Source organism: Aulonocara sp. 'chitande type north' Nkhata Bay, linkage group LG20, assembly GCF_057382095.1.
Source record: "Aulonocara sp. 'chitande type north' Nkhata Bay isolate Kocher_YH1m ecotype deep benthic linkage group LG20, A_spYH_male_GT1.1, whole genome shotgun sequence".
NCBI lineage: Eukaryota > Metazoa > Chordata > Actinopteri > Cichliformes > Cichlidae > Aulonocara > Aulonocara sp. 'chitande type north' Nkhata Bay.
This window is the reverse complement of record NC_141363.1, coordinates 27412523-27529360: the sequence shown is the minus strand read 5'-3', so window position 1 is coordinate 27529360 and position 116838 is coordinate 27412523. Positions and strand designations below refer to the sequence as shown.

At 42.3% G+C, this 116838-nt stretch overlaps 2 protein-coding genes and 1 pseudogene across 9 annotated transcripts; 2 read left to right on the top strand and 1 right to left on the bottom strand.

The window, feature by feature from the left end:
- Positions 1 to 11010: 11010 nt before the first annotated feature.
- Positions 11011 to 11654, bottom strand: LOC147305810 (uncharacterized; annotated as a pseudogene).
- Positions 11655 to 18074: 6420 nt separating this feature from the next.
- Positions 18075 to 57716, top strand: arhgef10lb (Rho guanine nucleotide exchange factor (GEF) 10-like b). Its single transcript, XM_086278369.1, has 22 exons — positions 18075 to 18490; positions 19240 to 19353; positions 19583 to 19691; positions 21168 to 21271; positions 23357 to 23434; positions 23803 to 23982; positions 25568 to 25684; positions 30082 to 30174; positions 31975 to 32145; positions 32865 to 33010; positions 33828 to 33994; positions 35388 to 35503; positions 40902 to 41029; positions 41149 to 41249; positions 42028 to 42149; positions 50872 to 50958; positions 51292 to 51515; positions 52224 to 52381; positions 52518 to 52660; positions 53839 to 54010; positions 54866 to 54982; positions 55709 to 57716. Exons 3-22 carry the CDS (start codon positions 19595 to 19597, stop codon positions 56293 to 56295), a joined length of 3108 nt encoding a protein of 1035 aa, XP_086134495.1. The 5' UTR covers positions 18075 to 18490; positions 19240 to 19353; positions 19583 to 19594; the 3' UTR covers positions 56296 to 57716.
- Positions 57717 to 65530: 7814 nt separating this feature from the next.
- igsf21b (immunoglobin superfamily, member 21b) lies at positions 65531 to 114151 on the top strand. Of its 8 annotated transcripts, none has more exons than XM_086278517.1 (11): positions 65531 to 65671; positions 81067 to 82066; positions 103669 to 103793; positions 106989 to 107110; positions 107210 to 107328; positions 107689 to 107804; positions 109213 to 109726; positions 109834 to 109934; positions 110078 to 110270; positions 110349 to 110387; positions 111031 to 114150. In XM_086278517.1, exons 4-11 carry the CDS (start codon positions 107037 to 107039, stop codon positions 111108 to 111110), a joined length of 1236 nt encoding a protein of 411 aa, XP_086134643.1. In that variant the 5' UTR covers positions 65531 to 65671; positions 81067 to 82066; positions 103669 to 103793; positions 106989 to 107036; the 3' UTR covers positions 111111 to 114150. The 8 variants fall into 8 exon arrangements, with proteins under 8 accessions (XP_086134643.1, XP_086134642.1, XP_086134639.1 ...); XM_086278516.1 differs by having other exon boundaries at positions 81067 to 82821; XM_086278512.1 differs by lacking the exon at positions 81067 to 82066 and adding an exon at positions 75188 to 75277 and having other exon boundaries at positions 65535 to 65671; positions 111031 to 114151.
- Positions 114152 to 116838: the final 2687 nt, after the last annotated feature.

Here is a 116838-nt window from a genome sequence, read left to right as displayed (position 1 = left end):
TGCATATATCAATCACCTGGATCACCTGCTGAGAAAGAAAAAAGAAAACAAGCAGAAGAGAACAAGAGTAATAGAATAAACAGCATCACAATGATATATGGGAATATGACAGTAAATACTAAATATTAAACATTATTGTGCAGCACATAAGATCAACAGAGCACAGTGTGCTTTGAGGTAGGAGCCAAAAAGGGTGTAGTTTGTGGGTGTGATCACCCGTGTGTACACGTGTGAGCATGGACGCGCTTGTTTTTTGTTTTTTTTTAAAAGGTTCCTCCATGTAATGATCTGCTAGAGGGTGTGGGGGGGCCACAGCCCCGTCCTCCAGGGCATGAAACGGGTATGGAGGAGATCAAAACTCCAGACATCCAGAGGCCCCCAGAACACAAGAGACCAAGGAAGACCAACAGAGGGGCAGCCGCGCCACTGTCCCAGAAAGAGCTGAGGAGAGTCCCAGATGAGGGCTCACTCAGCAGCCGCGGAGCAGAAGCCAGGGGGAGTTGCAGTGACGCGCCCGTGAGCTCCGCCGGCAGCCAGCCGTGCCCGAGTGACCGAGCCCGAGGCCGGGGGGCACCCCACCTCCGAAGTGGCCCGAGCGAGCCCCAGGCTCCAGGCCCCAATAAGCGGCCGCCAAGGAGTGAGCCGGTGTGTACCTGGACGCCCATCCCCGGACACAAAGAACCACCAATGCACCGATGTCTGAGGGAGTCCGCCACTGGATTCTTCACTCGCAGACTGTTTCAGTTTCAGGTTCAAGTCAGTGTCTCAGTTTGTTACAAATACATTTTCTGTACTGAGTTCAGGTAAAAAGAAACATTATTCTCAACTAGAAAAATTTGCATTTCCTGCGAAAATGCTGTGTGAATGCTGTAAAGCTGAAGCTGTCTGCTGAAAACAGCTGAAAATAGCTGAAGAAGCTGAAGTCAGTATTTGAAAAGTAGTTGAACTTGTAATCATTTTGCTTAAGCATAACAACTTAGCAAAAATGTAATCACTTGGCAGAAATAGTACAACATAGCAGAAGTATTGTAATCAAGCAGAAATGTTAATATTTAGCACACATATAACAACTTGGAAGAAGTGGTGTAACAGTATAACTTAATATACAGTAGTATAATAGTATAACGTAGTAGAAATGTCAGTCAATAGGGATGGGTATCGTTAAGGTTTTATCCGATACCAGTACCAAACTGGTACTTTTGAAACGGTGCCGGTGCTTAAACGGTGCTCAAACCGGTGCTTAGAGAATGGAGAACACAAAATTGGTCCAAAAACCTCTCACGTTCAGCTGGGTTTTTTTTGTAAAATAATAACAATGTTAGCCTTTTCTGCAGCTATAGGGCATATATGGTATCACTCTTAAGGTGTTCATATTATACAAGTATTGATAAAATGCATGATAAACTTTCTTGGCTTTCTGTACAAGCTAAATTATACTATGGCTTACTTGTATTTTTAAAGAAAGCAATACTGGTAAACACACCACACTTTTTTTATGCTCAGTTGCAGTATCCAGATGAAATACATAATCATGCCACACGATTTTCAACTAACCACAATTTAGTAACTCCTCGAGTTAAAAGTAACTTTTTGAAAAACACTGTTATATTTAGAGCACCTTTTCACCTTTGCATAAGGCAACTGGAATAAGTTGCCTTATGCAATTAGAGAATTGGCTTCTATTCATAATTTTAAAAATCACCTAAAAGCCTATTTAGGCAGTTTTTAATTTATTTGTAAAAATTGTAGAGGGTAATGTCACTTGTAATGGAAATTGTGTATTTTGTTCGAGTGTTTTGTTTTGGGGTTTTTTTTTTGGTTTGTTTTAATATAATTTTTAATATTCACATGTTTACATTTTCAGAATTGTAAAACCTTATTGTGGATGTAAGAGCCAAATTATGTGGACAATTTGCATCCAACTCATTGTGTATCATTTTATTTGGTGGTATTTGATGGTTTGGGCCCCAGGAAGACTAGCAACCACTGTTGTGGAAGCTAATGGGGTTCCTTATAAATAAACAAATAAACAAATAAACTCTTGGCTGGAAGCAGTGCTTAAACAGTGGAAAAAACACAAACTTTGTCCAAAAACCTCTCATGTTTAGCTGTTTTCCACTTTTTCTTTGGTCATTTTAGCCTTTTTGGCCAGGGTGAAGGGAGTATCTGCCATCAAACAAGAAGACAGCCGCATGTAACTACGACGGTGTTTGCTAGTTCACCTTACAGGCGTTAATTTAATAACGTGTTTAGCCTTATCAATGTAAATTACATACAAACAACATTAAGCTACTCACGCAGAGAAGAACAGCAGCTGCTGCATCATCATCTGTCATCATTTCTGCTACACTGGCAGGGCTAGGGGCCAGGACTCTACTCTTCGTGTTTTTGGGGGATGTTGCTAACTCTGGTCCGATAACAGGCAACACACCCGCAGTAGATGCGCTCGGTGTGAGGTCTCGCAGCAAGCTATCAAATACGGCTCATTTTTCGGCTTTTAAAAAAAACGCTTTTATCGGATTTGAGGTGTTACTTCCTTTGACTGTATCACAGTATCAGCTTAAAGCACTTGTTGCAGGCTGCTGAGTTTGCATATTTTGCTGTGAAGTACAGCCAGACTTTGACCGCTTTGCCTTGGACATTTTTAATCTGTAGCTCTGCTCTAAAAGAACGTACGTACCTGGACCCGCCTACTATCCTCGGAAACGTAAAATGATTGGCTAGAATCTAAAGTGTATCACAGCTCAGGAAAAAACGCACCGAAATAAAGCACCGAAATGTGCGCTACTTTTTGGTCTGGTTACTACCGTTTATGTTTATGTCAGAACCGGTACCCATCCCTACCAGTCAATGAGTCTGAACTCTGAATCCACCAAACAGAGAGGCTGTGTACTTTTTCCTGCCCAAACAGCTGCACCTGCTGCAGCCCTTACACACTCAGACAAAGAGAGACACAAGCTTTCTGCAGTGTATTTCTGCAGAGGATTCCCCTCGAACAAATGGCAGATACACAAGGGTAAGGCAAAAATGACATGCCTAACAATGTTTACAAATATGGACACACCCACACAGAAATGCAGTGACACATAACCTACATCCAGAATGCAATGTTTACAAACATGGATGCAAACATAAACACAGACGTACAAACATACACAGACAGGGGCACAAAGAGACACACACAGAGCATGGAGTGTCCTGCGTGTGTCTATGCCAGTCAACCAGTCTGAAAATGCTCAATTTGAATCCACCAATGAAATGCTGCCCCCGAAGAATAAAAATTGGATCTCTCTCTCACTCACACACACACACACACACACACACACACACACACACACACACACACACAGCAGATATTCTGAAAATATTCTGTTTTTTTCATTTGAGATTGTTGAGTTTAGACATTTAAAATACATAATTCCACTCTTCCAGTGATTTAAAGAATATGAGCTATTAATATTCATTCAGATGTATTCTAGTTCTAGATTTTCTTTTGCCATTAGACAGTTTTTCTTATGTACATTTTCAAGCTGTTCAGCTAGTTTCCAAGTTCTTCTGTGTGAATTTCAGTTCTGTGCTTTGGCTGTCAGGTGAATGTTTCGCTGTATTTCAGCCCATTGAACATGTTTTTTACCAAAGATATCAGCAATTATCAAAATTCAACTCAAACTATTCAGCTATTAGCATTCACACTGCATTTTCTACAGGAAATGCATTTTATATACCAGTTTCAGTTACTGTTGTTCATATGTTAACAGAATAAGTTCAAATTGTATTAAAAATAATACCATCAATATGTTATGTTTACCCGACTACACCTACTGGACTATAAATATTTTGAGAACCATAAGAGACTCTTACAAAAGTTTGAAAGAAAAAAATCTTTAATATAGATGAAGACTCATGTAGAAATATGAATGAGTTTATAAAGTTTGATTTCTGTCATGGTGTGTTGTGACAGGTATAGTCGGACCCAAACATAGGACTCTTATGTGGAATGAAACTTAAATTGGCAGCTTTTATTGCGGAAAAATATTTTCATTAGGGATAAATGTCACACACACACACACCCATTCTCTGCGGCCCATTCTCTCACCCCCGTTCTCTGCGGCCTGCTGGAGCGGGAGGGCTAGGAGGAGGAGTTGGCCGTCCGACTGCGTTCTGGAGTGTGGGGCCTCCCTGCTGCTGCGGAGTCGGGGCGGTCTGCCTCTCCCCACCGCAGGGAAAGAGTAACACCACCTGGGTCTGGGTGCAGTTCCCCCCTCCAGGGGCAAGGGTACCTAGACCCGGTTCGTAGAGTACGCTTGGGGAGTGTGATCGTGTGTACAGCGTCTCTTTATGTCTGTCTCCACGTTGGTTGAGTGTGGAGTAAGTGCATATGAGAGCATGAGGGTGGGAATGGATGTTTGTGTCTGTGTGTGCCTGTATGTCTGTGTCTATATGTCAGGTTGGGTATCAGACGCCACCTCTCTGGGGACATCTCAGGCCCTCCAAGGTTTGGAGGCCTATCTCCACCCACCACCACTTCCCCTGCCAGTGGCGGACTCCCTCAGGTGTCGGTGCGTTGGTGGTTCTTTGTGTCTGGGGGTGGGCGTCCGGGTACACACCGGCTCACTCCTTGGCGGCCGCTTATCGGGGCCTGGAGCCTGGGGCTCGCTCGGGCCACTTCGGGGGTGGGGTGCCCCCGGCCTCTCGGCCTGGGGCTCGGTCACTCAGGCGCAGCTGGCTGCCGGCGGAGCTCACGGGCGCGTCACTGCAACTCCCCCTGGCTTCTGCTCCGCGGCTGCTGAGTGAGCCCTCATCTGGGACTCTCCTCAGCTCTTACTGGGACAGTGGCGCGGCTGCCCCTCTGTTGGTCTTCCATGGTCTCTTGTGTTCTGGGGGCCTCTGGATGTCTGGAGTTTTGATCTCCTCCATACCTGCTTCATACCCTGGAGGACGGGGCTGTGGCCCCCCCACACTCCCTAGCAGATCGTTACATGGAGAAACCTTTGGAATGCAAGCATGCTGATCCACACAGGTATGCACACAGGTGTACACACGGGTATTCACAGACGCGGACTACAGCTTTCTTGGCTGCTGCCTCAAAGCACATTCTGCACTGTCTATCTTGCGTGCTGCACAATATCGTTTATTATTTAGTATCTACTGATATCTACTGCTAGCTAGTTTATTGTGATGGTGCCGTTTTTTTTTTTTATTATGTTGCTCTTTGTTGTTTGCTTTCTCTTCTGTTTTTTTTCTCCATACAGGTGACCCAGGTGTTTGTTTGTTTTTTTCTTTCTTCCCCCCCTTCTCACCGTCTCTTCTCCCCTTTGGTTTTCTTTCTCTCCCTCTCTTTCTTTCATTCTTTCTCCCTGTCCTATCCCCCAGTCATGTCTGTCCCGTTTGTAGCAACTGTAAATAAAATAAATTCATAATTATAATAAAGGTCAATCAAATGGACCAATATGGCAAGGCCATGATGATCCACTTGGTAAAATAAATCCGCTTGGCATCTTTCTTGGCCTTAAGACAACAATTCTGATGGCTAAAGATCCAAACGGGACATAAAAAAAAAAAAAAAAAAAGGGATAAATGTCACAAAAAACAAACCAAAAACTCAAAACTCATATAGAAACTCAACTGGAATCAAGAACTAAGAAACAAGAACTAGGAAAACAAATCAGGAACTATGAACAAAAATTAAGTAAAGAACACGAAGGGGAAAAAAACACCCAGCCCACTGAAAACTAAAGAAACCCCCAAAACATGAACAACAATCATCAAGGAACATACTATTTACATATTTACAGTTACTGGAACACCAATACTGGGCCGCAGACTCAGTACGGTGACAATTTCAGTTTCAATGTCAGTCAGTGTCTTTTGGTCTGCAACAACAGCAGAACAGACTTTTAAGTCTTTTGAAGAAGCCCTTCTTCTTCTTCTTCTTCTTCTTCTTGATCTGAAGGTCTTTGGACTTCATACTGGATTCAGGTTCAGGAAAAGGTTCTTCACAGGGAACATCAGGAACTGGCCCAATTTCCGAACGAGATCCTTTGATCTTATGATCTTCGCCTTCAACACTGGATTTGGACTCAGCATAGGGTTCCTCACAGGGAATGTCAGCCACTGGCACACTTTCTGAAAGAGCTCCTTCGGCTGGTGGAACATTTGCCATTGAAAGACCGTCAGAGGAGCGTTCTTCATTTGTGCTCTGTAGAAAAACATTATAAGAGTTATCTTTTAAACATATTCAAAGCATCATTTAAATATTGAAACACTGTAGCTGGACTGTTAACCCTATAACCGCCTTTGTATCATACATGAGTTTCTGGGAGCTCTATCTCATCAACATGATCAATACTTTCCATAATTTCTAAATGTTATGGACAAAACTCTTCTTTTTTTTGTCTAAAATTAACATTGTTGTTAACAAAAAGTTGCCAAAACACCCAATGTATCAAATGCGATACAAAAAAATATAATAAATACATAATAAAAGTATATCATACACAACATGACGTTTGTTGTCGTGTTGTTTTGTTGTCAAAAAACAAATTTGTGGATTTTGTTTAAAGGGTTAATAAACATCTCAGTTCCAAAAAAATCTGAATTTTCTGGCTATTTTTTGATGGGTTGGGTCTTACAGGGTTAATAACTGTATATTACACGTGACTCACTGAAATTTAGGAGGTATGGCCTCTGGGAACTGAAGAAGCATTCTGGCTTGAAATTCAACATCCCTCATTTTATTGATATCGTTCACTGCCCATACCTGAAACGGAAAGCACATTTATAGTGCACTTATGTTTAAAGGTTATGTGAACATAATGAAAAAAAAAAGTCCAAATTACTACAAGTCTTGTGAGTTTTCTAGTCTTACCAGCCTTAGAAGAGGTTTGGCTTCCTCTTCTTCAAAATCCTCTAATTCAAACTCCCATAGCCTTCAAAAGAAAGCAAAACAGAGGTTTTCTCTCAGCATTTACATGTCATCACAAACAGACTTTCAGGTGTGACAGCAACGCACTGCTCTCTGAGTGTCTCCCTGTTTTTCTCCACCAAAAGATCTCTCAGATCTTCAGCAGTGAGGTTAGGTGGAATTCGATCTTCCTGCTGAAGTCTGAGAAACTCCGTCATAATCGCAATCTAAAAATAAAAGGAGACATCTAATCACCACCACTCTCAGGTCCTCAGAAATTACCTGATATTTTCTGTCAGCTTTGGTTTGCATGAGTCCTGTAGCCTGGAAGATGCCAGCAGATCTTTGAAGCTGTTTCATAAATCGGTGTGTTGAACAACACCTGTCAAAGAAATAGCAATTTAGTCATTGTTACTTAAAATGATTCTCAGTTTGTCAACTTTTAAAACTAAAACAAATTCTTCAAATTATTGAATGCAGTAAAAACAAAAATGGTCACATACCCTGATTGGTTTATAGATTCCTTGACTTGATTCCATTTAGACGTTTTTAAATCACAGTCAGGAAGAAAAACTTTTAAATGCTCTCCAACGATGGCGTACGGGGAGATCTCGACCTGAAAATGCTCTCAGCTCGGTGGTCTCGCACAGATGAGCTCTTTTGACAGTCTGATATTTATTTATGAATGCAGAATTTCTTGAACAGTCACCATGGAAACTTGATGCAGCTTCATGTTATTAAATTAAAAGTGTATTTTGCACTACATTGCACTAAACTTAATTTATCATATAAGTAAATAAAGTGTGGGTTAGGTCACTCCTGTGAAAAGAGCCACACAAACTGATGAATCAGAAAAGACAAAGTCAACCTACAACCTTTTCATATTATGTGCCTGCTTATCTCCATTACTGTAGATGGGAACTTATGCAGTAAAACAATGGCTTACAAAACAGTGGACATGTTTTCTTAGTTACTCATATTTGCAAAGGCCACATTCGTCATGTTTCACAGGAGTTCGGGAGTGACCGATGAAAGTGATGCTACATTAAAGTCTGTCCCTGGGCTGGTTGTTTGCTGCTCTATGAGTTCAGCAGGAGGAGGTGAACCCACAGCTGGGAGCAGTTCCCTAGTGGGTGGGATGATCATACTTCAGGTTCAATATTGTACTTATGTTCATCCTGGTCTGAAACTGGTCAGAAGAACTGACTTCAGTTTTGAAAATTCAATACTAGTCCCACATTATAAAAGGTAACCCCAAACAGTCTACAATGGTTGTTTTCTGTCCACCAAAGCAAATTTGATTGAAGAGGTTTTTGTAACTTCACTCCTCCAAAAAGCAAACAAAAAGATTAAGATTTATTGAACGATCATCAGAATTACCAGAGCTAAAGTAGATCGGTTTATGCACTTGAATTAGGAGGGATAAGAAAAGTGACTGAATTGACTGCAATCTGCAATCTACTGACATCTAATGGTGAGATTTATACACGTGATAACTGATAGGTTATCACGTGTACAAATGAACCTATTCGTTGGAATGTTCAAGACAATTTAACCACACAGCAAAGCAAGACACGAGTAGGCAAAGTTCTTTATGTTTCTCATGCACGGGAGAGAACTGGACAAACGCTGTTCCTTCGCTTGACCCCAGTTGCTCTCGTCCGCTCCCCCCGCAACACTACTCTTTATTGAGGTTACATGAGTATGCATAGGTTCATTAACATATGACGTATACATACAAACAAAGAGTACCTTGTCTGTGCGTTGTATAAGTGTGTGTGTGTGTGTGTGTGTGTGTGTGTGTGTGTGTGTGTGTGTGTGTGTGTGTGTGTGTGTGTGTGTGTGGGGTCAGAATGTGAACCCATAAACGACTTCCCTAAACCTGCTGGTCTGGAAGTCCAGCAGTTCATCTAAACAAAAGGCACTTATACTAAAACAGATATAGATGTGTTTGCTATACCATATATCAGTAAGAGAAGATATAACCTCTCTCATGACATTAAGCTGTGTGTGTGCATGCCAGAACACTCTGGAATGCACACAAATTCTTTGCAGACTACTAAGGATCAAACCCCTATCAATATGCCATTGATTATAAACTCTAAGCATATATGAGTAAATATTTCTAAGCATAAATGACAATCAACAATATAATTCTGACAATAATCCATCCATCCATTCGCTTCTGCTTATCCTTTTCAGGGTCGCGGGGGGCGCTGGAGCCTATCCCACCTGACAATAATTTTAATGATAACTGAAAATAGGCCAGGAACTGCACTGCTTCAGCACAAACAGTCTGTGTAATATGTGAATAATACTAAATATGACTTTTCCTTCCTTTTCCATAAAAAGGGATGTCTCCTGTGCTCACTGCAGTTAAAGTAGTGTTACTAGAAATATTAAGACAAAAATGGCAGTAATACTTTTTAAAAGCCCTATTGACTAAAATCAGGTAACTTAGGTACATTTGCTCAACTGCTCATTAAGACAAATAGCTAATCAGCCAGTCACATGACTGGAAATCGATGCATTTACAGTAGGCATGCAGACCTAATCATAATGACCCTCCAAAGGTCAAACTTACTACCTTTAGGTGACTGAATGACATAAGACAGCAACATTCAGGTATTTGTAATGTTTCTGTGACCTCTATCTCTGTGTTTGATCATCAGTCTGCAAAGGCAATGTGTTTTTTGGTACTCTGAAAAATTTACACATGTACTCTGCATACTGCAACAGAGCACTGATCTTTCCTGCCATTTCACATTTGTTGTGCTCAGAATGCAATATAAGATTTTCCATTTATAACATTCCTGATAACATTTACATTTACAATAATTGTTTACACAGCAGTGGAGAGTAGACTTTATCAAAGTAGATGTCTTTCTGAAAGTGCTGTAACTAAGTTTAAGAATATAATCCACCCACTGTTATCATCTTCAATGCCCTGTACCAACATACAGCAGAGCAGCTATCTGAATACTACTCCAACAGAGTCAAAGGAGCTTGCAAAGAAAAGCGTCTGGACTTCTTTAAGTTGCTTGAAGACGTTTCACCTCTCATCCGAGAAGCTTCTTCAGTTCTAAGGTCAAATGGTGGAGAGTCCCAGATATAAACCTAGTGGGAGTGACCTCCCACTAGGTTTTTCTGGATGACTGAGAACCTTCACAGACATACTCCAACAGAGGTCGATTATCTTGTTAATAATTTTACCTCCTCACTACGTACGACTCTGGATACTGTAGCTCCGATGAAAACTAAGGTCTCAAATCAGAAGTACCTGACTCTGTGGTATAATTCTCAAACACGTAGCCTAAAGCAGAGGACTCTTAAGCTGGAGAGGAAATGGCGTGTCACAAATTTGGAAGACCATAATATCCTATTAGAGCGATTAGAACATGCTCAATCAATCAATCAATCAATCAATCAATCAATCAATCAATCAATCAATGAATCAAAGCTTTATTCGCCACATGCAGGTTGCCCTGCAGTGAAATGGGAACCCCCCCCCGACCTTACAGACACAACACAGACATTACATGGGGATACAAGTCGGAGATCGGTAGCGTTACAGAAAAACACTGAAATATACACAACAATGGGAAAGTACAAGAGGAAAAAAAGAGACCTCTACTCATGCTGTGCTTCTATGGTAGGACAGCATGAGAACAGGAAACAAAAAAACTCCCCTGCACAAAAAGCACATAAATGTCCACAGCACAACTTTGTGAAAGACATGACAAGCCACAGGATTGGGTAGGGGGGTGAGGAGTAATACAAAGCGAACACAGCAGCCGCCCTGCACAGCGCGGCACACAGACCCACCATGTTCCCCCGCAGGAAACAAGCATCGAAGGCATTTGTGTGTGCGTGTCCAGAGTTCAGCTGAGACAGTGTCCTCCCCCCTATCAGGCTAAGTAAACAGTCTGCCAGCCAACCCAGGTGGCCTTGCATGGGGTGGGAAGAATAGTCAACACACAGTCGTTATCTGGGAGTTTTTGTTCGGCTCCAGCCTTGGGCCCGCAGCTGGCGCCTAGGTATCCGCGTGTTGATGTTGTTGATTTTTCTTTTATGCGAGCAGCTCAGGAGAATTTCAAAGCTGTTCTTTAACACTCCGACACTGGTCTCTATATCTCCCGTTGGAGAACCGCGAGCCTCCCCATGATGGTATCAAACTTCCGTTCCGTGGTGTTGTCATTCTTTTAATTCTGAGACCCCACAACTGCAGTGAGCCGTTCTGCGATGTGATCCAACTTTCGCTCAAGGGTGTCATTTTGAGCAGGCCTCTCTTTGATGTATCCCAATATACGCTCAATGGTGTTATTTTGAGTCTTCATGGCAGCTGTAAGCGTCTCCAAGGTGTTAGCCATGCTGCTTTCGTTGTGAGAAGTCGCGCCTCGTCCCATCGTTTCAATCCCAGCGGGCAGCCTTGGGGGGGTTTGAACAGCCGGTTCCGCTCTCTTAATTCTCCGATAAGCCAGGGCCAAGACAGCTCCGATCAGCAAGAACCCTGTTATCATGGTTCCGAATAGGTAGATATCTTCAGCGTCCTTGATCGACAGTCCCACCAGGCACATGATCCTCCATTTCTGCCACCCGTCCATCGTGTATCCGGCAGGGAAAGTCCCTCCAGGGCACTCGGGCTCTCCCGAGCCCAGACTTCTCGTTGAGAAAAGGGTGTCAATAGCATTCAGAGACCAGTTGATCAAATCCATAATTCTCTTTTAGGTTTTAGAGAACGACAGTGAGAGACTGTTCGAGGGAAAGTAATACACACGAGACAGGACAAGGACACAAGAGGCTAAGCAGGGAAGATAAGCGGAAGGAGGAGAGGAGAAAAAGTGCGACCGCCTTCGACGAGAGCCAAACATGCTGTAGGTATTACAGGTACCGTGCTGCAGTGGTTTGTATCATATCTATCTAATAGACTCCAATTTCAAGGTTCAAGGTTCTTTATTTGTCACATGCATAGTTATACAAGCATAACACACAGTGAACTGAGGTTAATTATGGAGTTCCACAGGGTTCAGTGCTAGGACCAATTCTGTTTACACTATACATGCCTCCCCTATGCAGCATCATTAGAAGACACAGCATGAATTTTCACTGCTATGCAGATGACACCCAGCTCTATCTATTAAGCCAGATAACACACACCAATTAGTTAAACTGCAGGAATGTCTTAAAGACATAAAGACCTGGATGGCTGCTAACTTTCTGCTTCTTAATTCAGATAAAACTGAGGTTATTGTACTCGGCCATGAAATATGGTATCTAATATGGTATCTGGTATCCTGCGCGGACCAACTGTGTGGGGTGATGGAGCACCTCTTCAACCTGAGCCTGAGGTTGGGAAGAGTCCCACAGCTCTGGAAAACCTCCTGTGTTGTACCAGTGCCAAAGACTTCACGCCCCAAGGACCTCAACAGCTACAGGCCGGTGGCTCTGACATCCCACCTGATGAAGACCCTGGAGCGGTTGGTCCTGGCTCAGCTTCGGCGCCTAACAAGCTCATCACTGGACCCACTTCAGTTTGCCTACCAGCCTGGCATTGGAGCGGATGATGCCGTCATTCACCTCCTACATCGTTCCCTCGCTCACCTGGAGACCGCTGGAAGCACTGTGAGAATCATGTTCTTTGATTTCTCCAGTGCCTTCAACACTATTCTTCCCTCGGTTCTGAAGGACAAGCTGGAGAACTCTGGAGTGGACCATCACCTCACTACCTGGATTTTGGACTATACCTCACCGACCGACCACAGTATGTGAGGACTCAGGGCTGTGTGTCGGACAGGGTCGTCTGCAGTACGGGGGCCCCACAGGGAACGGTTCTGGCTCCGTTCCTCTTCACCATCTACACTGCAGACTTCTCCCACAATTCCACCCAGTGCTTCCTGCAGAAGTTCTCTGATGACTCTGCAATAGTCGGCCTCATCACTGATGGGGACGACAAGGAGTACAGAGGACTGACTCAAGACTTTGTGGACTGGTGCCAGCTGAACTACCTCCAGATCAACGCCAGTAAAACCAAGGAGCTGGTGGTAGACTTCCGCAGGCACAAGCATTCTCCACTGCAACCACTGAACATCCAGGGTATGGACATTGAGGCTGTGGACAGCTACAGGTACCTTGGTGTTCATCTGAACAACAGACTGGACTGGACTCATAACTCAGACGCCCTCTACAGGAAAGGGCAGAGCAGGTTGTACCTGCTGCGGAGACTCAGGTCGTTTGGGGTGGAGGGCCCACTCCTGAAGACCTTCTATGACTCTGTGGTGGCTTCTGCTATCTTTTATGGTGTGGTCTGCTGGGGCGGCAGCATCTCTGCTGGGGACAGGAAGAGACTGAACAGGGTGATCCGAAGGGCCAGCTCTGTTCTAGGATGCCCTCTGGACCCAGTGGAGGTGGTGAGTGACAGGAGAATGGCGGCTAAGCTGTCATCCCTGTTGGACAACATATCCCACCCCATGCAGCAGACTGTGACAGCACTGAGCAGCTCCTTCAGTGGGAGACTGCGGCACCCACGGTGTGGGACGGAGAGATTTCGCAGGTCTTTCCTCCCCACTGCTGTCAGACTCCACAACAAAGACTTTAACTGAACAAACACACACATCCACACATGTGCAATAACACTAAGTGCAATAATCTTTTCTGGCATCGTTGTATTTTTACTCAGTTGTATATAGCATTCGTATTCTATTTTTATCTTATTGTATATTTTTATTCTATTTTATTCTACTGTATATAGTATATTATTTTATTCTATTCTGTACAGCTGTGTACTGTATTTATTCTTATTGTATTCTAATTTTTGCGTCATAACTTTTGCACTGTCCACTTCCTGCTGTGACAAAACAAATTTCCCACGTGTGGGACTAATAAAGGTTATCTTATCTTATCTTATCTTAACCAGATTCTTACTCTGGATGGCATTACCTTGGCCTCCAGTAATGCTGTGAGGAACCTTGGAGTCATTTTTGACCAGGACATGTCCTTCAACGCACATATTAAACAAATATGTAAGACTGCGTTCTTCCATATGCGCAACATCTCTAAAGTTAGAAATATCCTGTCTCAGAGTGACGCTGAAAAACTAGTTCATGCATTTATTACTTCCAGGTTGGACTACTGCAATTCATTATTATCAGGATGTCCTGAAAACTCCCCGAAAAGCCTTCAGTTAATCCAAAATGCTGCAGCAAGAGTACTGACAGGGACTAGAAAGAGAGAGCATATTTTTCTTGTCTTCATTGGCTCCCTGTTAATTTGAATCAAGAAAATCCTACTTATTACATGTGAGTGCTCAAATGATCAGGCCCCATTTTATAATAAAGACCTATTAGTACTGCATAGAGATGGACCGATCCGATATTACGTATCGGTATCGGTCCGATACTGACCTAAATTACTGGATCAGATATCGGAGAAAAATAAAAAATGTAATCCGATCCATTAAATATCACGAAAGCACCTCACAAAACTTGCAACACGCCGTAACTCACCTCAGAACGTTAGCATGTCGGAGCAGTATGCATCACGTGACAGAGCGGCTGTGGCATGTCGGTGGTCTGGATAGCATGTGGAGCTTCGCTAGCAACCCGGCATTTCATCTCCGACAAAGTTATCCCCGAGAGAAGTAAAGCAAGTGTGTAAGTCCATCTCTGAATGTTTGTAAAGCATTCCTGCGTTAAGCTTACCAAATGATATATGGAGCGACTGCCTCTTCTGGCTGCTACTTCAATCATGAAACTGCTTAATGATCAGCTGATCGGCTTTTCTGTCGCGAGTCCGTGTCTCTGGTTTGTTTTTGGCCCACTTTGCACCAGAAAGAGGAAACCAGCGGCTGAACAACAGCAGCACGTTTAAGCTTGATCAGCTGTTGTTAGAATTTATTTATTATTACTTTCTACTCCAGGATCTTTTTCTAACGTAGCTGACGGCTGGTAACTGTGCAGGGGCGGATCTAGCAAAGTTGAGCCAGGGGGGCCGATAGGGCATTAACAGGGAAAAGGGGGCACAAAGACATACTTTTCTTTCTTATTCTCATTTAAAATGTCTAGCTTTTAATAAATAATTATCTGACACCCAAAGTTTTAATTTGATGCAAAATGAATAGAAGTCAATTACTGTATATAGTAACTATTAAGTCTAATATATATACCCTAGTAAGCTATAGTACTTTTTCCTTTGGGAAGGTACCATCTGTGCAGTCTGCAATTTTGTTGAAGAAAGATGTTGAATCTATTTAATATTTCTTGAAAAATAATTGATTTCTGTGCATTTTTTTTCCACACTTCATCAAATTAAGGTTGATTACGTTGATTAAGCATTATGAGGTGGAGTGTGAGGGGTGGTTCCCTATTTTTTATTTATTTATTTTTGTTGTTGCTGGGAGTTGGAACCCTATTAGTTAGGTTGCTTAATATTTACGCTAAGTACTCTTTAAAATACCAGAATAGGGAGGATGGTGTAGGTTTAAGTTTATTAGATTGATCAGTATTGCTGAACTATGAAATTTTTTTTTTTTGCATATAGGTATAACAGAATAGCTTTAGTGTAGTTGTTGTTTTATACTTGAGTATGAACTTATACAAAATGCAGCAAGATATTAAAAAAAAACAGTTTTGTTGATTAAAAAACACTATATCGGATTCATATCGGTATCGGCAGATATCCAAATTTATGATATCGGTATCGGACATAAAAAAGTGGTATCGTGCCATCTCTAGTACTGCATCAGCCCAACAGAGAACTTTGCTCTCACACTGCTGGATTACTTGTGGTGATAGGGTATTTAGAAGTAGAATGGGAGGCAGAGCCTTCAGCTTTCAGACACCCCTCTACTTTTACAATTGGTCTTAAAATAGTTAGGGCTGGATCAGCTTTCTGGGAATCCTCCTTTACTTATGTTGCATTAGGCTGCTTGGGGCTTCCATGATGCACTGAGTGTTTTTTTTTTTTCACTAACCCATTTTACTCGCTATGTGTTTAGATACCATGCTGCATTTAATCATTAGTTATTATTAGTCTCTGTCTCTCTTCCACTGTGTCTTTTGTCCTGTCTTCCTCCCATCACTTCCAACCAGTACCTCCCTGAGACTAGTTCTGCCAGAGATTTCTTCCTGATAAAACAGAGTTTTTCCTTTTTCTCCTTCATCTGATTGTTGGTGTTTTCTCTGTATTATAGTGGAGTCTTTACCTTATAACATAAAGGGTCTTGAGGTGGCAGTTGTTGTGATTTGGAGCTATATGGATAATATAGAATTGAACCAAAATGAAGGAGAACTCCAACCATGGTGTGTTGTTCAGCAGTTTGTCCACCAGATGGCTCTCTGCAACCTCCCAGCAGACATCCATACTTTCCAACTCTACAACAGGTTTTTGGGACGCCACAGACATAACAAGCAGCTGATGAGAGCACAACTACATCCAACAAATGTTAGTGGGTGGCTGTAGCTCAGGTGGTGGAGCAGGTCACCTACTAACCAGAAGGTTGGTGGTTTGATCCCAGTCTGCATGTCAAATATCCTTGGGTAACAGAATGAATGTGTGTGAGTGTTAGACAGAAAGCACTTAGTAACAACCTAGAGAAAAGTGCTTTAAATGTGTGAATTAGGCAAGTTGTGTAGAGTGCTCAGAGTACAAATGCACTAAATAAGAACCAGTCCATTTAAGGAAAGTTATTTAATATTTGTTTTTGTATGTAGAAGAAAAGAAAATCAGTTAATATTTCACAGATTGTAGTAAAACATTAACATGTGTTAATAGACCTCTCTGCATTGAATCGTACTTGTTATTAACCTCTGTCTCTCTTCCACAGCATGTCTTTATCCTGTTTTCCTTCTCTCACCCCAACCGGTCACAGCAGATGGCCCCGCCCCTCCCTGAACCTGGTTCTGCCGGAGGTTTCTTCCTGTTAAAAGGGAGTTTTTCCTTCCCACTGTCGCCAAAGTGCTTGCTGATAGGGGGTCATATGGTTGTTGGGTTTTTTCTCAGAATGTATTATAGTAGGATCTTCCTTACAATATAAAGCGCCTTGAGGCGACTGTTGTTGTAATTTGGCACTGTATAAGTAAAATTGAATTGAATTGAATTGATTTTTAGTATATGCACATAATCAGTCAAAAGCCAAGCTGAGGCAGTAAGTTTTAAGTTTGTTTAAACATTTCAGCACTTCTGGCTGCTCTCAGGGCCTCCAGCAGACAGTTCTAGAAGCTCAGGATAAAAGCTTAAAGCTGCCTCTAAGGCTTTTTCTTCTTTATGTTGGAATGTGGAGCAGATTTGTGCTAGAGCCAAACAGGTTCAGATGTGAGCAAAATGTATTTTGGTGATAGACCCCACATAACAGGTTTAACGGTTGATCGGTCAAGTCCAAAACAAAGTTAACGATATGAATTTAAGAAGAAGAATAGAGAGCGACAAACACGTCAGTTGTTTGCTCTCTTTTTTAACCTTGACAGTATGTTGTGTCCAGGTGTGGATGACTTTTGAGGACATCATGGCGATCGGGGCGGGGCGATCGTGGCTCAAGAGTTGGGAGTTCGCCTTGTAATTGGAAGGTTGCCGGTTCGAGCCCCGGCTTGGACAGTCTCGGTCGTTGTGTCCTTGGGCAAGACACTTCACCCATTGCCTACTGGTGGTGGTCAGAGGGCCCGGTGGCGCCAGTGTCCAGCAGCCTCGCCTCTGTCAGTGCGCCCCAGGGTGGCTGTGGCTACAATGTAGCTTGCCAGCACCAGTGTGTGAATGGGTAGATGACTGGATGTGTAAAGTGCTTTGGGGTCCTTAGGGACTAGTAAAGCGCTATACAAATACAGGCCATTTACCATTCAGAGACCCGATCATCTCGGCTCCAAAAGCTGGAGCTGCAGTGAGTTTGAGCGTTATGATGACCCGTGTGACTGTGAGGCTGCTCCTCCAACCCACAGCAGCAGCAAGATAAGTCATTACAAAAAAACTATCAATATGCTTACTCTGAAAACCGCATGTGAAGTCATTTAAAAAGTCTTCACTAAAGAAATAAAGTAGATTTAATATATTTTGGATCACAGAAGGCGCTGTAAAAACAGCATTCATGTTTTATTGTGGTTGGAGTTAAGAATATTTTACAAGTGCAAAATGATGAACTGAAAGAGAGAAACTGCAGAGTTGGTCATAATTCTCTTTATTTTTTTCATTATAGGCAGATTCAACCTTTGTGGAAAAAGTCCAGCAGTGTCAGGATTAGCTTTAAACGATTCATAGTTTTTCAGCCCAAAAATCACTTTGCTAAGGAATAACTACATCTGTTTTAAACTTCTGTGTGAATCAACCCGAGAATGATGAAAAGAGGAAGTGATTTATTTCTGGCAGTCCCTCACCATGTCAGCACTTCTGTCTTCTGCTTTTGTCACCATGTGCTGTAACTTGCTGTTGGACTTTCGCCGCTCAGTGTTTTGAAAAGGGTAAAATGTAACTTGAGTAATTTGACTTGGTTAGTGGGGAGAATTTGTAAAGTTCGGAATATTGAATAAGGAGTTCATCAGCTGGGTCAACACAACACGGAATCTCTTTACTTTGGATAAATAAAGTGGTTTGTGTGAACAGAAGGTAGGTGTCTTAAAACTATATACAAAGGAAATATGAACAATTGCTAGAGACAGATATTATGATTAACTTTGTCTTAGAGAATATATGCAACAATAAATCTTAATGTTATGCTTTTTTATTAGATTTGTCAGTCCATGTTTTAAGATGTTAAAGTTCATGTGTGTCTGTAGTTTCTTGCCAAGCCAAGTTTAGATCTCAGTTTCACATACATTTCCTTCATTGTAAATGTGTTTCTTTAGAGTGATGGCCCTCTACCCTCACATTAAAGTCACTTTCATATAGTTAGATATAACAGTTTCCCACATGAACCACAGTCATTTATCTGCCAAATGGAAGGTTTGTGATTTGATCCCTAAAACAAAGTGTTGAAAACATACAAAATAATGCATCATCACTGTGTGTGTGATCCATCGACTGTCTGAATGTGGCTTCTAATATTAAAGAAAATCCCAAATAAATTCAAACTTGTACATTCGCTCAGGATGAATGTATGTAAACTTCTGACAACTACTGTATGTGCAGAAGTATTGATCAGATGTGTATAAAACTTTGCAAAAACATCAATATTGTTAAGTTTATTTAACAAAGACCTAGGCAGCGGTTCATTTTCTGGGTATGTGGGAAACCTACTAACATGTGTCTTTAACTGAACTTCTTGTCGTATTGTGTTGTGTTTATTGATATGAGTTGTCAGGCGTGTCAAAGTTAAACTAATGCTGTGTCTCTGCCTCCTGATGTTCAACTGTCAGCTGCCTGCAGATGTGCCGGGGCTCAAAGACCTTTGTGCTGTCACCAGGAGAGAGCTGGCTTTGTGTATCAGTATGCCTCTTTTTGCCCACATCAGACAGACCTGTGACACTAAGGTAGTGCTAGTCACTTCAGCTGTTTGTCTCTTCCATCTTTGAACAAACTACTTTTTACTCTGACTGTTAATCAGATAATCTTAAATGACTTCAGATAGATATGGTTTTATTTTGCTTTTGCCAGAAATGAAATAAACCCCAATAGTATTTTGATACAATACAAGTGGTTTAATTTTTTCAGATTTGAATTTGAAGTAACCATGGTTACACATCTGTTCTTGTATTCCAGGTTCAGTAATTGATGAAAGCAGCAAGAAACGGTACCAAGGAGGGTTTAGGAAGGAGAAAGTTAGCAATGATTCGCAAAGTGTCATTCCTACAGAGAAAAGACTCTACAGGTATAGAATTGGAGCTGGGATTAATCCTTAAATAATTCATTAATAATTAAAAATGAAAATTATAACGTTCTTTAAAAAGTTTTTGGCCTGAGTTGCAAGTTTTCCAAGATTCAAGTCTATGATGTTCATTTTGTAAATAATGGGCCTATTTGAGTCATGATTTAGAGTGTTGCTACCTTGTAACTGATAACTTGCTACCTTATGTACAAACGTCCTCTGTCACAGCCAGCCCATTACCAGTCACTTTTGGATCCAACACCAAGGGTGCCAAACCGAGGGTGCAAACAATAGTTAAAAAAACAGCTGATGTCACCATTACTATTTTTACTTTTGTACAGGGTACGGCAGAAACCTGTCAACATTCTTTTTAACATTTAGCATATAAAATAATAAAAATTATAATTACATGCCTTTGGAAATTCATGTCCGGGGTTCAATTCCCAACCAGGGCTTCTGCATCCGGTAAGGATTCCTAGGCTAGACCCCTCATGCTAATGTACCCTATCTCAGATATGAGTGGGAAAGAGATAGCTGAAGCCAGACAAGAAGCTGACTGCACTCCATGAGCCTCTGACAGCACCAACGAACCAGGTGCTGAAAGGTGAGAGACACCCGGATTGGCTTACTGAAGGTTGGACAGTTCTGATCCCCAGAAGGAACAGCTCCCATCAAATTACCGGCAGAAAACCTGCCTCAATACCACATGGAACCATTGTGGAAGAACAGGCCACTGCACGGTATGTACCCGTGGCAGGAGGTGGCTGACATCCAGAAATCCTACCAGTGGCTGAACAAAGCTGGACTGAAAGACAGCACAGAGGCACTAATCATGGCAGCGCAGGAACAAGCTCTGAGCACAAGATCCATAGAGGTTGGGGTCTATCACACCAGGCAAGACCCCAGGTGCAGGCTGTGTAAAGATGCGCCTGACACAATCCAGCACATAACAGCAGGGTGCAAGATACAAGCAGGCAGGGCTAGTGGCTGGCATACCAAGTGCTAGCAACATCAGAACGGAGGAACATGAAAAGCTGGGGAAGTACCAAGGACTCAGAGAAGAACTTAAGATTTGAAGGATGAAGGCAACAGTGATCCCAGTGGTAATTGGAGCACTTTGTGCAGTGACCAAGTGCAAGTGGCTCCAGCAGATCCCAGGAACAGCATCTGAGATCTCTGTCCAGAGCGCAGTCCTAGGAACAGCTAAGATACTGAGCAGGACCCTCCAGCTTCCAGGCCTCTCGTTAAAGATCCGAGTTTGAAGGATAAAGACCGCCTGCAGGGGCGAGGGGGGAATTTAGAAAAGTGACTACACATGTGTGTATGTAAGTGTGTGAGATTTATAATAATAAAATGCTCTTTATATGAATAACATATTCAGTTACAGTGATGGAAAAGAAGACAGTAGTTAATAAATGAGCCAGGAAAGGCAGTAAATGACTTGTGATGCAAACACTCTCTGGTTGTTTGATTTTGCAGGTGATGGAAAAGATGATGCCGGTTACATAGATGTGTTTTTGTGTGAGGTAAAACACCCTCCACCACAACTCTGCCCCATGCCAGAGGGACTCAGCAGTCAGCAGGTGTGCATGTCAGCATATGTTCACTAATCTGTATTTCTGCTGACTTATTAAAGGCTGCACTGATGAAATTGGATTTTCCTGTGATGCTCTGATGTCAGTTCTCCATATATTGATCACTTTATTAGTTGAATGAACACAACCTAAAATCACCCACATAGGAACATTGTTACTGTTTTCTGTCTTTCACATGAAGTCTGTATTTGATCTTATGGTGGCTGACTATTGTCTACAGCTGAGGACAGAATTAAAACACAACAAGGATTTTTTGGGGAAAATTCCTATGTATTGTGTAGGGGCATTTCTTCACCAGGAGTGATGTATGTTTTAGGCTGCTGTCCATGACACCAACCTAAAACAACTTGGAAGACAAAGCGATGAAACAGTTTTGCTGCTGACTGGTTGATGTTTTCTCTCAAAATCTTCACGTACCCTTCTTTCTTCACGATTCCTTTCACCTTGATGAGATTCATGTCCAGATGCACCAAAACATCTCCACAAATACCCATCACTGTGCTTCATCTTTCCCCAAACATAAGCAGCATCTTTGTGGCCAAAGAGCTCTAGTTCTGTCTTATCTGACTAAAGGATGCACTTCCAGTATGCATAATCTTTCTCCAGGTTGTCCTTGGCATACTTGAGTCTGGCTTGACAGTGTCTCTTCTGCAGAAGTAGAGTTTTTCTTGGCCTGAAATCATGCAGCCCATGTTTATGCAGAATTTAGTGTTTACCTTCTTTTCTTCTGTAAGAATACGCCTCACGTTCAGGGGTCTTTGGACACATCTCTCACTAGTTTTCTTCCCAGAGTCTTTCAAGTCTTTCGCTTCCTACCTCTACCAGGCTGGTTCTGTACTGTAGGGCTATCTTTGACATTTTTGATACTTCACACTTGGAGACGCTGAGATGATTTTGCATATCCATCTCCTGCTTTGTGAGCATCAACAATTGTTTTTCTCAAGTCTAAGCAGAGTTCTTTTGTTTTTGCCATGAGGCTTTCTCAGGTGACAGCTCAAACCCTGCTGATTTTTTTTTCTAAAATAATTGTTATTGAGTGCAAAAAAACATTTTTTGCTTTAAAAAAAACCTAGTAGATTTAGAAATGCTATGTTGAAAATCCCTTGCTCTCTTTAAACACATAGGGGTCTAGTAATTTAGTCCTCATCCTTTAGTCGTCACCCTGCCAGGTGGGATCAAGACGACGTAGGAGCTCCAAATTAATACCATAGGTGTATCTATTAAAAATCTCAGGCGAGTTTGAATGTCAATGACCTCGATCTTAAGGTCACAATAAGTTTTCTGCTAATCGTATGAATGAAATAATAAGGCATGGTAGATATCATAGATGTGTCATACATGTGTTTAGTTGGAGGCTGAGTTTCAGTGCCAGGTGCTTCTGTGTTATTCCATGACATATTCAACACATAAAAGGAATTCATGCCAAGTAGTGAACTTGTGGTAGCTACTTACAGTAAAACGTTATTATTCTATCAACAACAGATGATTATCCTCAAAAAGACTTTGAAAAAGACCTGATTTCACAACTGTGACCCTAACCTAATGGAGATTTGTGTATGGACTGGTAAATGTATGGCACTTTTCTGCTCTAACTGAGCACTTAAAGTGTTTTTTTTTACTACAGGTCACATTCATAGTTTTCTAGTTTTCACACACACACACACACAGTTGCACAGTTACTGATTGATGCATCAGTAACTGTCACTTGCCCAAGGACATTGCAATAGTGTATTGAGGCAGCTTGGCATATAGTTACCAACTACTCTATGCTACTGAGCCACAGCCACCTACACTTACTGCAAGGTCAAAGTTATTTAAGCATTCTTAACATGATCATGTTTTCTAGGATGTTTAAAACAAATAATTTAACATGAACTACTTCAAATAAATATCAAACAACTGTGGCTGAAGTTTAAGAAATTTTGTCCTCCCTGTTGTTCCATATTTCTGCATTCGTCTTGACTCATCATCTACAACTTTTCTAAAACTGAAACTGTTTGCGCATGTTTTTATTGTTAATATTTACGGTCATTGGTTTGCTGGATCCATTTCACTTATTGGTGCTTCGTTCAGGTTGTCAGACGTCTCATCCTCAGATCCATTGTGCAAAGTGAGAGCAGCTACTTGGACTCTCTCAAACGAATCCTTCAGGTGAGACACGTTTCTCTTCAGGTGTTGTCAGTGTGGAACTCAGTCACGAATTTTATATTTTTTATATTATATCCAAATTTTGCATTTTAATATAAAGGTTAATTATAAATGTTCAGTGTTCATCTGAGCACTTTGGGGAACTCACTCTAAAACTTTAATTACTTTATACTTAAGCAGAAAAAACTTCAGCCATCAGAAATATGACATCCCAATTTCTAATATTTAACATTGTGGGTCATTATTTAGCAGATGAATTCATCATGGATATCAAAATGCAAAGTATACAGTTTAAGCACTGTTTGGGTAACCTAACAGAACCATAACCACAGATATGCAGTATACCAGACTGGTCTGTCTTTGTCCTTCAGGAGTACCAGAAGCCTTTGCTGGAGACACAGTCTGTGATTTTAAACCCAAAGAAGGTGCGTCAGATCTTTCACCGCCTGCACGAGATCTATCAGTGTCACTGCATGTTCCAGATTGCCCTTGCATCCCGCGTGGCCGAGTGGGATCAAAGTGAAAAGATAGGAGACTTGTTTGTGGCTTCGGTCAGTTGACATTTTCTTCCTAATTTCTCTTTTTAATTTCTGTCATCCTTCACCTTTAAGTGAAGTGTCCATCATCACACTACTAAAGTCTCTTTCAAGTCATTTAAACTCCACACAACCTGCTCATAACATCGTTTTTGTAAAGCTGAAGTCTCTGATTCTAAGCCGAGGTAATCTCAGTGATGTATTAGGCATAGGGGTTGTCAGACCATCATGGCTGTGCTATTTCCTGATTTTAGTGACATAATATTATTATCTGATAGATGCCTCTCTGCCTGACAGGCATACTGAAATATAGAAGGTGAAAGCATTTATGGAGCAAGATTGTGGTCAAAAGTTTAATTAATTTGAAAAAGTTATTTGAAAGTGAAATTCTACGTTTTCATGTTTTAAAAGAAAGTGAAAAAAACATAAACTGTTTTATTTTAAATAAACTATTCGTTTTAATGCAAGTATTTTTTTCCAATTTATTTTTAGCTTTAAATTCACTTTTCTTTGTTTCAAATCTCATTTGATCTCATCCAGTTTCAGACCCTTTTTTCAGTTTCCCTAATTTTGTGCTGTGAGCGTGTATCAAAAGGGAGAAGCAGAATGTAGACTAATGACTGACATCTCCTGTTGTCATGGTTAGCACTGTGTGACAGGCAGAGGTCGGACCCAAATGCAGGACGTGTAACACAAAGTGATGAATGAAAGGAGGCAGCTTTACTGCTGTAAAGTTAGAAAAATTGAACATAATGAACACAAGATGATAGACTGTCAAAATAAAACAGGAAACACTCTGAGACACAGACTAAGACACACAGGCTTGACACTGGCGACCAGGGGAGAAACAGACATGAGAAAATAGTCGACTAGGGAGACAGAAAAGGAAGACCTAACACGGACATAGCAGATAAACGAACATGAAGACAAGGGTGACTAAATGAGAAACATGGAACACAGGGGAAGCACAGTAACATACAACTACACACAAAAAAATAAATATAACACAAGGCGAAAACTAAGAGAACCAGAAATACCAGTGATTAAACTAGTAACCTAAACAATGCCAGATAAAGCCTAAGGAACATAGAAACACTGGGTCACAGACCAGGACCATGACAGCTGTGACACTAAAACTAAAAGTCAGTTTAAGGGGATCACTTTTATGCTGTCCCTGGATGCAGCAGTGAGTTTTATGTTAAGAAACTGAGGCTATGCTGTCCACTTTTACTGTCTGACTCTTTAGCAGTAAGTGGCTGTTTGCCTAACTGCACTCAAATGGGGAAAATCCACCCGTTAGCCGTAATGTTCTGTTTTGTAAAGCACTTTATAAATAAGAACAGTCATTTTCAAATAACTTTTTCAAATGAATAAAACTTTTGACCCTGACTTAGCTCCATAGTGAGTCAGTCTGTTAGAGTGGGAGCTCCGTGTTTCAGAGGGCAGTCAGAATAACCTATGATGGCTAATGGTTTGACAAAAATATTGACTCGTCAACCATTTATTTACTTTGTAGTTCCACATGTTGAATTACTGTGAATCTTATCATACAAATATTGTGGCGAAGCAGAGTCCTTATGTCACAATGTTTCCTTCACAGTTTTCAAAGTCCATGGTTCTGAACGTGTATAGTGACTACATCAATAACTTCACCAGCGCCATGGCTCTTATCAAGAAGGCCTGCTTGTCAAAACCTGCTTTCTTGGACTTTCTTAAGGTGCTCACACTGCACATTTACACCACATTGTCAAATGTGACAAATGACAAACGGAACCGATTACATGTTCCCTCCCTTCAGGGGAGAACTAAGAAGAGTAGGATTGTTAACTGGATTTAAAATCAAATTATACCAAATGATAAACAAGTGTGACCTTTTTAAAAGTGCAGTTTAAATGAAAATAATGTGAAAAGCTGTAAAGTGAAAAGGGTGGCATGGTGGTGGATGGTTGGTGCATTTGTCACCTTGCAGCTAAATGTTTCCTGGTTTGAATTCGAGATGAGGCCTTTCTGTGAGGAGTTTGAAGGTTATCCATGTGCTTGTGTGGGTTTTTGCCAGGTATTCCCATTTCCTTCCGCAGTGCAAAGACATAGACTTAAGGTTAACTGGTGATCATGAATTGGCCATGAGAGTGAGACAGATGAATAAAGTCTTACAGGAATAGCTAAAATGTGACTTGGAGTGGAATCAGCTATGAGTGAGTATAATATCAGAACAGGCTGTGCTGATATGAGGAATTATGGAAATTCTAATGTTTTGTTAAGTTCCCATATCCTGAGAATACATGGTTTATAAGGTTATGAGATTTTTTATGAACTTAGAAGTGTAAAGTTTGAGCTGTGAGCACCTGAAGCCTCTTACTCTCAGCACTGTTCCAGCCTTTTGGCAAGAAGATGGGCTCCCTTACAAGCCAGCAGCAATTTCCCCTTCTTTCTATGTTGAAAGCAAGTAGCTGAAGACCATGACCGCCCACATCCAGAAGTGTAACCCAATATTCATTTTATCCATTGACATTTTAAAAAGTACTTGCATAGTTTTAATATTTGAACCGTCGCCGGGGCTCCAGCACCCTGCCACGGTCCTGGAGGAACATACCACATTCTGGTAAGGTGTCATGCAGACCCTGGTTCTCCCCGTGGCATTGTTGGAGGCAGAGTGGGTGGAGGTTAGATGTGTTCATGGGGATATTCACAATTACCCCACTTGTGCTGCTGCTATTGGAATACAAGGGCAACATGCATAGAGTAAAGGCAGCAGTTTGCTCGCACCTGTCGCATCCCCTAATTCTGGGAACCGATTGGCTGCGATTCACCCCACGGAAGATTTTCCACTGGACTAATCTTGTGATGACACCCTACACTCAACCTTTGACCAAGTGATAGAAATTGATGGTCACTCGGCGCGCCCTGATGATGCGCGGACCGCACTTTGTATTGTTAAATGATAGGCTTTATCGAGTGAGTCGTGACACTTGTACAGAGGAGGAACACACCTAGTTGTTAGTGACTAAGAGCCACCGGGAAATGATTTTCAAGACAGCTCATTATAACCCCATGGCAGGGCATATGAGATATGACAAAACTCTGGAAAGAAGAATGGCCAAATGGCAAAAATAATAAAGGAAGTGAAAAAAGGAAAATGTGCAGATAAATAATAAATGGGAAAGGAACTACTCATTCCAAGATGGCTGCGCACACGGACATGAAAAACATGAAAAACAAACTGGACCAGAAGCTGCAGCTTACCTTTGACTGCTCCTGAGTGGGGAGCATGCTCCCTTACTGCTTGGGTGTTTGATATGCAAAGGCCACTACTGAGAACAGGAGGGGTAACAAAAGAATCAGTGGCTGCCCTCTGCCGAGGCCATCACCAGCTCCTTCTGTCTCAGGAAATCTAGGGCACTCACAGGTGACCCCAATCCAGGGCACTCACAGGTGACCCCAATCCTGCCCACTGACCCACCAATCTGAGCCATGGTTGGAGTAACCCTCATCACTCAGGCCACACTCACACACAGACTTTACTCAGACCAAGTCCTCTTGCACTACTTCCAAACACTTTGGAACCTGTCCTCTAATGTTTGCCTTTTCTATTGAATGCCTTTCTCTTGTTTTGCATATATTTGCATATGGAGCTTGCAAAGAAAAGCGTCTGGACTTCTTTAAGTTGCTTGAAGACGTTTCACCTCTCATCCGAGAAGCTTCTTCAGTTCTAAGGTCAAATGGTGGAGAGTCCCAGATTTAAACCTAGTGGGAGTATCCCCCCACAGAGGGACAAAAGGACCCCCTGATGATCCTCTAATCGCCTGAGCCAAGGTGTGAAACTGGGTGTGGGTCCCAATCAGCCAGGGTTTCGGGTGAGCTCATTGTGAAACCTGGCCCCACCTTATCATGCGAGGTCAGATGGCCCAGGATGTGAGTGGGCATTAAGGCATCTGGGGAGGGAACTCAAAACTGGATTATAGATGGCAGAGAGTTGGTGTCGTAAACCACCGCCTCTGTTCAAAGATGGTCGCTCACAGTGGACATAGATGGCTTCTTTCACTCCTCTTTCAAACCATCTGTCCTCTCTGTCCAAAATGTGAACATTGGCATCCTCAAAAGAGTGTCCTTTATCCTTAAGATGCAGATGGACAGCTGAGTCTTGTCCTGTGGAAGTGGCTCTTCTGTGTTGTGCCATGCGCTTGTGAAGTGGCTGTTTGGTCTCTCCAATGTAGAGGTCTGGGCATTCCTCGCTGCACTGCACAGCATACCCCACATTGTTAAGTCTGTGTTTTGGAGTTTTGTCTTTCGGGTGAACCAGTCTTTGTCTGAGCATGTTGCTGGGTCTGAAATGCACCGGGATGTCATGCTTGGAGAAAACTCTCCTGAGTTTTTCTGATACACCGGCTGGGCCATCTGACCTCAGGAATTCGCATGATAAGGTGGGGCCAGGTTTCACAATGAGCTCACCCGAAACCCTGGCTGATTGGGACCCACACCCAGTTTCACACCTTGGCTCAGGCGATTAGAGGATCATCAGGGGGTCCTTTTGTCCCTCTGTGGGGGGATACTCCCACTAGGTTTATATCTGGGACTCCTGACCATTTGAGAGGTGAAACGTCTTCAAGCAACTTAAAGAAGTCCAGACGGTTTTCTTTGCAAGCTCCTTTGACTACAATGACCTGGATGACTGAGAACCTTCACAGATATATTTGCATATATATACCTGTGTGTGTATAATATATATACTCAGGACTAGGGATGGGTATCGTTTAGGTTTTATCCGATACCAGTACCAAACTGGTACTTTTGAAACGGTGCCGGTGCTTAAACGGTGCTCAAACCGGTGCTTAAAGAATGGAGAACACAAAATTGGTCCAAAAACCTCACGTTCAGCTGTTTTTTTTGTAAAAAGATAACAATGTTAGCCTTTTCTGCAGCTATAGGGCATATATGGTATCACTCTTGGCTGGAAGCAGTGCTTAAACAATGGAAAAAACACAAACTTTGTCCAAAAACCTCTCATGTTTGACTGTTTTACACTTTTTTTTTGTCATTTAAGCCTTTTTGGCCAGGGTGAAGGGAGTATCTGCCATCAAACAAGAAGACAGCCGCATGTAACTACGACGGTGTTTGCTAGTTCACCTTACAGGCGTTAATTTAATAACGTGTTTAGCCTTATTGGGCCGGGTTTAAAAGAGAGACATCATCCACCTGTTCGCCGCTCAGAACTGGTGCCGTTTATGTCAGAACTGGTGCCGTTTATGTCAGAACCGGTGCCGTTTATGTCAGAACCGATACCGGTACCCATCCCAACTCAGGACCTTACTGCGAAGTAACAGTGCTAGACACTTCACCACTATGCCACACTGAAAGAAAGAAAAATACATAGAAGTAAAATTCCCGAACATATAATCTGTAGTTATTTAATAGTGTTGTCAGTGTTACAGACTATAGAACACTTATGAACTTCAACTGAAACATTCAACTACAGCATCTGCATGAATACCATGACATCTTTATTGAAACACATATGCACATTATTCTCCGTCTTTTCAGACAAACAATACAAACAGTATAATGTGCCACAGCCACTGTTTGGCCACCTGTGCTATTTAACTTTAATATTTAATATGAAATCATTTTAAAATGCAGCAGCACAAAATGCAGTCAATTTGAGAGAAGAGAATCCTCTATATGCCTAAGAAACAGTCTGCTTTGATGATCAACTTTTTCTGCTTTCCTGAGGAACATCATCTGTGGTTCTTTTACCCACACTTGGAAATCTCAGAATAAGGAAGGGGGAAACTGTGAATCAGCCACTGAGATCAGCAGCAGACTTTCAATATCAAGAGTTAATACATATTTGAAAATGACTCAGCTCTGTAGTGTTGTACAGCAACCGTGGAAGACGAGGAAATCCTCCCCATTCTTCCCAGCATGCTACATACAGGCATAGGGCAATATTCCATGTGGACCATAATCAAGTGGTTGTAGGATCTCTAACTGTTAGTTACAACCATTTACCTCAAGTGATCAAGTGATCTTGGAAAATACAATACTTTGTTTTGAAACATGAAGCACTTCCTATTTTAAGCTCAGTGGAAAAAAAAACTCTTTTCTTTCGACCTTTAGAGGAAGCAGGCATCAAGCCCAGACAGAATCACCCTATATGGCTTGATGGTTAAACCTATTCAGCGCTTCCCACAATTCATTCTGCTGCTACAGGTGAGTGACTGATGACACACCAGTGACTGCATCACTCTGATCCCTTGTTAGCATGTCTCAACCTCTGCACTCGTGGGTCATGACCATGGAACGCAAGCTGAAGGTTCAGGTTACAGTTATTACTTATTTATCCAAATCTTACAAGGCAAGCGAAGCAACCAGTTGATGAAATGCAGTTTAAACAGATGACTTGCATGCTAAATAGGAAATGCTGACTTTTAGAAAAGGTGTGTGGTCAAGTGTACATGTCAATTCATACTGAAACTTACCGACTCTTCTGGAATACTGTAAGGCTGAAAAAGTTACACTGAAACTTTCTGATGAAAGGAAGTGAAAGGCAGTTCTCGCCACTGTCTACTCCAGTGCACTGTGCATTCAGCAAGTAGTACTGTACCAGAAAGCTGGTTTTTCAAAACCCCATTCAAAAAAGTGAAACGAATTGCATGAATATTTAATATTACACTCAGTTAGAGTACACGTCAGTACATAGTTAATCTGCATGACATAAAAAAGTTAGCCTATTGTTTGTGAATATAAGTGACAGTAACAGCTAAATAGGTAACAATGCAACAATTGTTGTTCTAAATAGTCTCCAGCTCCCCTATAAACTGGTCGAAATCCACTATTTTACCACTCTGTATGGATGAGGAGGATGTGGCAGATCTTGTTTCGCCCCATCACCTTCAAACAGACAATATTAGATATTTAGGTATTAAAGTTTCCTCCAAGCTGACAGAATGAATGATGAATTTCACTCCCTTGTTTAAATTTATCCCAGAGGATTTAAACCCCTGGATCAACCTACCTATATCACTTAGTGGAAGGATAGCAACAGTTAAAATCTCAGTCCTTCCAAAATTCTATTATGTATTGTCAGTGATCCCTGTATCTCCTAAAACCTCCTTGTTCAAGTCTATTAAGTCATCTCTGTCAAAATTTTGTTGGAAAAATAAAACTCCCCATATCAAATTGTGCAAAAACAAAAATCTCCAGGAGGTCTAGAAGCAGCAAATATAGAATTATATTATTTAGCTAATCAGCTAAAATATCTTATTAAATGGTTTAATCCTCAATCCAAATTGTTCTGGTTACAAACTGATCGAGCATTATGCCGAGACATACTTTTATTGAATCTCCCATTCATCAGACAAACTTTTCACAGCATATCCATAGAGTCATCTCTGTCAGCCTGGTGGGAAATATTACCAACTCTACAGCCTCACCATCTCCTTACTCTCCTATTTGGAATAACCCAGATAATCAACCAAAAAAAAAAAAAAACATTAAACTTCACCTCTTCGAAAATCAGAGGAATTACACATCTTTGTCACTTTACCCAAAATAAGACTTTTATTAATTTTTACAATTTAATTCAGGTCTTTGGCAATGGCAATTCAGTTTCTTGAGTACTTTTAATTAAAATCAGGGTAACTTTAAAAAACAATGGCTTCAAGGAGGAAGTGTTACAAACCCTTGGTTCAGAGAGAGGATGAACTGAGGGGCTGCACTAAACGTGATATAAGACGAACAAAGACTATTTGTCTGTCAGTCATTCTGCTCTAGTCCAAAAATAAAATAAGGACTCAAGAGAATGGGCAGACTTTAAATGATTAAATAATATTTAATCTTTCCTTTTTTAACCCACTCACTTAAATGTAAGGTTGTATTTGGTAAAATACTATTGTCAAGTGAAAGGTTTTCTATATTTTCTGTCTTTATAATGAGTTCTCTCTATGGACTATTAAATTCTCTGTCACCATAAGACATGTTATATGAACAGTCTCTGCTGTGTTGCATCAGGACATGTTGAAGAACACTCCAAGGTCCCACAGTGACCGGCTGCCCCTGCAGCTGGCTCTGACTGAGCTTGAGACCCTGGCCGAGAAACTCAATGAGCAGAAACGTCTGGCTGATCAGGAGGCTGAGATCCAGCACTTAGCTCACAGCACTGGGGAACGCAATCTCAACAAGGTGACAACTATGCATTTATTTATGCAAACATAAGCTGTTCATGAAACTTGCGGGTAAATTTGAGATAATGGCATGACCACATATATTCAGAAGTCACCAGAAAGTCCATTCACTTTCCTTTGTCCAATCAATCTTTAAAAGCAAAGCTCCAGTTGTATGGATGCAAAGAACAAGCTTCTCTTACATTTTTGAAAATGGTGTAAGGAGATTCCACAATCTGTGGGAGAATCTCATCTGATAGACTTTATTTGCATTACCCAGCATGAATTTGCATAGATGTTTGATTTTTGAGTCCTCTTTCATTTTTCTAGCTGGACGTTGAAAGTACATGGCTGGGTGGGTTCATCCTCCAGCATGTGTTCAGCTAAATTAATTTGTATTGCTCATGGTACCTCTGGGCAGCTGACGGAAGATCACCAAAGTTCTCTATTCAAGCTGAATTTAACACTAGTCTAGTAACCAATGGGTTACCTTAATATGGGATAAAATAAATGAGAAAATTTGTTTCTCAAGGAATTTGATATCTTCAGCTAATCAGCACCATGCCAAACTGTCTGCAGATATGAAGGTGTACTTTGTCAGCTCTTAGCTTGTGACATGAATCTTACCTGGGATAAAACTACTCTGAAACTTGATTTCAGTGAAGACATTTCTTGATTTCTGTAGTTTCAAACATTATGTAAGAATACTTTGTAATCAGTGACCTGCATTGTTTTTAGCTGCTGAACTCAGAACAGAGGCAGCTGATTCATTGTGAACTTCTTACTGAGATAGTTTTTGGGGATAAAGGTCAAGTTATCAAGTCAAAGGAGCGGAAGGTCTTTCTCATCAACGACACCCTCATTTGTGCCAATGTGAACCTGAAGTAAGTACCAAACCTCTTTAATCCCAAACTTTACTCCTAGGTGTTTCTGAATATCCTGACTGGTGCGATACGTATAGTGACCAAAGTCATCTTGTGGTGATTGTTGTTGTGAATTGGCACTATATGAATAAAATAGAATTCAATTAAAATTAACTGAATGGTTGGAGTGAATTTGCAATTACCCAGCTGTTATTATTTGGGATATTATACAAGTTCGTCTCGTAGGGTTCTCAGAGCTTGAAAGCCATGTCAACTACAAATATTGGTGTTATTATTGGTTTTATCTCCCCATTATTATTATTATTATTAATATTATTATTATTATTATTAATTAATTAATTTATTATTTACCAGGGGAAACTGGACTTGTATTCTGCTTTGGCTCTGCTGCCACAGGGACAAATACTTTTTGGCCAAAGTGTATTTAAGATACTAAATATGGAATTTGCCCTGATACATCAATTGGTGTAGGACTGTGTGTGCAATAGTCCTTAGGCATCGATAAACGCTCTTTATGAGAATGCTTGTGACTGGGTGAATGAGATTTGCAGTAGAAAGTGGTTTTAGTGCAGGGTTGAGTGGAAATAATGTATGTATTGGTATCAGTCTGTTTACCTGCATACGTAGATATACTTCCAACACAACCCCTCGGTTGACTTATTGAGTTAATAACCATCTTTACATATGTTACTAAGTGTCAGTGAATCTAGATAAGAAAAACATTTCCTAGACAAGCTGCAGTTACGCCATAGCTGTTGTGTCCTGCTGAGACCCCCAGTCCCTTGTTGTAAATGTTTGCAATGTATTTGTCCACCAGGGGTCCCCCTGACATCAACACCCTGGTTCCTGTTGGTCCTAAGTACACAGTGAAGTGGAGTGCTTCTCTGCTGCAGACTCAGGTGGTGGAGGTGGGGCAAGATAGTCTGCAGGGCAAAGACGGTGTCATCACAGCCAGATGTCACAGCTCTACTGCCAGCATCACTGGTATCATATCCACATCTCATTATCTGAGCTACCACACAGATTGCTGTGCAGTATACTAAAAGCAAGCAAATATTAAGAATTTGATTGGGAATTATTCCAAGCTATCTGTTTTAAAGTACTGTGTAAAGGTCTTGAGCCAGGAGTCATAATTATGACAGAATCACAACAGTGTGCCTTTCTATAGAATACTGATATGAATATATTAGTGCTGTCCGTGTTATGGTGCTATGGTGTTAATGTCATTTTAACAAGATTAACGCTGACAGCACTAATTGAATATATGTTTGCAGAAAATATAAACACAGGCTGTGCACACTGAACAACCACACAGAAAGTGATGCTTGTGTTCTATGATTATTGCTGACTTTTATTTCTGAATATGAACGCATAAAACAATTATTTCACTGCACTGCTAATGTTCTTATATAAAATGGAAAATCGAAATTTATATGCGCTCTGAGTGCAAAGCAATATATACACTACCAGAGTGAGAGGCACCCTGAACCCAAACAACTACCACAGCATTCTGCAGCACCATGCTGTACCCTCTGGTATGAGCTTAGTTGGTCAGGGGTTCATCCTACAGCAAGATAATGACCCAAAACATAGATCCAAGCTGTGCCAGAACTACCTCAGGAACAAAGAACAAGGTGGTGAGCTTGAAAACACGGAGTGTCCAGACTTAAACCCCATCAAGCTGGTTTGGGATGAACTGGACAGAAGAGTGAAGCAAAGCAACCTACAAGGTCCACATTTATGGGAACTTCTGCTACAGATATGGGAGAATATTTGATTTCTATTGTAGAAAGAAGCCACGGCTGTGTTCAGCTGTTATATCAGGTGCTACTTTGATGAGTCAAAAGTTTAGAATACATTTTGGTCTATAAATTGATTCCATGATTTCTTTTACTCCAATTGCGTATTTGTACTATGCTTTCATTTCAGAGTGCAATGAGACATTAAACTGCATAACTTTCATGAGCCACACCCATTTTCACACCTTGGCTCATGTGATTAGGTAGAGGATCATCAGGGGGTCCTTTGTCCCTCCTTGGGGGATACCCCCATGGGGTTTAAATCTGGGACTCTCCACCATTTGACCCTAGAACTGAAGAAGCTTCTCGGATGAGAGGTGAAACGTCTTCAAGCAGCCTAAAGAAGTCCAGATGCTTTTCTTTCCAAGCTCCTTAGACTACGATGCATGTGCTTGTTGGTTCTGGGGCGTGTGGCTAGATGTTCTGGCCTCCCTCGGGGTGGTGCTCTGCAGTGGCTTGGGAATCTTTGGCATTGGAGGGGGACTTCCCCAAGCACCCACCAGAGGTCCCCTCTGATACTGAAGATGCCTGGTACAAAGCTGTCATAGATGCTAAATGTGACCACGTATGTGTTTCAGGTAAAGTATTGCTTGGCCCTCCAAGATTGTATCAGGAATTGGAAGAGCTGCAGCATGACCTGGCTGTAGTGGAGGAGGTCTCACTGTTGGTTGGCACGCTCCACGGAATCTACCAGGTAACAATATTTATTATTATTTTCACTTTGCTTTATGAATTCAATTCAATTCAGTTCAATTCAGTTTTATTTATATAGCGCCAAATCACAACAACAGTCACCTCAAGGCGCTTTATATTATAAGGTAGACCCTACAATAATACATACAGAAAAAACCCAACAATCAAATGACCCCCTATGAGCAAGCACTTTGGCAACAGTGGGAAAGAAAAACTCCCTTTTAACAGTAAGAAACCTCCGGCAGAACCAGGCTGAGGGTGGGGCGGGGCCATCTGCTGCGACCGGTTGGGGTGAGAGAAGGAAGACAGGATAAAGACATGGTGTGGAAGAGAGACAGAGATTAACCCTTTAGAGCCGATTGGAGCGGGAACGCTCTGTTATGCGTAACTATTTTTAAATCCCAGTAGCACTGCAACCACGTAAGCTAGCGCAAAAATTTTTTTTGCATATGAAACCGGAGGAGTTGTACTTACATCTTATGCCATCAGCTTGTCCTAGGTCACGGTTTCCTTCCACATAAAGCTTTGCAAAAACTGCATAAAAAGCGCTTGCAGGAACAAAAACATAATATTCCAGAAACACGCTTTACCGATCCGATCAGCTGTCCATAACACTTCCTACGTTGGAATAGACGTCAGCGCGAACTTTTGCATTTCCGCCATTACCTGCCCGAAACCGGAAGTGACGTCATTTTCGCGGAAATGTAGTCTTTTTTGCGATCAGGGCCTCAAGGCCTATACTGCTCTTTTTAAAAGTTATCTTTGACTTTATGACTTTCTGTGTCTTTTCTGGGATGCTTAGGACTCATATTGCACTGCTGGAAATAGTTTATTTTGATGCATATGCTGCTTTTTTGCAAATTTGCAGTATAATATTTATTTTCGTTTTTCCTGCAGTGTATAAAAATTGGTGTATTTCAAAAATAAAACTATGAAGACACTCAAAATACATTTCCTGTGGTGGGAAACTATTTTGTGCAACTTTTTTGTATTTACAGTTTTGAGGGATAAGCCTCTTAAATTTCTCTAACTACAAATATATGTTAAAAAATCAAAAACGATTTTAAATTTTTTTGTAGTTTATTGCACTTTTTTGCAATTTATGTAATTACTATGCACTTAATGAATACATATTATTAAAATCTGGGCTATAATGTTTGTATTGATGTATAGCAACTTGAAATGCTCCCAAAAATGGCTCCACAGCATGTAAAAATATAATATAAGCTCTGGCGGACTTGGTTCTATGGTAGGTCTTAAAGGGTTAATAACAAGTGTGATTCAATGCAGAGAGGTCTATTAACACATAGAGAGTGAGAAAGGTGACTGAAAAGGAAAAACTCAATGAATCAGGGTAGTCCCCCAGCAGCCTACGTCTATTGCAGCATAACTAAGGGAGGATTCAGGGTCACCTGGTCCAGCCCTAACTATATGCTTTAGGAAAAAGGAAAGTTTTAAGCCTAATCTTGAAAGTAGAGATAGTGTCTGTCTCCCGAATCCAAACTGGAAGCTGGTTCCACAGAAGAGGGGCCTGAAACCTGCTGCTTTATGCAGCAGGTATGTCTTCCTAAAAGTGTTCTGAAAGCATGTGAGATATAGAGATTGGTTGATCACAGCTTTTCTGCTGTTCCATCGATAAATCGACAGATATATTGATGTGTTCCTTCTGAAATTTCACTCTTAAATTTTATGGAAACACTGTCACACTATGTAAAATCACACCTTTTAGTTTTGGTGTCATATTTGGCAAGTGTTAGCACTTTGTAAAAGAGATTTGTTCTGATTTCATTTTACAGTTTTCCTCGATTGCTTACAGATTTTCTCGATTGCTTAAACACATTTCTTGAAACTATGCCTTGTATCCCCAAAACAGTAAGCACAAATCCATAATGTCTCACCCAATTTCCCAAACATCGTATTGTCAGGTCAAAATGAAGCTCTACACTCAAAATCATTCACTCTTGCTGAAAAACCAAACTTTGCCCACAGACATCACACACAAGACCTCAAAAACACACACACGACAACATAGTTGTACACACTGGTGCAATAAATGTAAAACAAGTTACGTTGCTTTTGGTTCTTACCCTCAAAAACCTTTTCACATGATGAACACAAAAGACGCAACCAATGTATATACACGGGCATACGGTTCTCTGTCATACACTTTCCACTGCCATGCCGAAAATAACTCCTCGGGATTAGAAAGGGAGAGTATGCAGGCAGAAAGATGTTAGAAAACCTTGGGTTATTGGTAAACCAGTCTCGAACCAGAGCAGCGTGATGGAAGCTGACAACAAGAACGTAGTGAGGCTGCTCTGGCTGCTGGTTCCCCTCAGTCCCACTGGAACATATGTTGTCTCAGACCACCAAGAAAAGCAAGGAGAAGCATAGTGTTATAGTAGGGTGACCAACCATCCTCTTTTTTTGCACTTGACTTGTAAAAGCCTATGTGATATTTTTTATTTCACCATTCATTAACCGCACATAGAAGGCATCATTTAAATATGTTAACGTTTTCTTTAAGCAACCAGAATACAGTTTTTCTGAATTGCTAAAACACATTTCCTAAAATCTCATCTCTTTGTCTCAAAACACTAAACACAAACTGTAAAATTCAAACTACACACACAAAACCTTTGATTTGTCTTGCAAAACCAAACATTTGACCCCAAACTATTTAAACTTTTCTCAAAATCAAGCACTACTGTCAAAAACCACACAAAACCAGCCAACGTGCAAACACAACTTAGCAACTATTACACACTACAGAAATAAATACAAAACACTGTGAGAAAGCGGGAAAAGAATGTGTATTTATTCATTCATTTATACTTGTACTCACATTTTAACAAAAAAAAAGAAAAAAGAACTGCAATAAAAAAAGTTACATATACATAAAAAAAAATATTTTACAGCATATTCAGATAATTTAATCTGCTTGAAGTAGATTTTCCTGTGTTTAAGAATTTCGGTCGTATACTTTCCATCTCCATGCTAAGAAAAACTCCTTGACAGGGTTCAAAAGGGAGAGTATGGTGGAAGAAACACATTGATAAAATGCTGCTCATTGTGAAACCAGTTGCATATTTTTGGACCTCGGTGAAAGCTCACATTGTCCCAAATGATATGGGATGCTCTGCCTGCTCGTGATGTCTCTGCTCAAGCAAAGCATCCTGTAGACCATCCAGGAATGTTGCTAGAAGTTCGGTGTTGTATGGCCCAACAGTAACATGACAGCGGAGAACCCCATAGCTGCTGATGGCAGCACAGTTACATTTCCACCACGCTGGCCAGGCAGTTCAATAATGGTACGTTGACCTATGACATTGCGACCTTTTCTTCTCCTTTTTGCTAGATTCAACATGTATGTTGTTATCTATAATCCACTGCTGTGTTCCATGCAGTCGAATTCCATTATTCTGATTGACCATATCCACAATAAGTGTCTCCTGGTGTTGTGAGCGCATTCATGTCCTTCCACCCTCATGTGGCCATCCTTCAATTCTAAGCAAAAAACAATTTAGTTATAAGTATACTTGTATACACAGCACATGTATACATCATACTATTCATTTACAGAACTAAAATTAGTTTGTTGTGTACTTGACTCAATGGTTAGGCCTCATGAATACATCTTCGTGGATGAAGCTGTATTCAATCTAGCAAAAAACAAAAGAAGAGGTTGCAACATGTGTTTTCCATTTTGAGTGGTAGAGAGTTAATGATGAAAACAGTGTATTAGTTGTGTTTAACTTCTGTTGCCTGTGTGCACCATTCTGGATACAAGTGCACCACACTGCTAAATGTGTTTTGTATTTGAGAATGTGTTTAGAGAGTTTTGGTAAACGGGAGATTCAGATTTGCCAACGGTCTCCTAACCACATAAATAGTGTTTAAGATTTTGGCAACTGTGAGATTGATTTGATGAAAGAGTTTTCATAGTTGACAATTTAGTTTTTACAATGGGGTTTAGTGTTTTAGCAATTCAGAAAAACTGTAAATAAAGTTTTTCATGACTGGGCCAAGTGTCCTCCTTTTGGAAATCAAAATATGGTCCCCTTATTTATAGGGTCCTAGAATGGCATGAGAGTGGTGTACCCCTCGTTGGCTGATGCCGGCACAGGGAGCAACATTCCCTCCACGCTGACCAGGGGGCATTTACAATAGCCCAATGGCCAATTATGTTCCTCCACCTCCTCCTCCCTGGTGTCCTAGACCTCCTTCTCCTCCTCCTCCTTGAAATGTCTTTGGATCCATTGTTTCAAACCTGAATGAGCTGACTTTGCCGCTTTTGTCTATCTATCAAAGTTTCTGATTGGTGTGTGATACATTTTGACTTTTAGTGTTTCCACTTCGTTAATTGTGTGCTAATTGAGCTAAAACTGTGCTGATGTGAGTTAGCATTATTGACTGCTAGTGCTTTCTAAGTGACCACATGGTGTCAGCACTGACAAATGTAGGGATTTGTGTGTAGAGTTTTGCAGTAACAGTTCACCACATCTGACTCATGTGGTAAAGCAGGGGCATAGTGTTTATAGCTCAGGGTAATGGGTGTGCTTTTTGGAAAGTGGCATTATGGTTTTGAAATTTGGGTTCACAAGATTGGTTATAGTGATTAAGCAATCAAGAAAAACTGTAATACTTCATTGTCCTCTTGATTAATAATAATTGTTTTGTTTAACCAGTTAAATATAAATATATCATAATAGCAAGCTGTTTTGGACAGACAGCTATAACTGCATTAATGCCTACTATCTCAAACCAGGCATACATATGAAGAAGAATAGTACAGGACAGATTTTTAAGAACATGGGTGATGTGCAGAGTAGTAGGTAGATGATTAAAGCTCTCACTTTCAATTCAATTCACGTTTTACAAAATTCACATCAAGGTGCTATATACTGTAGGACCCTACAGTAGTATTGAGAAAATGGTATGGCTCAACAGCTTTTAATGACCATAAAATTATATGAAAGAATTGTAGGTTAAGAAAAGGTGATCATCAGTGAGCAGCAGTATGTCTAAGCACATTATTGATTAAAACTCTGAATGTGTATGTAAAAGACTGCAACCCAACACACTGTTGTTGCGGTTGTGTTAGGGGTTCTTATTGATTTTGCACTTATATAACTCTTCCCAGTTCGGTACACTCTTCCTCTCCTCTTGTCTCTGATCTTATTATAAAAAGGGAAAAACCTTGTTAGATAAATTATCTCCACCCGTCTCTCCAACCTCCCTGGGACCGACCCTTGAGTTCACTGCAGCACCTGCAGTTGAGCAAGCGACCACACCTCTGCCGTATTTGTTTATAAATAAAAACAAAACAAAACACAACCCCACCCCAAGCAAGTGAGGTCCATCCTTTATTTCCCCCTTTTTTTTAATCTCCCTGCCAGAATCTGAATACCACAGTGTCTCAGGACTGGTGTCTGGCTCTGCAGAGGCTCATCCGTCTAAAGGAGGAGGAGATCCAGAACGCCAACAAGTGTCGCCTACGCCTATCTGTTCCAGGCAAACCTGACAAGTAAGTGTCAAGAGGTCCATATCCAAAGCAGACTTAGAGAAGGGGCAGTGAGGTTTTACCAGGCAGAGGTGTGTGAAAGTGTTTGAATATTATGTGGTCATATCTTCTATGCCTGACAGGTCTGGTCGTCCAGTGAGCATCGTGGTGGTCTTCAACACTCCCAACCCCTTCAGTAAGATCTCCTGGGTGAACCGTCTTCACCTCGCCAAGATAGCCCAGAGTAAGTTTAATTGTGTGTGTGGAGTGTGGAAATGGACTGCTGCGTGCATAGCATTTTGATACTCTGAGCACTCAGATTCACAATCTTTTTAGATTTGTGCTTCACCTAAAAACTACCAACCAGTTAGCAGTGCTGATAAATGCTGTAAAACAATAAAAGCCAATTTTAGGTTAAATTGAAATTTGCAGCCTATTCATGCTGAGACATGAGTTTGACATTAATTCACCAATAAATCATCAAATTAATTTTACATTTAATTTTAATCATAAGTTGTATTTGTCTTCAACTTTAAAGTTACTACATACATGCAACCGTGGTTCAGGGGGTTGGGAAGCTCATCTTGTAACCATAAGGTTGCCGATTCGATCCCCAGCGTTGTCTGTCTCGGTCATTGGGTCCTTGGGCAAGACACTTCATCTACCGCCTACTGGTGTTGGCCAGAGGGGCTGATGGTGCGATATGGCAGCCTCACTTCTGTCAGTCTGCCCCAGGGCAGCTGTGGCTACAACTGTAGCTGCCTCCACCAGTGTGTGAATGTGAGAGTGAATGAATAGTGGAATTGTAAAGTGCTTTGAGGATCTATGAGCGCTATATAAATGCAATCCATCATTATTATTATTATTATTATTATTATTATTATTATTATTATTATTATTATTATTATCATTATCATCATCATCATTATCATACAGCAAAGTCTGCATTTTGACAGTTTAAGAAAGTTGTTAGTTTTTGTCTTTAATGTTTGTGTGTGCGTGCGTGTCTGTTGTTTGGTCAGGAAAGGAAAACACATCAGGTTGGGAATGTGCTGAAGAAGATGGGAAGACGAAAGCTCTGTTAAGCTGCCCACTGCTTACCTGTAAACTTTCGGTTTTCTCCTCCAGAACACACACTCTGAAGGTGAGAGAGCTGTTGCTGATGACAAATACAGTTGTCCAAAAATGTTTCACTTAGAGTCTGTGTTTGATTAGTCTTTAATTAAATGAAGGAAATTTGTGGTGACTCAATCTCAGCTGGACTATCCTGACCTCCTGCTTTCAGCTTCACCAGCTCTTCCCCTGCGTTGCTGCATGTCCACACATTCCTCATAGCCTGAACAGTTTCCTCCCATGTAGTATTTTCACTGGCCTTCTTACAAGTGGGTAACCGCAGTCCAAAAGACACATAGCAACAAACTACTCATCAATGGTTTGTTGCTATGTGTGGACCAGGGCCGTGCAGAGATGTTTGAAGGGGTGGGTGCTCAAAGTTAAAAAGGGGCACATGCAGGGAGTGCAGAATTATTAGGCAAGTTGTATTTTTGAGGAATAATTTTATTATTGAACAACAACCATGTTCTCAATGAACCCAAAAAACTCATTAATATCAAAGCTGAATGTTTTTGGAAGTAGTTTTTAGTTTGTTTTTAGTTTTAGCTATTTTAGGGGGATATCTGTGTGTGCAGGTGACTATTACTGTGCATAATTATTAGGCAACTTAACAAAAAACAAATATATACCCATTTCAATTATTTATTTTTACCAGTGACACCAATATAACATCTCCACATTCACAAATATACATTTCTGAGATTCAAAAACAAAACAAAAACAAATCAGCGACCAATATAGCCACCTTTCTTTGCAAGGACACTCAAAAGCCTGCCATCCATGGATTCTGTCAGTGTTTTGATCTGTTCACCATCAACATTGCGTGCAGCAGCAACCACAGCCTCCCAGACACTGTTCAGAGAGGTGTACTGTTTTCCTTCCTTGTAAATCTCACATTTGATGATGGACCACAGGTTCTCAATGGGGTTCAGATCAGGTGAACAAGGAGGCCATGTCATTAGTTTTTCTTCTTTTATACCCTTTCTTGCCAGCCACTCTGTGGAGTACTTGGACGTGTGTGATGGAGCATTGTCCTGCATGAAAATCATGTTTTTCTTGAAGGATGCAGACTTCTTCCTGTACCACTGCTTGAAGAAGGTGTCTTCCAGAAACTGGCAGTAGGACTGGGAGTTGAGCTTGACTCCATCCTCAACCCGAAAAGGCCCCACAAGCTCATCTTTGATGATACCAGCCCAAACCAGTACTCCACCTCCACCTTGCTGGCGTCTGAGTCGGACTGGAGCTCTCTGCCCTTTACCAATCCAGCCACGGGCCCATCCATCTGGCCCATCAAGACTCACTCTCATTTCATCAGTCCATAAAACCTTAGAAAAACCAGTCTTGAGATATTTCTTGGCCCAGTCTTGACGTTTCAGCTTGTGTGTCTTGTTCAGTGGTGGTCGTCTTTCAGCCTTTCTTACCTTGGCCATGTCTCTGAGTATTGCACACCTTGTGCTTTTGGGCACTCCAGTGATGTTGCAGCTCTGAAATATGGCCAAACTGGTGGCAAGTGGCATCTTGGCAGCTGCACGCTTGACTTTTCTCAGTTCATGGGCAGTTATTTTGCGCCTTGGTTTTTCCACACGCTTCTTGCGACCCTGTTGACTATTTTGAATGAAACGCTTGATTGTTCGATGATCACGCTTCAGAAGCTTTGCAATTTTGAGACTGCTGCATCCCTCTGCAAGATATCTCACTATTTTTGACTTTTCTGAGCCTGTCAAGTCCTTCTTTTGACCCATTTTGCCAAAGGAAAGGAAGTTGCCTAATAATTATGCACACCTGATATAGGGTGTTGATGTCATTAGACCACACCCCTTCTCATTACAGAGATGCACATCACCTAATATGCTTAATTGGTAGTAGGCTTTCGAGCCTATACAGCTTGGAGTAAGACAACATGCATGAAGAGGATGATGTGGACAAAATACTCATTTGCCTAATAATTCTGCACTCCCTGTAGAACCAGGCTGAATAAAAACAACACACATTCATCAAGAATCTAATGTGGAAGCGCATCATACACTATCACTGTCATTAGGTGGGGACAATGCAAAGCAAACATAGTTTATGTTTTACCTGATAGGTGCAATGTTGCTGTTGAGGGGTTGCTGCTGCTCCTGCTGCTGATAGTGCTGGAGGGCACGGCTGTGTTGATCTGAGACTGTAGACATTAAAGAGTCCATAGGAGAGATTGTAGCTGATTAAACAAGTGTTATGAGATAATAAAATGCACAGATTGGTGATAGCACTTGGAACCGTAGGGCAACAGATAAAAAAAAACTGTAGGAAATAAAGCAGGCTCTGCCTACGACTCTGTCAAGTGAAGGCTGTGTGCAGGCAGGCTAGGAGAAATGATGGACTCGAAACAAACAATTATTACTAAATGAGAAAGATGGATGGATGGATGGATCACACAGCACGGGATGATGAAGATCACGACACAGACAAGGGAAGACACAGGACTTAAATATACAGAGGACGCAATCAGAGAAAGGGAAACAGCAGAGAAACACAGCTGGGACAAATCAGGGCTAACGAGACAAAGGAAGCAAAACTAGACACATTAACATAAGACATGGACCTTCAAAGTAAAACGGGGAACACAGACTGAACTCACAGACACAGACTCACAAGCAGACACTTCAACAGAGTGAGCAGAGACGTGAGATGAGGGCAGACCGACTGGACACAGAACAGAGGGAGTATGGGATTAAACTTAGGAACTACAAAATCACACACAGAAGAACTGGGGAAAAGAGAAATGCAAAATGCAAAACAGAAACCAAAACCTTCACAGTAATAAAACAAAATAAGAACTGAAAACACTGGGTCAATGACCCAGGTACCCTAATAGACTCACTGTGGTAGAACTTGACTTAAGCGGTCAAAGAAGTGCAGGAGACTGATGCTGTCCAGTGTAGCAAGTGATTTATTCACCATTTTGAAAAGGTAGTTTACAAGCAATTAATGTCCTTCCTAGAAGAACAGGGTATTTTAGAAGTTTTCCAATCTGGTTTTAAAGCTTTACATAGTACCGAATCTGCCCTTTTAAGAGTTTTTAATGATGTGTTTTTGGCAAATGACTCAGGTGACTGTGTTATCATTGTGCTGTTAGATTTAACTGCTGCTTTTGATACAGTGGATGATAATATTTTAATTTCCCGTTTAGAGCAGTTGGTGGGTATGCGGAGTACCGCACTGCAGTAGCTCAGATCCTATTTGGCAGAGCGAACTTTCTCTGTGAAACTAGGGGAGTTTGTATCCTCTGCTGCTTCTCTTCAATGTGGGGTCCCACAGGGTTCAGTTTTAGGCCCGCTTCTTTTCTCTCTATATCTCCTACCCCTTGGGTCTATTTTCAGGAAACATGGGATTTCTTTCCACTGCTACGCCGATGACTCCCAGATTTATTTCCCACTTAAAAAGATAAATGGCTTCTCAGTAGACCTGCTGCTCAGATGCCTTGATGAAATAAGGGCCTGGATGGCTTTGAACTTTTTACATTTTAATGAACAGAAAACAGAAGTGATGGTTTTTGGTGGCGCTTCTGAGGCCACTATTATAGATCTTGGTTCACTGGCACAGTATGTTAAACCAGTCATCACTAATCTGGGAGTTAAAATAGAGGCAAATCTTAAACTTGAAAGCCAGGTCAGAGCTGTTGTAAGATGTAGCTTTTTTCATTTGAGGGAATTAGCCAAAATAAAGCCTATCTTATCGAAACAGCATTTTCAGACAGTAATCCATGCCTTTGTTACTTCTAGGCTGGATTATTGTAACGCACTTTATTTTGGGGTTAGTGATGCGTCCATTAGGCGCCTGCAGGTTGTGCAAAATGCTGCAGCACGTCTTTTAACTGGAACAAAAAAGTTTGAGCACATTACCCCAATTTTAATTTCACTCCACTGGCTACATGTACATTCTAGGATTGTTTTTAAAATTCTCTTATTTGCTTTTAAATCTCTTAATGGCCTGGCCCCCCCCACCCTACCTCTCGGAGCTACTACAACCATATACACCTGCCCGTTCCCTTAGGTCCGCCAATCAGCAGCTCCTTAAGGTACCGAAAACTAAGTATAAATTTAAAGGTGATCGTGCTTTTGCTGTAGTTGCTCCAAAGTTGTGGAATGATCTACCCTTGCATGTTAGGCAGGCCTCTTCTCTCTCTGAATTTAAAAGTCTTCTTAAAACATATTTATTCGCTGAAGCCTTTGGCATTGATTAGAGGGGTTGACTCAATTTGTTTTAACATGTTTCAATTTATTTTAGTTTTTTAGTTATTTATTTTATCTTATCTCATTTTAATTTTCTTTACTTATGCTATTAGCATGTACAGCACTTTGTGAACTCTGGTTTTTATGTTAAAGTGCTTCATAAATAAAGGTGGTATGGTATGGTATGGTATGGTATGGTATTTTGTGACCCAAAAAATATTTACAAAGAAACAAATAAACTCAACTCCAAATTAACTCAGTTCAAATAAACATAACTGAACTTAAATCAACGGAAATTAAGGTCAAACTGCACACAGCTACACTGACCTGAACCTTTCTTCCCGAAACACCTGAGTTCTTCTGCTTAAATAGTCCACTTAACCAAACAATTTCTCCTCTGGACTATTCCATTCAGTAAGTAGGTAAGATGAACATTATTATATTCAAACCTCTACTACTCCTCCTTACTGGCAACAAACTCTGTGGTGTAATCAATACATATCACAACAATAAATCTATTTCTTTATAAACCCTCTAAAATCAACTTTATTAAATTATAAGAGTTCTTCCCCTTCTGCACTTGGTCTCTTCCTGTGACCTCAGATGAACTCAGAAGGTATAAAGCAGGAAGTAAAACTACATTTCCTCCTTTTGTTTCTAGAAGACAGGTACGTAAGGAAAGTTCTAAACAATACAAATTAACAGTTGAAATATAGAACATGTTAACTTAACAAACTTGTAGGAATTGATTTAAACCAAGATGTTATATTATATAATCTGTAAAAGTGCAAAACATAAACAAACCCGGGATAGTAGATGTTTGCCTATTGCAGATTACATGTGAAATATGGTTAAATCAAAACAAGAATGTTAACTAAGAATATAGACAAATGGTCTTCTCACCCACTTTGTCACACTCACTCTTTGCCTCTCTTCCTCCTTCCATCTCCTCATCTCATCTATCACTCTCTACTTGCTGTCTATCTAAGTACAAGGCACAATATGATGTTGTATTAAACTATTATTTAATTATTCACACTAAACAACTCTTACACCTAATCTCTAATAAAGTAATGATAGAATAAAGGTTACAGAACCAAAACATTGCAGCTGTGTTTATTATTGTTTTTATACTTGAGTAATAATTTTAAAAAATCTACACACACACACACACACACACACACACACACACACACACACACACACACACACACACACACACAGTAACATTTGACACCTTCTCCAGAATACTGTATATACTATGGCCACTCGCCTAGCTTGGGAGTCACCGCACCTAGTGCTCCGATTAACACGGGGACCACCGTCACCTTCACCCTCCACATCCTCTCGAGCTCTTCTTTGAGCCCTTGGTATTTCTCCAGCTTCTCGTGTTCTTTCTTCCTGATATTGCTGTCATTCGGAACCGCTACATCGATCACTACGGCCGTCTTCTTATGTTTGTCTACCACCACCACGGTTGGTTAGCCACCACCATTTTGTCCGTCTGTATCTGGAAGTCCCACAGGATCTTAGCTCGGTCATTCTCCACCACCCTTGGGGGCGTCTCCCATTTTGACCTTGGGACTTCCAGGTTATACTCAGCATAGATGTTTCTGTACACTATGCCAACCACTTGGTTATGGCGTTCCATGTATGCCTTGCCTGCTAGCATCTTGCACCCTGCTGTTATGTGCTGGATTGTCTCTGGGGCATCTTTACACAGCCTGCACCTGGGGTCTTGCCTGGTGTGATAGACCCCAGCCTCTATGGATCTTGTACTCAGAGCTTGTTCTTGTGCTGCCATGATTAGCGCCTCTGTGCTGTCTTTCAGTCCAGCTTTGTCCAGCCACTGGTAGGATTTCTGGATATCAGCCACCTCCTCTATCTGCCGGTGGTACATACCGTGCAGGGGCCTGTCCTTCCATGATGGTTCCTCGTCTCCCTCCTCTTTCTTGGGTTTCTGCTGCCTGAGGTATTCACTGAGCACTCGGTCAGTTGGGGCCATCTTCCTAATGTATTCTTGGATGTTCGTTGTCTCATCCTGGACTGTGGTGCTGACACTCACCAGTCCCCGGCCCCCTTCCTTCCACTTAGCGTACAGCCTCAGGGTGCTGGACTTGGGGTGAAACCCTCCATGCATGGTAAGGAGCTTTCTTGTCTTTATGTCAGTGGCTTCTATCTCCTCCGTTGGCCAGCCTATTACCCCAGCAGGGTACCTGATCACGGGCAGGGCGTAGGTGTTGATGGCCCGGATCTTGTTCTTACCATTCAGCTGACTCCTCAGGACTTGCCTGACCCTCTGCAGGTACTTGGTGGTTGCAGCCTTTCTAGCGGCCTCTTCATGGTTCCCATTTGCCTGCGGGATCCCCAGGTACTTGTAACTGTCCTCTATGTCTGCAATGTTGCCTTCTGGTAGTTCAGTCCCCTCAGTTCTGACTACCTTCCCTCTCTTTGTTACCATTCGACTACACTTCTCCAGTCTGAACGACATTCCAATGTCATTGCTGTATAGCCTGGTAGTGTGGATCAGTGAATCGATGTCTCGTTCACTCTTGGCATACAGCTTGATGTCATCCATGTACAGGAGGTGGCTGACAACTGCTCCATTCTGTAGTCGGTATCCGTAGCCAGTCTTGTTAATGATCTCACTGAGGGGGTTCAGGCCTATGCAGAACAGCAGTGGGGACAGAGCATCTCCTTGGTAGATCCCACACTTGATGGTGACTTGTGCTATGGGCTTGGAGTTGGCCTCTAGTGTTGTACGCCACATCCCCCTTGCAGTCTCGGCTGATTGTTCTGTCTACCAGTAGCTGGTATTTTGCGCCTCTGGTATTCTTGCCAATCCCTTTCTGTGCCCCACTCATGTATTGACCCATGTGCCTGTTCATCTTAGCCGATATGATGCCTGACAGGAGCTTCCATGTAGTACTGAGGCAGGTTATTGGTCGATAGTTGGATGGGACCGGTCCCTTCTTGGGGATCAGGACCGTTCGACCTTCGGTTAGCCATTCCAGGTGTCTCTCGTTAACTAGCAGCTGGTTCATTTGTGCTGCCAGACGCTCGTGGAGTGCAGTCAGCTTCTTCAGCCAGTAGGCGTGAACCATGTCGGGCCCTGGTGCTGTCCAGTTCTTCATACTGGAGACCCTTTCTTGGATATCTGCCACTGTGATGGTTACTGGACCCTGTTCAGGGAGGTTGCTATGGTCTGCCCTCACATCCACTAGCCACTGAGCATTGCCGTTATGGGTTGCTTCCTTCTCCCATATGCTCTTCCAGTATTGCTCTGTCTCCAGCCTTGGTGGTGCTGTTCTCTTATTGTTCCCTTGCCACTGAGAGTACACCTTTGCTGGTTCCGTGGAGAACAGCTGGTTTATTCTCCTGCCTTCTATCTCTCTGGTGTACCTCCTCAAGTGGCTGGCCAAGGCTGTGAGTCTTTGCTTGGCAGTTTCCAAGGCCTCAGGTAAGGACAGTTTGATGTATTTCTTATGCACCTTCTTTGCCGCACCTTTCTGCAACTCCGTTAGTTGGCTAACCTCCCTCCGTGCTACTTTGATCTTGCTCTCTAGCCTCCTTCTCCATGGAGGGTACTGCCCCTTGTGGCTGTTCAACTTGTAGCCAAGCATCTCACTGATCACTGCTGCCGTATTGTAGATCAGCTTGTTAGTGTCAGTAATCGTGGTTGTAGGTATCGTCCGTAGTGCTGCATTAACATCATCTAGCAGACCTTCTGAGGGTACTTCACGTAATCTTGGTAACCGGCTACGGGGGATCCAGGTTTCAAGCTTGGCCATGATCCTATTTTTCAGGTCAGTTCCTCTCGCACTCAACGATCCTTCTCCTATCGCACTTGGGGCTATGTACCCAATCTCGGGTGGGGGTGATGATATCTCCCCCCTGACCTGGAGTCCTGACTCCTCCTTGCCGTAGCATTTATGTTGTACCTCGTCAATCTCTAGTTGTGATAGCAGTCCCTTCTTTCGAATGTTGGAACACATCCCTCATCCTATTCATGTAGCCCCTTCCGCCAGGGTTACTTGCGTAGTAGCATTCCAACAACGCCCTGTTTTCGTCTCTTGCCCACCAATGCCTTCTTGTTCCAGTAGCCCACTTGTCGTCATGGTGCCCTGGTTCCTCAACACCTGACGCGGACCTTGTTGATCCGGGCAACATCCGAGCCGGCATGCCTTCGTATTTATCTGTCTCACTCATGTCTGCGGTAGGCTCACTTAGCATAGGGGGTCTAGCCTTAGGACCCTTACTGGATACAGACGCCCCAGGCAGGAATCGAATAAGGATTGCTAAGGTATATATATATATATATATATATATATATGAGTGATACTGAGTAGTTTTAGTTGTATGAGATGAGAAAGCATTTCACTAATTAAATATGTTAATTTATTAACACATTATTGTTTTAATAACTGAACTGACCTTTGAATAATTTGTTTATCTGTTCTGTTTCATTAATTAATTATTTGTTTAGAGATGATTTATAACGTTATTAATGTTTCAAACATGTCTGCTATGTTTGGCCAGCTGGAGGCAGCTCTTCACAGCCCATCTCAGTCCAGACTGCTTGGTTTCTGCACTGCCAGCACATCCTTGCCACAGGGTTACCTTTGGGTGAGTTTAAGCTTCCACTGTTCAGAAAACATCTTTTTTATTCAGTATTCACCTGCTCCTATGTGGATCTGTATGTTTGAATGCATTATTCAGTGCGGTTTCTGTTTTATGTCTGTATAACCACTACCACGGTGTTAGCTCTGCTGCTGGGGTAAGCTTGTCCCCCTGCTGTAAGAACTTATGTATAAAACCTTGGCTGTTCAAATCTGTGCTTTCGAGACACACTGTTATTGGTACATTACGGATCCATGGCATAATTGCTTTGACTGTTGGGTTTTTTTTTGTTTTGTTTTGTGATAAGCAAAGCTACTTTTCTCCTGTCATGGTCTTCAGGTTGCTGGTGGAGGTGGCAACTCCAACCATGGGCAAGTAGAGATTTTCTCTCTGAACCGAGCCAGTGCCCGCTTGGTCAAAACCCTCCCACTGAGAGCCCCAGTCCTTTGCCTGGAGTATGTGAAGGAGCCGTGCCCCAGTACAGTGCTCCAGGAGGGGACTGAGAAAGGCCCAAGGGCAGCCAAGACAGGAAACATAATCTGTGTTGGCCTGCAGGACGGCAGGTCAGTCTTTTCCAACACAGGACATTATTTAGTTTTATAGCTGTCGGAACATTAAGTATTGTTTGGACCACAGTTTTGTTATATTTGACTAACAATTGTAAGTTTAGAAAAAAAAAAGAAGAAGACAATTCCTCAAAATATTGAACCATTTTTTTTAATATCATCAATTTTCTTTCACTTCATCGACCAGTTTTAAGGCCAGGATGAACCCTCTTTTGTCACTGCTGCTAAAAACAATTATTTTTGCTGCTGACATATGTTTTTGTGGGAGTTTACAGTTGCTCATTCATGCCGAGGTTTGCACCAGGCAGTTTTTACGCTGATTATGCCATTATTTTTTTTTTCCCCAGAAAAAGGATGTCTAAACCCATTTTGTAATTTTATGTTGCTATAAACTGAAAGAATGTGGTACTCTGCTGTTATTTGATTTGGATTGCACAAAAAAGGCTTAAGAAAACAAGTTGATTGCAAAATACATTATTCTAAAAAATATATATATAAATAAATAATCAAAGACAACCTTAAAACTTACATGAAAAGCATGAAATCAGGTAATGACATTCAATTTTCTTATGTATCTCTTTGAGCAGATTGTACTATGAGATTTTGAAAGACTAATGTAGAGCTATGTTATTTTGTTACAGCAGCAACAGCAACAATCTGGCCCCATGTGTAATATGTGACTTTTCTGTCTGCTTGTCTTTCCAGTATCCATGTTCAGAGCAGTGTGGACACAGCTGTTCAGTGCCTGCTGACCTTGGTAAACCCTGACAACTGTCCAGTGCTCTGCCTCAAACATTTACTGTCGTTCCTTTTTGCTGGACTGGCTAATGGCAAAGTAGCTATATACCACAGAAAAACTGGAGGTGAGCTGTCACAGATACCACTCTCACATGATGCGAGTTTGCATGTCAGACTAATGAGGTCATGCACTAGCGTAGTAGGAGCTAAATCACAGAGCTCAAATTAGGTTCTAAACCACCAACTAATTCTTCCTGTCAGAGCGACTGTGGGATGTGGATTCATGCAAGCTAGTGTCTCTTGGCTCCAAGCCGGTCTACTGTCTGCTGACACTTGAAGACACTATGTGGGCCAGCTGTGAAAACCAAGTCACTGTCATACAAGGAGACAGCCTCTGCATGCAGGTATATTGACTGTTCAGTATGCACACTGAGAACACTTTTACACTTACACTTTACTTTACACTTTACACTTTCCCTTGTGCTCTGCAATGGATGTGTATACTGTTACAGTGGTGGATCCATGTCAAAATGACCCAATAATGAGGCTGGCATTTTTACAAGTGATTCCTGTGAACCAACGGCTCAAGCTTCAGAGTCCTCTAACTATTGCATTTCAGACATTTTTTATATTCTTGGATGTATAATCCACCACAAATGCAAAACTAAATTATCAGACCAGCTCAACAGTCCCACCTACCTGCTGTTCAAAGCTGCTTTTTAAGGCAAATAAGACAAAAGGGCTTGTTTCAGAGAGACAGTGAACTGACAGGCTATGTCAAGGCCCAAAGTAAGCTCAATAAGTATTACCAGTTCTACAAGAGAAGAATAAAACTGTAAGTGTTTGATGGGTCAGCATCAACAGTAAACCACATTTAGGAAAATACTGCCTGGATTGGATTCCAACTCTGATTCCCAAAAAGCTGTGATACTCTGTGAAATGTATATAAAACAGAATGAAATGATTTGTTCTCATAAATCCATATTTTATTCACAGTAGAGCATCAAATATCAAATGGTTGTCAAAGGTCTGCCCAATTTTGACCAGGGATATTATTTTTGTTTCTCTGTTTTGAATTGAAATGCAGTTTAAATGCTTCATTTTTTTCCCAAAAAATGAAAAGAGCTCGAGTTTACAATACTCACATCCATGTGTATTATTTGATTCTGTCGCCCGCTAAAACCCTTTTAAATGAAAAAAAAAAATTGCACTTTGGGGCGAGGTTTCTTGTGTGATTAAATGCAATTAATCGTAATTAATTAATTACAAAGCCTCTAATTAATTAGATTATTTTTTAATCGAGTCCCACCCCTAGTAAATATGTATTCTCAGCATACACACTTACCCGAATACTACAGATGACTACAGATGACAGTCACAACTAGGCAAGAGCTTTATTTACTGAACAACCAGCAGATTATTGTTTACATGAATTAAAATATTCTTCAGAACATTCATGTACCGTGTCTTCCTAAAAAAATATTTTCCACAAAATGAGTCATATGACACATTTTGTGAAACCAACTGACATATTTTTTTTGACAGATAAGCCACAGATTAACCCTTTCTCTCTGTGTTTCAGAGCTTCGAAGCCCACTCAGATCCAGACTTCCATGTTAGCCATATGGTCCATTCAGGTGGAGGTGTTTGGATGGCCTTCACCAAAGGATCCTCCATTCATCTGTTCCACACAGAGACCTTGCAACAACTGCAGGAAATCAACATCTCCACCCGTACCAACTATCTGTCACCAGGCAAGGCCAAAAACGATACTGTCACCGAGACAGACGGGCATACCAAGAATACAGCATAGCTGCTTTTAGACCTGTGTTTAGCATTTCTAGAATATTGTTGTCACTGCCTGAATGCTCAGATGTCATGTTGAATGGGTCTCCTTTCTGTCCCTTGCACCAACCTTATTAATACCTTTGGGGACAGAGCCTTCAGTGTGGCAGCCCCCACCCTCTGGAACTCTCTCCCATATGACACTCACGATGGCACAACACTGGAGTCCTTCAGGAAACTTCTCAAAACTCGCCTCTTCAACAAATCCCACAACCTATAGCTATTTTAAGCTCTAGTTACTGTTGTGTAAAGCAAAGTTGGGTTTCTTGAAAGACACTATACAAATCTAAGTTATTATTATTATTGAACCCAACTGCATGGCAGGGCAACCTTGTTCCTTCAGGGAACAGAAGTTAGCAGAAGTTGTTATTAAATGATGCATTTCTGTTCTATACAACTTGCTCCCATTCTTACGAACAATATGTAATGCTGTCTATCTAACATTCAGACATTCAGTTACATAGTGTCATCACAGGTTATCTGCCTTAAAGGCATGAATAGAGATGTCTTCAGCCAAGACACACAGGGGTGTGATATCCCATACTACAATACGTTTACAGTTTACTGGAAACTTTCCCTTCCTGTTCACTTTTTCCTTAAGATCTCCACGCTGTAAATTGAACTGAGCTGCTCAGTGACAGAGCTCAGCCCGAGTTCAAATTTTGGCAGACTACACACACACACAGTGTTGTCAGGGCTGGGCAGGAATAAAACATGTACAGTTAGACTATGACCAATGTAATGGTTAAATGTTTGTTTTCCAGGTCACGTTTGTGTATCCAGCTTACTGATCTCTCAGGGTATGTTGTGGGTGGGGACTAGCCAGGGCGTCATCATCACTTTCTCTGTACCGACTCTTGAGGGTATCCCGAAGATCACAGGTCAGAACATGCATCAGCGCTCCTGCTCTCTGATGTTTTTGTGACTGAAGTTGAATGTACACACAGCATGTGCTCATTACTGGTTGAACATCTCAAGATCTCTTGTGATATACAATATATCCATGTAGCATGATGGCCTGATAATGCACACGTACTCATGAAGGCTCTGGCACGCACCAAAACAAAGTTAACTCAATAAACTGGAAACTGAACCTTGAAAGCAACAAAGAAACAGGAGATATGCTCTATTTAACAAAAAATGACATTAATTCCCTCAAAAGAAGTGTAGCCATTATTTTTTTTTATATATAAATCTATGAAAAAACGACTATTTCAATTCTATTTGCTTCCTAATTTATACTATTTGTTCCCCTATTAATTTACTTTATTATTTAGTTTTCTATTTTAGTTTATTGATGTGCGATATATATCAAATAGTCCTGTGCATATGCTTTGCTTTGGAAACACTCTACCTCTGTGGGTCTCAGTGCAAGTTTTTTAAAACTTCTTCCCCTTTTAACTCAAACTCCACTAAAACTGTGGTCCTGAAATGTTGATGATTCTCTGCAGGGTTGCATTTAAAAACACTCTTTTTAGTTCTATTGTATACTTAATGTTTGTTCAGTTTTAGTTTTTTTTTGTCTTTTGGAACACATTTACTTCTTTCACGTGTTACTCTGGTAAAATGAGACAAAGTGAGCAGATGCACAACTTTTATATCCTCAGGTAAAGCGATGACATCTCTGAATGCTCACTGTGGTGCTGTAGATTTCCTGGTGTCAGCCTCCAGCACCCTGGCCTCTGATTTGCTTCGACGGGATTCCATCTTCAACATTAGCAAAGAGAGTGCTAATGGAGAGGGAGGAGGAGGTGGAGGTAATGTTGAAGGAGAAAGAGGAGAGCAGAAGCTGGAAAATAGCCACCATAGGGAGAACTTAGAAACTTCTCCATGGAAGCAGGACAAACCTAAGCATCTCCTATTGCAGTACCACCTCCATTCCACCTCCCAGCTTCCTGGGAAGCTGCTGACAGCTCAGCCAGAACAAGCGAACCCAAGGGCCTCCCCAGATCTCCAGATGGAGGACGGTTCCATCTATGAAGTAAATGAGGACCCCGATGTTTGGTTGAGAGGGCGGCCACTGGAGTTGGGGAAGGAGGGAGAGGCCAAACGTAACAAAGTCACTTCAACAGCCATCTTCTCTGGTGGAAGAGGATACCGCAGGATAGGCCTGTCAGCATCAGAAGAAACCTGCTCAGACTCCAGTGAAAACACGCTGCTCGTGTGGCAGCTCCCTCTCACGCTTAGCCAGTGACAGCTTTCTTTGTCCTCAGTTACTCTAATTCTAGTCATGTGTGATTACTCTTAGACCAGGCACGTTTAAACATTTAAGGTTGATTCTAAAGTCAAGGACATATCACCTTTGACAGTTGACAGTTAAAATAAAAGTAACATTACTTAAGCCTACAGATGACGACCGTCATCACAGTGGATACTAGGTGACAGCTTTATTTACTACAGTGAGCAGTAGTAATGTTGCATATCACAAAGATAGCAGCACCTGGCATCAGCAGGAAGCAATCCCCCAAAGAACCTGGCTTATATAGTATACTAATTTTAAAATCAGCAATGTGTTTCAAATGAAGCTGTACAATGTGATACTTGGTGGAACATTTCTGTATGGAAACAGGTTGTATGTGTATGTCAGATGAGTGTCAAGCCTCAGTGTCTGCATTTGGACCTTAAACGTTTTGATTTGGACACATATCTCAGTGTTAGGCTAAACAAAATAGTGGCATATTATGAAAAGAACTTAATGAAAACCTAAATCTTTACATAATAAAGGAAAAAAATGTAAGAAAATTGCATCACAATGAAAGTTTCAATGGTGTTTGTGTGTGTGTGTGTGTGTGTGTGTGTGTGTGTGTGTGTGTGTGTGTGTGTGTGTGTGTGTGTGTGTGAGAGAGAGAGCGCGTGTGTGCAGCTACACCATAAATACAACATAAATACACAGACCCAGACAGTTAATGGAATCAAGTGATGTCTTTACTGTGAGCTGTTAAGATTCACTGCTGGAAATGTTCCACCTCCTAATACTTCTATTACCACTAGGATGACGACTTCCTACATCTGCCACAGCTGTTCCTTCAGTCTCGCCACTTCTCAGATGTCTAATGCTCCATCTGTCTGATGTTACTGTCAGCTGGCATAGCCACGTCTTTCACAGCTGTGGTCTTCTGCTCCTTGTCAACTATATCTGTTTGGTTGGCCAGAGGCTGCTTTTCTATCCGGAACTTGAAAGTCCCACAGGACCTTAATCCACTGTTGTTTCAACCACCTTTAGACGCAATGGGAACTTGGTGATGTCTAATCCATATGCAGCAAAGATGTTCTACAAGAGTCAGAGGCTTTCATGTAGTGAATCCAGGTGGTGCTGAGTTTGGTCTGCCTGTTCCTCGAATCTTCATGAACTGCTCAACCAGGAGCTGGTGCTTTGTAAACTGTTATTTCTAATGTCCTTCTGTGCTGTGCTCAATGGTTGACTCACGTGTCTACTTGTAACTAGCTTGGTTGCTGTGATGCGTTATTTATGGTCGTGCAGAGAGACCGCATCATCTGTCCAGGGATTGTGTGTCTGATTGCACTGAACTCTGTTGTCAGCCAGCTGCAAAGAAGAACAAAGTTGTAACATACAAAGAGTTGAAGTAAAACCAGGTGTTAAAAACAATATCTGTGCTTTACATGCTGTATTTTTTGAGCTCCCCAGGGAACTCATTATTACTCACTGCTCTATTCCAGCCCACTTGGACAGTGCGTCTTGTGTGATTGAAAATCCCTTTCCCCTCCTGGTCTGTACATGCAGACATTTGCGGGACTATAAATCCAACTTTAGTGGAGCTTCCATGTTGTGGGGATATTTCATGATTGTGGATTTTCTGCCCTGTATTGGCAAGTCCAGACAGGTACCTGCTGTTAGCAGCCCACTTATTTATGCTACCAGGCCTTCAATTAGCTTCTTCAGCCAAATGAAGAGTAGAGCGCCTCTTCAACCTGAGCCTGAGGCTGGGAAGAGTCCCACAGCTCTGGAAAACCTCCTGTGTTGTACCAGTGCCAAAGACTTCACGCCCCAAGGACCTCAACAGCTACAGGCCGGTGGCTCTGACATCCCACCTGATGAAGACCCTGGAGCGGTTGGTCCTGGCTCAGCTTCGGCGCCTAACAAGCTCATCACTGGACCCACTTCAGTTTGCCTACCAGCCTGGCATTGGAGCGGATGATGCCGTCATTCACCTCCTACATTGTTCCCTCGCTCACCTGGAGACCGCTGGAAGCACTGTGAGAATCATGTTCTTTGATTTCTCCAGTGCCTTCAACACTATTCTTCCCTTGGTTCTGAAGGACAAGCTGGAGAACTCTGGAGTGGACCATCACCTCACTACCTGGATTTTGGACTACCTCACCGACCGACCACAGTATGTGAGAACTCAGGGCTGTGTGTCGGACAGGGTCGTCTACAGTACGGGGGCCCCACAGGGAACGGTTCTGGCTCCGTTCCTCTTCACCATCTACACTGCAGACTTCTCCCACAACTCCACCCAGTGCTTCCTGCAGAAGTTCTCTGATGACTCTGCAATAGTCGGCCTCATCACTGATGGGGATGACAAGGAGTACAGAAGACTGACTCAAGACTTTGTGGACTGGTGCCAGCTGAACTACCTCCAGATCAACGCCAGTAAAACCAAGGAGCTGGTGGTAGACTTCCGCAGGCACAAGCATCCTCCACTGCAACCACTGAACATCCAAGGTATGGACATTGAGGCTGTGGACAGCTACAGGTACCTTGGTGTTCATCTGAACAACAGACTGGACTGGACTCATAACTCAGACGCCCTCTACAGGAAAGGGCAGAGCAGGCTGTACCTGCTGCGGAGACTCAGGTCGTTTGGAGTGGAGGGCCCACTCCTGAAGACCTTCTATGACTCTGTGGTGGCTTCTGCTATCTTCTATGGTGTGGTCTGCTGGGGCGGCAGCATCTCTGCTGGGGACAGGAAGAGACCGAACAGGCTGATCCGAAGGGCCAGCTCTGTTCTAGGATGCCCTCTGGACCCAGTGGAGGTGGTGAGTGACAGGAGAACGGCGGCTAAGCTGTCATCCCTGTTGGACAACATATCCCACCCCATGCAGCAGACTGTGACAGCACTGAGCAGCTCCTTCAGTGGGAGACTGCGGCACCCACGGTGTGGGACGGAGAGATTTCGCAGGTCTTTCCTCCCCACTGCTGTCACACTCCACAATAAAGACTTTAACTGAACAAACACACACATCCACACATGTGCAATAACACTAAGTGCAATAATCTTTTCCGGCATCGTTGTATTTTTACTCAGTTGTATATAGCATTTGTATTCTATTTTTATCTTATTGTATATTTTATTCTATTTTATTCTACTGTATATAGTATTTTATTTTATTCTATTCTGTACAGTTGTGTACTATATTTATTCTTATTGTATTCTAATTTTTGATTCATAACTTTTGCACTGTCCACTTCCTGCTGTGACAAAACAAATTTCCCACGTGTGGGACTAATAAAGGTTATCTTATCTTATCTTAGATCTATGTTCACATCTGCAAGCATCTCCTCTGATTGGACTTTGCCAGTTAGCTGGAGGAGTTGTACCCTTGGTTGTGTGGATGCTGTGACAAAGTGGGTGAGAACACCATTTGTCCAGAGTTGAAGTTTGCTATTCTTAGTTAACGTTTGTGTTTTGATTTAGCCATACCTTATTTTAATTCTGTAGTTTGCAAACATTTACTATCCCGGTTTTGTTTATGTTTTGTACTTTTACAGATTATATAATATAGCATCTTGGCTTAAATCAACATTGACAAGTTTGTTAAGTTAACATTTTATTTAATTCAACTGTTAATTTGTCTAGTTTACTTGGTTTGAACTCACCTGACTTACCTGTGTTCCAGGAGCAAAAGGAGGAAGTGATGCCTCACTTCCTGTATTTATAGCTTCTTTTTTGGTTTGGATGTCACAGGAAGAGACCAGGTGAAGAGGGGGAGAATTGGTGTAATTGAATAAAGCCGATTTTAGGATTGTGTTTGTTAGAGAGATATGTATTGATGTAACATGTATTGACTACACCTTTGAGTGTTTTATTGCTAATAAAGAGTAGCATCATACGTTTATTAGAATGGTAATGTTTATCTTACCTATTGAATGGAATAGTCCAGAGGAGGATATCGTTTGGAGTATTTAAGCAGAAGAACTCAGATGTTCAAGGGGAGAGGGCCAGGTCAGTAGTGATGGGCAGATGAAGCTTCATGAAGCACTGAAGCTTTTCATCCAATTGGTTCACCCCAGCGCAAAGCGTCTTGAAGCTTCATTTGCTCTAGTAGGACACCTACTGGACGTAAAAATATTAGTTGGCATGAATTTGAAGAGTGTGGCATTTTGCACACAGCCTGTAAATGTCAACAACAAAAGGAGTGTGTAAAACATGTATATTGTAGTGGTGGCAGTATACTGTGTATATTTATACTGGCAGTATGGAAAATGATTATTTGGAAATGCTTAAAATGGAAATGATCATTTACTGTGAGGTGAGGTGTGGACAGTGGTTGTGCTTTTGTAACGTTGAGGTATGGACAGCTACACCAGTCCAGCCTGTTCACATTTTATTCAGTAAAAACTAAATTTTCACTGCTTTTATTGCCTTTTTAGTGGGGAGAACATAGCTAGGATTTAATGATTTAACAAATCTTTTAAATCCTTTGTCCTCCACAATGCTAAATGGCTGGGAGTCCTCAATCACCATGCTGACCAGGTCTTCATCTATTTGAGATTGTTCTCCTGAGGAAAGACAATAAAAGCAAAGCACAAATATAAATATCACACACGTAACTTATTACAGTTGTATAATATTGTTATATCATTTAGTAACATTACTGCATGCTATATTATCATGGCATTTGATGGCTCACCTGGTCTTGCTCCACAAACGGTGTTCTCCTTGTTCTCATGCAAAGCTCTGTAGTGCCTAAGCATGGATGAGGTGTTGTTGTTATATCCCAGCTCCCTGGCACATAGCAAACACTTCACCTTGTACAAAAGTAAAGACAGCTCAACATAAATTGTATTGCACCATCAGTATCATGAAAATACATCTTCTGTAGAAATTTACATACCTTGTTGGGAGGAATAAGATCAAATGTTCCCACACAGGGGAGGACATCCTCCTCTTCGTAGCTGGCTTCATTCTCTCCTGTCTTTCTCTCCTCACTCTCATAAACCTCCAAACTCTCACTAACCGCAACTCTCCATCAAACACCCACATTTTGAATGAAGTCTGAGGGATTTGTGATTATCGTTTCACAACCAGAGTTGGTTGCTTTAACAGATGATCACAGACGGGTATATGTCAAAGTTAATTTAGGAAGCGGTTTTTAAACTACTTCAAGTAGTGGCAGCAAATACTCACATCTGTTGTCCTTTGGGCTCAAAAATGACCCCGTCTGGTTTGAATATTTATAAAGCAATAAGTATAAAATATCATTCATCTCTGTGTTTCAAGGTTTTATTCATCTTTATTCCAACTCATTACCTGACATTTTTCTATATTTTGGCATGGTAGGACACCAGGGCATGGGTCTGAGTGAAGGCAAACTTTCATGAGGACAAAGCCGTGTCCATATTTCACACAAGTGCAGGAGGAAGCTCAGGTTTATTCCTCTGTACTGGGCCCTATTTCAGGAAGCCGGTTTAGAAAACTCAGAGTGAAAAACGATACGCAGGGTTGAGTAACCCCGAACTGTCCAACTCGGAATATTCGGTTTCAGAAAGGCTGATAACAATTAGTTCAATCAACGCGGAGTTGCTTTAACCCCAAGTTAAGCGCGCGCACGAGGATACATAAAGCCCTGATTAGTGGAGCACAGATTAAGCGAGTCACTATGGAGACGGAGGGAAAGAAGGCGCGGTCAATGTATTTTACAGCACTTGAGGCCGAAATTCTGATGGCAGCATATGCCGATAACATGCAAATTTTGCGGAAAAAAAGTAACACAGCCTCAGCTGCAAAAGAAAGGGTGCATGCATGGCAAAACATAGCTGACAGAGTCAATGCGTGAGTGTTAATTTAAACATTGATTTAGGGATTTCCACCCATTTAACACGTTTTTTTATTATATTTTATTTTATTTTTTATTTTATACATTTGATTTTGTGATGTGATTTGAGCGCAGGTGCAACCCAACAGGCCCCAAACGTTCCTGGCAGCAAGTAAAAATGAAATATAAAAATATAGTCCAAACAGGTGAGGTGTAATTGTATTATGAGCCATAGTGCTCGGTCTGTTTGTGCGATGTAAATCAATTGCAGTTAGAGGCTACATTAATTTTCTGTCTGTAAGCACTTATTGAAATTATCTGAGCACATTACAAGTACATATTTGCTTACTCTGTATGCTCAAATGTGACCCGTTATAGCCAACAGAAAAAAAAGCGGAGGCCCGAAAAACAGGTGGGGGTCCTCCACCACCACCACTCACAGAGGCTGAGCAGTTGGCTTCCATATTTGTGATAATGTTGGCAGCATCATATATGATCTTCACAGTGCAGAGAACACAAATTAGCATCCATTACTATAATGAAATAATTTGTTAGTTTGAAATGCTACAGGGAACTATGTACCTGTACATTAATGCTGTGGAAAGACTTCCTGTTCACATAGTCTCCTTCATTTACTGAAGGAGCAATGATTGGAATGTGAGTGCCATCTATACAGCCAATCACGCCTGGGAACCGTGAGAATAAATGTAAAATTTAAGTAGTAGTTCAAATATCAGCACATCATGAATTAAGTTTCGTTCATCCTGCTACCTGCAATTTTGTGGCATCCCTCTTTGATAAATCGTGTGGGTCTATGACCGGGGAACACCACAAACGAGTACAGGAGACGTTTCAGTGCAACTGTAACATTCCTGACTGCCCGACAGACGGTAGCCTTGGAAACGTGCTCAGCGTCACCAATATTATACAGAAAGCTCCCGTTTGCAAAAAACCGAAGTGCAATACAAATAATATGTACAGAACTGAGAGAATGTCCGCGATGTGTCACATGAGCAATATTAGGCCTGAGGATGTTATTCAAATAAATTATAGATTGTGCTGAAAAACGGTAACGTTCACACAGAAAATCATCAGGAAATGATAAAATGTCCAAACGCGCTCTAATCACTCTCTCCCGGCGGAGAGCTCTGCGGAGAATTTGGGCTTCAACATCTACTGGCTCTTCAGGGAAGGGACACGCCATGTCTGACACTTCCTACAGTCAGGTTTCTGACAAAGAGGCGGAGAAGGTCAGGGTTAGTTGAAGTAAACCTGCTAGGGGGCAGGTTAGCTTCACGGAGTGTGTCGTCATAGTAACTCACTCAGAATTAATCTAAACTCGCTTTGTGAAACCGAAAACCCAGAGTTTTCGTTAACTCAGGGTATACTTACTCAGAGTTTGCACTAAACCGGCTTCCTGAAATAGGGCCCTGGTCCCATCATGGACAGCCTTCTTTTCTGCAGTTGCAGGCCAAGGGTCATATACAGTAAACAAATTGTTACTGGTGATTGTTTTCTTTTGGAAACCTTCTGCAATGTTAGGGACAACTTGCATGCCCTGACTGCAGGCCAGATGGTTTGCCATCATACACTAGCATGTTCCATGTACAGCTGGACCTGGCATCACATACTGCCCACGTTTTTATCTCAAAGTTCCCCGGTTTACTTGGGATGTTGTGTTGGAATGGACAGAGTCCTCTCCAAGTGCAAAGTCCTCCAGTGCAATGGAGGCTTGTGAGCATACTTTCTGTGTATGTATTATTGTAGGGTCTACCTTGCAATATGAAGCACCGTGATGCAACTGTTGTTGTGATTTGGCGCTGTATAAATACAATTGAACTGGATGTAGAGCACCTGCCTCCTCATTGTGCTGCCTGTTGTTGTTGTTGTTGTTATGGTTATGACCTTTGCTTGACCCCACACATCAGTGATCCAAGATCAAAGATGTTTGAAAGAAGTATGGTGTGAAAATATGTCCCTTTGCAACACTTTGTACTTTGGGGACATTTTTGGCCCCGAGGACAACAGGTGTTATAAAATCCAATAAAAACCCCCATAAATAAATCAGATTACTTAAAACTTCTTCCAATCATACATAGCATAGTACTGAATAACTTTTGTTATTTTCAGACCATTTGATGAAAATAAACACATTTTTGATAGAAAAAAAGATTTCTTTAGAAGACAAAAATGACCCAAGGACAAAACAAGGGTTTTAACAGTGACTGAAGCTGGTGAAGCTAAGCGACCGGCAGCTTTTCTTCAGGTGATTTCCACATATATATATATATATTGTGGATAAATCACTGGTCTTAGTTCAGCTAAGAACTGCGCTTTGTGTGGCAACACAGCTAACGTTAGCAAGTAAACAAGTTTTAGTCATTTAGTCAGATGTGTTTCATCTTGCTAACCACATCAACCAACATTATTATTGTAGGGTCTACCTTACAATATAAAGCGCCTTGAGGTGACTGTTGTTGTCATTTAGCGCTAGATAAATAAAACTGAATTCAATTGAACTGAATGTGATGTAAAAACAGAGTTTTTAAAAATTGTTAATAGCCCAAGGAAAGCTGATGATGATGGAGATGGGACGGCAACTCTCCCAAAGTTATCTGGCTTTAAAAATGAATGAAACAGGCATAACAGAAAAACTTTACACAGTTGCCATTGTTTTTGTTCACCCAATCTAGGATGAAAACATTGCTGTTAATTTTATGAGACATTAAACTGCATAATTTTCAATAAATACCTGGAAAAACTGGGATGTTCTGAAATGTTTGACTGGTAGTGGATGATAATCAGAGAAATTTGAGTAACATATAATGCTAAAACACAGAAAATGCTTTCTACATTTTATACATCCCACAGCCAGAGTAGCTCTCTCTCCCGAGCATCCCTGTATGATACTAAACCTTTAGGCTGTTGGAACAGTCAACCATGAACTATTTTTAGTAGCCAACCACACACATACTGCATAAATCACACGTAGTATTAATATACTGCTTGTATATTTTTTGCCCCGCCAAAAACCCTCCATGAGAAATAATATAAAATATATACATGTTTTAATGTTTTAATTGGCATCACATGAAACACACGAAAGCTTAATTACATGGGATTTCTTTTAGCACATTTTTGTGCTTTTTCACATAAACCTATCCAGAGAAAAAAACAAAAACAAATGCTGGATTGTGATAAGCAGCATACATTAAGCCACAGCAGAGAGAGAGCTTGTTCAACTTGAACAAGGAAACAGAAAATAGGACAGAATGTTAAATATTCTGGCAGACAAAACAGGGAAGCAGACATGGAGATGCACTGAGAGTGAGGTGTAGAAACAAAAACAAGAGAGAGAGAGAGAGAGAGATGCTGTAATCCTCCGAGTTTAAACCCGAGCTGCTGAGCAAAGCTGCCTCAGAGTGAAGTATGGGAGATGAAATGCTGCTGTCATCCTCCGCTCTTATAACAGATGGAGCATCCTCAGCTGTGAGCAGCAGCACCCAGCAGGATGACTGCTTCTCTTGTCCTCTGCCTCCTCCTTCTGCTTCACATTTTCAGTCTTACAACAGGTAAGTACATAGGGGTGTGCTTTGTGATTCCTTGTTGATATTATTGATTTTGCCTTTGTGTGGTCTTTTCAGTAGTCAAAAAAGTCAGTTTCTAAGAGTAGTTATAGGTAGTAGTAGCAGTTATAAGTGTTTTTTAAATCATTTGTTTCAGGGAACATGATGGTTTCACATAAACTTACTTGTGATGAAGTTAATCACCTGAGAGAGAACAATGCACTTTTTATACTGATACTCAAGAGAGTAAGTGTGTGTGTGTGTGTGTGTGTGTGTGTGTGTGTGTGTGTGTGTGTGTGTGTGTGTGTGTGTGTGTGTGTGTGTGTGTGTGTGTGTGTGTGTGTGCATAGTGAAAGGATCATGCCATCATGCCAGTATTTTTACACATTTGGAACAGTAGTTTGACAGGACACATCACTACATGACAATTGTTTTGTGTTAACTCTGCAATTAATAATTTGCTTAATTAAAGTATTTATTTTCTTCCAAATCCTTAGAAATCCATCTATTTTATTCTGCTTATCCTATTTAGAGTCACCGACAGGGCTGGGTCACAGGGCATGGCTGTCTAAGGTCGATGTCAACAGTCTTGACATCGACCTTAGTCATCAAGCGTCATAGTACTCCTTGAACAAATTACTAAAAATCTCCATGCAAATAATGATGTTTTCTGTATTGTGAAATGATCTTCATGAGAACTTTAGGACAACATGCCAATGGTCAGCCCAGCCTTACTTTGGACTGTGTACACAGATGACTTTGCATATCATAAGTTATATGTTATATCTATTTTTTTGTATTTTGGCTGAGGTGAATTGACTGGAAACCAGAGGTTGTCTGGAAGCTATTAAATGTTTAAAAACCTCAAAAACTTTATCAGCTTTTTAAAATTTGCAGCTATGTGAGGATTATGTAAACATAGATTTAATGTTACAAATTCAGCAGCTGCAGTCTTTCTCATGGATCTTGTTGAAATCCATTTTTATGAAAGGAAATTTGGATGTTTATTAAGCCTTTTGTTAAAGCTTCAGAGTAGGAAAGCTGTCCTTTAGTAAGTTACTTAATCCTGCTCAGAGATTTTTGCCCTTAGGGATAAAAAAAGCCCATTGTCTAACCATGACCCATATTGCTCAAGGTAATCTGTACTTTAAAATGATTAAATGTTAGCAGCTGCTCAAACCACAGAGTGCATGAATGCTAATCCCAAAGCAGAAGTCAGAGATTTGCGATCTATGATCTTCAAAATGTCCGTCTAGATTTTGGTTCATGAATTATTTTCTCCGGGAGAACAAGCTCCTTCACTAACGTGATGTGGAGCCCAAAGACAACATCATGGAGGTGCAATGGGAATTACACATGACAATTCCATATGAGGGGAAAAAGGAAAGAATTCATTCATGCAATTTGAAACTTACATTTAAAGAAATTATGAAACATGAATAACATAAAATAAAATGCAAAGGAATATTTGATTTCTAATTCATAGTTTAATAGAAACAATTTAGATGCTGTCATTACATCATAGGCTTTGGAGGGGTCCTGCTCATCGCTTTATCTCATTTAAACTGCAGTTTAACTCATAAATCTACATTAACCCACTTTACTTGCTCCAGTTAATTTTCAGTTCAGGATTTTGAGTGGACTATTAGGGCAACTGTGCGATGCAGGAGGGGTTTAAAATGTTCTTCTGTGAAAGACTTTTGTGATTAGTTTTTCAATTTGGCATAATTCTTACAGCAGATTGAAATTATAATTATTCCTAACGCAGTTCTCAAAACAGTTGCTAAAAATACTAAAACACACATGTCAAAACACACAAAATCAGTCAATCACTTCATCCCTGACATTACCATTTTGAGACTTAGGCACCAAATGTTTTTTTTACTTTTATCAAAACATTTTTTGATAAAAGTAAGGCCAGACAGTCCTGATCCCCAAAGATCCTCAGCAAGGATCAGCCCCATCAAACTACCAGCCAATAACCTACCTCAGCACCACATGGAAGCTCCATCATAGCAACTAAGATGAACTAGCACATGGCTCAATATCTGAGCGGGACCCAGAAAGGAATGGGCAGAAACACTGGAGGAGCAAATCACCAACTACCTGCAGACAGAGCAGTCACTTGATACTGTAAGACCAGACTGACCAACCTGTGCACTGCCTGGATTGACTACAAGAAAGCCTCATGACTCAATGCCTCACACATGGATACTAGAATGCGTAGAACTGTACAAGATGGTCCTGATTAAGGCTCTACAACTGTAGAGCCTTAATCAGGAATTCAGTGCGGATGTGGCATACAACAGCACAGCACAAGTCACCATCAAATGTGGGATCTACCAAGGAGATGCTCTGTTCCCACTGCTGTTCTGCATAGGCCTGAACCGCCTCAGTGAGATCATTGACAAGACTGGCTACAGATGCCTAATATGGACTGGAGTAAACCTTATTCACCTACTCTGCATAAATGACATCAAGCTGTATTCCAGGACACTACATGTCCACCACCACTATTAATCCCTTACATTTAACCAAATTATATGCTATATTTATAAGAATAAAAAAATATATAAGTAGACCTCATGCCCTTCAATGAGGCCAGGAGAGAGCCCATTTTAATAGCTACTACTTACACTTATTACCTGTTATTTCAACAGCAAGAAGTAAAAACCTGATAAGAGATGGAGATGTGTTACAGTTTTTCTCCATTGGTTTGGCTCATTTCTTGAAACAGAAATTACATTCTCAAAATAACATGGACAAACCTCCAAACCTCTTGGCAAATGTTCATAACAGAATGGCATTTCTCATTCATTTTATCAAATGGCAAATACCTTAGTACATGTCTCAATTGTCTCAGTGCATCTTTGCAAATGATTAAGTACACGTAGCCTACAGTTATACAGTTAGCCCACATTTAGCACATTTTCCAAATGAATAGATCTTGTAGATCTAAACTGATTAGTTGATTCTCAGTCTAATGATCATTCTCTCCAAAACATGTCAGCATGATTTCATTGTATAAGTACTCGCATGCACAACTGTCTGTTCAATTGTCAAAATTGGTCAAGAACATAATACCATGAATACCATATATGAATTTCTTTGAATATTTGATAAATTGATGACAGTCGTTGACAGTCAGGTGAAACTAGACTAATGAAGGGGTAGTGTCACACACAGGTGTGTTCCATGATTGTGTGCTGCCAAACACGGATATATAGAGCTTGACCAGAGCCAGTCTGATCTCTGAACAAGGATAGACAAGGCCAAGCAAACGGACAAGAGGAAGTTCTTCCTCAAGGAAGAGGAGGAAGAAGAAGAAGAAGAGGAGGACTGAGAATGCGTGGTGGAGGAATAAGGGGAAGAGGCCGCAAATAATGCCATCACATTGAGACAGATCCGTGATGCCATCCTTCAGGACAATCATATATTCCAGAATATAAACACATTAAGCATCTCCACAATAGACCGGGTTTTGAAGAAGCATCAGATGACAATGAAACAAATCTACAGGGTACCATTTGAGAGGAACTCTGACAGAGTGAAGGAGCTGCGCTACCAGTATATAAATGTAAGTCAGTTACTGGTTGTCTCTCATTATAACCTTACCCGTAATCACAGTAAGCAGTAGTTCACTTATTTGGTTTCAATACCTCCTTTACCTGATTTCAGAATCAGTATTTGCTTCATCTGACTTCAACAATTTCAACAGAAAACTGCAGTTTACTGTATGATACGATTCTCATTATAATCCTTATTTTATTGTCTCCCAATCAAATCTATCTAATACTGTAGGTTTTACTGTAACATCTCAGTAAGTCATCAGTATTTCCCACTCCCCTTTCTATCAAATACCCCTGCAGTACTTCCACATAGGGCTATCACTAGTTTAGAACCACTGGAGTAGTGGCCTGTAGTATATTGAACCTGTGGGGGAGAACATGTCATTGTCTAACTGTAGTATATGACTCTTCTGTATGACTGAGTTTATGTTCTTTACTCTATTTTAGAGAATAATGTCATTGGAAGGACATGAGATCCCTCACATCCTGGTGTTCGTGGATGAAGCTGGCTTCAACCTGGCCAAGGGCCGAAGATGTGGCCGTAATATTATTGGCCACCGGGTCACAGTGGATGTCCCAGGTTTTTTTTACATATGTATGAAACTTTCTTTGCGTGTGAATAAAAAATGGTTATAATTTCCTTGGTAGTGTGAGTGCAATCTGTGATGTCAAACCTTGGAAGCTACTCTTTTCTGTTGTATATTGTTGGTCCTCTGCCATAGTGACAAAACATCTAAACATTTTGTATGGCAGCACTCACACAATGCCAAAGGGACGATATATTTTGGGGGCACTGACTATTCAGATTAGAAAGAAATGTAGTTTTGACACATGAGGGAACTGTTTTAGGAGAGATATGAGCTTTTGCAGGTGGACCATGTTGTTGTGATCAACCATCCAGGTTTATTTTTGACAAAAGCACCAAGAATGATGAGAATGTCCGATCTGTGTCGAGAAATGAGCCAAAGCTATTGAGAAGGATCTTTGCCATTTTGGAGACACTGACTGTTTAAATGCGAAAGGGATTTAGATTGAAGCCCGAGTGAACAGTTTTGGAAGAGATATGAGCTTTTGCAGGTGAGCTATAGTGTTGTGCTAAACTGTAAGAGTGTTTTGCCAAATGATCTTAGAGTTTTGAGAATGTAATTTCTGTTTCAAGAAATGAGCCAAACCAATGGAGAAAAACTGTAAAAGAAATTAAATACATATTCAACACATATTCACTTAGTCATGGTGCACTTTTCAAAATTTCTGACTGTGAGGACAAGAATGGACAAAATTGTGAGAGAGAAGGCCACCGTGTCACAATCTATCAATCAGTCAAGTATCAATCAAGGACTGATACCAACCTGTTGCAGCAGATGGCTACCCCTCACGGGTTCACCAGTATCCGATATTCATTTTCAGTCTTGTCCTTTTCCAGATTCTTGGAATTTTTTGATGATACTTTCTGATAAAAGTCGTCACAATTTTATATTTAGGAATATCAATCTATTTTCTTCTGCTTATCCAATTCAGGGTGTTCTAAAACATTACTGTGAAATTGTTCCACAATTTGTAGAAATAGTTCTTTGCAGATTGGTGCACCTCTGCTCATCTTTACTTTTTAAAAGCGCTTCCTTTCCAATGCACTCTTTTTTATACCTAATCATGTTACTGATCTTTTGACAGTCAACCCAATTAGTTGCAAAATGTTCCTCCAGGTGTTACATTTCCAGCCTTTCTTGCCCTCTCCCAGCTTTTTTGTGATGAGTTATTGCCATCAAATCAAACTACAACTATTACTATTACTACAACAATTTTTCTTAAAATGATACACTATCACACTTTAAACCTTTGACAGGTTTTCTATGTTCCATTGTGAATAAAAGATTGGATAATGAGGTTTGTAAATCAGTGTTGTATGATATTAAATGAATGATACTTAGAATGAAACTGCAAGACAGAAGACAACCAGTCCCAATTAAAATCTTCAACCAGTAAAATTTCATTGGTTATTAATGGAGGTAAAATGGCTTACAAGGTACATTTCCAAATAAAGGAACACAGAGAAATAATTAAATGTGTCCATCACAGTGATATGGCCATGGTATTTGCTCTGGAAGGAACTGAACAGCTATTCGAGAAGATGAAAGATATTTCATACACCAGTTCTCTTTTTGTGAGGATTTTGGGCTCAGGTTAAGCAGCTAGATAACAGACGTGGTGGTTTTAAATAAAGATCTGAGCTCTGTGAGCAAAGAAGGGCATTAATGTGAGGTGAGTCTCATTATTTTCCATTTTAAAGCAGCTTTTGTTTTGTCTCATTAAAGTTCACCATTCCTAATGTCTAGAGAAGCAACATGAATTGCAGATTTGTAGTTGTGTTTTTTCAGTTTGGTGTTCATGTGTTTGGATGTTGGAGTCTATTTTCTGACAGGAGGGCAGACTGTCTTGCATCCTATAATGGGAGAATAGAGGGGCTTGTCCTAACTTTATCCCCCAGCAAACACAAGACATGGTCTATGTCTATGTCATGAACTTAGTTTTACAATTCACACACACTGTCCTGACAGGGAAGAATCATATCACTTCTCTATATCTCATTTGACTAACATTAATCTCATTACAAAATATGTTCTCTCTGGCTTTTTTGTTGTCTGTTTTGTTTAGGGTTTTTTTTTTTTGACATTTCAGTATTATTATTCTTTTATGTGTTAATCTCTTTGCCACATTGCGTGTGTGTGTGTGCGTGCGTGTGTGTGTGTTGGGGGAGACAGAGTTTGGCAAATGGCTGGCTCTGTGGATAAAAAGCTGCAGGGAGGATTAAAAGAGAAAACATGGGGAAAAATAATCTGAGGCAGGATGACATCATGCAGCACAGATCAGCCTCATGAAGGTGAGCCTCACTGTAATGGCAGAGGACATGATGAGTGGTCTTCAGTTCAATTCAAGCTGCCCTCGAATTGAACTGAATGTTAAATTCAAGTAAATACTATTATTATTTATTATATTATGCAGTGCTAAATCACTACAGTGATTTCCTCAATGTGCTTTATATTGTAAATTAAAAACCCTACAATAATACAGACAAAACAGAGAAAACAAGAACAAATCAATCAGACGAGGGACAGTGGGAGAACTCTTACAGGGAACAAACCTTCAGCAGAAGCAGCCTGTGGGAGGCACAGCAACAGGGAAAGAGAAAGAAAACGGAAAGAGAAGCTGGGAAGGGAGTTAACAGAAGGAGAGGGAAAAAATAGAGGAGAAACAATAGACTGAAAATCTGCTTGATCACCTGCTGAAAAGAAAACAACACAGTAAGGAAACCACAGCAAGAACCAACATAAGCATAAGCAACAGTAAATAATAAATATTCAGTGTTACTGAGCAGCATACAGTATTAATAGTGCATGATATGCTTAGATGTAGCAGCCAACCAAGATACTGTCTGTCTCTGAGTACCTGTTTGCACACCTTTGTGCACATCTGTGTTGTGAGCGCGCTTTTATTCATTAGGTTTCTCCATGTAAGTGTCTAACAGTGGGGGGCCAAAGCCCTCCCCCCAGGACATGAAGCAGGCATGGCAGATAGATCGATATAAATATATATGATCCCCAGAACATGAGAGCACAAGGAGGAATCGCACCACCCACCTAGAAAAGAGCTGGGAGGTTACCCAGTAGCCACAGTGCAGAAGCCACAGAGGGCAGCTGCGACAAGCCCGCAGGCTCCGCTGCCACTCAATCCAAGCCCACCGCAGAGGAGAAACAGCCAGCCCAACAATTAGTCAACTCCCAGACTACATAAGACAATAGACACCCAGGTTGAGTTTATCCTCCACGTCTGTCAGATCCCCTGCCCTCCACATCTTTACGAGCAGAGACCACATGCAAAGGATGGTAACAACCTCTTGCCAGCTAAATAGCTCCCCCCAGTTCCACTGATGCACTAGAGGCCTCCTGCCCCTAGGCAGGGCCCCCGTGCATGCACCCACTCACAATCCTGTCGACACACTAATCAGGACCCAGGCCCAACCAGAACCCCAGCCTAGAGGCAGAGCACCCCCAGAACTCCAAGTCCATAAGCCTGCCCCAGACCCACCTAGGAGCAGCATGGCTACTGGTAGATTAATATGATCTATCAGACGGTCTCTATATTGGTTAGAATTATCATTATTTTAATTTTTCCAGTTCATGAGGACGGTCTTCTTGGCAAGCATAGGGCAGTGAGAGCCTTGTGGGCTGTATTCATCTCTGTAGTGACATCATCTAAGTCGACCAACAAGCAAACTGAAGTGGAGACTGGAATGTTACATTTCAAACACTTTGATAAGTCTTCACATATCCAGCACCAGAACCTCTGAACAGGTGGACAGAACCCAAGAGCTTGGACAAAACTGCAAGGTGTTTTCCCTTGACAGTGTGAGCAGTCCTTAGAAGACATAAAACCCATACTGAACATCCATTGACCTGTATACTGTACATTATGTAGTATTTTGCATTGTATTAACTGTAGACTGAGATTTCTAATCAATTTCAAGTCTAAGGAGCCTGGAAAGAAAAACATCTGGACTTCTTTAAGTTGCTTGAAGATGTTTCACGTCTCATCCGAGAAGCTTCTTCAGTTCTAGGGTCATATGATGATCATTTGACCCTTCCAAGGGCCCAAAGGCTCATCCTGTCACTAGCAGCAGTAAGCTCTACTGCTGCTGCTGTTGTGGCCCACAAGCCACAATACTCACTTAAGCAGCTACTCTCCCCACTGCTTCCACATCACAGCCCGGACAATCTCGCAATGGGACCTTTCTATGACCCAAAACACATTGTAGAGCCACAGAAACACCACCCCACATCATACAATTCTTCCCCAGCATATATAACCTCAGAGAGGGGATTGCTGACTGGGTCCAGATGCCAAACGAGGCCAATGAACAGCAGGTGCGTCCTGGAGAGAGGGCAGATTGAAAGCAAGAGAGAGGGGTGGGAGGAGCAAGAGAGGAGGAGGCAAAGAGAGAACACCACACCCACACAAGGGCAATTTCAAGAGGAGGCCCTGCTAGGGCTGTAACAAGCATTAATTAATGGCAGGACTTCTTTGAGCAGTTTTGTAGGAATGGGGTCTAAAAGACACGTTGATAGTTTGGAGGAAGTAATTGTTGAAGTTAACTCAGCTGCAGAGAAAGATTCTAAATGAATATCACTGGTACTTAAAGTATCTGTAGATAATGTTATGTCTGTGAGATGATTATGAGTAATTTTTTCTGTAATGGTTAAAATTTCATTTGTGAAGAAATTGATTAACTGATTGCTAGTTAACGTTAAAGGAATAGTTGGGTCAACAGAGCTCTGACTTTTTGTCAGCCTGGCTACAGTGCTGAAGAGAAACCTAGGGTTGTTCTTATTTTCTTCAGTTTTCTTCTGTTTTAGCTTTACGGTGGGCAGCAAACTATTTTCCAGCCAGGGTAAAGAATGATGTTCCAAATTAATGAGCCATTTCCTCCCTAGCTTACATGTTATCTGCTTTAAGGTGCGCTCATTTAAATAAACACTTAAGTGAGCATCGAGGGAAACAGGCAAATCCTTTGTGGCTAATTATTTTTGGCTAAATTCATTATTAATATTCTGCAATAACACTCCCCGAAATGTCTTTTCAATAAAGATGGCGTCAGTGTGCACAGCAAGCTGGGTTCTATCTGCAGGATGTTGTTATTTTTCTTTTTTCATATTGCCCTGATGGCTCTGCTCCACTCATCTATGAAAGCCAAACACTTTGAGCTTTTAGCCAGTTAAACTGCCAACATTTGATCTGAGAAATCAGCCAGGAAGCCTTCCTCCACTACTGGCGGACATACTTGATTGACTATGCTGCCTACCATTCACTTTTCCTCCTTGGAAGCACTAAAAAAGATGAGTCATGTAAGTATCCAGATGTCATCGCTGGATAAATCCTTTTTGTCTTCCTGTTCCTTCAGACCTGCCAGCGAAGCCTCCAGTGGCAGTGGTTGTCGTCCTACAGAAGTGGCCCAAATTATAGACACCTTCGCCTTCTGAGATGCACTTCGGTTAGCACCAGTTTGATCATGTTTTGGATAGCGCTGTTATACACTGGCCGTGATTTATGAAAGCACTTGTTGGCCCAACTTGGCAGAAAGTTTCTGTTGGCGCAACTTGGGCCAACAGAAACTTGGCTTCAACCTGGTGAAATGGTAAATGGCCTGCATTTGTATAGCGCTTTTCTAGTCCCTAAGGACCCCAAAGCGCTTTACACTACATTCAGTCATTCACCCATTCACACACACATTCACACACTGGCAATGGCAAGCTACATTGTAGCCACAGCTGCCCTGGGGCACACTGACGGAGGCGAGGCTGCTGGACACTGGTGCCACCAGGCCCTCTGACCACCACCAGTAGGCAAACATGGGGTTAGTATCTTGCCCAGGGATATTTGGCATGCAGCCAGGAGGGATCGAACCACCGACCTTCTGATTAGTGGATGACCTGCGCTGCCACCTGAGCTACAGCCACCCACAAAGGAGTTCTTGCTTGGAATTTCTTCCCCCCCAATGTTCATTTCTCAGCTCTCCCCGGACCACTGGTAAAGGTAGAGGGCTAGCTTCTGTATTTAAATCCCAAATTCAGTGTCGACAACTGTTACCCGTTTTCTACCCCAGCTTTAAAGTGCAGCTTCTGGAACTGAACTCCTTCAATTGTCTACACTGTGGTGTATGGTCCACTGAAATGGGTTAAGGATTTTTGTGTTAATTCTTTTGACTTACTTGTGCTAGGTTATGATCATGTTTTAATTGTTGATTATTTTAACATATATGTTTTTTCTGAGACTGGACCACTAGTAAAGGAACCTTATCAACTCTTATTTTCACTCAGTGGGTGAGTGATCCAACTCATGGAAATGGTCACACACTTGATCTGGTGCTGTCATGTAATGAACTTTTGTATATAAATAAATAAATACAATTTTATTTATATAGCACTTTTCTAGACAGAATCACAAAGTGCTGCACATAAGATAACAAATAATAAAAGGGTAAAACAGACAAAATAAAACAGGCAAAAAATTAACCAAAAACAGTTTTAAAAAGGTGAGTTTTGAGTTGTTTTTTAAAAACAACTACCGAGTCCACAATTCTTAATGTATGAGGGAGAGAGTTCCACAATCTTGGAGTCACAGTGGCAAAAGCTCTGTCACCCTTTGTTCTCATCTTAGTCTGTTTTATAGCAAGTAAGCCCCGATCAGATGACCTCAGGGACCTGCTGGGGACATAGGGCTGTAGCAGGTCGGAGATGTAGGATGGTTCCAGCCTATGCAAGGCTCTAAATGTCAAGACCAGGATCTTAAAATGTACTCTAAATTCAACAGGAAGCCAGTGTAGCTGAAATAGCAATGGTGTCACATGTGAATACCTGGAGAATTTTGTCAACAGCCTAGCTGCAGCATTTAGCACAACCTGCAGACAATCCAGAGAACCTTTGCTTAGACACATAAACAAAGAGTTGCAATAGTCCAAGCGTGAGGAAATAAATGCAAGTATAGCTATCTCTGTCACGGTTTGGCATGGCAGACTGTGGGGATGTGGGGAAGGAGGACTCAGGCGCGGTGCTCTGTGTATAAACAGTGCGTTTATTTACAGTGTGTGGAAACAATAACAGTAAATCCCCGTGCTCTCCCGTGTCATGTTCTCCACTCTCGTGTGTCCACACACACCCTGTGCCTGCTGCCCTCCGATGTTCCTCCTGAGGGGAAAATAACAGAGGCAGCCATCAAGACACTTAATTCCAGTAAGCATACACTCACAGACTTAACTAAGCAGAAGACTAACATGAAATCTCAAGGAATGATCCCACGTCAGTGGGAGCTCCAAGACTCTCCTAAGTAACTCCCCTGATGAGCCCTGATCAGCGGCAGCTGTGTAGCTTCGGGTGTGGCCAGTCCCCTAGCAGGGCCACACCCACCAGGCCTGAAGGCACCTGTAAACCAGTGTACATACACACCTGCACCCACACACACACACACACACACACACACCTACAAGCATGGAAAAGAGCAGCAGCAACACCAAAAATACATATAATATCATTAGTCCATGACTGCCCAGGGATCCTGGGTCGCTCAGACCCAGGACCCTGACAATCTCCAGTTTAGGGCGAGATAAAATAGGGCTGAACTTAGCCACATTTCTTAAATGATAAAAACAAGACCGAACCAGAGATTTCACATGCCCATCCAATGTGAGAGTCGCGTCAAAAGTGACACCTAAAAGTGACACCTGATAGAGGATTTAACATACACAGAAAGAGGACCAAGGGTTTTCACTATCTGGGATACAAATCTGTCCGGAGCATATATGAGGCCTTCAGTTTTCCCATCGTTGAGTTGGAGGAAATTTGCAGCCATCCAACGTTTGATGGAATCTAAGCAGTCATTTAGAAGCTGAAGCTTAGATAAATCCTGGAGCTTAAAAGAAATGTACAACTGAATATCATCAGCATAACAGTGATAAGAAATGTCCTAAAAGAGCCCATTATATGCTGGAGGGGGAGAAGATATATTAAGAACAATAAAGGCCCCAAAACCGAACCCTGAGGGACACCACAAGTAAGGGAGGTAGAGGATGACCTAAAATCAGAGACCACCACAGAAAAAGATTGGTTATGTAGATTAGAGATGGACCGATCCGATATTACGTATCGGTATCGGTCTGATACTGACGTAAATTACTGGATCGGATATCAGAGAGAAATAAAAAAATGTAATCAGATCCATTAAATATCAAAAAAGCACCTCACAAAACTTGCGACACGGTGTAACTCGGCTCATAACCGTAGCACGTCGGAGCAGTATGCATCATGTGATAGAGCGGCTGTGTGTATTTATAGCCTCGCTACCAAACCAGCATTTCATCTCCGAGGAAGTGATCCCAGAGAGAAGTAAAGCAAGTGTGTAAGTTCATCTCTGAATGTTTGTAAAGCATTCCATCGTTAAGTTTAACAACCGATATATGGAGCGACTGCCTCTTCTCTCCCCCTCCCTCTCCTGCTGCTTCTTCAATCATGAAACTGATCAATGATCAGCTGATCGGCTTTTCTGTTGCGAGTCCGTCTCTCTTGTTTGTTTTTGGCTCACTTTGCACCAGAAAGAGGAAACCAGTGGCTGAATAACAGCAGCACGTTTAACCTCGATAAGCTGTTGTTAGAATTTATTTAATATTACTTTCTACACCAGGATCCTTTTCTACGCAGCTAACGGCTGGTAACTGTGCAGGGGCGGATCTAGCAAAGTTTAGCCAGGGGGGAGGATAGGGCATTAACAGGGAAAAGGGGGGCACAAAGACATACTTTTCTTTCTTATTCTCATTTAAAATGTCTAGCTTTTAATAAATAATTATCTGAATCTTACACCCAAAGTTTTAATCTGACATAAAATATATAGAAGTCCATTACTGTATATAGTAACTATTAAGTCTAATATACCCTAGTAAACTATAGTACTTTTTCCTTTGGGAAGATACCATCTGTGCAGTCTACAGTTCTGTTGAAGAAAGATGTTGAATGTATTTAATTATTCTTGAAAAATAATTTATTTCTGTGCATTTTTTTTCCAACCTGCATCAAATTAAAGTTGATTACGTCGATTAAGAATCATGAGGTGGAGGGTGGGTGGTTCCCTTTTTTTTTTTTTGCTTGCTATTAGTTAGGTTGTTTAATATTTCTGCTAAGTACTCTTTAAAATACCAGAATAGGGAGGATGGTGCAGGTTTAAGTTTATTAGATTGATCAGTATTGCTGAACTATGAACTATTTTGGGTGCAGTGTATTTTTTACATACAGGTATAACAGAATAGCTTTAGTGTTGTTGTTTATTTAAACTTGACTATGAACTTATACAAAATGCAGCAAGATATAAAAAAAAAACAGTGTTATTGATTTAAAAAAAACACTGTATCGGATTCATATCGGTATCGGCAGCTATCCAAATTTATGATATCGGTATCGGACATAAAAAAGTGGTATCGTGCCATCTCTAATGTAGATATGAGGAGAACCACTCCAAGGCAGTACCAGATACACCAACCCAATGTTTAAGCCTTTCAAGGAGGATGTGGTGGTCAACAGTGTCAAAAGCTGATGTTAGGTCCAACATAAGTAGGACCAAACATTTTCCTGCATCATTACTCATCAAAATGTCACTTGAGACCCTAAGAAGGGCTGATTCTGTGGAGTGAGCTCTGCGAAAGCCGGACTGAAACTTATCGCAAATGCTATGTTTGTCCAGAGCCGCTATAAGTTGCTTAGCCACAACCTTTTCTAGAAGCTTAGCAATTAACGGTAATTTAGAGATAGGTCTGTAGCTGCTCCAAAGAGAGGGGGTCTAACTGAGGTTTTTTTAAAAGTGAGAGAATAGTAGAATTTTTTAAAATAAACCAGAACTATACCAGACACCAGTTCAGGGTTGATTAGAGTGAGCACAGATGGACCAATAACCTGGAAGACATTTTTTCATAATGATGCAGGTACAATGCCAAGTGGACAAGAGGATGCTTTCACTGAATTCACTAGTTTTGCTAGCTCAGGTAGTGAAACAGGAGAGAAAGTGTCCAAAATGACAGGGTGTGATGAGGTGGAGATAGACATAACAGGTGCTGAATGAGAAAAGTTCATTCTTACATTCTTCATCTTTGCAAGCATAAAAGAAAGAAAACGGGGCCGCGGGAAGAGCAGGAGTAACAAAGCCACTAATGGTGTTAAATAGCACCTTAGGATTACCTCTGCTATTTGCAACCAAGTGTAAGAAATAGGCAGCCCTCGCACCTCTGATAGCATTATTAAAAGAAGCTAAAAGGTCCTTTAGGTAGAGGAGATGAACATTTAGGTGAGTTTTCCTCCACCTGGGTTCCACTTTGCGACAATCACATTTTAGACAAATACTGTATTACTAAAGTCAAATCATGTAGAAAAAGTTTAAGCAACTTCAGACCATTTTGGATGTTGATTGTGTTTGTGAAGTGGTCTGGTTTTAAATCCCATGACAGTACTGAGAGTTTTTAATTATCTTTTAACTGTTGACTCAGGATGTTCTGCTGTTTTAGCTCTTATAGATTTAGCCGCTGCCTTTGACACGGTCCATCACTACATGTTGGTCGGAAAGACACCATTTTATGGTAATTTAAATAATATTTGTGAAAGAGGTCTTTTTCTGTTGCCAGTAGTGAATATTCTTCTTGTTCTGCCCTGTGTGGTATACCACAGGGGCCTGTTTTGGGTTCTGCTCTGTTCTCATTATACATGCTACCTTTGGGATTCATTATCAAGAAATATAATATTTTCTTACACTTTTGTATTGATGACATCCCAGTTTACTTCCCATTGAAATTGGATGTCTCTGTCCCACTGCAGCCTCTTGCTGTCAAAGACTGGTTAACACTCAATTTTCGTATTTATTTTATTATCACCTCTTGATGGGACTACTGCAATTTTCCCTATTTGCGTTGCTGTGTTCCTCTCATAGTCCATGAGTTTGAATAATTCACTACTCAGTCTTTGTTCTCCTCATTTTAGACAATGCATGATCAACCACACAATCTGGAGAGGTCCAGATTTATTGTAAATATCAGAATTATCTAGAAATTAAATGTTGCATTTGAGATTTTAGCATAAACTTTTAGCATAAACCTAAGCATGATATAAACAAACTGATTAAAACTGTTTTACATCCATCTACAGAAAAATTAGCAGCCTGGTAACATGGTGAGAGAAAACTGTACATGAAATGTTAGATTTTAAAAAATACACCAGTAAAAGGTTTTACAGAAGTGTAATTTGTTCTTTTCAGAGTCCAGGGCACTGGCTCTGCCCAGGCAGTGACAGCAGGGTGCAGTCCTCAGCTGGCCGAATGAGCTCACTCGAGCTTCCAGCAGAGGACTGAGGCAGCTGAGTTAACTCACCCATGCTCTCAGCAGAGAGTGATTGCTGAGACGGCCCAGTAGAGCTCCGAGGTGAAACAGGTTGCGCTGTCTCCAGGGGTCCAGAGTAAGCTGATTCAACACACGAATGGCCTGAGGATAAAAACTCCTCTTGAGCCTCTCTGTTTTTGTTCAGATGGTGCGGAACCTTCTGCCTGATTTCAGAAGCTGGAACAGTTCGTTGCTGGGATGGGACAGGTCCTTCAAAATCTGAGTTGCTCTAGTCCAGTATCTCCTGACATAAATGTCCTGAAGGGAAGGGAGAGCTGTCCTGCAGCAGTGTTCTGCTATACAGATCACTCTCTGAAGAGCTTTTTTATCCTTGACACAGCTGTTTCCATACAATGATGTGATGTTCTGTGTGAGGATGCTCTCCACAGTGTCTGTATATAAGAGAGACCCTGAACTTCCTCAGTTGTCGGAGGTAATACAGGCGCTGCCTAGCCTTTTTGGTCTGGACCTGAATGTGGGCAGACCATGTCAGGTCTGAGGAGATGTGGACACCGAGATACTGAGGACTGCACACTCTCCACTGGAGCTCTATTAATGATAATGGGCTTGTAGTCTCTTTGCTGACTCCTTCTGAAGTCCACCACCCCCTCCTTGGTCTTGCCGACGCTCAGCTGGAGGTGGTTGTCCCGGCACTACGATGCCAGATTCTTCACTTCATCCATGTAGGCCGCCTCATCGTTGTTGGAGATGGCGTCCAACACCAGCCTTGGGTGACCACACAGACTGAAGTGTAGAGGGAGTAGAGAGGAGAGGACACACTCCTGTGGCGCTCACGTGCTGATGTTGATGCTGTTGGAGATGCAGCTACCCACCCTCACCACCTGAGTACCGCCAGTGAGGAAGTCCAACACCCATAGGGTCAGTGCAACTGGACGGTAGTCATTCAGGCATGAGGGCTGCTTGTTCTTTGGGACAGGGATGATGGTAGATCTCTTGAAGCATGTGGGGACCACAGACTTAGCCAGGGACACGTTGAAAATTGAAGTGAACACACCTGCTAGCTGGTTAGCACAGCACCGCAGCAGAGGGTCGGTGATGCCGTCTGGCCCCGCCGCTTACCTTGTGCTCAGAGCTGAGGAGCCTGAGCTGGCGACAGAACTGGTGACCAGAGATGGGCAGTAACGCGTTCTGATTACTTTTTTCAAGTAACGAGTAAAGTAAGGGATTACTATTGCAAAAACGGTAATTAGATTACCGTTACTTTCCCGTAGGAACGCTGCGTTACTGCGTTACTAAAACCGTGATTTTTTTGCGAGAATGTCTCACAACAGTGACGTAAGCGAGTGCGCCGTTAGTGACAACAGCTGTGTGCAGATCAACAATGGATCACATATCGATTGTGGGAGAGAGTATGAGCGTGCAGCGTTTAAAGCGTGGAAGTACTGACCTTACTTTGAGTTTGATTCCATAAAAAGTGACAAAAACATTAGTGTCCGTTGTGCGTGGGAAGAAAACTTCTTTTGACAGCGAAAAAAAACCCCTAAACTTCCAAGCAAGCACCGAGTGCGCTACCACGTAATGGGAAATTCACAGAGAAACTCGCGGATTCTTCAACTGACCGCGGCACACCTGCACCAGGGTAAACCCCCGCCTACTGCAGTCCTGCTTTACAGGTAAAAATAGAGCAACAGGACCGCTGAGTCTTTGACTTTATTTATTTTCTGCTGTGTTTTACTTGCATCTATTTGAAAGAGTGAGTGTAAACACAAAAAATATTTTATTTTATGTGCTGGAATGTGTAGAAAATAGGTTTAAATGTTAAACTAATTTCTTCAAGTCAGAGAATGGTGCATATAATTAAATTTTTTGCTTGATGCATAAAGTTAAAAGATTAAAACTAATAAAACAAGTTTTAAAAAGGGACCTTTCCATTTGATTACATTTTGTATGATGGATTATGTAGAAAAAGTAGAATTGGGCTGAAAGATCTATCGCTTTATCACCTCTTCAGGTTGTAAATCGTGTTTTTAAAAAGTAACTAAGTAACTAAGTAACTAAGTAATTAATTACTTTTGAAAATAAGTAATCAGTAAAGTAACGGGATTACTTTTTTGGGGAAGTAATCAGTAATTAGTTACTGATTACTTTTTTCAAGTAACTTGACCAACACTGCTGGTGACAACACTGGAAACTGAGCTGGTGACCAAAGTGATGGTTGTGGTGGGAGTGGAGCGGGTAGTGGAGTAGATGACTGAGCTGACGGCTGGGCAGCTGACAATAGTAGTGGTGGTTGTAGTGGAAGTTGAGTGGGCTCACCGTCTTTCAAACTGTTTAGTCACAGGACGGCCAGTCTTTAATATTCCACTCACAGGTTAAATACGGAAACTACTCTTGTAGTTTCTAAACTGGGGAAAACTAAGAACTAAACAACAATCCTGAACACGAGGCGACAGCGAGAACATGAAGAAGGATAATCAGGGAGAACTGTCGGAGGAACACAGACGGACCAGTAACAATCAGGAGAAAACACAGGGCTTATATACACACAGGAGCAACCAGGGAATGAGAAACAGGAGGGAGACACAGCTGGGGTTAATTATACATAACGAGACAAGGGGAAGCAAAACTAGACTCACTGCACGTAGGACTGGGAGAATCAAAATAAAACAGGAAACAAGACACAATTCACAAATACGCGGACAACAAACAACAAATGAATAACCAATAATCAGGAAATAGAAATCAAACATAAAACACTGGGAAACACCCAGGACCATGACAAAAAACATCCGAGTTTTTTTCAAACCGCAATCAAGGTCTGAACAGAACTTGAAACTCAGCCTTAAGGCTGATGGACAGTTCTCTGTACAGCACTGCCAAAGCCAACATGAGGAAGCATGTCAAGGAAGGTAGTGTGCTTCTTGGCAGATGACTACCCCCACCAGGTGTGGAGAGACATCCAAGCCCTCTCCAACATCAAAGGCCAGAGCCACCCAGCCCCTGACGGCAGCCTCACACTTGGAGAGGAGCTTAACACCTTCTTTGCCCAGTTTGAGATGACCCCTCTCCCACACCCCTGCCCTCCTTCTCTCCCGCACCAGGCACACACCCCTGTCCCTCCAGGAACATGAGGTTAAGAGGAGACTGAGAGTGGTGAACCCCAGGAGAGCTGCTGGCCCAGACAGCATCCCAGGGGCTGCGAGGACCAACTGGTAGGGGATCATCACCAGGCTGTTCAACCTCTCCCTGACTTATGCCAGGTGGGAACGGTGTCATTCCCATCCCCACAAACCTGGAATAGACAGCCTTAATGACTACAAACCTATAACCCTCACATCTGTAGTCATGAAGTGTTTTGAACAGATAGTGTTTTCGCACCTTAGAGACTGCATACGGCCCTGTCCTGACTCCTACCATTTTGCTTACAAATCAAATCAGAATCAGAATCAGAATCAAAGTACTTTATTGTGATCCCAAGGGGAAATTATGTATTGGGGATATGAATTGGGAGGAGACCTTCACCATCACACTTCAGAGAGCACTGAGCCATCTGGAGAACAGTAAGAGTTATGTGAGGATGCTCTTTGTGGACTACAGCTCAGCATTCAACACTACAATCCCAGACATCCTTGCCACCAAAGTGGACCACCTTCAGATGTCAAGTATGCCGATGACACCACCATAAGCTGCTGCTGGCCTTCTACTGTGAGGAGTGGTAGAAGTGGAGCAGCTCTCCTACTGCCTGGGTATTTGAAATGCAGAGGCCACGACTGACAACAGGAAGGCTGCACAAAGGGTAAATAACACTGCCCAAAAAATCATTGGCTCCCCTCTGCCGTCCCTGGAGGCCATCACCAGCACCTCCTGTTTCAGGAAAACCAGGGCCATCACAGGTAACCCCTTGCATACTGCCCACTACCTGTTTCACCTGTTTGGCCTGGTTCTCCTGGAATTTCTTCCTGTTAAAAGCGAGTTTTTTCTTCCCACTGTCATTAATTTTATCTTGTGCTTTTGTTTTATTGTCCTTCATTGTGTCATTGTTCTATTATGTGTTTTATCCTATTGTACAGTGTCCTTGGGTGTCTTGAAAGGCGCTTTATAAATAAAATTTATTATTATTATATGATTTTTGGGGTTTTCTCTTCTTTCTCTTTCTCTTCTTTCTTCTTAATTGTACTTAATTTTCTATCTGTGTACTCTTTTCAATGAACTCTCACTTCTTCCAATTTTCTTTTCAGCAGAAAAGAAAAATAACCAGCTGTTCTCCACAGAACCAGCAAAGGTGTACTCTCAGTGGCAAGGGAACAATAAGAGAACAGCACCACCAAGGCTGGAGACGGAGCAATACTGGAAGAGCATATGGGAGAAGGACCCATAACGGCAATGCTCAGTGACTAGTGGATCTGAGGGCAGACCATAGCAACCTCCATGAACAGGGTCCAGTAACCATCACGGTGGCAGACATCCAAGCAAGGGTCTCTAGTATGAAGAGTTGGACAGCACCAGGCCCCGACATGGTTCACGCCTACTGGCTGAAGCTGACTACACTCCACGAGCGTCTGGCAGCACAAATGAACCAGCTGCTAGTGGACGAGAGACACCTGGAATGGCTAACCGAAGGTCGGACGGTCCTGATCCCCAAGGACCCCAAGAAGGGACCGGTCCCATCCAACTACCGACCAGTAACCTGCCTCAGTACTACATGGAAGCTCCTGTCAGGCATCATATCGGCTAAGATGAAAAGGCACATGGGTCAATACATGAGCGGGGCACAGAAAGGGATTGGCAAGAATACCAGAGGTGCAAAACACCAGCTACTGGTAGACAGAACAGTCAGCCGAGACTGCAAGACCAGGCTGACCAACCAGTGCACTGCCTGGATTGATTACAAGAAGGCCTATGACTCAATGCCCCACAGCTGGATACTGGAATGCCTAGAATTGTACAAGATCAACAGGACCCTAAGAGCCTTCATCAGGAATTCAATGGGGATGTGACGTACAACACTAGAGGCCAACTCCAAGCCCATAGCACAAGTCACCATCAAGTGTGGGATCTACCAAGGAGATGCTCTGTCCCCACTGCTGTTCTGCATAGGCCTGAACCCCCTCAGTGAGATCATTGACAAGACTGGCTACAGATACCGACTACGGAACGGAGCAGTTGTCAGCCACCTCCTGTACATGGATGACATCAAGCTGTATGCCAAGAGTGAACGAGACATCGATTCACTGATCCACACTACGCAATGACATCGGGATGTCATTCGGGCTGGAGAAGTGTAGTCGGATGATAACAAAGAGAGGGAAGGTAGTCAGAACTGAGGGGATCGAGCTACCAGAAGGCAACATTGCAGACATAGAGGACAGTTACAAGTACTTGGGGTTCCTGCAGGCGAATGGGAACCATGAAGAGGCAGCTAGGAAAGCTGGCTTTCCTGGAAGATGGCCCCAACTGACCGAGTGCTCGGTGAATACCTCAGGCAGCAGAAACCCAAGAAAGAGGAGGGATACAAGGAACCATGATGGAAGGACAGGCCCCTGCATGGTATGTACCACCGGCAGATAGAGGAGGTGGCTGATATCCAGAAATCCTACCAGTGGCTGGACAAAGCTGGACTGAAAGACAGCACAGAGGCACTAATCATGGCAGCACAAGATGCTAGCAGGCAGGGCATACATGGAACGCAATAACCAAGTGGCCGGCATAGTATACAGAAACATCTGTGCCGAATATGGCCTGGAAGTTCCGAGGTCAAAATGGGAGACACCCCCAAGGGTGGTGGAGAATGACCGAGCTAAGATCCTGTGGGACTTCCAGATACAGACGGACTCTGTATCAAAGTGCAAAGCCTCACAGATGATGTGCAGCAGTGGGTCCCTCAGTCTGTCCTCACTCTGGACACTTGCAGTTGTCACACATGGAAATCAAATGTGTGATAAGCTGCAGGATTCAAACACAAGTGTAACTTATAAACACATGTTCATACTTTTATTCCACAATCAGAGAGAAAGAAAGAGAGAAAGAATGCAGGACAGACAGACAGGTGACAGTCTCAGGTGTATACACTGCTACAAAACAGCACAAGAGAAGGAGGATTTAGTGTTTGTGTTATTACGAGTGCTAAACAAGAAGAGTTTCCAGATGGTACAGTGGACACATGTGTGACTCCTGTGATCAAAGCATCTTTCTTTCAGCTTAACGAGTGAACCGTCAGCTCGTTCAAACACACGTTAAAATCCGTTTGGCTCGACACCACCGAACAGAGGCAGCAATATAACATAGCTAACATTAACAGTGCAGTGAATCCTGCTTGTGCCGTGATATTCAGGACTACAAACCGAGCAGCATCACTGAGTTTCAGCTTGTTGTGTTTGTGGATATATGACTGACTTTAATTATCCATAAAATCATCACATTCTCTGTAAGATTATGGTCAACTATTGAACGGTGTATATTTTAAAGTAAAGGCTCTAAAACCAAGTTAGTACAAACATCACTAATGTCACATAACTCTGCCGACATGTGGCCAACAGGAATGTCTTCATTATTAAACATTCGCACATAAATAAGTGACATAATATTCAGTACTTTTGACAGTTCACTCTTCGGCCGCTCTGCTTCTGCCGTATTTTGCGGCAAAATTATCCACACCCACCGCCGCGCTATGAATTCTGGGATATATGGGACCACGAAGCGTGCACCGGACGACGCTTGACATTTGGGAAATCGACAGCATATTTGGAGTATGCATTTGAAGTACCCTTCGGATTGGGACAGCCGTCATTGCGTCGCGGTGACGTAATAATTCAATTCAATTCAATTTTATTTATATAGCGCCAAATCACAACATAAGTCGCCTCAAGGTGCTTCATAGATACAGAGAAAAACCCAACAATCATATGACCCCCTGTGAGCAAGCACTTTGGCAACAGTGGGAAGGAAAAACTCCCTTTTAACAGGAAGAAACCTCCGGCAGAACCAGGCTCAGGGAGGGGCGGCCATCTGCTGCGACCGGTTGGGGTGAGAGAAGGAAGACAGGATAAAAGACATGCTGTGGAAGAGAGACAGAGGTTAATAACAGATGTGATTCAATGCAGAGAGGTCTGTTAATACATAGTGAGTGAGAAAGGTGACTGGAAAGGAAAAACTCAATGCATCATGGGAATCCCCCGGCAGCCTATGTCTATTGCAGCATAACTAAGGGAGGATTCAGGGTCACCTGGTCCAGCCCTAACTATATGCTTTAGCAAAAAGGAAAGTTTTAAGCCTAATCTTGAAAGTAGAGATAGTGTCTGTCTCCTGAATCCAAACTGGAAGCTGGTTCCACAGAAGAGGGGCCTGAAAACTGAAGGCTCTCCCTGTCACGGCTCCCGAGGCAAGCTGTGTGGAATAAATGAGGATCCAATCGCAGGCAGTCGTGGAGAAGTGAAGGTGATTTATTGAACACAAAAAGAATGTGGACAAACAGCAAAACGGGGCTCGAACTAAACTAAACTGGGAAACAACTAAACTACAGAGCACAAACCTGAATGAAAACGAGCAGAGGAGGATGACGATGAACAGCAGGGAGAAGACACGGTGGATACACAGACTGACACTGAGTAATACAGACGAACCGGCAACAGGCAGGAGAACACACAGGGCTTAAATACACACACCAGTAATCAGGGGATGAGAGACAGGAGGGCAACACAGCTGGGAAGAATCTGGGCTGACGGGACAGGGGAAACGTAAACTGATCACACTCACATACGACACGGACCTTCACAATAAAACAGGAAACTCAGACACATGGAACCAGACAAGACATTGAACTAAACAGACAGATTCACAAACAGATGGGGTGACACCATAGACAGACAGATACAGACGCAGACTCAGAGGCAGACCGAATATAACACAGAACTTAAACAATCATCATCTAGAAAATGATAACAAACTAAAAGCGCAGGGTCACCGACCCAGGACCATGACAGTACCCCCCCCCCTCAAGGGCTGGCTCCAGACAGCCCAGCAGAAACACAAAAACCGACCAAAACAAAACAGAAAAGGACCCGACCAGGGCGGGCGGAGGGGGCCCAGGACGGAGGGACAGAGTCCAAAAAGGCTCAGATGGCCAAGTTCAGGAGGCCGACCATGCGAATGGCAGCGGGGCAGGTCCGGATGCCGGCCACGCAGTAGGCAGTGGCGCGGAAACAGTTCTGGGGGCCGACCGTGCGGACGGCAACAGCGGCGTGGAAACAAGTCCGGAGGCCGGCCACGCGGAAGGCAGTGGCGGCGTTCAGGAGGGCGTCCACGGTGGCGGAGATGCCCAACAAGCGGCCTGGCAGATGACCGACGATGTGGAGGTGGTAGTAGGGGACCTGAAGGCTGCGTGGCCCCTGCAGCCCCAGGCGAAGCAGAAGCTGGACCAGACGAGGCGGAAGCGGAGGCTGGACCAGACGAGGCGGAAGCGGAGGCTGGACCAGACGAGGCGGAAGCGGAGGCTGGACCAGACGAAGCTGATGAGGACGCTGAAGCAGAAGCTGGACCAGGCGATGCTGATGCTGAAGCTGAAGTTGGACCAGGCGATGCTGATGAGGATGATGAGGATGCGGAGGCTGGACCAGGCGAGGCTGAAGCAGAAGCAGAGGCTGGACCAGGCGAGGCTGAAGCAGAAGCAGAAGCTGGACCAGGCGTGGATGATGCTGAAGCCGGAGCCGGACCAGGCGTGGGTGATGCTGAAGCCGGAGCCGGACCAGGCAACGGCGAGGATGATGCTGATTCTGGACCAGGCGAGGATGCAGCAGAGGCCGAGCCAGGCGACGGCATGGGTGAAGACACGGAGGCTGCAGCTGGCGTGGATGAAGACACGGAGGCTGCAGCTGGCGTGGATGAAGACACGGAGGCTGCAGCTGGCGTGGATGAAGACACGGAGGCTGCAGCTGGCGTGGAAGCTGGAGACGGAGGCGCTGCAGCAGGCGGCGGCATGGATGAAACTGCTGCTGCAAGCGAGGATGAGGCTGCTGGTGGAGCAGCTGGTGGCTGGACGGGCTCCTCGGGCCCCCCAGCTGACGAGGAAGGAGGCTGGACGGGCTCCTCGAGCCCCCCAGCTGACGAGGAAGGAGGCTGGACGGGCTCCTCGGGCCCCCCAGCTGACGAGGAAGGAGGCTGGACGGGCTCCTCAGGCCCTCCAGCGAGAACAGTCTCAGGACCAGTGGGCACAGGGGCACCCTGGAACACACAGGACAAAACCAGCAGGTGCGAGGACCTCTGGCAGGAATAGATCAGAACCAGCAGGCGCACGGGCCTCTGGCAAGGATAGATCAGAACCAGCAGGCGCACGGGCCTCTGGCAGGGACAGAACAGAACCAGCAGGCGCACGGGCCTCTGGCAAACACATAGCAGACTTCAGCCGCCCAGAGCATTGACTCTGCTCAGGCAGTGACAGCCGGGTGCAGTCCTCAGCTGGGTTCCTAGCCTCCAGGGGTCCAGAGTGGGCTGAAACTCAGCCTCTGCGGAGGCCCTGGAGCGCGTCACAGTCTCCAAACTGGCCAGCTTTTTAGGAATGATTACATTATCATTAGGTTTGACGTTCTGCTTAGAACAAACGGATGAAACACAGTTCCTTTTAGATTGATTTGACTGAGCTTGTTGTACCGGAGTAGCAAGTGACACAGGGTGCAGGGCTAGTGGCTGCTGAACAGGAGGCTGAACTGAGGGTGACTGAAACAATGGTTGGGATGACGACGGTGGTGGAATTGGAGACTGAGCTTGAGGCCGGGCGGCTAACTGAGCTTGAGGCCGGGCGGCTAACTGAGCTTGAGGCCGGGCGGCTAACTGAGCTTCCGGTTGCAGTTCAAAAGAATAAACAGTCCTGGTATTATCAGAGCTGGTGTTAATTGTCTCTGGGATATATGCCACAGTTTCAGCAGACCCTGGGTTAGCTGACATGGGTTTAACAGGTTCAGAAGAACAACAGCCCTTTGCTTTCACTGAAGTCTTAAAAATGCCAACCTGGGAGAGATCGGTTATCACGAAGGTAGGTAAGCTTTGTGAATTAGCTCCCACTGACACACCCCGAACAACCCCAGAAGAAAAAGTCTCAAAGTTCAGATTGGAGCTGTTATCCTTTTTACTCACCACAGTCGGCCGCTCTGATATCCTGGGGTCCGACTGTGGCGAGGGGCGTCGACGGCGTGAGTGCCGTTTCCCATTTGAAGGCTGGACCGACGGGCCGGGCAGGACACTCTCCGTCGGGTCAGGGAGTGAAGCATGAGTTGCAGGGTGGGTGGTAGCAGGGGGGATAAGATGAAGCTCGTTCAGAACGAAATTCTGTGTGAGCGGGTGAAGTGAGCTGAGCAACCAGGGGAGACCAGAAACTAAGCGCTGTAGCCGAACAGCTATGCCTTGGCGGAATTCTCTCCCCTCATGCTCGAGCCATAAGTTAATTAATTTGTCCACAGAGTAAACAATATCCTCCCGGAGCTCCTCGGGCGGGTTGACTGCTGCTGGGTCCATAGTGGCCGGTTCGTACTGTCACGGCTCCCGAGGCAAGCCGTGTGGAATAAATGAGGATCCAATCGCAGGCAGTCGTGGAGAAGTGAAGGTGATTCATTGAACACAAAAAGAATGTGGACAAACAGCAAAACGGGGCTCGAACTAAACTAAACTGGGAAACAACTAAACTACAGAGCACAAACCTGAATGAAAACGAGCAGTGGATACATAGACTGACACTGAGTAATACAGACGAACCGGCAACAGGCAGGAGAACACACAGGGCTTAAATACACACACCAGTAATCAGGGGATGAGAGACAGGAGGGCAACACAGCTGGGAGGAATCTGGGCTGACGGGACAGGGGAAACGTAAACTGATCACACTCACATACGACACGGACCTTCACAATAAAACAGGAAACTCAGACACATGGAACCAGACAAGACATTGAACTAAACAGACAGATTCACAAACAGATGGGGTGACACCATAGACAGACAGATACAGACGCAGACTCAGAGGCAGACCGAATATAACACAGAACTTAAACAATCATCATCTAGAAAATGATAACAAACTAAAAGCGCTGGGTCACCGACCCAGGACCATGACACTCCCTCCCATTCTACTTTTAAATACTCTAGGAACAACAAGTAGGCCTGCAGAGCGAGAGCGAAGTGCTCTAATGGGGTGATATGGTACTACAAGGTCATTAAGATAAGATGGGGCCTGATTATTTAAGACCTTGTATGTGAGGAGCAGGATTTTGAATTCAATTCTGGATTCAACAGGAAGCCAATGAAGGGAAGCCAAAACAGGAGAAATATGCTCTCTCTTTCTAGTCCCTGTCAGTACTCTTGCTGCAGCATTTTGGATTAGCTGAAGGCTTTTCAGTGAGTTTTTAGGACATCCTGATAATAATGAATTACAGTAGTCCAGCCTGGAAGTAATAAATGCATGAACTAGTTTTTCAGCGTCACTCTGAGACAGGATATTTCTAATTTTAGAGATGTTGCGCAAATGGAAGAACGCAGTCTTACATATTTGTTTAATATGTGCATTGAAGGACATGTCCTGGTCAAAAATGACTCCAAGGTTCCTCACAGCGTTACTGGAGGCCAAGGTAATGCCATCCAGAGTAAGAATATATATATTATATTATATATTTATGTATTTTATTTTATTGTTTACACTATTTAATTTGTAAAATATGTGTACACACACACACACACACACACACACACACGTAGAAAAATATTTAGTATACAAATCCAGAAATGCATATACTATTATATATTGTACATATTGTACATATTAGTTTCAGATGTAGCCATTCTTGTATTTTGCTTGTTTACGTTATTGTATTTTGCACAACTCTGTTGCTTGTGAAGCTCGCACACAAGAATTTCACTCACATGTACTGTACCAGTGTACCTGCACATGTGATGTGACAATAAAAGTGATTTGATTTGATTTGAATCTGGTTAGATACCATATTTCTAGGCTTTTCAGGGCCGAGTACAATAACCTCAGTTTTATCTGAATTAAGAAGCAGAAAGTTAGCGGCCATCCAGGTCTTTATGTCTTTAAGACATTCCTGCAGTTTAACTAATTGGTGTGTGTTATCTGGCGTCATGGACAGATAGAGCTGGGTGTCATCTGCATAGCAGTGAAAATGTATGCTATGTCTTCTAATGATACTGCCTAAGGGAAGCATGTATAATGTAAACAGAATTGGTCCTAGCACTGAACCCTGTGGAACTCCATAATTAACCTCAGTGTGTGAAGAGGACTCTCCATTTACATGCACAAATTGGAGTCTATTAGATAGATATGATACAAACCACTGCAGTGCAGTACCTGTAATACCTACAGCATGTTCTAATCGCTCTAATAGGATATTATGGTCGACAGTATCGAATGCTGCACTAAGGTCTAGCAGGACAAGCACAGAGATGAGTCCACTGTCAGAGGCCATAAGAAGATCATTTGTAACCTTCACTAAAGCTGTTTCTGTGCTGTGATGAGCTCTGAAACCTGACTGAAACTCTTCAAATAAGTCATTCCTCTGCAGATGATCTTTTAGCTGTTTGACAACTACTCTTTCAAGGATTTTTGATATGAAAGGAAGGTTGGAGATTGGCCTATAATTAGCTAAGACTGCTGGGTCTAGAGATGGCTTTTTGAGTAAAGGTTTAACTACAGCTAGCTTGAAGGCCTGTGGTACATAGCTGATTATTAGAGATAGGTTGATCATATTTAAGATCGAAGAATTAATTAATGGCAGGACTTCTTTGAGCAGTTTTGTAGGAATGGGGTCTAAAAGACACGTTGATGGTTTGGAGGAAGTAATTATTGAAGTTAACTCAGAAAGATCAATTAGAGAAAAAGAGTCTAACTTAACATCAATGGTAGTAAGAGTAGCTGTAGATAATATTACATCTGTGGGATGATTATTGGTAATTTTTTCTCTAATGATAAAAAATGTTATTTGTGAAGAAGTTCATGAAGTCATTACTAGTTAACGTTAAAGGGATTGTTGGCTCAAAAGAGCTCTGACTTTTTGTCAGCCTGGCTACAGTGCTGAAGAGAAACCTGGGGTTGTTCTTATTTTCTTCAATCAGTGATGAATAGTAAGATGTTCTGGCTTTGCGGAGGGCTTTCTTATAAAGCAGCAAACTATTTCTCCAGGCTAAATGATGATCCTCTAATAGGTCTCAAAATGCGTACTTCAAGCATGCGGTCTCTTAATGGACACAGCCATAGACATGCCACACAAGCTTGACAACATGGACACAAACAGACGTGAAACACATGACAGACTGGACAGGAAACATGACACATGATCTATGTGTCATAATCCAATCTATTTTTAAACCAAAATTGGTATTGTGAGAATGTTGGTGATACCATGCTTTAAGATGTAAATGCCTATAAAATTGACATAAAATCACTTTTCTTTGAAAACTTTTTGCTTAGTTTGTTGGAGAAAAAGCAAAATCTTGAAATCTTGTGACAATAATGGAATGCATTGTTCTGGAAGAGGCATACCTGAAGTATTTATCACAAAAACTTGTCTGGTAATATACCTGGGCTTTTCCTTCCCTGTCTTGTCTTCCTTTTGTGGTGTGCAACTGATGAGGGTGAGGGGATACTAAAATATAAGGCAAAAATATAAGTGGTAGGCAGACTAGCGATGAGAAGCGATCCGTGACCTCAACTGCATGATCATGAAATCCACTGAGTGGAGCAAGTGTGCTGGCAAAATTTGGAAGAAATGGTGGGAGAAGACATCAGAAGAAATTCTGGACAATGAGAGACCTTGGTAGGGGAATGAGAGGAACCTCAGTCAGGTAGTGACGTGCTCGCAACAGAAGCTCTGATGGTGAAGCATGCTGGGAATTTTTGACGCTCTAGGTAAAGTTGTCACGGTCCCCGTGCCTGCCCAGCCGGCCTCATAAGGCTACACTTGTGTTTTTGCTTTCTCTCTCTCTCTCCCCTACCTCTCTGCCTGGGCGGAGCTCACTGCTGGCTCCTGCCCTTGGCTTACACACCTGTTGGCGATCAGCTGATTTCCCGACTACTATTTGAGGCTGGGCCACAGATTTTCTCATCGCTGGATAATTGTGCTACTAACTTTACCTTCCCAGACCTGTGACCTCCCAGCTGTACGAACGTGTGTGAGTTGGATGTGAGGACGTGAGCGAACGTGAGAGAGAGAGCCTTCCCCTAATCCCTTGGAACCCTGGATTTTTCCCCGTCACTGTATATATTATCGCACTGGTGTGTAAATAAACGGTGCTCTGAGACGTCAACCTGTTCTGCGCTTGAGTCCCTGCTTTCAGATTGTGACAAAAGTAAAGAAAAATTGTTCATAGAGTCGTTGGGGCCATATACATTTACGAAATGTATTTTTTGTTCCATGATAATATCTTAAACAGTGATGTACCTCCCCCTATGGATCTTTGATGAGCTTTAGACTTTGAAATGGTATTGGTTTGTGTATAGGGATGGCCTATACTATACAGTGGGGCAAAAAAGTATTTAGTCAGCCACCGATTGTGCAAGTTCCCCCACCTAAAATGATGACAGAGGTCAGTAATTTGCACCAGAGGTACACTTCAACTGTGAGAGACAGAATGTGAAAAAAAAAATCCATGAATTCACATGGAAGGATTTGTAAAGAATTTATTCGTAAATCAGGGTGGAAAATAAGTATTTGGTCAATAACAAAAATACAACTCAATACTTTGTAACATAACCTTTGTTGGCAATAACAGAGGTCAAACGTTTACTATAGGTCTTTACCAGGTTTGCACACACAGTAGCTGGTATTTTGGCCCATTCCTCCATGCAGATCTTCTCGAGAGCAGTGATGTTTTGGGGCTGTCGCCGAGCAACACGGACTTTCAACTCCCGCCACAGATTTTCTATGGGGTTGAGGTCTGGAGACTGGCTAGGCCACTCCAGGACTTTCAAATGCTTCTTACGGAGCCACTCCTTTGTTGCCCGGGCGGTGTGTTTTGGATCATTGTCATGTTGGAAGACCCAGCCTCGTTTCATCTTCAAAGTTCTCACTGATGGAAGGAGGTTTTGGCTCAAAATCTCACGATACATGGCCCCATTCATTCTGTCCTTAACACGGATCAGTCGTCCTGTCCCCTTGGCAGAAAAACAGCCCCATAGCATGATGTTTCCACCCCCATGCTTCACAGTAGGTATGGTGTTCTTGGGATGCAACTCAGTATTCTTCTTCCTCCAAACACGACGAGTTGAGTTTATACCAAAAAGTTCTACTTTGGTTTCATCTGACCACATGACATTCTCCCAATCCTCTGCTGTATCATCCATGTGCTCTCTGGCAAACTTCAGACGGGCCTGCGCGTATGAAGTTGACAAGTTTCACCACAGGATTCACAACATGATTCAGCTGTAACACCGATTTACATAGAGATTCCTGGTGGATGATGCAGTGGAGGAAAATCACATCCTGGTCAGAGTTTTCATCTTTCACTTTATTCTGGATTCTCCTCAGCAGGCCAACGTTTTTTCCCGTTAAATTTGGAGATCCATCTGTGGTGACGTTAACAAGCTTACTCCAGGGAAGCTTCATGTTTTCGATGGCAGCAGACACTCGTTCAAACAAGTCCTCTCCCCGTGTTTGTCCTTTCAGAGACTCCATTGTCAAAAACTCCTCCGTTATTTCAAAGGTTTCGTTGATTCCTCGGATAAAAATGAGGAGCTGAGCAGTGTCTTTGACATCGTTGCTTTCATCCAGTGCTAAAGAATAAAAAGTGAATGACTTCGCCTTTTTGTTTAATATGCTGGTGATATCTTCATCTATTAGTTCTACACGGCGAGTCACTGTCCGCCGTGATAAACTGATTTTCTCAAATTTGTCTTTGGTCTCCGGGCACAAAATACCTGCTGTCTCTACCATACATTCTTTTAAAAACTCGCCCTCTGACAGTGGTTTGCTGGCCTTTGCTATTTTGAATGAAAGCATAAAACTGGCCTTGGTACTTGACTCTTGAATGGCAGTTTGACGGTGAAAAAAACTTTGCTGAGCCTTCAAATTAGCTGCCAACTTCTCAGCAGCAGATTCCCGTTCTTTTGTTGAGAGCTTGCTAGCATAATTTGCGTGCTTTGTGGCAAAGTGACGGCTAATATTATACTCTTTAAAAACCGCCACAGTTTCTTGGCATATCAGGCAAACAGCAGATGATCGGTGTTCAGTGAAAAAATATTTAGTTGTCCACTCCTTTTTGAACACTCGACATTCTCTGTCCACTTTCCTTTTCTTGGGTCCGCTCATCTTCATAGAGGGGCGGTAGGTCACAGGGTAAAGTGCAAACGTGGAGTAATAGCTTCACCTCAACAAAGCCAATATATCTAGAGTGCGCCATCTAGTGAGGAAACATCAGAATTGCAGGGGAAATAAAACATTAACAAGGTTAATTTATTAAATTTTTTTCAAGTTTGGCGGGCCGGATCAAAACGTTTAACGGGCCGCACGTGGCCCCCGGGCCGTAGTTCGCCCATGCCTGAACTAGAGTTATTCAATATTCCAGCGACGAGTAGCTCAGCGCCCCTGCCTTAAGAAGTGTCAGTAACCAAATGCAGAATCACTGGTGATCAGCTGCAGGTGCGTGGGCCAAGGGTGGTAGCTCAATCTGAGCTCCGCCCAGGCAGAGAGACAGGAGAGAGAGAGAGCAAGGCGAGCAAGAGAGGGGAGAGCAAAGGCAGAGCAAACAAAAACAAAAACATTTGTGGCCACACTGGGCTGGCCGGGCAGGCACAGGGACCATGACAACGTGTTCATTTAGTTGGTTGCTTTCATGAGTGTCCACCACAGCACGTCCTTTGTTTGTCCCCCGTTTCCCCAGTCATGGTCTGTGTGTCTGTCTGGTTTCTCTTGCCTTTCTGTCCCTTGCTCTCCTTGTTCTTATGCCCTTTCTCGTCCCTCCCTCTCTCGCCCCTCCCTCTGTTCCCTGGGTTTCATCAGTCTGCATCTTGGTGTGTATGTTTCACGTACTTCCTGTTTTTGTTTGAAACTAGACAAGAGTCCTGTGTGTTCCATACTCGGTTGTTCTTCCCCTGTCTCGTCAGTTGATTTTGTTCACCTGTGTTCCCCAGGTGTTTCATCTCTGCTCTGACCCCCTCTGATGTATTTACTGTCTGTGTCTCCCTCCGTCCAGTGTGGTGATCTCCCTCATCCTCTGGCTGTGTGTTCCGGCTGGTATCTCAGTTTAGGTTTCTTGGTTTATGTACATAGTCATTCAGCAATAAAGCTGTGTTTAAGTTTAATTTTCCCAATTAGTCTGCATTTTGGGTCCTATATCAAGCCTTCACTGCTACATGACAACAGACCATTGAAAAGATAAATCAAATCAATTTATTTATATAGCACTTTTCACAGGATAAAAACCACAAAGTGCTTCACAATAATATAAAACAAAAATACATAAAATACATCAATGATCAAACATACAGCACAAATTAAAAGCCAATTTAAATAAATGAGTCTTAAGCTGCTTTTTAAAAGAATAAATAAAATCAAGGCAACGCAATGATGGAGGGAGAGCATTCCACAACCTGGGGGCCACCGCTCTAAAAGATCGATCTCCTCTGGTCTTAAAACAAGTTTGTGGGACTACCAACAGCCTTTGATTAGATGATCTCAGGCTGGAAGCCAGTGTAATGAACGTAACACTGGTGTAATGTGCTCTCTTTTTCGTATCTTAGTTAAAAGCTTTGCAGCAGCATTCTGGACTAACTGGAGATGGTCAAGATTCATTTTGCTCAGACAAAGAAAAAGACTGTTACAATAATCTAAGCGAGATGAAATAAAAGCATGAATAACCATTTCTAACTCAGATTTAGACAGCAAAATTCACAGTTTGGAGATGTTTCTTAGCTGAAAAAGGCAATTCCTAATTAACTGACGAGACTGTTGTTCTAGGGACATGGCAGAATCAAAGATCACACCAAGGTACCTGAGGCTAGTTTGGAGATGTTTCTTAGCTGAAAAAGGCAATTCCTAATTAACTGACGAGACTGTTGTTCTAGGGACATGGCAGAATCAAAGATCACACCAAGGTACCTGAGGCTAGGGTGAACAGATGAGCGAGAGAACCAAGATGCTGTTTGATATCTGGTTGTCGGGGGCAATAATTAATGTTTCTGACTTCTCAGAGTTCAGCTGTAAGTAGTTGTGACCAAGCCGCTATTCAATGGAAGCTAAACATTTAATTAAACAGGACAGTTTATGGACTTCCATTGGCTTAAAAGAGCAATAGAGCTGAATATCATCAGCATAGAAGTGATAAGACACCTCAGGGAACTGCCTAATTAGAAGTCCTAGAAGTAACATGTACAAAAGAAAAAGAATAGGACCCAGAACTGAACCCTGCGGAACCCCACATGTCAGATCTTTAGAATGTGACATAAGTCTGACTGATTTGGGCTGGTTGGTGAGGAGATCAGTGATACAGGATCAGATGGTATCCTCTGTGGACTGATTTGCTCTGTAAGCAAAGTGGTAGGGGTCCAGAGAGGGCAGTAGGCAGTCTCTGATATGCTGAGACACTCGAAACACTTCATGACTGAAGATTTAGGGGGTATAGGTCTGTAGTCATTGAGGAAGTCTATTACAGGCTTTTAGGGAATGGGAATCATTATGTAGGCCTTCAGACAGGTGGTAATGGTGGCATGAGTCAGGCAGAGGTTAAACAACCTGATGAAGATCCCCTCCCAGTTGGTCCACACAGGCTTTGACCACAGCCCCATGCCATCATGGCCACAAAGCTCTCTTGGAGTTCACCACTCTCAGTTGCCTCCTTACCTCATGCTCCTAAAGGGAGAGTGCTGGGTGAGAAGGAGGGGGAGGTGAGGTGACGCTGAGCAAAGAAGTTGTTGAGCTGCTCTGCTAAGTGTGAAACTGAAGGCCTCATCCTCCTCCTGTGAGCCTCCTTAGCTTGTTTGACACCCCTCCTAGAGTTGGCTCTGGCAGTGCTGTACAGAAAACTTTCCCTCAGCTGGAAGGCAGAGTTACCAGTTCTGATCAGAGCCTGTACTTCTCTCGTGATCCAAGGTTTCCAGTTAGGAAAAACTGTTATATTCTCAACACAGCACTTAATGTAGAAAAGGACAGACTAGGTGAAGCTCTCCAGGTCCTGCTGTTCAAAGATGAATCAGTCTGTCAGATCAACACCTGTAGCTGGATGAGAGCACCATCTGGCCATGTTTTAGTGACCTGGGTGCTTGGAGGGGTTTGTTTCCTGAGGATGGTTTAAAAACAGATGAAGAGCAGAGACGAGTGGTCATATTGTCAGAGGTGGGGGAGGGGTGTCGCTTGATGTTACTGTGCACATGGTCCAGTGTCCTGTTGCCCCTGGTAGAGCACTTTGGGGAGTACAGCTTTCAAATAAATAAAGTCCTCAGCAACAACATGCCTCAGCCTTGATGTATATACAGGGAGTGCAGAATTATTAGGCAAGTTGTATTTTTGAGGAATGATTTCATTATTGAACAACAACCATGTTCTCAATGAACCCAAAAAACTAATTAATATCAAAGCTGAATGTTTTTGGAAGTAGTTTTTAGTAGAGATGGCACGATACCACTTTTTTATGTCCGATACCGATACCGATATCATAAATTTGGATATCTGCCGATACCGATATGAATCCGATAGTGTTTTTTTAATCAACAAAACTGTTTTTAAAATATCTTTCTGCATTTTGTATAAGTTCATACTCAAGTTTAAAACAACAACTACACTAAAGCTATTCTGTTATACCTGTATGCAAAAAAAAAATATTTCATAGTTCAGCAATACTGATCAATCTAATAAACTTAAACCTACACCATCCTCCCTATTCTGGTATTTTAAAGAGTACTTAGCATAAATATTAAGCAACCTAACTAATAGGGTTCCAACTCCCAGCAACAACAAAAATAAATAAATAAAAAATAGGGACCCACCCCTCATGCTCCACCTCATGATGCTTAATCGACGTAATCAACCTTAATTTGATGCAGTGTGAAAAAAAATACACAGAAATCAATTCTTTTTCAAGAAATATTAAATAGATTCAACATCTTTCTTCAACAAAATTGCAGACTGCACAGATGGTACCTTCCCAAAGGAAAAAGTACTATAGCTTACTAGGGTATATTAGACTTTACAGTTACTATATACAATAATGGACTTCTATACATTTTACATCAGATTAAAACTTTGGGTGTAAGATTCAGATAAATATTAAATAATTAAAAGCTCGACATTTTAAATGAGAATAAGAAAGAAAAGTATGTCTTTGTGCCCCCTTTTTCCTGTTAATGCCCTATCGGCCCCCCTGGCTAAACTTTCCTAGATCCGCCCCTGCACAGTTACCAGCCGTCAGCTACGTAGAAAAAGATCCTGGAGTAGAAAGTAATAATAAATAAATTCTAACAACAGCTGATCAAGCTTAAACGTGCTGCTGTTGTTTATCCACTGGTTTCCTCTTTCTGGTGCAAAGTGGGCCAAAAACAAACCAGAGACACGGACTAGCGACAGAAAAGCCGATCAGCTGATCATTAAGCAGTTTCATGATTGAAGTAGCAGCCGGAGAGCGAGAGGCAGTCGGTTAAGCTTAACGCAGGAATGCTTTACAAACATTCAGAGATGGACTTACACACTTGCTTTACTTCTCTCGGGGATAACTTTGTCGGAGATGAAATGGCGGGTTGCTAGCGAAGCTCCAAATGCTATCCAGACCACCGACAGGTCCTGCATGCCACAGCCGCTCTATCACGTGATGCATACTGCTCCGGTGCTAACGTTCTGAGGTGAGTTACGGCGTGTTGCAAGTTTTGTGAGGTGCTTTCGTGATATTTAATGGATCGGATTACATTTTTTATTTTTCTCCGATATCCGATCCAGTAATTTAGGTCAGTATCGGACCGATACCGATACGTAATATCGGATCGGTCCATCTCTAGTTTTTAGTTTGTTTTTAGTTTTAGCTATTTTAGGGGGATATCTGTGTGTGCAGGTGACTATTACTGTGCATAATTATTAGGCAACTTAACAAAAAACAAATATATACCCATTTCAATTATTTATTTTTACCAGTGAAACCAATATAACATCTGCACATTCACAAATATACATTTCTGACATTCAAAAACAAAACAAAAACCAATCAGCGACCAATATAGCCACCTTTCTTTGCAAGGACACTCAAAAGCCTGCCATCCATGGATTCTGTCAGTGTTTTGATCTGTTCACCATCAACATTGCGTGCAGCAGCAACCACAGCCTCCCAGACACTGTTCAGAGAGGTGTACTGTTTTCCCTCCTTGTAAATCTCACATTTGATGATGGACCACAGGTTCTCAATGGGGTTCAGATCAGATGAACAAGGTGGCCATGTCATTAGTTTTTCTTCTTTTATACCCTTTCTTGCCAGCCACGCTGTGGAGTACTTAGATGCGTGTGATGGAGCATTGTCCTGCATGAAAATCATGTTTTTCTTGAAGGATGCAGACTTCTTCCTGTACCACTGCTTGAAGAAGGTGTCTTCCAGAAACTGGCAGTAGGACTGGGAGTTGAGCTTGACTCCATCCTCAACCCGAAAAGGCCCCACAAGCTCATCTTTGATGATACCAGCCCAAACCAGTACTCCACCTCCACCTTGCTGGCGTCTGAGTCGGACTGGAGCTCTCTGCCCTTTACCAATCCAGCCACGGGCCCATCCATCTGGCCCATCAAGACTCACTCTCATTTCATCAGTCCATAAAACCTTAGAAAAACCAGTCTTGAGATATTTCTTGGCCCAGTCTTGACGTTTCAGCTTGTGTGTCTTGTTCAGTGGTGGTCGTCTTTCAGCCTTTCTTACCTTGGCCATGTCTCTGAGTATTGCACACCTTGTGCTTTTGGGCACTCCAGTGATGTTGCAGCTCTGAAATATGGCCAAACTGGTGGCAAGTGGCATCTTGGCAGCTGCACGCTTGACTTTTCTCAGTTCACGGGCAGTTATTTTGCGCCTTGGTTTTTCCACACGCTTCTTGCGACCCTGTTGACTATTTTGAATGAAACGCTTGATTGTTCGATGATCACGCTTCAGAAGCTTTGCAATTTTGAGACTGCTGCATCCCTCTGCAAGATATCTCACTATTTTTGACTTTTCTGAGCCTGTCAAGTCCTTCTTTTGACCCATTTTGCCAAAGGAAAGGACGTTGCCTAATAATTATGCGCACCTGATATAGGGTGTTGATGTCATTAGACCACACCCCTTCTCATTACAGAGATGCACATCACCTAATATGCTTAATTGGTAGTAGGCTTTCGAGCCTATACAGCTTGGAGCACGACAACATGCATGAAGAGGATGATGTGGACAAAATACTCATTTGCCTAATAATTCTGCACTCCCTGTACAACAGAGCAGCAGTGAATAGTATAAGAAACTACAGGACTATTGACTGTGCAGAACCTTTCTATTCACTGCAGGAGTCTTATCTTCCTCTGTTTTCTTCTTGGCAGGTTATTTAACCGTTACTAGTGAATCTCTTCCTCCTGTCGTCATTGGAGATACAGTCACACTCAAGTGCAACTTCCAAACAGATGGCAGCCTGAAAGAGATTGTGTGGTTTCGGGAAAGCGAACAGGTAAAGTTAGTTAGCTTTGAGCTGAATGATGATCTTGCGTGTGTAATGCTGCAACAAGAGTACTGAGAGGGACTAGAAAGAGAGAGCAGATTTCTCCAGTACTGGCTTCTCTTCATTGGCTCCCTGTTAAATCCAGAATCAAAATCCTTGTCATCACATTACAAGGTCTTAAATAATAAGGCCCCATCTTATCTTGAAGACCTAATAGTACCGCATCACCCCAACCAAACACTTGGCTCTCAGACTGAATCAGAGTCAAAATGACTTTTATTTCCAAGTTTGTGCGTGGATCTTGCTGTGGTGTTATGGTGAAAAGTATTTACAGTATATGTAATATATACATCACTGTATAAATATTAACAATAAATACACATAAAAGAAATATATAATACCTAGTACCTACAGTTATAGAATACAAATGATAAATTAACAAATATGTAAGATTATGAGTGAGGGGAGTGCAAAATGTAGATAGGAAATGATGTGCAAAGTCTTTATAGCCTGAGTATATTGTATTTCCGTTGTTTTTTCCTATCAGCCTACCTCTCTGACATGTCTTCCCAATGTGATGTTTGTGTAAAGTTTGGTCAGAAGGTTCCTTAGTAAGTGCGCATGCACCATTAGCGTGCTGCCTGATGTAACCTATAATTTCCTTTGGGATTAATAAAGTATTCTGATTCTGATTTACAACAAAGTGCAAACACCGGTTACACTCAGCAGAAGGGCCAGATTACACTTTTCCAAAAAACAGAGCCTGCATAGTTAAGGGGGAAAAAATTTTTTTGGGCAGATATGAAATAGACAAGATAAATTTATACCAGACTCATAGGAAGAGAAAAATATGATAATGGAAAAGCAACAGCCCATGATGTGCCAGCATGTGCCAGTGTGTTTATCTAATTTTACAGATGGATTTATTGATGTGGCTGCTATGTTAGTCTGACTTCTGAAGTGCACAGGGCTATATTTAATGCTTAGATTCAGTCAAATGATGGAAAACTGATCGGACAGTACTTCAAACTACTGATGGACAATGACCCAAAGCCAGCTGCAAAATACACCTAAGAGTTTCTCATGGCAAAGAAATGGGATATTCTTCAACCGCTGTGTTAGTCAACTAATCTCAACACAAAAACTGGAAATACATTTTTTACTTTTTTATGTTGGGGTTGGCAAATTGCACATGTCAAGGCTGATATAGGACTTTCAAATTGATACCATAGGCGTGTCTACTAAAACTCTCAGGCGATTTTGAATCTCAGTGACCTCAACTTGAAGGTTAGAGGTCAGAGGTCAAGCTTTCTGAAATGGTAAATGGTAAAATGGTAAATGGCCTGTATTTATATAGTGCTTTACTAGTCCCTAAGGACCCCAAAGCGCTTTACATATCCAGTTATCCACCCATTCACGCACACATTCACACAATGTTGTAAAGCGATAACTCGAGACGGAAATCACATAAGATTTTGAAACTGATACCATAGGTGTATCTGCTTGGAAGCTGAGGCGTGCATAAATTCATACAGTGGGGCAAAAAAGTATTTAGTCAGCCACCGATTGTGCAAGTTCCCCCACTTAAAATGATGACAGAGGTCAGTAATTTGCACCAGAGGTACACTTCAACTGTGAGAGACAGAATGTGAAAAAAAAAAAATCCATGAATCCACATGGTAGGATTTGTAAAGAATTTATTCGTAAATCGGGGTGGAAAATAAGTATTTGGTCAATAACAAAAATACAACTCAATACTTTGTAACATAACCTTTGTTGGCAATAACAGAGGTCAAACGTTTACTATAGGTCTTTACCAGGTTTGCACACACAGTAGCTGGTATTTTGGCCCATTCCTCCATGCAGATCTTCTTGAGAGCAGTGATGTTTTGGGGCTGTCGCCGAGCAACACGGACTTTCAACTCCCGCCACAGATTTTCTATGGGGTTGAGGTCTGGAGACTGGCTAGGCCACTCCAGGACTTTCAAATGCTTCTTGCTTCTACACTCCTTTGTTGCCCGGGCGGTGTGTTTTGGATCATTGTCATGTTGGAAGACCCAGCCTCATTTCATCTTCAAAGTTCTCACTGATGGAAGGAGGTTTTGGCTCAAAATCTCACGATACATGGCCCCATTCATTCTGTCCTTAACACGGATCAGTCGTCCTGTCCCCTTGGCAGAAAAACAGCCCCATAGCATGATGTTTCCACCCCCATGCTTCACAGTAGGTATGGTGTTCTTGGGATGCAACTCAGTATTCTTCTTCCTCCAAACACGACGAGTTGAGTTTATACCAAAAAGTTCTACTTTGGTTTCATCTGACCACATGACATTCTCCCAATCCTCTGCTGTATCATCCATGTGCTCTCTGGCAAACTTCAGACGGGCCTGGACATGCACTGGCTTCAGCAGCGGAACACGTCTGGCACTGCGGGATTTGATTCCCTGCCGTTGTAGTGTGTTACTGATGGTGACCTTTGTTACTTTGGTCCCAGCTCTCTGCAGGTCATTCACCAGGTCCCCCCGTGTGGTTCTGGGATCTTTGCTCACCGTTCTCATGATCATTTTGACCCCACGGGATGAGATCTTGCGTGGAGCCCCAGATCGAGGGAGATTATCAGTGGTCTTGTATGTCTTCCATTTTCTGATGATTGCTCCCACAGTTGATTTTTTCACACCAAGCTGCTTGCCTATTGTAGATTCACTCTTCCCAGTCTGGTGCAGGTCTACAATACTTTTCCTGGTGTCCTTCGAAAGCTCTTTGGTCTTGGCCATGGCGGCGTTTGGAGTCTGACTGTTTGAGGCTGTGGACAGGTGTCTTTTATACAGATGATGAGTTCAAACAGGTGCCATTCATACAGGTAACGAGTGGGGGACAGAAAAGCTTCTTACAGAAGACGTTACAGGTCTGTGAGAGCCAGAGATTTTCCATGTTTGAGGTGACCAAATACTTATTTTCCACCCTAATTTATGAATAAATTCTTTACAAATCCTACCATGTGAATTCATGGATTTTTTTTTTCACATTCTGTCTCTCACAGTTGAAGTGTACCTCTGGTGCAAATTACTGACCTCTGTCATCATTTTAAGTGGGGGAACTTGCACAATCGGTGGCTGACTAAATACTTTTTTGCCCCACTGTATCTATATGGTCCGCCTCCTCTAGTTCAATTGATTCTAATTCTAATGTACTTCTCCCTGGCAGATTATTGAAGGAGCCAGTGCCAAGCAAAAGATTTTCAGCTATAATGCCATGTACAACACTAGCTACTCCAACATGGAGGACAACCGCAAACGGGAGGACCTAGTATACCAGTCAACAGTTCGGTGAGACTAGTACACTGAAATAGTGTTTTTGTTATGCTCTATGATAATTTTCCACAGAAAATCTGAGTTGTTAATAAAAATCATTCTTTGCATGAACAGACTTCCAGAAGTTCACATGGAGGATGATGGCCTGTATGAGTGCCATGTAGGGATTTATGACAGAAATGCCAAAGACAAAGTTATTCTAGCCTCTAGCAGTATCACCCTCACTGTCATAGGTATGTATTCATACTCATGTTGTCCCATGAACATCTCTGGCTGTATCAGTGGTTCTCTCTTGGCACCATGTATATCTTTTACTAAATTCTGTAGTAATTTATGGAAGTATTGTAAAGTATTTCATTATAGCTATAGTTTGGTTATAATTTGCCATTGGTGTATATTTTACAGGAAGAATTCATTACACTGGGGTAATAAGTTGTAAAAATAGTAAAAAAAAACATTATTGTAATGTTTTGAAATTTTTGCTCTTTAAGGTCTTTGCACTCCAGTGTCAGCTCAGCTTCATTAAACACACCTTCAATGAAATGAAAGCACCTTCCTCTTTGACTGCCTTGGTCATTGTATTTTCTCTCCAGTACCTCCAAAGTCTATCTCTGTGGTGGTGGCCAACAGCCCAGCTCCATTCAGCCGCTACGAGGCTCAAAACTTCACTCTGGTTTGCATTGTTACAGGAGCAAAACCAGCTCCCATGGTGAGATGGAGAATTTTTATGTCTTTATCTCTCTTGAAAGATTTGGTATTTACATCACTGCTAAGTATGTGAGGAAGGATAACTTAATTATTGATCATCAGCCTATTTATGAATATGGAAACAACTCAAATATTTTCCTGATAGAGTTGAAAACTGTGTTCTTTCTTTCACTGCAGAATTAATTTAGTGTGCACTGCTGGATTTGGTTGGTGCTCACATAAAAAGAGCAATAACCCCTACTTGATGCACCCTACAGCAGTTGGAAATTTGGAAGCAAAAAAGCTATTTAAAACTGTGTTCTGTACCCTGGATGACCTCTTTTGAACATTGGAATTGGGAATTTATTGCATTGGGAATTAATATTGGAGAATATTATGTGGCTGTAAGCAGGAAAACTCCAACAATCAGCAGTGCAGTGACAGCTCCTTTATTTACAGTATGCTTTCGTGTTTTCCACTTATGAAGCCAACAGAATTAGAGGCAATGTCATTTTAGAAACATAATTCTGGCTACCCTCCCTCCCTCCTCCCTCTTGCCCTCAGCAGAGATAGTTTCAGCCCTATCCCAGGCAGTGACCCTGAACTAGATAAGCAGAATTAAATAGATGGATACAATTCTTGCTGAAAATGCCACTACAAAATAAAAAAGCAATAGAGCAAGAACAATGCAGACCCATCTTATAGCAAAATGCAAAAGCTCTTATGTATACTGAAAGGATGGTTAGATTTTGTTATTCACCCTGTTCCTATTTCATTTCCCCCTTCTGCACTGTAAGCCTGTTTGGATGCCTAAACCTAAATGACTAAAAACAAAGATAAATCTAAACATGTTGCCACACGGGGAACAAATCCTGTATGTAAAGTTGTCTTAGCACTACCAACCCCTGAGAAGTGTCTGCTATCAGTGAAGACAACAGGAGCAAGTGCAACTGCCAATAACCTTGATAATGTCCAAGTTGGTGTCTATATCATAGACTTGTAAAAATTACAACCTGACGATTATTTGATTTTCCTGGTTGCTGCTTAGCCGTAAAAGGCTGAGTTATTATTATCTACTGGGCGGGTGGGAAAACAGGCGGCATGGACTTCCAAATGAATTAATAGCACAGGTGCAAATACTAAAAATCTCAGTGACCTCAACTTCAAGGTCAAGGTCAAAGGTCAACTTTTCTGAAAATCACCTGGAAGATTTCAGATTTAAACCATAGATCTATGGAGGAGGAGCCTGAGGGGTAGCACTGGTGGCTGCCAGCATTTTTAAAAATTTTACAGCTGTGGATGAGACTCACATTTCTGCACTATCCTACTAACTTTAACACACACAATGGAGTTCTCCAGCTGAACTTGACTTATGATTAAATGTCTTCAAAATGCCTAGTGAGCTAAGTTTTTCTCTCTCTGCTGTTTAGGTATACTTCAAGAGAGATGGTGAGCTTATTGATGTTGTGCCAACAGCCCAGTCTTTTTCTTCAGTAGGAGTTCAAAGTAAGAGCCCAGGTCACAAAAAGAGCTGGACTATGAACCAGGCAGGGCTTTGGAGTACCCAGGTGTTGACCAGTCGAGATGTTGATGACACCAAACCCCAGAGGACCCTGCTGGAGCAAGAGGAGAAGCAGGCCAGGCTAGACCATAATGGACCTGTTGACTCTCAGGGCCAAGAAGAAGAGTCCGAACTGAATCCTGAGGAAACCACTGAGATTATCCCTGAGACAATAGTGAGCAGGGAATTTCCCCGCTGGGTTCAGACTACTGACCCTCTCTATTACTTCTATCACCGGCAGCAGGCAGCAGGCGATGGCACCATGGAGGTTAGAGCCATGCTAACCTGGAGCCTCAACCCCCAGCTTGACAATGAGGCTCTATTCAGCTGTGAGGTCAACCACCCAGCTCTATCCATGCCCATGCAAGCTGAGGTCACATTGGGTGAGTCATTCACTAACTGGCTGAGCTAACATGCAAACAGAGTTGTTTTTAAATCCAGTCACATGTGTTCAGTGTCCAGTGTGTTATTTTTACATTTTTCCTCTTAGCTGCTCCCAGAGGACCTAAGCTGTCCATGAGTCCCAGTAAAGCCAAAGTGGGAGATACAGTGCGGATCACTGTCCAGGGCTTCCAGCTGGGACCTTCTGCAGTGAGTATTCAACACAGAGACTCTAAAAATCATTGTGAAGTTTAAAAATCTGAACTTGTAGTACTTCTGTTGGATAGCTGTGACAGTTTCAATGGCATAAAATTTAAAATGCTTCTCATGCTCACACACCTGTGTGTCCACAGAGTGAAGTCTTCCCTGAGCCAATGTTCACTTGGACCAAGGTTGGTGGGGATCTGCTCGATGGCAGAGCAGTCCATAACGGAAGGGAACTCATCCTGGAGAGAGTCCCTGCTGAGCTCAATGGCTCCATGTTTCGCTGCACAGCCCAGAATCCTCTGGGCTCCACGGATACCCACACCCGCCTGATCGTGTTTGGTGAGTTGTTTGTGTAGGGATTAGTTCTGATCAGTCAATGCTTTCGGTCTTTTCAAAGCGAATCTTGTGTTTTTACAGACAACCCAAGACTGAAGAGAGGAAAAGAACATTACATTGGTACGTCAGTTTCAGTACAGCTACAACTGTGACGGTGGCAACTTTGCACGAGTCTAAAAGAAAAACAAGAAGTATAAAAAGAGAGTGACCTCAAGGTGTGGGCTTTTTGGGAGTTCCCAGCACATTTTAATAACTACACATAATCTGATTACCTCCAGGAGGTAGGGCAGGTCATCTGCTACTCAAAGGTCGGTGGCTCAGTCGCTGGCTCTTCCAGTCCACAGTGCCCTGAGTGAAGATACTGAATCCCAAATTGCAAATTCATGATAGAAAACAGTTAAAGGCATTGAATTAAGTGATGAATCAATGTGTCAAAAGTATTTACAGTACAAGGTTTATTTTTGAAACTGTTTGCAGTTTTTATTTATTTATATAGTATTTATGCACCAGGTGTGTAGTTAGAAGAAAGGACAGTGTGTTTGTCAGTGTGACACTTTGATGTATTTGTGATCATTTTCAAACTTTGGAGTTTTGCGCGCACACACACACACACACACACACACACACACACACACACACACACACACACACGTACTGGATTGATAGATAACAGGACAAACTGGCTGGTTGACAGTACAAATACCACATGCTTGGATAGGAGGTTGTTACATCAGCATTTGAATTTTGTCTTGTTTGTGTGCAGCCATCAACACAGCAGTCGGTCGGCACTCCTTCACATTATCCACCATTCTACTGCTGAGATTCACCTGTGAGCTGACGTGACCCGAAGCTCTGCTCTGCTGCTAAACACACTACCCAACTTCCTGAGGCACCATCAGTGACCATCAAGTAGTTAAACCTCCAACCAGTCCTTCTGCTTGAGCACCTAGGAGGAAGGACTCATTCTGATTCTGCATTAGACACAGAATGAAGTTTCAGAGGCAATTTACATGTAATCTTGGGAATACTTGAGATTTACCACTACCATAGGGATAATAGTAGATAGATTGTAAGTCAGCATTATCAGCTGCCGGGATTTTGATTCATAGCATCACTCCGACTGCCAGATTTATGTTATATAAACAAAAACAAAAACAAAAACCCACAACCCAGGCCAACTCAAAGACACATCAAATATTGATTAGTTAGGGCTATTATTCAAAAAGATCTGGTGAACAAGTTCTCTAGAAATCATCAAATCTGGACAGCTTTCACGTTCTTACATAAAATAGCTGATGTTTTGGGGGTCTGATTGTTCCTTCTAGTGATGGGATTTCCAGCTCTTTTTAGAGAACCGGATCTTTAGGCTCGGCTCACTAAAAAGAGCCGGCTCTTTCAGCTCCGAACCGGCTCTTCAGGTTGTTTTGTTGCTTTAATTTATTTATTTTAAACAATAATATAAAATTATGCACAAAAGGAGTTACCGTACTAATGTAAAAAAAATGTGGTTTTATTTATATATGTTTATATATAAATATATGCGGTGGCCCCTAGAGACAAAGCACGTACAAACTCCAAAAAGCACATACAAATTCCAAAACACAATCCTAGAGTTAACTGAACTTCCAAAACAGAGCTACCTAGATCACTTAAATTACACAATTGAAAGCATATGTGTATGGTTTGTGTATTTATACACAAGCACTCATATATATTCAAATAATTAAACAAAAAATGTTCATTTACCTGTTACTACCACACACCAAATGCGGTCGTTGGTACTTGCTGGCTTGTGTAGCCACTAGGTAACAAAAGCTCAACACTGCACCTAGCATTCTGGAGCACTTCTGTTGTGTTTTGTACGTGTTTTGGAGATTTACGTGCTTCAGGGTTTGTACGTGTTTTGAAGTTTGTATGTGCTCTGTCTCTAGGGGCCACCGTAAATATACTTTTATTTATTCACTCCACATAAAATGTAATAAATAAATCATATAATACAAAAACCAACTAGTCACATTTCAACTTTTAACTATTTACATTTTCAGCTTTTTCCTTTTAAACAAATTTAAAATGAAACAACATAAAACACTACAAACCACAACACAATTAAATATAAATTAAAATATGAAAACAAAAAGAACATGCATATTCTCTGTCATATGGGCCTGCATGAATAAACTTTCTGAATCCTTTATCATCCGCAACTGAAAATAGTTGTGGATGATTACTATACCTTTCTACAACACGTTCTCACTCCCAAAGCGTAACATTCTACGCTAGGTGACAAATCGTCAACATATTACGTTTTCGGGCACCCAACACATTCCTACATGATGACATCGGAAAACTGAGGACATGTGAGAACCGTTTGGACTCAATCTACACATGTTTGCTCTTTTCCTTAAAATCGCTTGGGAAAACACTATTTCATGTCATTAAAGTGCTGGTTACAGTTAGAAATAAGGTTATGGTTAGGCTTAGGGATAAGGTTATGGTTTAGGGCTGCAATACAGGGCTGGAACGTCTATTACTGCGGGAGCGTAATTCCACTGGATTTAATCCATAACCCGGCGCGTGCCATAACAACGCGGAAGGTCACCTTTCGCGTTCCTCATTGTCCTGGTTCTGTTATTTTTCAATACTTGCTTGGTTAAGATTCATATTCAAAACATCATAAATTTATTTCAGTTAGTGCAACAAAAACTGAAATAAATGACTAAAAATAAAATAAGATACTGTGCAGTGATACAGTGATTCAGACTTCCTCGAGTCTCTAAATTGGACGGCAGTTTACCAAACTAGTGAATGAATAGATTATATAGAAGATAAAGATTTATTGAACAAACTAAAACAATGTTTTTTAAACATAAATATGAATAAAAATGGACAGGAATATTATTCCAGATTAAATAAACTTTTAAAAAAAACTTTAACTTTAAATATTCTGTCAAAATCAGGCAAGTTAGAAATATGAACACATGGCCAAAAACCCCAGAAAAAATACACAAGGTTCGAGCCGCATGTAGATGGAGCTGGGGCATTGCTTCAGGAATGGAACTAATAAACTGTGTGGGCCATTCAGTGTCATACTTTCCCTTGAGTCTATCACTACACTGCAGCTCCATCTGAATCTGCACAGGTGCAGTTCAGCAAAGTCCGCTGACTTGGTTCAACATTGCTTGGCAACAGGGAAGGTAAGGCAGGTTGCACTGGTGCGTTTGTGACAGCTTCACTTGAAATGCCTTCACCACATCATACATGTCCATGAACTGACAGATTTCCTTGCTGAGCTTAAAAACTCTATTGAGAATTTTTATCCCAACTCAGCCAACGGACATCAGTATGATAAGGAATGTCGGCAAATTCTGAATCTATTTCCCACATAAAAGACTGAAATTGACGGTGATTTAAACTTTTAGCTCAGATAAAATTTACGGTTTACATTACGGAGATCATTACATGCTCCATTTTTAGGACTTTACCACACAGCCTTTCCTGGTGTGTGATGCAGTATGCTGTTAACTCACGGTACAGTTCTCCTCCTGCATCTTTACTCGCATCCTGCTGACTAGTCCGCTTTTTTCATCGCACAACACCGGCGCTCCATCTGTTGTAAGTCCAACAAGTTTGTCCCATGGTAGTTTCATGTCGGTTACACTTTGACATATGTTTTCAAAAATGTCTTTTCCTGTTGTTGTCCCATGCATCGATTTAATGTTCAATATTTCCTCTCCACGGATGAAGATGGTCAGCTGTGCAATGTCCATCATGTCTGTACTTTCATCCACAGCAAGAGAGTATGCAATAAAGCTTTTGCTTCTTTCACACAACTGTGTTCTTAAATCAGTGGCCATCTCACAAACCCGATCAGCAATCGTATTTCTCCTCAGGCTCACATTTGCCAAAATCTGCATTTTGTCTGGACACAAGACGTCGCACAGCTTCATCATGCAGCTCTTCAGAGTGGTACCGGGCTGATTTGGCTCCTCTGCTACAATAAAACTTGCTTTCACAACAGCTTCACTTTGTGATTTTGCTCTGGTGAAAAACATCTGCTGAAATGTCAGATTTTTCTTTAGCTCTTCTACTTTCTGTAGTTTCTGCTCTGCATATCCTGACGTTTTGTCTCGTAGTGCTGTCTTAAATTAAATTCCTTAATTACAGCCACATTAGCTCCACTAATAAGTAGAGATGGACTGATCCGATATTACGTATCGTATCGGTCCGATACTGACGTAAATTGCTGGATCTGATGTTGGAGAGAAATAAAAAATGTAATCGATCCATTATATATCAAAAAAGCACCTCACAAAACTTGCGACACGGCGTAACTCGGCTCATAACCGTAGCACATTGGAGCAGTGTGCTCACGTGATAGAGCGGCTGTGTGTATTTATAGCCTCTACCAAACCTGCATTTCATCCATAGCTGGACTGGCCATCGGGCATACCGGGCATTCGCCCGGTGGGCCGATGGTGAATTTTCGTTTTTATGGGCCGATAATGGATTGGCCAGATGCTGGCAGATGTGTAAAAATAACTCAGTTGTTTGGTGGTGGCTATGGCAGAGCTGCCACAAGAGGCCAGGTGGATGAGGGAAAGGGGAGGCAGGAGGAGCAGAGACCCGAGGCGGCCGCCGGTCCATGTGTCAGGTGAACTGAACTTCAGGTAAGAAGTTATGACCAGCAATCTATCTGGGTCAGATATAAACTAAGTTTAGGTGTAGTTTATTTTCGTTGTGCTGAGTTTTTACCGTCAGTTACAATAACTTGTACTGCGTACTAGCTAGCATGACGGAGTTTCTCCAGCTGGGTGGGTGCTATGTTACTGATAGTGAACTTTATTTTATTCATAAGGTTAGTTAGTAGAGTTGCCAACGGTCCCGTAAAAAACGGAATTGTCCCGTATTCATAGAAAATGTTACGCGTTTTGCATTGAGGTGAAAAGGAACACAGTTTGTCCCATACTTCAGCTAGAATGGAAAAAGACACAAAGCTGGAGTTTTTCTCTGTCTTTACGCTGTCAGCTGTTTCTTCTTCTCTCATTCAGTCATGAAACTGATCAATGATCAGCTGATCGGCTTTTCTCTCTTGCTTGTTTATCGCCCACTTTGCGCCAGAAAGAGGAAACCAGCGGTTGTCGTGCTAAACAACAAACAGCAGCACGTTTAAGCTTGATCAGCTGATGTTTGCTGGAGCCACAGCTGTAAAAGCTGCTGGTCATTATGTCGGTTTGGTTATCTGGGGAGAGGAAAACATGAAGATGAAACCAGGAGATGTCCTTACTGAATCATCAGAGCTGAACAGGTGATGGAGAAACAGGTTTACTTTTTAGGTGATATGAATGAGTTGAAGGGAAGTTATGAACTGTTTTTGAGAGACAAATAACACCAGGATCCTTTTATAAATAGCTGACAGCTGGTAACTGTGCAGGGGCGGGTCTAGCAAAGCTTTGCCAGAGGGCCAGGAAGGGCATTAACAGGGAGAGGGGGGCACAAAGAAATACTTTTCTTTCTTATTCTCATTTAAAATGTCTCGCTTTTATTAAATAATTATCTGAATCTTACAACCAAAGTTTTTATCTGATGTACAACGTATAGAAATCATACATATACCAACAAGACAGTGTACATCACTGTACATTAGTTGTACATTAGTTCTCGCAGCTAGCTGCGTTCTTCATCGACGCACGAGCCGAGTGATCCACCACTAAGAGTCGTATTGTTTTTTTTGTTTCACTGTGGGTTGCCACATTCGTAGACGGGGAAAAGGGTTTGAAGGTATAACCCCCGGGCGCTCCTTCCCCCGCCGAAGCAGGGGAGAGGAAATATTGAACCCCCCGTGCTCCCTCCGCAGGAGGGAGGAGAGTTGGGTACCCAGAGGCACGCGGGCAGCGGCCAGGGCGAGACCGCCAGCCAGCGCTTTCGGTCGAGGTTCTCGTGGCGGGCCCTTACCGGTAGTTGCCGGACAGGGACCCCGGCGCCCGCCTCCAACGAGCCACAGTCCCGACTCTCCTCGGTCGGCCCTCAAAGGAAGCGGTCAGGGCTGCGGGCTCGCTTTGGCGTAGAGGCGGGGCGGGGCCGCCGGGTCGTCCGGCCAGTGACCAGGCCCAGATTAAGGCTCGAGCTCCGGTGGGGGACGCGCAAGCTGACAAACTCGGGAGATCCGCGACGGTGGCGGGAGACCCTTGGCGGCAAAAGGGAGACAACCGGGTGGACTGCAGGTGGGCCGCTCGGTATAGCCAGTAATGATCCTTCCGCAGGTTCACCTACGGAAACCTTGTTACAACTTTTACTTCCTCTCGATAGTCAAGTTTGATCGTCTTCTCGGCGTACCGCCGGGGTCGGTCACGGCCGATCCGAAGAACTCACTAAACCATCCAATCGGTTGTAGCGACGGGTTGTGTGTACAAAGGGCAGGGACTTAATCAACGCGAGCTTATGACCCGTGCTTACTGGAAATTCCTCGTTCATGGGAAATAATTGCAATCCCCAATCCCTATCACGAGCGGGGTTCAACGGGTTACCCACGCCTCTCGGCGAAGGGTAGACACACGCTGATCCACTCAGTGTG

What these genes read in the sequence shown, in the direction of transcription:
- arhgef10lb (XM_086278369.1), top strand. Translation starts at nt 19,595, where the DNA reads ATGAAAGCAGCAAGAAACGGTACCAAGGAGGGTTTAGGAAGGAGAAAG. An exon ending in CTCTCAAACGAATCCTTCAG is followed by an intron (nt 23,435 to 23,802) that starts GTGAGACACGTT and finishes TTTGTCCTTCAG; the next exon opens with GAGTACCAGAAGCCTTTGCT. An exon ending in GTTGGCCTGCAGGACGGCAG is followed by an intron (nt 51,516 to 52,223) that starts GTCAGTCTTTTC and finishes TTGTCTTTCCAG; the next exon opens with TATCCATGTTCAGAGCAGTG.
- igsf21b (XM_086278511.1), top strand. Translation starts at nt 65,611, where the DNA reads ATGACTGCTTCTCTTGTCCTCTGCCTCCTCCTTCTGCTTCACATTTTC. An exon ending in GTATACCAGTCAACAGTTCG is followed by an intron (nt 107,111 to 107,209) that starts GTGAGACTAGTA and finishes TTGCATGAACAG; the next exon opens with ACTTCCAGAAGTTCACATGG. An exon ending in AGGAAAAGAACATTACATTG is followed by an intron (nt 110,388 to 111,030) that starts GTACGTCAGTTT and finishes GTTTGTGTGCAG; the next exon opens with CCATCAACACAGCAGTCGGT.